Source organism: Mixophyes fleayi, chromosome 3 (genome assembly GCF_038048845.1).
Source record: "Mixophyes fleayi isolate aMixFle1 chromosome 3, aMixFle1.hap1, whole genome shotgun sequence".
Lineage (NCBI taxonomy): Eukaryota > Metazoa > Chordata > Amphibia > Anura > Limnodynastidae > Mixophyes > Mixophyes fleayi.
Window position 1 is genome coordinate 328,206,075 of NC_134404.1, and position 122,215 is coordinate 328,328,289.

The 122,215-nt window shown below is 41.0% G+C and overlaps 4 protein-coding genes across 7 annotated transcripts; 2 read left to right on the plus strand and 2 right to left on the minus strand.

Moving 5' to 3' along the window:
* Positions 1–7,332: 7,332 nt before the first annotated feature.
* On the minus strand, positions 7,333–43,150 carry BATF3 (basic leucine zipper ATF-like transcription factor 3). Its single transcript, XM_075200757.1, has 3 exons — positions 42,564–43,150; positions 13,668–13,772; positions 7,333–9,590 (listed from the first exon to the last, which is right to left on the minus strand). The coding sequence occupies exons 1-3, from the start codon at positions 42,648–42,650 to the stop codon at positions 9,402–9,404; spliced, it is 381 nt and encodes a 126-aa protein (XP_075056858.1). The 5' UTR covers positions 42,651–43,150; the 3' UTR covers positions 7,333–9,401.
* Positions 43,151–63,704: 20,554 nt separating this feature from the next.
* Positions 63,705–75,879, minus strand: NSL1 (NSL1 component of MIS12 kinetochore complex). The gene is made up of 6 exons (XM_075204226.1): positions 74,135–75,879; positions 72,027–72,105; positions 70,470–70,600; positions 67,509–67,560; positions 66,443–66,510; positions 63,705–64,786 (listed from the first exon to the last, which is right to left on the minus strand). Exons 1-6 carry the CDS (start codon positions 75,758–75,760, stop codon positions 64,505–64,507), a joined length of 2,238 nt encoding a protein of 745 aa, XP_075060327.1. The 5' UTR covers positions 75,761–75,879; the 3' UTR covers positions 63,705–64,504.
* A 309-nt stretch (positions 75,880–76,188) lies between these two features.
* Positions 76,189–89,437, plus strand: TATDN3 (TatD DNase domain containing 3). 4 transcript variants are annotated; one of them, XM_075204227.1, is made up of 10 exons: positions 76,189–76,341; positions 77,386–77,418; positions 77,580–77,653; positions 78,339–78,420; positions 78,841–78,903; positions 79,923–80,032; positions 81,343–81,398; positions 81,785–81,897; positions 83,145–83,225; positions 89,280–89,437. In XM_075204227.1, the coding sequence occupies exons 1-10, from the start codon at positions 76,210–76,212 to the stop codon at positions 89,418–89,420; spliced, it is 885 nt and encodes a 294-aa protein (XP_075060328.1). In that variant the 5' UTR covers positions 76,189–76,209; the 3' UTR covers positions 89,421–89,437. The 4 variants fall into 4 exon arrangements, with proteins under 4 accessions (XP_075060328.1, XP_075060329.1, XP_075060330.1 ...); XM_075204228.1 differs by having other exon boundaries at positions 76,196–76,341; positions 83,148–83,225; XM_075204229.1 differs by having other exon boundaries at positions 76,196–76,341; positions 83,151–83,225.
* A 7,219-nt stretch (positions 89,438–96,656) lies between these two features.
* On the plus strand, positions 96,657–110,672 carry LOC142144906 (putative deoxyribonuclease tatdn3-A). Its single transcript, XM_075204231.1, has 10 exons — positions 96,657–96,812; positions 99,627–99,659; positions 99,751–99,824; positions 101,321–101,402; positions 102,392–102,454; positions 103,447–103,556; positions 106,331–106,386; positions 107,628–107,740; positions 109,418–109,498; positions 110,059–110,672. The coding sequence occupies exons 1-10, from the start codon at positions 96,753–96,755 to the stop codon at positions 110,200–110,202; spliced, it is 816 nt and encodes a 271-aa protein (XP_075060332.1). The 5' UTR covers positions 96,657–96,752; the 3' UTR covers positions 110,203–110,672.
* Positions 110,673–122,215: the final 11,543 nt, after the last annotated feature.

Sequence of the window (122,215 nt, forward strand, 5' to 3'; positions counted from 1 at the left end):
TTTATTTATTTATTTTGTGTCAATCTCCAGAGTGAGGATTTTATTATTTAAGGTTGATTATTTATACTCTGTGTTAGTTATGCAATTTCAGACTTGCATAATGACTTATATATTAATAGCCTTTTCTAGAGGTATTTTTTATATATTTGTAAGAAATAGAAAGTAGACGTAAACAGTCCTTAAAATGATGTGGTAAACTACAGGTTAAAGTAGTACACTTAATATTTGAGCTTTGTTATTTGGGATTAGTCACCCCACACTGGGGGCGTGGATGTGTGGCATAAGGACCCAGTACGTCCCTTAAGATGTGCCTAGTGATTCTGGAGTGCTAGGTCACCCTTATCCCCCTCTCATAAAAACACTCTTGTATTGACTGTGTATCTGGCACCAGCTTGCATCAATGAGTCCAACACACCTCCCTGTGAAACAGTCCCCTGAAATCGGGACCCTACCTCCTAAATTGGGGCCTTTTGGTAGTGTTTTTTTAGTAATGATATTTTACCTCCACTTTCTGCTTCTTCCATTGTTATATAATTCCCCACTTTATAAATCTTGTAGTTAATGTGTTACTTTCCCACAGTCTGGCATACTGCAAAGACGATTTGCAAAGCTGCAAGAATACAGAACCAAGTGCTGTTTTGTTACATCATATACTTATTTGTATGCTATTGTGCCTGTTTATCTGAGTAAGTGCATGTCTTAGCATGTTTAGATGGTATCTAAATGTTGGCACCAGTAAATGGAGGAGCTGGTCAGCTTGGGGTCCTTCTTCCTAAATACGATCTATCTACAGGAATGCGATCTAGCTACAAGAATGTGATCTAGCTACAGGAATGTGATCCAGCTGCAAGAATGTGATCTAGCTACAGGAATGTGATCCAGCTACAGGAATGTGATCTAGCTACAGGAATGTGATCTAGCTACAGGAATGTTCCTGAATTTTAAATATCCTCTTAGGTGATAGTGATCTGGTGACTGTCTATGCTTTCAATGGGATGCTGTTTGCAATAATTGTGGGCACAATTTATATAGCATGCAATATCTATAGGTGCATTCTACCAATATAATAAAATGTTAAAGAGTACAAATGTGCTCTTCTACAGGAGCATTTCCACAAAATAAATATGTTGCGTGTTTAAACATTAATCAGTTACTGTTTTTTTTACTGTGTATTTTTGCCATTCAATTTGCCCCAGTTCTGCAGTTCCACATAGAAACATCTAGGTCATATTGTACTTTGAATATCTTTTTCAGTAACATTTCTCATCAAAACCATTGAACTCAGTGACTTGTGTGAGGGAAATTCTGTGACTGTTACACACCTTATGTTACATCTCGTAACAACTTGATTCTTCACCAGGCAAATAAAACCTCATGTAGATCCCCTGACGAGCCTTTGTGCATGTCTAAATGTCCATGACACTAGTTTGTGACTCGTCAGCTGTGGCTTCTGCTAATTCATCTGTAATATTTATCCAACAACACTTTTCTTTTTCACTAACTCAGTAAACTCGCTTTTATCTCATATCTTTAGTTCATGTTAACATTTGCCTCCGCATGTGATCTTATTGGCAACCCTACCCAACCCTGGGTTTCAAAGTTTTACCCCATAGACTAGTCCACCAAGCTCCATGGCCCCAACAGCCATCACCATGTCCCATGCTTAATGCATATTAAACAAATAAATCTATTCTACCACTATTTAAACAGATCTGTGTTTATGCTGAAGAAAAAAAAGCAATATGATCACTAGAATCTAAAACGATGGACAGATGGGTGAACGAGTGAATGGCTGGATGGATGATCATGATTCATCTTATTGTTATTTTTCTAAAGCAAAATGATGAGTGAAACATGATTCCTGCTATGTTTTGACGGTATAACTCAAAGCACAAGTAAATTAGTATTTATCACATATGTTCCTTTATTTCCCCGCATTGACTGTTGCAAATCCCTCCTTACTGGTCTTCCCCAAAACAGACTCAAACCTCAACAATCTATTTTGCATGCTGCGGCAAGATTGATTTTCCTTGCAAATCGTTATTCCTCTGTTGAATCACTCTGTATGTCTCTACACTGGTTGCCTGTTTTCAACCGAATCCAATATAAAATACTTTACTAACCTACAAAGCCATCAACAAAGCTGCACCAACATACATCTCCTCTCTTGTCTCAAAATATCTCCCAACTCGGCAACTCCGTTCTGCACAAGATCTACATCTCTCATCCACACTCATTACATCCTCCCATTCCCGGTTACAGGACTTTTTTCGGGCTGCACCCACTCTATGGAATTCTCTCCCTCGCACAATACGACTCTCATCTGGTCTACAAACTTTCAAGCGTTCTCTGAAAACCCACCTCTTCAGACAGGCTTATAATATTCCTCAACCACCCTCTTAACCTCATTACATTACCCTATTACCACCCGTTATACAACTACCCCTTGACCAACATTGTTGTGTGACAGGAACATTTAGCTTATGAGTCACTTTCACCTTTGCAGTCTGGCTGGGCCGATTGCAATTGTAGACTTAACTTCATGTGTCAAACACCCATTGTCCAATAGGTTGTAAGCTTGCGAGCAGGGCCTTCTCACCTCTTTGTCTGTTTTATCCAGTTTGTTTATTAGTTTACTATGTTTGTCCCCAATTGTAAAGCGCTACGGAATATGTTGGCGCTATAGAAAGAAATGATGATGATGGCGTTCCTTAAATGACCACTGACAACAAAACATATAAGGGTGACTCAGTGGACCATTTTCACTCTACTTGGGATAGCTGAACCGATAGAAAGAAAGATCAACATAAGTTATGTAAAACTGCCATAATGAATTGGTTACAATCTACCTAATACTGTTAATATTGCTCTGCTATCTCTCCCCTTTTCCCTTCTCTCATAAACAATCCTCCCCTTAATCATGTCTACCGTTAAACTTTTTCTTGCAACATAAAAATACTGAATAGAACATTGAAATAAAAAACTGAACGGGCTTCAAATACATTAAAGTTGCTCTATTTGAGTTCAGATGATTATCTGGTATGCCCATACATTCATTCAGAAGCTAACCATCGTCAGGCTGTGTGGGCGGACCTTTGTCAGGACTAACAAGACCCCCATGTGATCTGTGGCCATACGGGCAGATCAGAATTCTGTACGGCCATCTTTTTAGTGAACAAGTATATTTAAAGCAATACCATTTTAAAACTTTGTCCAAGTGGCCAAATCACTTATAACTGCAATGTGGCCTGTTTGTGTGGTCAGAAGATAAATAGACTGAGAGCTGTCATCTTCCCTCCGAATTTGCCTACATCCACGTCCCGATAATGATCTTTTCGAGTTTGATAAGAACATGTTCAGGTATCTTGACCATTTCAGGACCACACGTCGACAATAAAAGTCAAGTTGCTCGATATTGCTTGCAAGACCTAATTGAATGCCGACAAATGATAACTAATGACCTTTGATATATCCATGGGCGTAACTACTGAGGGAACAGGGTTAGCAGCTACCGGGTAGCTATAAACCATATTGTCCCAGTCCTTGCTTCCCTCTGGCAGTGCTTAGAGAACAGGGCAGTGTCTGCAGTCAGCAGGGACCTGTGTGAGTTCTCTTCTGTGTCTCCACCGACACCACAAGGCATGTTACGCACCAAAATGCCACGTGGGAGTGAGCATTCTAGTGCTCCAAAATGAAACTCCGCTCAGAGAGGAACTCTGACTTTCCCGCCCTCTCTGAGCAGGAAGTGCAGAGCAGCGCAGAGTAAAACAGCCCAGTCAAGGAAAAGTAGGAGTGGGGAGAGTGTCTCCCCCTAGAAATCTTGGGGTACCTTCCAAATTTTGTTTTGAGGCCTCAAAATTTCTAGTTACACCCCTCCCCCTATGTATGTATATCTGTGCTGCTTTAGCCATAAATCCAGTGGTGGAAGTAGGCAGGATTATGGTGGTCTGCCATACCGCCACTTCTCCCACTACCGTCATTGTAAAACTTCCATTCAATTATATTTTCCATATGGCCACTTCTAAATTTCCACTTTGACCACTGACCTTTTGTATTTCATCACAAGTAAACTTCATTGTGTGGCTTAATTGTATTAACTATTTAGTCAGTCAACTAGCTAGACATGTGCCGATCTTGTGCAATGTTCTGAGCTGTCACTACTGTAACCTTATTTATATAATACATATTCACTTTCCTGAAACAAAGAAGGATCCCTCAGCATTGGAAATCTCAAACGACCTTTCAAAATATTGGATGTTGGGGAAAGTTGATAAAATGCTGTCTAGCTGAACAGAACATAGTCACCACAAACTATCCCTTATAATAAAATCTTTGCCGTATGAATTGATCGGTTCATGTGGCTTTACTATGTATATTGCTCTTACTTTTATGATTGCTTGTTTCATTTTGTTTAGATAATTTTTGAAGGCAGTGGAAATGTTTCCTGTGTGTAGATATGTGGTTTTCTGCATTGGAATAAAAATTATTGAAGGAGGTATATTTAGTGTTTTCTGCGGCTTAAACTAATTCTCTTTTAGGGTTCTTCTACACGGGGTATTTTTCTTCCCACATGGCAGCTGTGCCGCTTGGCCAAAAACCGACATTAGTCTGAAATAAACAGGCAATTTATAACCCAAATGGGGAAGTCACTGACATGTTAGCGTGGTGTGCCTTCTCGGTAACTGTATTTTGGGGATGGGATCTATGCTCTGTGGCTACCAAGTGAGATTTGCGCATTGTGGTTGCGGAAATGGGGACTGAGTCAAGGGCTCTGTGCACTGTGGTGGCTATAGGGTAAGCGCAATGCAGGTGGTACAGTAATTTATACAGTTATGGTGTAATTCTGTGTATCACTATTTATTCTGTATGAATGGACAATGGTACAGTGCCACGTAGGATGTATCGCAAAACTGCTGTTGCCTTGGGGAGCATTGTGGGGAAACAAAGTGTGAATTAACTAGGCTGGAGTGTAATTTCAAAACTCTGTGCCCAAGAGGGGATTTCAATTAGCTGCGAAGTGTTTCACAGATGTTCCGGTGACACTGTGTGGCGGAGATTTTGACGGAAATCTCTGCTCATTTTTCCTCCAATCTCTATGGGGTGCGAGGGGAAATGAGCGGAGATTTATATCGTAACTGTCGACAATGTGCTCCACATCGCCAGCAATAGAATCCCCCCCAAGCTGCAAAAGTTCCCAATTAAATATTTGACAATTAAGAAAAAAACAAATCAATATGTGACATAGGTAAAGGATAGAACAATAAAAGAAGCAAGTTATAATAGACAAGTTAACCCGTGCACGATACTCATGCATTCTAGTCAAATCAAGCTACTTAAGGTGTTAAAAAGGTTCTTGTCATGCATTTGGGGCTAGCCCAGGCCTCCTCAGGGGAAGAGCGTTACTTCCCGATGCAAGCGCCCTTTTTTAACGTGGTTTTGTCCACATGTCACCACCTCATCATTTTTCTCCATCACCTCATCCTTCATCTTTATCGCCACATCTATCCAGATGTCTATCCAGACACAGGGATCTCTCTCAGCGGTCCTGAGTATCACACTCCTCTCACTCTGTCACCCCCGGCAACCACCAACCACTCCCCACTGTCACCCCCGGCAACCACCAACCACTCCCAACTGTCACTTCTCCTTTTAAATCTATATAAACACTTTTAACAATTAACAAATGAAATTAACAAATTAAAAACATCTTAGTATACCGAATTTCAGCCCTTTCTGAGGTTTTTTTTCCACACACAAAAAAAGAATTTAGTAGGTCAGTGTATAACTCCGCCCAGCAGGTGGCGCTGCAGCTTGGTTTGGGTTTTTTTTCACACACAGACTAACACACGCCACTAGGCTTATATATATTAGATGTGAGTGGCCGTCTTGTGGCGTTTGGGTAAAAAGTTATAACAGTTGTGAGAGGGGCTCTTGAAGACTTTTGGCAAAAAACAATAATGTGGGTGGGGCTCTTGTGGAGCTTTGGGCAAAAATACGATCTTTTGTTTTCACTATGCAAATCAGTTTTTAACAAAATGTGTCTGTCTTTTCTAGTGAAACACAATGTAGTAATAAATAACATTGATAGCTTTCAGACATATAATAAATAGAAGTTAAAGAATATTCAAAAAAAAGAAAACCATCTAGGTATATCCCTGTCAAACAAAATGAATAATAGAAAAAAAAATATAACCTACAGCCCCAGAAGTGCCCCATACACAGCTATTTACTATTTTTATGTCTGACAAATACTGAAAACATAATGGCATCATAATGATGACATCACCAATGACTTCACAATGATTATCATCACAATCTCATAACACAGGACATCACATTGGATGATGTCGTTGCCAACCTTTCCTCTTTGGCTTCAGGGAGATCCCAGGGGAGGTGGCCGTGTGGGGGCGGGGCTTGACGAATTGCATTATTTTGGCCATGCATCACTACTTTGGCCAATTACAGCAGGGGGGGGGCTAATATGACGCAATAATTGAGTAATTAAGCCCCGCCCCTTATCTATTGCGGGGGCGAGAACCAGCAGGTTGCCCTGCTCTCCCGGGAGCCTGGGAGGTCTCTCAGGCATTCCTGGAGAGTAGGCAATTATGCATTATAGAAAAGCAGCTAATGAATCTCGAGACTGAAGTGTCTTTTACATTTCTGTCACCATTACTAAAGTCATGTTGTCTTACCTGTCAGTCTTTGATTAAATCTTGGTCTCCATGAAAATGGCCACCTCCAAAGACATCAATACATGGACATAGGACACAATTTCTGAACTGTGTCATCATGCCACAGATGGGGAAGCCAACCACGTCTTTTACTGGCTCAGCATCAGGGAGAACACCAGACTCTTCAGGGAGTGAGGGAGATCACCCCTATTTCAGGGAGTCTCCCTGACGTTCAGGGAGAGTTGGCCAGTATGTAGTAACGTCACAATGAATTACATTGCTGAAATTAGAACAGACAATGTCACTATAATTAACACGACTGATGTCACTATAGTTGGCATCGCTGATGAAATTTCATTGTAGACATCACAATGGGTAATATCACATAACACATTATAATTGGTGAAACCACTGATGAAATGAGTGATGCTCATCTGTGAATTCATGATATGTAATGTCGAGATACATCAAGTAAAGGATTCCACAGAATCCTAAAGGTATTTGGATCCAACCAAATGCTTAGAGGTCCCACTACTCTGATTTGGATAGAGTGCATCCCTATTTTAATGTAATAAAATGAAATGAACCTCAAGTTAGCGCTTATTACATAGTAAACATAGAAATGTAAAAATGTTAATAAAAATGAAAAAAAATAAAATCATTGAGGTATATATATATATTTATTGAAACATGTATTCAGTGCAATTCTCTTAAAGAGATTCATAAAATAAACATAATAACAAATAGCAAAAGACTCCCAACTCAGTTGACATTTAATAAATCATCTGTTACGTAATATCTAGGACTCTGATAGAACCTATTGCCCAGGACAATCCTGGTTTCCCCCCACCGAAATTTTTTACCTTTCTTGTTTTCTCAGACTTAATGGACTTAGATTAGCAGTATTAATGGGGATATATCCTGATTCAAATAGAAGACAGAAAGGTATAATAAGGTGCACATTTAGGCCGCCCATTTTATTGTGATGGAAATGTTAGAAAAGCAAAAATTCCAAAATTAAAGAGATGCCCATCCTAACATGTGTTTTTGTAATAACCGTTCCTCCCCCAAGTATCAGAACATTGATGATAGAGCCTGTCATATACTAAGAAGACCGAACAATCAATGATCTTGGCACATGTAAATCCCTCTATCGGTGACAGAACAATTAGTCATTCCCCAGGAACCAGGACCCTGATGTTCCAATAATTAGGCAGAGAGTTTTAATATTATAAAATGTATTTGGGTTGAAATCACTGTTAGAAATACTCAATGCAGCTAATCTTACTATATTAGAAGAAAATAGAGATATTACTACATTGTAGCTTAAAAAACTCAACCTAACTGCATGTTGATACAGTTACAGTTACACCCTACTTAAGCGCCTTCAGTCTTGTCTAAGTAATATACAAGTTCTCCTTGGCTTCCAAAATCAGAAATCAGACTTCTCTTCCAATGATCATTACTCTCCATTCTGTTTGTTAACATGTTGGTGCTCAAGTCATATCCATGGCTTGATCACCAACCTGTAGCTCTGTAGTTTGGGGTACACTAAAATTAGAACAGAAAATATAAAGGGGTACTAAGTGCCACTTCAGTATATCGACGACAGTGGTGTTAGTTTGAACCAGACATACATTATGTACAACAATCTAGACATTTTGTAAACATTGTAAACATCATACCCAACAGAGGGACAACGTGGAGGAAGAGACACAAGTGGATTTGGGTGGGAAGAAAGTACATCTGGGATGTACAGTATTCCAACTGGACCTATAGGAAATAGGTCAGATGTGTATTTGTAGGGGTTTGCCAGCTTTGCTTAGTAGTTAGAATTAGGTGCAACGTTTTTTTTTACCATCTAGTACCCCTATTTTCTTTCCCATCTGCTGCCCTCTAATCACACTGCAGGCTAGCCCACTCTGCCAACTACCCCTCTTCTCAGCGCTGTCCATCTATCAGGACACCAACAAAATGGCTTCCAAAGCTGACACTTTTGGACGCTATTTATACACCTAGTTCTTTTCCTAGTAACATATTTTTATTACCTCAAGGTGCACATTTTGCCTTCAAAAAAGGGGAAAATATGGCCTCAGTCTTGTGGTCTGAATGTGTCCATAAAACACCCATAACTAAAAATGTAAAGTGGCATCCGTTAGTAAGGGGTAAGAAAGGTCACCCGTTACTCTTCAGCTGTTGTGGAACTACAAGTAGTAGCATGCTCTGCCAGCTTCTGAAAGGGCATGCTTAGGTTTGTTGCTCCCCATCAGAGAGTCACCAGTTGCCTAAACCTGGCTTAAAAGAAAGAACTGTTAAAGTAAGTGTTGGATATACAGCGTCTGAGAAAGAGGGAGATATTTAGATACATTTCATAATAACATAACACGTTCATAATAACATAATAATGTGACACAACAGAATATAAGAACTGTTAGAACTGTTCTGCCTATTCACAGTAGCAGTAACCAGGATATATTCGGTAGATAGTCATACAGTACAGTCCCAAGAAAAAACCCAGATACGGAAGTCTTCATCTGGCCTTCAGAATGTCTAAGTCACATATAAAGGTTTTTACAAAAGGTGTGAAATGTTTTGTGACCCATCTCTTATCCATCATGTGATATTTCTAATCCCACTTGCTGATCCAGTGATGAAACCTTGGTGGAGGAGTGTTTGAATCCAACGGCGGACCAGCGTGTAGAACCTTGGTCCATTAATGAAGAGTTTAGGTCATCGAGGCAAGCAGCCAACCACAGCATCTGATATCCGGGGCACGGTGACGAAGTTCACCGGGCAGTGGAGGTAAGGACATATTTGTTCGTGGTCCTTCAGCACCTGACTTAAATGTTTTAGCTCGTCGGTGAGTTTCCCAATCTCCTTTTTCAGTGAAGAATTTTCCTGCTCAAGGCACTCATATTCCTGTTGAATTAAAAATAAATAAAGATTACGGCCCTGTGGACAGGTTTAAGGCACTCTAACGTTGAAAATGTTCACGGTTATATTGTGATTAGTACAGAGAGATTAATTGGGCCTAGCACAAAGGATTATGGGGGGAATTCAACACCTCCCCGATTAACGCAGTGTTAATCCGACTACCGTTATTACGGTAAATTTAACTCTACTTTCTGCTCGCAGTTCAGGGAGCTGCAAGCAAAAAGCTGCGTTAAAATTACCGTAATAACGGTGTTTAAGCGCACTATTACCCTAATAACATGCGCAGGCCAAGTTACTTTTTACAGTAACACAGACAATTAAATTCTCCCCCTATGAATGCTCCACCACAATCAATATTAATATTAATCGGTACAGTAGGCGCAACCTCAGTACTCATTAATCGGCAGGACGCACATGACTTTCAGCACAATTTCGAATGCATCCTGCCATTTAGCAAGCGTCGTTTGCGTTTACTATAGAGACCAATGATCTCTTTAATGACCGTCGTTCCAGTTGCGAAATCTGTGCAGTCGGTGCGTCTGAAATTTCACCTGAGATAAAGAGATCTTGTTGTACCCAGTCTTACTGAGGCAGTATGATTAATGATGGGGTTTTATAGATTGCCTGACAGGTACAATTTAATATTTAAACTTGACAAAATTTCAGGGTGGTGCTCGTTTAAAAGATAGCTCAGACATATTATATATATAATATACAGTATATCATACACTAAGTGGTCCCAGACTTGCCATTATTATATAATATATATTATACACTAAGGAACCCCAGTTTTGCCACAATTAAGTTCAGTGGTTTAAGCGTGACCTTGACAAGATATGAAATAACCTTCGGATGAGGGTTTGTTGATTATTCTCTGGGAGATGTTGTTGCAGCTTATACAAATTTCTTGGCGGATGAGGCTTGCTGTGTTATTAATAAGCAATCCAGAGGGGATATTATATAATTATCAGTGATATTAAATAATGATCAGTGAATGGGAGATAATATGGAGAGGGGTCTCTGTATGTTAGTAATATTTGCCACTGAGCACACAGATGACTGTTGCAAAACTCACTTTCACTTTCATCCGCACTTCCCATCCAGCCTGGTGAACAGTCAGCGGTTGTTTTAATTGTGGAACAGATATTTTATATTTACACCCATTCTGCAGAAGTAAAATATCCCAAAACTAAGCAAATCCAGTAAATTGCCCAAAATAGCATTCTAGTAGCGCTGAAGAATATAGTACTTTCTGTTTCATATATGCCAACTTTCATGTGACAGGGAGTAGGAGGCGGCGTCGTGACATCACCACAGCCCCGTCCCCATTAGAAAATGTTGAAATTCACGGCATTTAATAGCGGGGGCGGGGCTTAATGACTAGAGATGTTCACTGACCCCTGTGTTTTGGTTTTAGTTTTGGAACTGGATTAACTTCGTGTTTTGGTTATGGTTTTGGAAGCTGATTTTTTTCTAAAATCCCTTTTTTTTTTTTGCTAAAATCACATTTGGCTCTTTTTTTTTTATCCCTACATTATTATAAACCTCAAAACCATTAATTTCCAGTAATTTCCAGTCAATTTTTGCCTCGATTTAGATCCGAGGATGCATGAAAGTAACGAGCCGGCTCGCGAGCCTACTCGGATCCCCTAACGATGAGCCTGAGCATCTCTATTAATGATAGGATTAAGCCCCGCCCCCGCCATTCAATGCCGTAAAGTTTGGCGAATCCGGGAGGTTTGCCTACTCTTCCAGGAGTCCGGCAGGATTAGCCGAAATTTGGAAGCTTCCGGGGAATTTCGGGAGAGAAGGCAAGTATGGCTTATTTAAGAGGTTTACATCTGATGCTTAAAAGTTTTGTGTCTCGTCCTGCCTGGTGCCCACACACACTGGTTGGGTATCACTGTAGTCGCCTCTGTCACTATTTGTAGATATTGCCCACCTATGCTGTCATTCAATGAGCTTCAAGTTATTTGAAACAGTTCGAAATTTAAACGAATTTGGGTACAATTTGGATTCCACTGCAGAGGCGGAGTTCACAGTTTGGAGCTTGAGTTTGCCGCTCGGAAACAAAGGACTATATAATGCTGCCTGTTCAAACGTAATTACCTGTATTGTTATATTTTTTTAAACTTTTATATCATTCACAAAAGCGAAAACTACTCTGTTTCAGCTCGCATCAGCATCAAAAGAATTAAACATACTATGTAATGTGACCATATTACAAACCCAAACACGTTGGGTCATTTCAAAACGACTGAAACACAAATTTGAGCAGAACATATAATCACACAATCTCTGTGTCCTGTAATAATTCCTCCCCCAGATGTCAGTTGCTCAAGGCTCTTCTTAATTGTTTCTAAATATTATTATTATTATTATTATTATTATTATTTATTTATTTATAAGGCACCAAAGAATACATAGCGTCGGACCAGGGCCTGACTATACAATAGGCTCACTAGTCTGCAGTCTAGGGCGCAAGGCTTTAGAGGGGAGCAAAATTTTTGAAGGTGCAAAATTTTGAGAGAGGTGTAAACTTGGAAGGTCAGAGGCGCTACGAGCGTGTTAGCCTAGGACGGCCAGAACCCTTAATCAGGCCCTGTGTCGGACAATCGTACAAATACAGATAGGGCATAATTCATACGGTAAACAAATCACAAACACATGAGTCAGTTATGCATCAGTAGCACTAATGAGTGTGAGTAAAACTGTAGGGACTCACGTGGTATATAGCAAAAGACATGACAGGATATGGCAGGGTGACAATAACTGGAGTGAAGTGCACACTTGTCAGAAAGGATGTGTGTACAGGTCTATTGAAGGTCAATAAGTCTTCATGTTCAATAGGTTTTTTTAGAGCACATACAATTAATTAAATATGAGCCTTAACATTCTCAGACCTAAGACAATTATGTAATGCGTTAAACATATATCTTTACACCCTGTCTTATCCATTGCTGTAACTTTGATCAATATAACAACTATTTAGAAAGACGGTGGTTTAGTGGTTAGCACTTCTGCCTCACAGCACTGGGGTCATGAGTTTGATTCCTGACCATGGCCTAATCTGTGTGGAGTTTGTATGTTCTCCCCGTGTTTGCGTGGGTTTCCTCCGGGTGCTCCGGTTTTCTCCCACACTCCAAAAAAACATACTATTAGGTTAATTGGCTGCAGTAAATTTCCCTTAGTCTCTCTCTGTCTGTGTGTGTATGTTAGGGGATTCAGATTGTAATCTCCAAAGGGGCAGGAAGTGATGTGAGTACAGCGCTGCGGAATTAGTGGTACTATAAAAATAAATAAATGATGATGATGATGATGATGATGATGAATTCTTCCCCCCAAAAAAATACCATCATAAAGAGATGGGGTGGGGACCTTGAAAGAATTGCAAATGGGCAGAGTAATTTGAAATTATGTTAGTACCTGGATATTGTTTAGTTTCAGTGGTCATTAAAACATTCTGGCACATTAACGTTTTAACTAAGATAAACAGATTAGTGAAAAGTATTTTGTCACATAAACAGGAATTCCCAAATCTAGGTGTCTGAAAGGTGTTGTTGCACCCACATGCAGGGCTGCCATCAGGGGGTTACAGGGAGTACAGATGCATGGGGCCCAGCAGCAGCATGGGCCCCTTGAAGGCAGCATGTCCCCATCCACTCCCGAGAAGTCGGGGCCCTTATGGCTGCCACCAGTCTCAGCCCCCCAGGTGCACATCTTCCAGATAGAGAGGTGCCCTGGACAGAGAGGCTCCCTGCAGCATCGCTAACGTCATGTAATTAATAACGCCACAGCGCTGTCAATGGAGAGAAGCTGAAAGGAGCCAGTAAGACGACACAGAGAGGTAAGTAACTACTGCAGGTGATAGATAGAACTAGGACATGGGGTAACTGAAGAGTACGGATAGGAGAGCAAATGTTGGGTAGAGGATAATTTACAAATGCTTGTGGAGTGAAAGAAGGAAGGAAGCCTGTTACATGTGTACTGGGCCCTGCAATTTCTGGTGGCAGCCCTGCCCACAGGTACTCAGTGTATACATATTAACCATATGACATTTACCTCATGTAGTTTGTCTGCTTTTTGCGTCTGTTTTTTGCGGCTCCTCTGGGCAGCTACTCTGTTTTTTTCTCTCCTTCGAACCTTTCTGTCACTGACATCAGAGCTCTGCAACAGAAAACGATGTGAGAGATCTGCACCGGTACAACAGAAAACAAACATTCATATATCACCCGACCAACAGGAACGTTTCACCGGCAGAGTTACACTTCTTAGGCTGGGTACATACTACAGGTTTATCACCCTATTATCCTGCCAATCACAGGATAAACGACCGTTAGGCCACATTAGTGTGCACGCTTCAACTATCATGTTTTATAGTTCCAAAGCTCATTGTATTGTTTGATTTTGTAAATGGAGTAAAAATCTCTATAAACGAAGGAACGATGTCGGGCAAATCCTGCAGTGTGTATGTACTGAGGACCGGCAGTGTCCATAGATCTCTATGAAGTGTGCAGAGTCACCATCTTTTCAGCCGATGGTTATGACAGATGACGAGCACAGATCTGAAGGTAAATCCTGTAAAACGTGTATAGTGTGTACACATGAATCGGCTGCTGATCGGGACTTTCAGTCGTTGGTAAAATCCTTAACAATATCGCACCAAAGAGAAATTTTCTACAGTGTGTACCCAGCCTTACTGCAGGTAAAGAGGTGTGGCCTATGTATCAGGGTGTGTCCATGTCATCATGGTTGGGTGGCTTGAAGATATAGCTGGGTGGACCAGGTATGGTCAGAGTGGATGAGGAGGTAGACAACTGTTTACATTGTTTAATAGGACATGTTGGCAATGATGCAATTGTATAGAGTAACAGAGATGAGATCAAAGTACCTGTTGACACTTGGGCACTTGATCCTTGCCATAATTTTTCATGTTTTGACCAAATATATATTTAAAAGACAGGGTCCATCGTATAGGTCCAATAAAGCTTAAAGAAATAATTGAGTTACCAGCAATATGCTACAGACCCTTCTCTAAGTCTCTGTGATCACATGGTAGAGAGCATTGTAGTGCATTATATAGAGGCCCATCAAGGAGGTCTTAGGTCCTTTCCGAATAATGGCTCCAAATCCTGCATTTAATACTGTTTTTAACAGTATACTTGGAGTGGATACAAGTGTTTATTATTTTATATTAACTTGGGCTTTTTCTTTTAGCATTGACTAAAATAGGTAGCCCTCAGTGATATTTACCCATTTGCTGATATGTAATAATAATAATAATAATAATAATTTTATTTATAGAGCGCTTTGATCCAAATAGGATTCAAAGAACTTTACATAAGAGAAACATAAATATATTAAAGATTAACAGAATACAGAAAATGAGAGTTAAGTGTTAGGTATTAAGAAGTAGAGGTGAATTAATGAAATGCGTAAGTCAACTAGAAGTGAGGAAGTAACTTCCAAAGAGAAGAAGCCGCAAGCTAAAATCTCTGGCCCCGCAAGTAGTACAGGAGATTCTAGGGTCTGATAGTAGTCCTTTATCTACAGATCAAAGTGAGCAAGTGGGACAATAGTAACTCCCAAAAGCTTCAAGTATCTAGGACCCCGATTATGTAGGGCTGTATCTACCCAACGATAAGTAGCAGGTAGCTCTGTCTTTTATATACATACCATCTAGGGCTAGATGTACTAAACTGCGGGTTTGAAAAATTGGAGATGTTGCCTATAGCAACCAATCAGATTCCAGCTATCATTCATTTAGTGCATTCTAGTACATAGTAAATCTACCCTCTTGTATATAATATTTTTTAGGGCTTGGACTTTGCATCGTGTTGTAATCAAGGACATAATGCAATCAACAAGTTTTTGTAGTTGTTATTGATGTTGTATTTGCATTTTTCTTGGTAGACTGAGGGGAACTCACATCTTACATACAGTATATCCCGGTTTTTGAAACTTGGTTGAAGGAACAGAAACTTCTTCACAAGTCTTATGATCAGCCCTTGAGATTAAAGGCATTATCTACTTTTTATGTGTAACCACATAAACATTAGTTGTTTGTTTGTTTGTTTTTATTTTGCAAATTCTGCAGAACACATCAGAATAGAATAAGGGATCATTTTATTTACTGGTTGAATAGATTCATTTTTTTTTTGCTTGTGGGCTATGGGACATAATGGAAATTGGTCTCTCTGGTGACGGGGGATGAAAGGAAGGAGATCGGGAGTCTATAGGATATAGGAGACTCGGGCCAATAAATAAGTACATCTGCAGGGTCAAGTTACCAATGAATAATACAATTATTGATAATCATTCTCAAAACAACAACTATATGGGGCAATGTATATCCTACTATACATTATAAGACTATTAGAAGTTAAAGAGGTTTCCATTAACATATAAAGCCACAAACCTCTTAAAGGGTAACGAATATTTGAGGTGATGTCTAAACCCCGTAAAAATGTAGTGTAAGGGGTGTGTGATTGCGTACATTAGGTTATTTATTATAATACACAAGCTTTCATAATAGATCATCATCATCACCATTTATTTATATAGCGCCACTGATTCCGCAGCGCTGTACAGAGAACTCATTCACGTCAGTCACTGCCCCATTGGAGCTTACAATCTAAATTCCCTAACACACACACACACAAACACACTGACAGACAGACTAATGTCAATTTTGATAGCAGCTAATTAACCTACCAGTATGTTTTTGGAGTGTGGGAGGAAACTGGAGCACCCAGAGAAAACCCACGCAAACACGGGGAGAACATACAAACTCCACACAGATAAGGCCATGGTTGGGAATTGAACTCATGACCCCAGTGCTGTAAGGCAGAAGTGCTAACTCAAAAGTTATAAGCAATGACATCAGGGGGTATGTTTACTAAGCTGCGTATCTGAAAAAGTGCAGATGCTGCCTATAGCATATATATATATATATATATATATATATATATATATATGAATAGAAAAATATATGAGTATAACTTGTGCAACTTAACGTTATAACAATATTAGAACTGAAATAAGGGGAATGGGCAACACTTGATCAATACATTACAGGGCCTTAAGAGATGAATATGAACAGATGTGACAAATGTTTTAATAATCCCAATGTTCCCTTAAACTGGGTACCCACTAATGCAAATATCGTGCAGATCACACGTTAAACGTTAAACGATCATTTGACCAGATATTGCAAGAGTGTGTACACTAGGGATGTGCACCGGCGACTTTTGAGGTCTCGTGTTTTGTGTTTTGGATCCGGATTTTCGTTATTTTTGAGGTTCGGATTTGTCTCGCAAAACACTTGACGAAAGGTCTCGGTTCGGATTTAAGGTTTTGGATTCGGATTTTTTTTGAAAAAAACATAAAAAGTTTAAAAATCAAGTTTTTGGGCTTATTTTCACTCCTAGGCTATTATTAACCTCAATAACATTCAATAACAAGCATTTCCACTAATTTACAGTGTATTCTGAACACCTCACAATATAGTTATTAGTCCAAAACGTTGCAACAAGGTATCTTTCTGGACTGCGTAGAGGAGTGGGTCACCACAATATATATTAAAAACCCTGAACTTTTATGATTCGCACCAATAAATGTACCTGGACTGCGTAGAGGAGTGGGTCACCACAATATATATTAAAAACCCTGAACTTTTATGATTCGCACCAATAAATGTACCTGGACTGCGTAGAGGAGTGGGTCACCACAATATCTTAAAAACCCCGAACTTTTATGAATCGCACCAATAAATGTACCTGGACTGCGTAGAGGAGTGGGTCACCACAATATCTTAAAAACCCTGAACTTTTATGAATCGCACCAATAAATGTACCTGGACTGCGTAGAGGAGTGGGTCACCACAATATCTTAAAAACCCCGAACTTTTATGAATCGCACCAATAATTGTACCTGGACTGCGTAGAGGAGTGGGTCACCACAATATATTAAAAACCCTGAACTTTTATGATTCGCACCAATAAATGTACCTGGACTGCGTAGAGGAGTGGGTCACCACAATATATATTAAAAACCCTGAACTTTTATGATTCGCACCAATAAATGTACCTGGACTGCGTAGAGGAGTGGGTCACCACAATATCTTAAAAACCCTGAACTTTTATGAATCGCACCAATAAATGTACCTGGACTGCGTAGAGGAGTGGGTCACCACAATATCTTAAAAACCCTGAACTTTTATGAATCGCACCAATAAATGTACCTGGACTGCGTAGAGGAGTGGGTCACCACAATATCTTAAAAACCCCGAACTTTTATGAATCGCACCAATAATTGTACCTGGACTGCGTAGAGGAGTGGGTCACCACAATATATTAAAAACCCTGAACTTTTATGATTCGCACCAATAAATGTACCTGGACTGCGTAGAGGAGTGGGTCACCACAATATATATTAAAAACCCTGAACTTTTATGATTCGCACCAATAAATGTACCTGGACTGCGTAGAGGAGTGGGTCACCACAATATCTTAAAAACCCTGAACTTTTATGATTCGCACCAATAAATGTACCTGGACTGCGTAGAGGAGTGGGTCACCACAATATCTTAAAAACCCTGAACTTTTATGAATCGCACCAATAAATGTACCTGGACTGCGTAGAGGAGTGGGTCACCACAATATCTTAAAAACCCCGAACTTTTATGATTCGCACCAATAATTGTACCTGGACTGCGTAGAGGAGTGGGTCACCACAATATATTAAAAACCCTGAACTTTTATGATTCGCACCAATAATTGTACCTGGACTGCGTAGAGGAGTGGGTCACCACAATATATTAAAAACCCTGAACTTTTATGATTCGCACCAATAAATGTACCTGGACTGCGTAGAGGAGTGGGTCACCACAATATCTTAAAAACCCAGAACTTTTATGAATCGCACCAATAAATGTACCTGGACTGCGTAGAGGAGTGGGTCACCACAATATCTTAAAAACCCTGAACTTTTATGAATCGCACCAATAAATGTACCTGGACTGCGTAGAGGAGTGGGTCACCACAATATCTTAAAAACCCTGAACTTTTATGATTCGCACCAATAAATGTACCTGGACTGCGTAGAGGAGTGGGCACTGGGCACCACAATAAAATATATAAAAAACCTTCAACAGATCTGCATTACACTACACATACGGCTGCTCCTCCATCCTCTCCATCATATACATGTTGGAGTTTTAGCGTGTGACAACCTCTTGTTTTTGATAATGTCAGTGCATTTTGAATATTTTTCAATTTGCCCCACACCACTGAATGTACTTTATCTATGATACGCAATACGCATCTATCTATCTTGACTGCGTAGTGTGGTGGCCCCGGTACACAATTTGGTACCGAGGCCACAATATAATTAAAAAACCCTCCACGTGTCAGAATTCCACCAAACAAGTATCTGGACTGCATAGTGGGGTGGCCCCGGTACCCAATTTGATACCGGGGCCACAATACCTCCTCCAAACATGGTACAGACAATTCGTCATTGAGATCCCAGACAGACAGGGTCAAAGTGTTATTGTTTGACTTTGTAAACCCAAAAAACTGTCCCTGTTGCACATAGTCGTGCAATGAAGACTGACTTTTTCATTTAAAGGCACGATCTTTCAAGTGTAGTGTTTGTAAGTCTAAGTCATATTATACTTTTGGTAAAATTGGTTTATTTTGTTCCTCTTTATGGTAATTAGTAATAGAATTAAAGTATGAAATAGAATTAAAGTATGAAATAGAATTAAAGTATGAAATAGAATTAAAGTATGAAATAGAGTGGTATAGAGTTGTAGTGTGGTATAGATAGAGTGGTCCACACAATATAATAATAAAACCCTCAACTGGTCTGAATTCCACCAAACAAGTATCTGGACTGCGTAGTGTGGTGGCCCCGGTACACAATTTGGTACCGAGGCCACAATATAATTAAAAAATTGGGCATCAACTGTCACCGTTGTTTAATATCTGATACACCTAAATATGGACTGCACAGTGGAGTGGCCCCGGTAGTAAATTTGGTGCCGGGGCCACAATACCTCCTCCAACTTCCAAGTGTAGTGTTTATAAAGACAGACAGCGTCGAAGTGTTATTAGTTGACTTTCTTAACCCTAAAATTGTCCCTGTTGCAAATATTCGTGCAATGGACAGTTACTTTTTTATTGAAAGACTCAAGCTGTCAAGTGTAGTGTTTATAAAATATAAACAACAATACAGTAGTTTTAGAGCACGTCAATACCTCTTGTTTTAAATTATGACACAGCATTTTACTTTTGGTTTAATTTCTTGTATTTTTTTAAATTTGGTTTTACTTTTTGAACATGGCAAACGACTGTTGATTGGTCATATAATGCAAAAAAAAAAGGTCCAAGATGGAATTGTCCTTGGGCCCTCACACCCACCCTTATGTTGTTTAAATAGGACATGCACACTTTAACAAACCAATCATTTCAGCGACAGGGCCTACCAAACAACTTTGGCTGAAATGATTGGTTTGTTTGGGCCCCCACACCAAAAAAGCTATTCATCTCTCCCTGTACAGACTAAACAGGCTCTACTGAGGCAAGATGTCGTCCTCATCCTCAACCTCTGATTCCTCTCCCCCTACAGTGTGTACTTCCTCCTCATCACACATTATCAATTCGTCCCCGCTGGACTCCACAACCACAGGTCCCTCTGTAGTATCTGGAGGGCAGTGCTGTACTTCATTGAGGAATTGATTATTCATTTTTATAAACATCATTTTTTCAACGTTATGAGGAAGCAACCTCCTTCGCCGCTCACTGACCAGGTTCCCCGCTGCACTAAAAACTCTTTCCGAGTACACACTGGAGGGGGGACAACTCAGGTAAAATAGAGCCAGTTTGTACAGGGGCTTCCAAACTGCCTTTTTTTCCTGCCAGTAACAATATGGACTGTCTGACATGTCTACTTGGATGGTGTCAGCAAAGTAATCATCCACAATTTTTTCTATTGTGACAGCATCCAATGCAGCGAGAGTAGACATGTCTGCAATGGTTGGCAGGTCCTTCAGTCCGGACCAGATGTTATCAGCATCCCCGCCAGTGCCTCTTTTGGGAAAACTGAGCTTTTTCCTCGCAGCCATAGATGTGGAAGAAAATGAGGGTGGAGCTGTTGGCATGTCACGGTCCTCTTCAGAGGACAATCTCCTGACCAGCAGGTCTTTGCACTGCTGTAGACTTGTGTCCGCCGGAAACAGAGACACAACATACGCTTTAAACCGAGGATCGAGCATGGTGGCCAGAATGTATTCCTCTGACTTTAAAAGAGTGACCACCCTCGGATCCTGGCAAAGCGTACGAAGGGCTACATCCACAAGAGCTACATGCTTGGTGTAATCGCAATGGCTTACCAGCTCCTCCCTCACTTTCTCCAGCTGCTTCTGCAACAGCCTGATCAGGGGAATGACCTGACTCAAGCTGGCAGTGTCGGAACTGACTTCTCGTGTGGCAAGTTCAAATGGCTGCAGAACCTTGCACAACACGGAAATCAGTCTCCACTGCGCTTGACTGAGGCGCATCCCCACTCCTTTGCCTATGTCGTAGGTGGCTGTGTAGGCCTGAATGGCCTTTTGCTGCTCCTCCATCCTCTGCAGCATATAGAGGGTGGAGTTCCAGCGCGTCACAACCTCTTGTTTGAGGTGATGGCAGGGCAGGTTCATGCTTTTTTGATGTGCCTCTAGTCTGCGGTAGTGTCACGGGCACTAGGAGTCTTTACCCAGGGATCACCAGGTGATAGGCTTACCAGAGCAGTATAGGTGGTAATATGGTACTCTGGTAGCAGGGTGATCACGGAACAGGAAATAGCAGATGATGAGATGCTCAGGAAAGTCTATGACTAGCAGCACTGGCAATATGGAGGTAGTAATACACGAGGAACTGTATGGACAAAGGACACGTGAAGGTAGTCAGTGGTCTGCGGTAGCAAGTTGTACCACTGCTATAGTGAGGAGGAATGTCCAACAGAAACGAGGAGGTGATGAGAGTCAGCGGTCTGCGGATAGCAAGTTGTACCGCTGTCTGAGTGAAGGAATGGAATCCAAGTGGAGGTATCCGGGGAGTCAGTGGTCTGCGTTAGCAAGTTGTACCACTGCTATGAGAGGATACTGGAACAGGTGAAACTGTAAACAGGAGTCAGTGGTCTGCCACTAGCAAGTTGTACTACTGAATATATATGTGAGGAGGTGCACGGGGAGAGACTGCAACACAATATATACACGGGCACCTTGACTTTGATCCACAGTAATATGCACAATATAAATGTATAAATGACTGAACAACACTGCCAATATAGAAAGTCTCTTGAAGTAATCCGGCATAAGATAACACAGTCAATGATGGCAGTAGAGTCAGCAGATAGTACACTCCAGAGGAGAACCAACACAGTCAATGATGGCAATAGACTCAGCGGATAGTACACTCCAGAGGAGAACCAACACAGTCCAGCAAGGTATGCAATACACAGCACAGTCAATGGGAAGTATGCATACCGTGGTTCAGGAGAAGGCAGTCAGACAGGAGTGCAGAGATACCTGAAGGGCAGGAGGCCAGCAGGATACAAGTCCCTGGATGGGTGAAGCAGGGGTCTAGCAGGTGCAGCGCACAGGTAGGTAGACCCGCAGGGAACACAGGAAGGCGTGGAGAGCGGATCAGCAGTAGATGGATGAGTAGCGCTGAGAAGTAACAGCAGCGGGTCTCTGCGGGAACACGGAGGTAACCAATAGCAACCAGCAGGTGCAGTAACGATGGGACACCGGAGCAGAGTTGAACTGGAACAGATGATCACGGAGAGTAGCGGGTAGCAATAGTGGCAGCAGACTCAAGGAAACACGGTAGAGTAGACAAGGACTGAAGACTGAAGCGCACAGAGGCAGCGGATAGGAATCAGCTAAACAGTCACGATGAAACACAGACGGGTTGCAGGTTGAAGACTGTAGTGCACGGAGGCAGCGGATAGGAATCAGCCAAACAGTCACGATGATGAAACACAGACGAGTTGCAGGTTGAAGCCTGTAGTGCACGGAGGCAGCGGATAGGAATCAGCTGGCAGTCACAATCATGAACAGGTGAGTGGATGTGGTTGAAGCCTGTAATGCACGGAGGCAGCGGATAGGCATCAGCTAACAGTCCCAATGATACATGGTAGAGTTGAAGTGATTAGAAGACTGTAGTGCACGGAGGCAGCGGATAGGAATCAGCTCACAGTCACGATGATACAGTAGATGGTAGAAGTGGTATGGGAACCACAGTAGCAGAAGTGGTTTGGAAACCACAGAGGTAGAAGTGGTTTGGAAACCACAGGAATCAGCAGGGCTGAATAAACAAGGAAACACAGGAACACCTTCAGAGACTCATGGGGAATGAGACTCCAAGATCAGGCAACGTGGTGTTGACCACAGGTGCTTAATATAGGGAGGTTGCCTGATCTGCCAATTAAGTTAAAGGAACATACACTGGAGGTATAGAAAGGGCTGCGCATGCGCAGTCCCTCAGGATGGAGGACGGCCACGGTTCCTAAATGTCCGGGAAGAAGCACTCACAGTCCGGTGAGTGACAGTACCCCCCCTTTTAAAGGTGGGCACAGAACGCCTGGAACCGGGCTTGTCCGGATTTTTGGAATAAAACTTCTTCAGAAGGGCAGGAGCATTAAGATCTTCAGCTTTGATCCATGAACGCTCCTCAGGACCAAAGCCCCTCCAATGAACGAGGAAACGGAGGACTCCTCGCGAAATTTTTGCATCCAATACCTCAGTAATCTCGAAATCCTCCTCCTGATGAACTTGAACTGGCTGCGGTGCTGAGGAAGGAGTCGAGAAACGGTTGATGATGAGAGGTTTGAGCAAGGACACATGGAAGGCATTGGAGATCCGAAGATTCTTAGGAAGAAGAAGTTTAACACATACTGGATTGATAACTTGAATGATCCTATATGGACCAATAAAACGAGGGGCGAATTTCATAGATGGAACCTTCAAACGAATATTTTTGGTAGATAACCAGACACGATCTCCAATTTTTAGTGGTGGAATAGCCCGCCTCTTCTTATCTGCGAAAGACTTATATTTGTTAGATGTCTTCTTTAAACAGGTTTTGACCTGAGACCAGATATTTTTGAAGGTCTGACAAGCAGTCTCCACAGCAGGAACTTGGGTGGGCGGGAGGGCAGGAAATTCCGGAAAAGACGGATGGTGACCGTAGACCACAAAGAATGGAGTTTTGGATGATGACTCATGGTACATGTTGTTATGGGCGAATTCAGCCCAAGGGAGCAATTCTACCCAGTTGTCTTGGTTGGCTGAAGAGAACATCCTAATAAAAGTCTCAAGATCTTGATTGACTCGTTCCGTTTGTCCGTTAGATTGCGGATGGTAAGACGATGAGAGTGCTAATCGTATGCCCAAGGTTTTACAAAGGGCCCGCCAGAATCTGGAAACGAATTGTACTCCTCTATCTGACACAATCTCAGACGGACATCCATGGATGCGGAAGATTTCTTTAATGAAATGTTCAGCCAGAGTAGACGAGGAAGGTAAACCGGACAGAGGGACGAAATGAGCCATCTTCGAAAATCTGTCTACCACTACCCAAATAGTATTGTGATTCTTACTTGGTGGCAAATCAGTAACGAAATCCATACTAATATGGGTCCAAGGCTTGGACGGAATGGGTAGTGGTCGCAGCAACCCTGCTGGAGTTCTGCGGGAGGATTTGAACTGAGAACATAAATCACAGGAAGCAATAAACTCTTTGACGTCTCTCCTCATTGAAGGCCACCAGTAACTACGAGAGAGAATCTCAAAGGTCTTATGTTCACCGGCGTGTCCAGAAAAACGAGAGGCATGGAACCACGAAAGGATTTTCCTCCTCAGAGTAGGAGGCACGAGGGTCTTCCCAAATGGTAGCATTTTGGTGGATGAAGCAGCCAGAGAAATACATTTGGGATCTAGAATAGCATGGTTGGGAACCTCTTCTACATCAGAGGACGTCACAAAAGCTCGAGATAGAGCGTCAGCTTTCTTGTTCTTAGCAGCTGGTTTGAAGGTTATAATTAATTCAAAACGGGAAAAGAAAAGAGACCATCTTGCTTGACGAGGGTTCAAGCATTGAGCAGATTGCAAATATGACAAGTTCTTATGATCCGTGAAGATCGTCACCGGATGGCGAGCTCCTTCCAACAAGTATCTCCATTCCTCTAATGCAGCTTTGATGGCCAGCAACTCCTTGTCCCCGATAGTATAGTTTTTCTCTGCGGGCAGAAGACCCCGAGAGTAGAAGGCACAAGGATGTAATTTTTGTTGCTCCGAGCGTTGGGAGAGAATAGCTCCTAAGCCCACATTAGAGGCATCTACTTCTAGGAAGAAGGGGAGTGTCACATCAGGTTGTCGCAGAATGGGAGCAGACGAAAAGGACTCTTTGAGGATTTGAAAGGCTTGGAGAGCCTCAGATGACCATTGCTTAGCATTAGCCCCTTTCCGAGTTAAGGCCACAATGGGAGATGCAATGGATGAGAAGTCTTGAATGAAGCGTCTATAGTAATTGGCAAAACCTAAAAAACGCTGGATGGCACGAAGAGTAGTTGGCTGAGGCCAATGTAGTACAGCATTTACTTTGTCTGGATCCATCTTCAGGCCAACTCCGGAAACTATATACCCCAAGAATGGAATCTGGGGTAACTCGAATGAACATTTTTCCAATTTACAGAACAACGAGTTTTTCCGTAGTCTGGAGAGGACCTCTGCCACATGTTGGTGATGAGAAGGCAGGTCCTGTGAGAAGATCAATATGTCGTCCAGGTAGACAACGACACATACATATAATAAGTCCCGAAAGATCTCATTGATGAAACCCTGGAAAACCGCGGGGGCATTACACAGCCCGAAGGGCATTACTAAATATTCGTAATGCCCATCTCTGGTGTTAAACGCGGTCTTCCATTCGTCACCGGAACGGATTCTAATTAAATTGTAGGCACCACGAAGATCCAACTTAGTAAATATCCGAGCTCCCTTGATGCGATCAAATAGCTCAGTGATCAGCGGAATGGGATACCGATTCTTGATAGTAATGGCGTTGAGTCCACGAAAATCTATACAAGGGCGTAATGATCCATCCTTCTTTTTGACGAAGAAGAACCCAGCTCCAGCGGGAGAGGTGGAAGGTCGAATGAACCCACGCTGGAGATTCTCCTGTATGTACTCAGATGTGGCTTGAGTTTCAGGTAACGAGAGAGGATAGACCCGACCCCTGGGAGGAGTCTTGCCAGGTAGAAGGTCGATCGGACAATCCCAAGAACGATGAGGAGGAAGACGTTCAGACTGAGCTTTATCAAACACATCGGCAAATGAAGCATACTGAGGAGGGAGTCCCGGGGAGGAAGATGAGATGGAAGATTGCTGTACTTTAAGAGGAATAACTTGAGAGAGACAACGATGGTGACATTCAGGCCCCCAAGACGTAACTTGAGGGGTGCGCCAGTCAATCTGGGGAGAGTGACATTGAAGCCATGGAAGGCCTAAGACAATCGGACTTGTCGTAACAGGAAGAATTAAAAACGAAATTTCTTCATGGTGTAGTACACCAATCTGAAGGGTTACTGGAGACGTACTCTGGGTGATGAGACCATTGATGAGACGTGATCCATCTATAGCCGTCACAGTAATGGGTGTTTTTAAAGTGATCACTGGTAGGGACCATTGATTCACTAGTGATTTAGAAATGAAATTTCCTGCTGCTCCGGAATCAATCAATGCCTGTGACTCAAAGGATTTGGTAGCAAAGGAAATCGTAACATCGAAAGCGCAGACTTTAGATTTCATAGACAATGGAGAGGACTCCAGGGACCCTAACTTCACCTCTCCAGAACTAGTTAGGGCCTGGCATTTCCCGATTTCTTAGGGCAAGAACTGAGCATATGTGTGGAATCAGCACAATAGATACAGAGTCTATTCTTTACTCTTCGTTTCCTCTCTTCTAAAGATAATTTGGAACGTCCTATCTCCATGGGAATCACAGAAGGTGAAACTGGACGAAATTGAGGGTTTAAACGAAGAGGTGCTTTAGCAGGAGTTGTTTTCTCAGATTCTCTTTCACGAAATCTCATGTCTACACGATGGCAAAGAGAGATCAAATCTTTTAGTGACGAAGGAAGCTCTTGGGTAGTCAGTGCATCTTTAATTTTATCGGAGAGCCCCTGCCAGAAGGCGGCAACTAATGCTTCAGTGTTCCACTGAAGTTCAGAGGCTAAGATCCTAAATTGAATGACATACTGTCCTACTGTATGGGAGCCTTGTCGCAAACGAAGAATGCTGGAAGCAGCGGAGGTCACACGACCTGGTTCATCGAACACACTTCGGAACGTGGAAATGAATTTGGCACTATCTTGTAGAATTGGATCGTTTCTTTCCCACAGAGGGGAGGCCCAAGCCAGGGCTTGTCCAGAAAACAATGAGATAAGATAGGCCACTCTGGAACGATGGGTAGAAAAATTTTGAGGTTGGAGTTCAAAATGGACTGAACATTGGTTAAGGAAACCTCTACAAGTTTTGGGGTCCCCGTCATATTTTGACGGAGTAGGCAGGTGAAGCGTAGGAGCTGTAGACACCTGGGATGGCACTGGGGAAACGGAGGAAAGCACAGGAGCTTCAATACTAGCTGTAACAGTCTGTCCAGATGTTCCTTGGGAGGTTAACGATTGGTAACATTGAAGTAACAGCTGTTGGCGAGCATCCTGTTGCTCCACACGGCTGACCAGATGCTGCAGCATCTCTTTAGCAGTAGGTTCCGTATCTGGGTCTGTCATGGCCTGATCTTACTGTCACGGGCACTAGGAGTCTTTACCCAGGGATCACCAGGTGATAGGCTTACCAGAGCAGTATAGGTGGTAATATGGTACTCTGGTAGCAGGGTGATCACGGAACAGGAAATAGCAGATGATGAGATGCTCAGGAAAGTCTATGACTAGCAGCACTGGCAATATGGAGGTAGTAATACACGAGGAACTGTATGGACAAAGGACACGTGAAGGTAGTCAGTGGTCTGCGGTAGCAAGTTGTACCACTGCTATAGTGAGGAGGAATGTCCAACAGAAACGAGGAGGTGATGAGAGTCAGCGGTCTGCGGATAGCAAGTTGTACCGCTGTCTGAGTGAAGGAATGGAATCCAAGTGGAGGTATCCGGGGAGTCAGTGGTCTGCGTTAGCAAGTTGTACCACTGCTATGAGAGGATACTGGAACAGGTGAAACTGTAAACAGGAGTCAGTGGTCTGCCACTAGCAAGTTGTACTACTGAATATATATGTGAGGAGGTGCACGGGGAGAGACTGCAACACAATATATACACGGGCACCTTGACTTTGATCCACAGTAATATGCACAATATAAATGTATAAATGACTGAACAACACTGCCAATATAGAAAGTCTCTTGAAGTAATCCGGCATAAGATAACACAGTCAATGATGGCAGTAGAGTCAGCAGATAGTACACTCCAGAGGAGAACCAACACAGTCAATGATGGCAATAGACTCAGCGGATAGTACACTCCAGAGGAGAACCAACACAGTCCAGCAAGGTATGCAATACACAGCACAGTCAATGGGAAGTATGCATACCGTGGTTCAGGAGAAGGCAGTCAGACAGGAGTGCAGAGATACCTGAAGGGCAGGAGGCCAGCAGGATACAAGTCCCTGGATGGGTGAAGCAGGGGTCTAGCAGGTGCAGCGCACAGGTAGGTAGACCCGCAGGGAACACAGGAAGGCGTGGAGAGCGGATCAGCAGTAGATGGATGAGTAGCGCTGAGAAGTAACAGCAGCGGGTCTCTGCGGGAACACGGAGGTAACCAATAGCAACCAGCAGGTGCAGTAACGATGGGACACCGGAGCAGAGTTGAACTGGAACAGATGATCACGGAGAGTAGCGGGTAGCAATAGTGGCAGCAGACTCAAGGAAACACGGTAGAGTAGACAAGGACTGAAGACTGAAGCGCACAGAGGCAGCGGATAGGAATCAGCTAAACAGTCACGATGAAACACAGACGGGTTGCAGGTTGAAGACTGTAGTGCACGGAGGCAGCGGATAGGAATCAGCCAAACAGTCACGATGATGAAACACAGACGAGTTGCAGGTTGAAGCCTGTAGTGCACGGAGGCAGCGGATAGGAATCAGCTGGCAGTCACAATCATGAACAGGTGAGTGGATGTGGTTGAAGCCTGTAATGCACGGAGGCAGCGGATAGGCATCAGCTAACAGTCCCAATGATACATGGTAGAGTTGAAGTGATTAGAAGACTGTAGTGCACGGAGGCAGCGGATAGGAATCAGCTCACAGTCACGATGATACAGTAGATGGTAGAAGTGGTATGGGAACCACAGTAGCAGAAGTGGTTTGGAAACCACAGAGGTAGAAGTGGTTTGGAAACCACAGGAATCAGCAGGGCTGAATAAACAAGGAAACACAGGAACACCTTCAGAGACTCATGGGGAATGAGACTCCAAGATCAGGCAACGTGGTGTTGACCACAGGTGCTTAATATAGGGAGGTTGCCTGATCTGCCAATTAAGTTAAAGGAACATACACTGGAGGTATAGAAAGGGCTGCGCATGCGCAGTCCCTCAGGATGGAGGACGGCCACGGTTCCTAAATGTCCGGGAAGAAGCACTCACAGTCCGGTGAGTGACAGGTAGGCACTGGCTGAATGCCGAAAGTGTCCAGCAATTTTGCGCGCCACCGCAAGCATCTCCTGCACACCCCTGTCACTCTTGAGGTAATGCTGCACCACCAAATTAATGGTGTGGGCAAAACATGGGACGTGCTGGAAATTGCCCATATTTAATGCCCGCACATTGTTACTGGCATTGTCTGACACCACAAATCCCCATGAGAGTCTAAGTGGGGTAAGCCACTGGGAGATAATTTCCCTCATTTTCTCTAATATGTTGTCAGCGTTGTGCCTCTTATTAAAGCCTGTAATGCACAATGTTGCCTGCCTTTGCATGAGCAGCCATTTTGTAGATGCTGCTACTGATGCAGCTGTTGCTGTTGCTGCGGAAGGGGATGCATCTACCCAGTGGGCTGTCACAGTCATATAGTCCTTCGTTTGCCCAGAACCACTTGTCCACATGTCTGTGGTTAAGTGGACAGTGGGTACAACCGCATTTTTAAGAGCACTGAGGACACTTGATCGTACTTCTCTGTACATTTTTGGTATCGCCTGCCTAGTGAAGTGGAATCTCGAGGGGATTTGGTACCGGGGACACAATACCTCCATCAACCCTCTAAATCCCACTCCACTGATGGCGGACACCGGGCGCACGTCTAACACCAACATTGCAGTTACAGCCGCAGTTATACGCTTTGCAATAGGGTGACTACTATCGTATTTTGTGGTCATGGCAAACGACTGTTGGACGGTCAATTGTTTTGTGAAAGACTTAGCGGTCTTACGACTTCCCCTCTGGGAAGATGACCGACTAACAGCAGCAACAGCAGCAGTGGCAGTAGTAGGCGTACCGCTGCAGGATTCCTCGGATGAATCCCGTATTGAGGAGGACTCAGTCTGGCTGCTGACTTGGGCTGCAGGACTGAATCTGATGGAGATTGTGGAGGAAGTTGACGAGGAGGGTGTTGCTGGTGTGTATCCAACTGGACCACGGGATTTAGGTGTCCCTGTACCGATGAGGGTCCTAGCCCCAGTTCCTGAACTAACCACTGAACTATGAAGGTTATTCAGGTGACGTATAAGGGAGGATGTTCCTAGGTGGGCAAGATCCTTACCCCTGCTTATTTGAGCTTTACATAAGCTACATATGGCCATACATTGGTTGTCTGGATTTGGATAAAAATAACTCCAGACCGAAGAGGTGCATTTTTTGGTCTTCTGACCAGGCATGACGATGGGCTTTTTCATCCCATGGACATCAGCTGTTTCCCCCCCTGGTGCCTTATTTACAATAACCACATCACCATCCTCATCATCAAGTTCCTCCACAGCGCCAGCTACATCATCAATAGCCTCCTCCCGAGCCACCTCTTCCCGTACAGTGATGGGAAGGTCAGGCTTGACAACCACCAACACCCTTGGACTCGCCTTGGGGATTTGTGATAATTTCTCTTTAGAAGGCAGAGTTGTTTGCTGTTTTGTTGCTGACAGCATAACTCTCTTCAATTTTTTGTAGGGGGGGGGAGGAGGAGGAGGGCTAAGATCCGTGGGTGAAGCTGAACCACTAGTCATGAACACGGGCCAGGGCCTAAGCCGTTCCTTGCCACTCCGTGTCGTAAATGGCATATTGGCAACTTTACGTTTCTCCTCAGATGATTTAAAGTTTCTCTTTTTGCTACTTTTTCTTAACTTGGGCTTTTTGGATTTTACATGCCCGGTACTACGAGATTGGGCATCGGGCTTGGAAGACGACGTTGATGGCATTTCATCGTCTATGTCATGACTAGTGGCAGCAGCTTCAGCATTAGGAGGAAGTGGGTCTTGATCTTTCCCTACTTTATCCTCCAAATTTTTGGTCTCCATTATATGTAGCACAAGATACTGCAGAATGTGTGAACTTGGTAATATTGCAGTACCAATGGACTTATACTGCTGGATTGGTTTTGCAAATTTGGTTATAATTATTATATATTTTTTTTTTTTTTAATTTTTTTTTTTTTTTTACTTTTTTTTTATTTTTAAAAAACTTGGGAATAGTGGGGAAAAAACTATGCCCTTAGAAGCACAGAGCACAGGACACAGCACCACTGGACTGAACAGGACACGGCACAGGACCCAGCAGCACTACGGAACTCAGCAGGACAGAGCACAGGACACAGCACCACTGGACTGATACTGCAGAATGTGTGAACTTGGTAATATTGCAGTACCAATGGACTTATACTGCTGGATTGGTTTTGCAAATTTGGTTATAATTATTATATTTTTTTTTTTTTTTTTTAATTTTTTATTTTTTTTTACTTTTTTTTTATTTTTTAAAAACTTGGGAATAATGGGGAAATAACTATGCCCTTAGAAGCACAGAGCACAGGACACAGCACCACTGGACTGAACAGGACACGGCACAGGACCCAGCAGCACTACGGAACTCAGCAGGACAGAGCACAGGACACAGCACCACTGGACTGATACTGCAGAATGTGTGAACTTGGTAATATTGCAGTACCAATGGACTTATACTGCTGGATTGGTTTTGCAAATTTGGTTATAATTATTATATATTTTTTTTTTTTTTTTAATTTTTTATTTTTTTTTACTTTTTTTTTATTTTTTAAAAACTTGGGAATAATGGGGAAATAACTATGCCCTTAGAAGCACAGAGCACAGGACACAGCACCACTGGACTGAACAGGACACAGCACAGGACCCAGCAGCACCACTGACCTCAGAAGGACAGAGCACAGCACACAGCACCACTGGACTGATACTGCAGAACACAGCACAGCACAGCACAGCACAGCACAGCACAGCACTGCACAGCACAGCACAGAACTAAACAGCACAGAACTAAACAGCACAGAACTAAACAGCACAGAACTAAACAGCACAGAACTAAACAGCACAGAACTAAACAGCACAGAACTAAACAGCACAGAGGACCACCTAACACACCCTCCCTCTACCCTGATCAATGCCCGAGTGAAGATGGCGGCGACTAGCGGGGAATTTATAGGATCCGAGTATCGCGAGATCCGACAACGGGATTATGAGTCAGAGCCTCAGTTTCACTTTTGAATTTGGCGCCAATACCCGGATCTGTCTCGGATCCGACTCGGATCCGCAACGTTCGGGTGGGCTCGGATTTCATAAATCCGAGTGCGCTCATCCCTAGTGTACACTTCCACGATCATGTTTTATCGTACCAAAGCATCGTATCGTTTCATTTGGTTTTCTAAACTTCCTGAAAATCACCATCAACGATGGAACGATGTCGGGCAACTGTGGAAGTGTGTACACACTCACGACCAGTAGTGTAGGCAGATCTTTGTAGTATGTGTACAGATCTTTTCAGCAAATGGTTATGTGAGATGCAAATCTCACATCTGACGTTAAATCGTGTAGGTGTGTACGCATGTATCTGCATGATCACTGGCAATATCAGTTGTTGGTAAAATCATTACAGAGGTTTAGTTTATATACATGCCTGAAGAGTGCCTCGTGTATTATAGTTCATGCACTAATGTCATTTCATATTTTGTTGTATTTTATGTTATGTCTGCTCTTTACTATATGTACCTCTTCCCGTTCCCCTCCATTTTTCTGTGCCCCTTTTCCCTTACCATTTAAATAGCCTAATAAAAAATAATTCTGTTAAAAAAAAATCATTACATAAATCGCATTACAGATTGCATTAGTGTTTCATCATCATCATCATCACCATTTATTTATATAGCGCCACTGATTCCGTAGCGCTGTACAGAGAACTCACTTACATCAGTCCCTGCCCTATTGGAGCTTACAGTCTAAATTCCCTAATATACACACACACACACAGACAGAGAGACTAGGGTCAATTTAGATAGCAGCCAATTAACCTACCAGTATGTTTTTAGAGTGTGGGAGGAAACCGGAGCACCCGGAGGAAACCCACACAAACACGGGGAGAACATACAAACTTCACACAGATAAGGCCACGGTCAGAAATTGAACTCATGTCCCCGGTGCTGTGCAGTAGAAGTGCTAACCACTGAGCCACCATGCTGCCTCCCTCATGACAAGACATAAATGTGGTTCTAACGAGCATTAGTCTAGCAGTGATGGCATGGAAGACCTTGTAGTGAATTTTTAACTTTTGCAGACTCGCAAAATATCTGCATGCACTCCCCAAAAAAGTGTCATGGGGACGTATACCCACACAGTTATATTAAATAGGTGCGTTGGCCAAAAATTATGTGCTGATTGGCCGCATTTTTAATGACATGATCACCACTAATGTTATATGCTACTTATTTACATTTTATATATATTACATGTGTATTAACTCTTTCCTCATATGTATCATCATCTGTCTATTGTTTAACTTTTTAATTGTACACTGATTGAAAGTAGTAGGAATGCTCGAACCAGCTGCATATCAGCTCTTGTATCGGGTATAAAATTTGAAAATTCATCAATACTTGTAAAATTTCAGATTGATTTAAATAAATTGGGAAAATCGAACAGGCTCAACCATGGCTGAGTCTTATCCACCATGTTCAAGCTCTTTTCGCTCAACACGTGCCAGCTGATTCGTACACATTCAAGATAAAATTGGTGTGTATTGGTGGCTCTTAATTGTAAACTCACAGATGTAGAACCACAAACTGGAATCGGGGGTCTTATGGCGATTTTACCGTGAACATGTGAACATAATGTAGTGGCCGCGGAATCTGTAAAAATTCCATCGAATTTCAAACCGGTTTAAAATTTCCCAGCACCTCCACGTGGTCTATTTTGTGAAATTTAAAAGTATGTTTTTTAACTAAAGTTGACAGTTCACGTCTTGGCTTACACAGAAATTCTAATCTTTTTCGCAAGAAACAAATAAGCAAAAAAAAAATGTAGTTTTGACGGGAGGTGATGACACCGTTCTAAGGAGCCAGAAGTAAATACAGTTTTCATCCTGAGTGAGGGACTGTCCCCAATATCTGTTAGACAGATCTAATCTGTAGCCCTCAGATAATTCATAGAACTAACTCCATACATGGACAACAGTGGATTCAAGGAAGAGATAAGCTGTCAGCTTATGTGACACAGAGCCGTCCAACTTCTTTCTTGAGAATTTAGTCTGTTCATCTACTATAAGTTTTTACCATAATATAACCTTACTCTCAATATCACTATTAATGAAATTAGCTGTCTTCTTTGTTTCGTCTGTTCTTTATATGCTATTTCACACTATGGACGGTGATAATGCACTATTATTTTTTATTCGATTATTGCAAGAGGTATCTTATTTCAGTCTCCTGGACAAAACCATGTTACAATGCATGGGGTGCAAATTAGTACTCTGTTTTGAACATAAGTTAAATACTGACTGTTTTTTCATGTAGCACACATATACTTGATAGCTTATTTGTACACTGAAATTTAAAGTTGATATTTGTGTGCTACATGAAAAAACAGACAGTATTTACCTTATGTACAAAACAGAATACTAATTTGCACCCCTTGCATTGTAACATGGTTTTGTCCAGGAGACTGATATAAGAAGTTTCTTCAGTAAAGATCCTTAATGAATCAGGCCCATGATCGGGAATTGAATTTATGACCCCAGTGCTGTAAAGCAGAAGTGCTAACCACTACACCACCGTGCTGCTCCAATGAATGCTGACTTTGTCTTTTATGTTTTTTAAAAAGTAATTATATTGATTTCCCTACTAATAATGTGAGACTCACAGGTCTATAATTATCACATTCTTCCCTATTGCTTACTTGTGTGCAGTGCAACTAAATTTGCCATTCTCCAAACACCTGGAATTATACCTGTCAGCAGTGATTGGTTAAAAAGTTCGGTCACTGTCACTACAAGAATTACTTTTAGTTATTTTAATACACTGGGATGTACATTATCTGGACCCATTGATTTATCTACTTTTTTTTTTAAAGTTTAAATAACACCTCCTCCTCTGTAGTAAATATATTTGCGTCCACAATATTCTATAATATATATTTCCCCTGTAGGGTGGGTGACCCCTTAAAATCTTCAACAGTAAATGCAGAACAAAAATATTTATTTTGTTGGCTGTCTGCAATTACTTACTCTACCTTCCTTTGTTTGTATTTCCATTAATGTAACGTTTTGACTCCTTTGTTCTTTGTTTTTATTAATTGTGCAATCTTCCTCTGTTTGCTCTTTAGCCCATTTTATTGTGTGTTTAGTCTCTTTTAGGTTATCTTTATATGTTTTGTATCCTCCTCTGATAGGGTCTGCCTATATTTTTTGTATGCAGTGTTCTTAGCATACAGAACAACTGATACTTCTTTGGAGAACCAAGTTACCTTTCTATTCCTGTTACTAGCCTATCTGACACAGAGCTCTATTGTATTTGATAATGCATTTATTAGTTTATTCCCCTGTTCCTGCACCCCAACTATAGATTCCCACTTCGTTAGAGATACATATAAATGACAAGTAGACCTATACGTCTATCGGTCTGTACGTTGTGTCTATTTGAAAAACTCCGTTACCACCGGGTTCTATAGTTACCCAAATACTTTAATATCATATCAGTGTCCTGTATTAAATGTGCTTTTGTCTCATTCTTTACATATAAAGAATCTTCACCTCCCTTATTAATCACTGTACCACAATGACTCTGCAACAGGTCCCTTGATGTGATTGAGATCAGTTCAGGGAGCTTATCTTCTAAACTGTGCCCATTTGTATCACCTTTCTGTACCCAGCCATTGTTATCAAAACACATTTTATCTCCTTTAGGGGGGTCAGTGGCAGCTACAATATTTGAGGGTGCCTCCCTTCCCTTGTTTAAATAACCTTTAATGAAACATCTGAACTCCTCACTAAGATCTCCTGTTCCCCCACAGGGGCGCACACAGGGGGTTTTCTGGTTCTCCAGAAACCCCTCCCCTCCACGAAGAACGGGGGCTAAACAGTGCCCCTACACAGCGGCACTGTACTGTACAGCAGCCGCGGCGCTTTCAAAGAAGTGTCCACGGCGGTGCTGTATTGTAGTACAATACAGCACGGCCGCGTGGCTGCTCTACAGTACAGTGCCGCCGAAATGGAGCTACTGCTCTCTCTCTCTATTTTTTTTTTTGGGGGGGGGGAAATCCCCCTTAAAAACCCTGCGTGCACCCCTGCCCCAATACTAGGATGCAAGTCTCATCTGAAAACTATCTTATTCTTCCAAAATCCACTGTAACGACTAACAAATGCCTCTGTGCTCTGTAACTCTTTACAATTGGGAGAAAACATAATAAAACAAGACTGGATGTTTACAGACAGAGCCAGCGTTACAGAAAGAGGGCCCTTCTCACAAGCTGTATCGTATTGCAAGCTCTGCTGTATTGCACCTTGTAAATGACATTTGCTCTAATTTCGGTGCAGAGCAGTGTACTCATTCAGTCAGTCTTCTAGACACTGAAGTGGTCATCTCACTCTTATAGCAGCGTCCGGGTGGTAGGGAATTATTTTCAGAAAAATCAAATACATTTTGACAACAAAAGAAAGATTATGTCCTATATTATAATAATAAATAATGCTTTTTGTCTTTGAATATTTGAAGAATTGGACCATCCTTTAAAAAAACAAACATGGCATGTCTCCTCTGTATCAAAGTCACCTGAACATCTTTCTGTGACATACACAGAGGCTGCTAAGCAGACAGTAACAGTGAAGTGAGCAGCAGAGAGCAGAAAAGTGAGTGGAAAAAGAGGTGAGCAACAGAGAAATGAGTAGCAGAGATGTGAACAACAGAGAAATGAGCATAAGAAAAGTGAGCAACAGAGAAGTGAGCATCAGACAAGTGAGCAACAGAGATGTGAACAACAGAGAACTGAACAGCAGAGATGTGAGCAGCAGAAAATGAACAACATAGAAGTAAGCAGAAGAGAAGTGAGCATCTGAAAAGTGAACAACAGAAGTGAACAGCAGAGTTGGGAACAAGACAGAAGTGAGCATCAGAGAAGTGAGTAGCAGAGAGCAGAAAGAGTAGTGAACAGCAGAGCAGTGAGTAGCAGAAAAGTGAGCAAACAAAAAGTGAGCAGCAAAGAAGTAAGCAGCAGGGAAGTGAGTAGCAGAGAAGTGAACTGAAGAGAAGTGAGCAGCAGGGAAGTGAGCAGCAGAGAAGTGAACAGAAGAGAAGTGAGCAGCAGATAAGTGAGCAGAAGAGAAGTGAACAGAAGAGAAGTGAGCAGCAGATAAGTGAGCAGAAGAGAAGGGAGCAGCAGAGAAGTGAGTAGCAGGGAAGTGAGCAGCAGAGAAGTGAGCAGTAGAGAAGTGAGCAGAAGAGAAGTGAGCAGCATTGAAGTGAGCAGAAGAGAAGTGAGCAGCAGGGAAGTGAGCAGCAGAGAAGTGAGAAGCAGAGAAGTGAGCAGCAGAGAAGAGAGCAGAAGAGAAGTGAGCAGGAGAGAAGTGAGAAGCAGAGAAGTGAGCAGAAGAGAAGTGAGCAGCAGGGAAGTGAGCAGCAGAGGAGAGAGCAGAAGAGAAGTGAGCAGTAGAGAAGTGAGCAGAAGAGAAGTGAGCAGCATTGAAGTGAGCAGAAGAGAAGTGAGCAGCAGGGAAGTGAGCAGCAGAGAAGCGAGAAGCAGAGAAGTGAGCAGCAGAGAAGAGAGCAGAAGAGAAGTGAGCAGGAGAGAAGTGAGAAGCAGAGAAGTGAGCAGAAGAGAAGTGAGCAGCAGGGAAGTGAGCAGCAGAGGAGAGAGCAGAAGAGAAGTGAGCAGGAGAGAAGTGAGCAGAAGAGAAGTGAGCAGCATTGAAGTGAGCAGAAGAGAAGTGAGCAGCAGGGAAGTGAGCAGCAGAGGAGAGAGCAGAAGAGAAGTGAGCAGGAGAGAAGTGAGAAGCAGAGAAGTGAGCAGCAGAGAAGAGAGCAGAAGAGAAGTGAGCAGGAGAGAAGTGAGAAGCAGAGAAGTGAGCAGCAGAGAAGAGAGCAAAAGAGAAGTGTACAGGAGAGAAGTGAGCAGCAGAGAAGTGAGCAGGAGAGAAGTGAGAAGCAGAGAAGTGAGCAGGAGAGAAGAGAACAGGAGAGAAGTGAGCAGCAGAAAAGTGAGCAGCAGGGAAGAGAGCAGCAGAGAAGTGTGCAGGAGAGAAGTGAGAAGCAGAGAAGTGAGCAGGATAGAAGAGAGCAGGAGAGAAGCGAGCAGCAGAGAAGTGAGCAGCAGAGAAGTGAGCAGCAGAGAAGTGTACAGGAGAGAAGTGAGCAGCAGAGAAATGAGCAGCAGAGAAGTGTACAGGAGAGAAGTGAGCAGGAGAGAAATGAGCAGCAGAGAAGCGAGCAGCAGAGAAGCGAGCAGCAGAGAAATGAGCAGCAGAGAAGTGAGCAGCAGAGAAATGAGCAGCAGAGAAATGAGCAGCAGAGAAGCGAGCAGCAGAGAAATGAGCAGCAGAGAAGCGAGCAGCAGAGAAATGAGCAGCAGAGAAATGAGCAGCAGAGAAGTGAGCAGAAGAGAAGTGAGCAGCATTGAAGTGAGCAGAAGAGAAGTGAGCAGCAGGGAAGTGAGCAGCAGAGAAGTGAGAAGCAATGAAGTCAGCAGCAGAGAAGAGAGCAGAAGAGAAGTGAGCAGGAGAGAAGTGAGAAGCAGAGAAGTGAGCAGAAGAGAAGTGAGCAGCAGGGAAGTGAGCAGCAGAGGAGAGAGCAGAAGAGAAGTGAGCAGGAGAGAAGTGAGCAGAAGAGAAGTGAGCAGCATTGAAGTGAGCAGAAGAGAAGTGAGCAGCAGGGAAGTGAGCAGCAGAGGAGAGAGCAGAAGAGAAATGAGCAGCAGAGAAATGAGCAGCAGAGAAGCGAGCAGCAGAGAAATGAGCAGCAGAGAAGCGAGCAGCAGAGAAATGAGCAGCAGAGAAATGAGCAGCAGAGAAGTGAGCAGCAGAGAAATGAGCAGCAGAGAAATGAGCAGCAGAGAAATGAGCAGCAGAGAAGCGAGCAGCAGAGAAGCGAGCAGGAGAGAAATGAGCAGCAGAGAAGTGAGCAGCAGAGAAATGAGCAGCAGAGAAGTGAGCAGCAGAGAAATGAGCAGCAGAGAAATGAGCAGCAGAGAAGCGAGCAGCAGAGAAGTGTACAGGAGAGAAGTGAGCAGCAGAGACGTGAGCAGCAGAGAAATGAGCAGCAGAGAAGTGAGCAGCAGAGAAGTGAGCAGGAGAGAAGTGAGCAGCAGAGAAGCGAGCAGGAGAGAAATGAGCAGCAGAGAAGCGAGCAGCAGAGGAATGAGCAGCAGAGAAACGAGCAGGAGAGAAATGAGCAGCAGAGAAGTGAGCAGCAGGAAAGTGAGCAGGATCGAAATCAGCAGACTTAGTCCTCATCATTCACTTGATTGACACAGATATTCTCAGATTCTGCATTTGGCAGCTGAAGATAAATCACCTATAAGGATTTTACACCACCAGCCAAATAAAGGCAGAAATGTAGAATTTGTGGATCCACCAGGACACCCAGAGCATCAGTGGTCTCACATCCAGAGCATCAGTGGTCTCACATCCAGAGCATCAGTGGTCTCACGTCCAGAGCATCGGTGGCCTCACGTTTGGTCCTAGCTTTGGGGGTGTAATTATAATATTGCAGCATATTTCTTGGACCTGTAGGTATGTGCGTGACATAGCTCCTTTCCACTGATGTACGTAAGCAGCTCCACATGGCCACAAATATAGACAACTGTTTGTTGTGGCTACACAGTGTTTCTTAGTGTTCACATTTCTTAAATGTTTGTGTTGTTCTTATTTTAAAAATAGCTTTTCACTTTCACTTTTCTCTTTGTGGCTCAGCTGATTGACATACAGCAGTAAACACAGTATCTAAGGTGTAAATCTACACATCCTTCCAAAGCTCTTTTATCAACAGGGAGTTAACTCTTATCTTATGGTGCCAGAGGTCAATAACTGCCATTTAGTTGAGCCTGATATAAAAAAAAATACTTTAATAAATCAACTAATAATAAATAAATGAATGTCATTGTTACTTATGACCCTGACACAATCATATCTCACAACTTCCCTCCGCACTCAAATCTTTTTATTTCTGTTTTCTTATCATTTATCTCACTTCTTGTCTACATAAATTTAATATAAAAACTTCCTCTATATTACAGTACAATTTAATAGGTTGCGGTGTCCTGTACGTTACAGTATTTGGGGTCTACTGTATGGAAGACATAGGAAAACAATTGTAAATAAACAGGATATTTCACTAGAACATAAATTATTTTTAAGGGATCCTTTTTTCCTTAAGGTTTAGTGCTAATGACTCAATTCTTACTTTTCCATATAATTTGTTAAAAAGTTTCATGTCATTGCTAATTCAGGTTCTGGTTTATAAATTGTAATGTATGATGTCATGTTATCCTTGTTATTAATTTAGCATGTTGAGTAAATGTTACTATTTTTTATCTTTTTAACTTTACAACATTTATATGTGTGTTCTGTGTCCTGTACATAGTGAACTGTCCTCTATAAATTGTATTTCATTTATTTAAAAATTCAACAAAATTAATATGTTAAAAATAAGAGAGAGGAGAAAGGCAGCGATAGATGTGACACCGAGTGACGTAATCATGTAAGGAAGAGAATTAGGTAGAAAGAAACTCCAGATTAACCTGCCGCCGCTACATGACAAAGAGACTTTCTGTATGATTTGGTTACAGAGGTAGCTATGACATTTAATCATTGCTAGAAGGTCACCTGAGTCCCAGGCTCTCTGTATGTAATTATTTGTGTGGTTAGAAGTGTAGATGTAGAGTTTGGTGGATAATACATACTTACATGGGGCAGCGCAAACTCAGACTTTGCATTTGTTAAACTATTGCGCTTTTGTGACCGGTTAATGCCAGGTCAGTTGGTATCTATTCATGTATTGTGAACGAGCACACAATATGCATACTACAAAGGCTAATGGCCATTACTAGTTTGCACATATTATCTTCCAGACACTGCACAATGATTTGAGCCTAGTATTTAAATGTGTGAAAGGGGGAATTGACTAGGCAAACATGGGAGCATTCACACTTGCCCACACTTGTCTGAAGCACTGGCTAATTCATCATTATCATCATCAGCAATCTCATCGTCATCATCATCATCAATCTCATCATCATCATCAATCTCATCATTATCAATCTCATCATGAAATCAGCAGTGCATTCATTACCAGCAGGAAAGGGGGAAAGCAGAATGTAACGCTCAGAAACACACCATGACATGCATTAAGTCCTGTCCTAGTATAGTCTCCAAGCTACAATGTACAACAAATATACTGTTTGAATGGAAGAGCATAACACCTCCTGTTGGCCATAATTGGTAGTGCAATATTTGATTATTATTATTATTATTATTATTATTATTATTATTATTATTATTATTATTATTTTTATTTATATTATTATTATTATTATTATTTATTTATTTTATTTCTTAGCATTTTTATGAAAATATTTATTTTATTTCTTGCTGTTTGATGCTTCATTGAATCTGGAATCCCTCCCTTAGCCCACAAGTCTTTACAAATACACTTTTATTTAACCTTTTTTTATGCCTTTTCACATTTGATGAATCTGTATTTTCTATTAAGCTGGATCTTTAAACTACTGTATTTTATTATTTAAACATTGTTTCCATGCAAAATGACCCCAAGGCTGCCTATACACATCTCTGAACACTCTGCTATCATAATAAAACTAACGTTTGACTTGTTGTTACAAATATGTAAACAAAAACAGAAAAAAAAAACTGTCTGAATGCTTATTATGTGTTTCTTAACCACTCAGGAAAAAGTACAATAAGCATATACTGAATTCTTGTAAAACAGACACTTCCACGTAGGGTTTGACAAGCTTGAAAAGCGAAATTCCATAACAGAGTTTAACACCATGTGTGCAGCATTAAAGTAATTCCAGGACAGTGTGGATAGGCTTCACTTTTTATTTATGTCTGTTAACAAAGTGTAAATAATGTTTATCTTTAATGTGAATATCTACTTTACTTATTTGATTACATAAAATATTATATTAGAGGACACAAACTGGAAACCATCAATATTTCCAAAAAATACAAATTAAAAAAAGATTTGGGAGGAGAAAACAAGGACTGCAATAAAACAACAGGTTGTGTGAGAGCACAACATTGATGGGGATGATGTGAATGACACAATAATGACACTGTTACAGTGTACAAAAGGAGAGGATCTTGCTATGTGATGCTGAGATGAGACAGGCAGTGATATTATTGCATAGAATGTACGATAGTATGATACATAATATAATAATGATAATATTATACCTGGGATAAGACATCTGCCTCTGATCCAGACGTGTTTTGTGCGCTCCTTGTGAAAGAGCCACTTGTTGAGGGTGACCTCTGTGACATGGTGTCTAAGTTGAGGAGCTTAGAAGTAAGCGAGGAAGACACATGAGATGTCTATAGAGACCAGCAGAGGGTGGGAGGAGACAGAGGTGGTACCCACAGGCAATTGATGGGAAGCAGCCTCAAAAAAGCCAAACCCCAGGAGCGGCACAGAGATGAGGTCCTCAGTCAGTTAGAGCAGAATGACAGACAGACCATTCCGACAATCCCGCAGGAATCCTGGAGTTCCACCAGCTGTGGACCTCTCCTGGTTTAGCACAGTCTATGGAACACTGCAGCTGTGTTGTGTCACTGGAGAATCCGAGAGTTACTGTAGTCATCCAGAAATAGGAAGTCCAGATGCCAGTGTGGTAGCGGCAAGTTACCCAGGGACCCCTCGCTCCCCGGGCTAGACCTTGTGCACCAGGTGAAGCAGACTGGTGGGCTCTCATGAGACCTCCCTGCTATATCTGTGTGTCCGCTTCTACTTCTTAGAATGAGGCCTGGAGCTCATTTCAAGTAAGTCACGTGGAAACCCTTTGAAACTTAGAGGAAACTCGCAGTGAAACCACAGCCTAAAGTTACAAGGAACTGAGAGGACGGTGCTGCCTACAACCATCAACACTTCAACCTGTGAATTCATTAGTTTCACTGTATAATAAGAACATATTTATTTTTTTTACATATAGAAACTCCAATTGTGTATCAATAGCTAACAGCTAGTGTCTACTGGCACATTGCACTATTATCTATGTGGAAATTACGTTTGAGATAAGTGACAGCTTGTTATGTTATAGTTGAAGAGCTAGTAATTCCTATAAATATATATTAGTGACCGGCAGATGGCATTATGTGGTGGCTGTGTACTGTCATTAATATTTGGGCACTATATATTAAGTATGGTCTGACTTTCAGTAATTAGGGGTCGCACATTGCTCATGGCAATTATCATTTTATTATCACCATGATAAGAAATTAATTAACATGGCAATTTATTAAAATTGATTAGGCAGGACAGTGGCTCTTATAGGAGTGTGAACTGGTGAATAATCTATAGTGCAGGTCCTTAGGGACTGAACGCACAATGTGCGATGGGGCTTAGCATGAAGCCTGCTGGGGAAAAGCGTTGGATTTGCAGCAAGGCATGCAATGCAGGAACGGCTCAAGGGGGGCAAGTAAGACAATTACCTTAGGCCCCAAGTTGCTAAAAAACATTTTGACCAGAGTTATTAAATGTTAGTAATCAGATCAATTTTATCTTGTTATTATACTTAAGTTAAACTGAGAATAACTTTTTCACATGGAACAGTACCAAAGTGATTTTTTTAAAAATATTTATTTCTTGATAGATCTAGCTAGGTTTTGTAAACATTTTAGAATAAATTATTTAATGGGTTGGGAGGTCTGGGAACTGGGATGTTTAAGCTTTGAGTCCCAAATTTTGTTGAGTCACTCCTGATAAAATAAATGTGAGCACAGCTACAACTGAAGCTCCATTCCTGTACCTCAGACCTCTTCCTGATTTTACACGGTACTCAGTTCCCCCTTTGTTTCCCGTACCTTTCCGCATGCTCTCAAGTAAATTTAGCTGTTAAAGGGAACACGTGTAAAATTATATCCCCAGGTTCTCTCCGTCAGCGCTAGATTAAATTTTGAAATAAAATCACATTTTTAAACATTTTAAGAAAGGATGGAGAAGTTATATTTTTAGCAATGCGTTGTTATACTTAATGCTGAAATGGGGTAGGGATGATAAATAGACCCCAAGGTACAAAAAAATAAGCTGTTATCCCCCATCCTGGCAAAAAGCACCAATGAAACTCAAACAGAGCCAAAACACCAAAACTCAGCTGGACTCTAACCTCAAAGTCTAAATGGACCATTGTCCATTACCTCGAGAGCATTTAAAAATGTGATTCTATTTAAGAATTTAAAACAAGCACCCATCAATAGGGATATGAAGCTCTGCTGGGAGGGAGCAGCAGCAAGCATCAATGGGGGAAACACAGTAAACTGAAAAGCATATAATACATAGCTGTCAACTTTTTAATTCTCAGAGGGGAGGTCAGGTGGCAAGAGCAGGGGCCATGGCACTGCAAATCGTATCATTTTGGCCTCGCCCCCACAATGCGTTGAACCAATCACAATCTCGTTGTGGGGGGTGGGGCCAAAATGTCTCGCCCACTTTCCTAGGAAGTGAGCGAGATCGAGGAGAGAGATCTGCTCTCCTGGGGGAGACCTACCTGAAATTCATTAGTCTCCTGAGCATTCTGGGAGGGTAGGCAAGTATGATATAATAGTGGCACTGCCTGAGGTAAATAATGATCAATTTAATTTTAAAACATGAAGAGAATGAAGAAAATGGATATTTGCCCCATGTCCTGAGTACCTGGGTCGCCATGTTTTCATGATTAAATGCTAAATGAGGAAGGTGTTTGAGGAGTTTGTTCCACCTCTCCCAGATGCAGGGCCGGCGGAACGGGGTAAGCAAGGGGTGCGCCAAAACTAAGGGGCGTTCTCCACTGCCTGCAAGTTGAAAAAGGAGTGGACAGCAACGTTGAAAAAGGAGGGGGACAGTAATGTTGAAGGAGGGGACAGTAATTTTGAAGGAGTGGAAAGCAATGTTGAAGGAGGGGACAGCAACGAAGAAAGAGGGGACAGCAATGTTAAAGAAGGAGGGGGCAGCAGTGTGTATGAGAAGGGGGACAGCAGTGTGCATGAAGGAGGGGGGCAGCAATGTTGAAGAAGGAGGGGACAGCAGTGTGGATGAAAGAGGGGGGGCAGCAGTGGGATGAGGAGAGGGCTCAGTGTGATGGAGGAGAGGGCTCAGTGTGATAAAGCTGCACAGTATGATGAGGAAGGGGCACAGTATGATGAGGGAGGGGCACAGTATGATGAGGAGAGGGCTCAGTGTGATAAAGCTGCACAGTATGATGAGGAAGGGGCACAGTATGATGAGGAGAGGGCTCAGTGTGATAAAGCTGCACAGTATGATGAGGAAGGGGCACAGTATGATGAGGGAGGGGCACAGTATGATGAGGAGAGGGCTCAGTGTGATGGAGGAGAGGGCTCAGTGTGATAAAGCTGCACAGTATGATGAGGAAGGGGCACAGTATGATGAGGAAGGGGCACAGTATGATGAGGAAGGGGCACAGTATGATGAGGAAGGGGCACAGTATGATGAGGAGAGGGCTCAGTGTGATGGAGGAGAGGGCTCAGTGTGATAAAGCTGCACAGTATGATGAGGAAGGGGCTCAGTGTGATAAAGGTGCACTGTGTGATAAAGGGGGCACAGTGGAATCAAAAGGGGGCACAGTGTAATAAGAGCTTTCACAGTGTGGAGGAGACACAACCAAACTAATTTGCCAAAATGTAAAATTTTATTACAATAAATACATATTCTTCATTTATATTATTCGTATAGCAATTCTTGTTTTCTATTTAATGTATTTATTTGTATTTCTATTTGTATTACTCTTTTTATTAAAATGCAATATATGATTTGTATTAAAAGAAAAAGCATTATTGAATGAACAAATAATTTATCATTTATAAAAGAGGAGGGTGTAAAATTATTTTTTGCAGGGGGTTCCTGTGGCTGAATCCAGAGGAGCAGGTTTACTTCTGCCATTGCTGCCAAAATGCCTGATCCCACCGCTGACCCCCACCAATGACAGTCACCTACTAATAATGCTCACCACGCCTCCGCGACGTCACTGATTCTTGGTGAAGTAGTGAGGGGCTCCTTCACGGACATTGGTCCAACCCACAAAATGGCTGCCCCCACAGTGTGGCGGTGACAGCTACACCTTAATTATACGCTGTTTGCCAAGTCATTCTGTGTAGCCCACAGAAAGGGTATAGGGTGCAGCCAGTTATGGGAATGAATGTGCTATTAAAGTAGCACTTCTGCATTAGATTAGTCAATATCCATTATTTTAATATTGACAGTTTCCCTCTATGAATAGTGAGTGCATGAGATGATATTGGAAATAGTGAAACTGAAAGACATTGTAATGAATTGTCCCTCTTTTGGAGGTATAGTCCCTTTTTTTTTACCCACATGTCATTGTGCCTCCTTTCTTATAACACGTACCCTACCATTGCAGTGGATGTATCCTTATATCGTATGCTGTAAGTCTGCTATTAAATACCACAACATGTGTGTTACCAAACTAAATAATGTGCCGAAAATAACTGAATCGTTTATCCTTAAAGAAGTCAATTTTTGTTAAATTTAGGAATTAACTCCGTCCCTTCTAAGTGGCAGGACCATAGTGTCCAGAACCGCTGTGGTCTCTGAATAACTCCCCCACGGAGGACCCAATAGTGTTTCCTTCTCCATGTCGGATATCACGCGGCCAATCAATAGTCACCAACGCTATTACATGCACAGTTATAGGGATGTTACTATTGCTGGCAGTATTACTGGCTACATTACTGTGGGTATATTGATGGTATATTACCACTGTTGGTGATATTACTGCTAAATGGCATATTTCCGCTGTTAATCATGTTACTGGCCATATAGCTATTGCCAGTCATATATATTAATAGCCATTATTACATTATTGGCCATATTTCTGTTACTGCTGGGAATATTAGTGTTACTCAGTAATATTATTGCTCCTGTCCATATTACTACTTGTGGATATATTTCTGCCCATATTACTATTGCTAGACACATGACTGGATATATCACTGCTTTACTAATTACTATGTGATAAAACACATTATTACTACTACTGCTGGGCATTTTACCATTACTGGGTACATTACTGGACATATTAGTACTAGAGATGCTCACTGACCGAGTGAACTGGTTTTGGCTTTGGATCTGGATTAGCTTCGTGTTTTGGTTTGGGCAAAAACGCCCTGGTGTGTTTTGATTTTGGTTTTGGATTTTTTAGAAAAAATCCTAAAATATGCTACACAATATTATTTTTATACACTTTTGGACAAATACTGCAGCGACCGGGCTGGATGGTAAGCGACAGAGCAATGACACAAACACACGGCAGTTCCTAGCACATCTAGGACACATTGGCACACAGCAGTGACAGAAAAGAAAAATGGGGGTCCGCCCTCCCTCCCACCCACCGTTATATTGGATCTTTAAAAGGAATCCAAAACTCGCGAGATCCGACGAAGTCACGATGAAGTTTTGCCTCGTTTTCAAATCCAAAAAAGCGCGATGGTCCTGAGCCGAGCTCGGCTCAGTACACAAATCCCCTAAGTTCGGGTATATACCTAACCACACCCACAATTGCTCGAGGTAACGCCCACTTTATAAGAAGCTCTTTGGATCCACCAATCAGGACATTTAGGAGCCATGGGTTTATCATGGTCGGGCTCCTGTTACCTCCCTTAGTGCAGGATAATAACCTTTGTTATCTGCAGTTTTAGTCTCTGAGAGAGTCCTAATAGTGGCCTTACAGCTTGGGAAAAACTGCTCTGCTCAAGACAGCATCAGTCCAATAGCCCATAGTTTATAGAGACAGTCCTGACATACCTGAGACTTCACAGGTCATGTGCTGGTGATTGGCATAATCTAAGACGTTAGTGTTTGTCTCTTTAATACCCACTATGTGCATTTGTTTCATTAATAAAAACTGGTGACCTAGGGAAGAGAGTAGAACTGCAACTAACTTATTTTAGGTAATCTATAGTTCTCACAGAGCTTCACAAACCCCTGTCCTCCACTTCTCCTTTATAACACAGAACTGGTGCAGAAAAGACACATTTCTTCATATTTGGTCAGTCTGTTTCAACATGAAGACTCTCTGATCCGACCAAAGCAAATCTCTCAGCTGATAAAATGTATTGAAAGATATTGGGCCTGGTGCACTAAGGAAAGTAAGGCAAAATAATGAGTAGCTTTGCACCTTGGCAAAACCATGTTACAATGCAAGGGGTGCAAAAGCAGCATGGCAGAGAGTGATGAAGAGGGGCATTACTGTGAGGGCAGAGAACCGGTTGTTCATTTATTTGAAACCCACCACTGGTTCTAACCAACTATAAATCTGTCCCCACATTTGAAATTTACCTCCTCTAATGGAACATGGTTTTGCCAAAGGTGCAAAGTTACTCATTTTTGTTTTGCTTTACTTTCCTTACTGAATCAGCCCCATTGTGATTTATTTTTTAACATTGTAGTTTAGATATTGTATATTCTCAGATAACAGAGGGTCCTGGGGAAAGTGACCCCTGCCCACTTGCTTCATGGAGCAGTTTAGAAAGAGGGGAAGTTCTACAAATATAAGCTTCTTTAAAATATCTGTTATATCACTTTATTTTTTCAAAAGATGTGTGAAATGATTTTGTATGTTTTCCCAGTGTTACCTCCCACACTCCAAAAACATACTGGTGGCCAATTAGCTTCTGACAAAACACGGGTGTGTAACGTGAATGATTAAATATTTTCTGTTGTCACAGAACTAAGGGTGTGTAGCTTACTGGTTTCTGTGCTGCTCAGCAAAGAGGTGCGGAGTATAACGTGTCCCAGGTCTTCGCCAGGGACCCCCGCAACGGAGTATGGACTTTGCTGCGGGAGACACGCAGGTCGCGGTCCTCAGAGGGAGCAACCAGTGAAGCGCAGATGGAAGAGGAGTCAGGCGGTCCGGGTCAAGCCGTGCAAGCAAGAGGTGCCAATAGGGAAATCCGAAAACGAGGTCAAATAACTAGCCGGGTCAGATACTTGGAACACAGGAGACAGGAGAAAGGTCAGTAACGTAGCCGGGTCATACACGAGGAGCACTTGGAAGCAGGAGAGTAGTCAAAGAACGTAGCCGGGTCATACGCTGGAAGGCACGGGAAACACAGGAATATAGTACTGGAGCGCAGGAGTACAGGAGGCCTAATTCTCTGGCACTAATTAGGTGCCAGAGGTAGATATTTGTAGGGAGAGGGGGCAGCGCTATCTATTGGCGGTGGTGACGCTGAACACCACCGCTGGAGTCTGAGAGTAGCGCCCCGTTGCTAGGCAACGGGACGTACCGCTGACGTGGACCTGGAAGTGCGTCTGGTTGCCTAGCAATCTGTAAAGTTCTGCCTAATATGTAGGTGCTATATGACTAATGGTCAATAATACACGTGGTGCTTATTATTTCATCTGAGCTGAGATGTGGATAACTGTACGGGTGGTAGTCAGTTTCACGGTACTGACTACCCCAACAGAGAAGACAAGGACATGAGGAGTCCGATTCAATAGTGCACCCACCTGCAAAAAAAACTACTTACCGGAATGCAGATTACTTCATATCACGACTCGCTCTGTTGCCGAATAAAGCAAATGACGTCATCACCCACCACGACTTGGCTTAAAGCGGCGATGGACGAACCCGCCTTTCATTTGTGTCATGTAAGTATTACTTTTCGTCGGGGTAGTCAGTACCGTTAATAGGTACTACACCCAACTGTACTACTGATGTGGGCTGAGAGGGCTGAGAATCAGTGGCTGGCAAGCTGGGATTTCTACTTGTCCAAATCAGATCTATATATTGTGTTTTGCATTTCCATATAATTAAAGGAAGAACTTTTTTCATGACAAATTCTATTCTACCAAACTTGTCAATGGGAAACGTCTTTAGCGTCTGGATCTAAGAAAACCTGAGTGCCCCCCAAACTGCTATTAGAACCAACATGTGTTTCTTTGCCAATTAATAATCCACCACTGTGTGGGCAGCACAGTGGCAGATTCCTGGTTGTAGTTTACACCTGTACCCGTGGCAGCTGATGACGTCTTTCTGTGTGCGCTCACCCCCTATACCACAACCACTCATTCAAGGGGGTACAGATTGACGCAGCATTAACCATCTGTACAGTAAATATATGCATAAGGAAACTTGTGAAACAATGGTTTTGTGTCAGCTTTATGTTTTCTGTGTATTATTAAATATAGACTTTATATATGTCTATTTATTCTATCACTGGAAGACCAATTTTCTCTTTTTTTCTAAAATGCATTCATTTTTTTGAGCTTTTACATTTTGGAAGCAGTGAGAATAGTAATAAAAATTGCAGCTCAGGTTACACAAATACAATTTAGTAGAGTAGATTCTATGAGATTGCCCACATGTTTAAGTGTGTTTTGCCCGCAATGACTGGCCTTTATATCTCTGCACCAGTATTTATTAATGAGTGATTCCTACCTTGGGAAGTGGAGCTAATTCACTAATTCACATATCTCACATAATTCCAGCCAAAACAAAGCTTTTAGATTTGGGGTATAATTATCCTTTAGACTTATAGCAACAATTTATACAACCTCTAACCTATAACTAGAATGAATCGAAGGATCAGGTTCACCATAACTTTAAATGTGAGGTGCTTATACATTAATCATGTAGATTCGTTTCCATTTTTTTTTACGTCTGTGTCCCCAATGGATAATAAGATCATTTCCAGAAATTGTTACTGACTGAAACAACGTAGTCAGCTTGTCTGCAGCATTAATGGTTTAACTGTTTTCCAAAGTGTAGCAACATTGTTACAACAAAGTGAAAATCAAACAGGAATTACAGACGTCTGCCAACGGCATAGTCGGGAATATAGGACAATGGATTTTAGTGCTCGGACAATCATCACAAACTCACTCGATTTATCTTGCTTGAAAATGTTTTCCCACACATACCAAACAAACATTAATATATATTTATTTTTCTAACACAGCACAAAAAGAATAGTAATTATATGGATATCATTTTAACATGTGGGCGTCGGAATTAATAAAAAGTCTTGCATCTTTTTAACCATCTATGATTCTTTTTCAGTTGCTGTTTTACAACTATAATTAAATATTAAATAGTCAAATAATTGATGAAAAAGTATCAATATTATTCGTCATTACTATTATCATAATCACCATTTATTTATATAGCGCCACTAATTCCGCAGCGCTGTACAGAGAACTCACTGACATCAGTCCCTGCCCCATTGGAGCTTACAGTCTAAATTCCCTAACACACACACACACACACACACACACACACAGACAGACACACAGACACACAGACTAGGGTAATTTTTGTTAGCAGCCAATTAACCTACCAGTATATTTTTGGAGTGTACAGTGAACAATTTTATATGATAATTAGACAGTGACGTCACTGACCGCCGGAAATTACTTTGAACAGCCTATATAAGGTAGGTGCTGGCACTGATGCAGTGTCAGAGTATTGGATCACTTCTAGGTTCTGTTACTGGTTCCTATTTGTATCTTCACCGTTCAACTCTTATTTGGACTCCTTGTTGCCAACTAGCTTGTCCCTGACTAGTCTTCAGTTTAGCGCTTTTGGTTCCATTGTATTCTTGGTTTGACCTCGGCTTCCTAGACTATTCTTCTGCTCCTCGATTCCTGTCCTGTTTGGATTCCTGGCTTGACCTTGGCTTCCTAGACCATTCTTCTGCTTCACATTCCTGGCTTGGCTCTCCTGGTACTGACTAGTCCACTACGCTCTGTTTGTGATTGCAGCTACCTCCCTAGCGACCGGCTCTGTGGCCATGTCACTCACATCCCGTGTAAGACCTTGTGGGGAACCATGGCGAACCCCGGGGGTGTGTTTGACTCCGTGCCTCTTGGCTCAGTAGCTTCAACTGCTAGGAGGAGCATGTCCACTTTCCCAGTGTAATCAGGACAGTTGTTGTGACATCCAGTCTTCATAGATATTACGATTCATTCTTTCATGAAGAGGACATATTGTCATAAATAGAAACCAAAGTTAATTGCAGTCAGTTTGTTTCAGTTACAAGACAGCATATAATCTACAGATGGGGACATTTATAAAGCAGAATTTATCAGTATTTCACTTATTTACAAAGCTGTGAAGTAGTTTTTTTGCATTGGTTGAGTTTAGTTTTACCGGGGAAAAAGTCCCTTACAAAATATATATCACCTATACAATAGTGTGACGTAGTACTTTGTGATTGGGAGATTTTCTTTTACACCTCTCTTCCTGTTCACTGAGAAAAGACAAAGGGCTAGATTTACTAAACATTCTAAAAAGGAAAAGTGGAGGTGTTGCCCATAGCAACCAATCAGATCCTAGCTATTATTTATATAGTACATTCTAGAAAATGATAGGTAAAATCTGACTAGTTGCTATAGGCAACACCTCCACTTTTTAGAAGGTTTAGTAAATCTACCCCAAAGTCAATGCAAATTATATATTACATGTATATTTATTAAACTGCGGGTTTGAAAAATTGGAGATGTTGCCTACAGCAACCAATCAGATTCTAGCTGTCATTTTGTAGAATTTTCCTATAAAAATGATAACTAGAATCTGATTGGTTGCTATAGGCAACATCTACACTTTTTCAAACCTGAAGTATAGTAAATATACCACATAATGTGGTGAAACTTCACTGAAAAATAGGGTGAAATTTTGGTGAAAAATCAGACAACCTCCCCATAATTTCCAATGGACTTATTGCTTTACAGTCTGCAAAATTTCAATTTAATTCTGGGCAATAAAATAGATTTTCAAAAGGAAAAAGGACTTAACATAGGAAAAGGGAAATAATTTCTGTCGGAATTCCCTTTTGCAAGAAAGCTTATAAATGTTTTATAAATATCCTGAGAAAGATACGTACTTTTCTTGGCAGAGTTAAATGAAAATTTCACACTAATTATTTCAGACCTTTACAGTGATGCATCGTAATCCTTAACGAGGATTAATGATGGTCTAATTAGACAGATTGCATAGATTCAGGAGTGTTTCCCTTGTCACCCATAAGTTCTTGTGTGAGACCACACAGTGCAATTATTGGACTGGGGCAACTAAATGATGGAATTCACTTGAGATCAATCGCCCTGTCTGCCTATGCTGAATTTTTACCGTCTCGCTTTAATGGTGCAGAAAATTCCGACACCGTGGAGACCTACACTCAAAATCCAAATGTGTGAAAAAATGATTTAAATATAAGCAGACTTACCTCCATACCGGCGCTGTAGATCTCCGATCTCAGCAGGACGGTGACGTCAAGTGATTCGGACTACTGAGGTGTCCGTCACTAGACTTTGACGTCATTGCAACTTCTATCACTTTTAATTTAAAGCGGCAATGTCAGGACCACGCAGGTTAAGTGTTTAAACACTTAACCCGACATTGCTGCTTTAAATTAAAACTGATACAGGTCGCAATGAAGTCAAAGTCTAGTGACGGACACCTGACTAGTCTGAATCACTTGTGGTCAGCATCCTGCTGCGATCGGAGATCTACAGCGCCGTTATGGAGGTAAGTCTGCTCAGCATATTAGACTTGGCACCAGATAGGCTCAGCATAGTAGACTTGGCACCAGATACGGCTCAGCATATTAGACTTGGCACCAGATAGGCTCAGCATAGTAGACTTGACACCAGATAGGCTCAGCATATTAGACTTGGCACCAGATAGGCTCAGCATAGTAGACTTGACACCAGATAGGCTCAGCATATTAGACTTGGCACCAGATAGGCTCAGCATAGTAGACTTGGCACCAGATACGGCTCAGCATATTAGACTTGGCACCAGATAGGCTCAGCATATTAGACTTGACACCAGATAGGCTCAGCATATTAGACTTGGCACCAGATAGGCTCAGCATAGTAGACTTGACACCAGATAGGCTCAGCATATTAGACTTGGCACCAGATAGGCTCAGCATAGTAGACTTGACACCAGATAGGCTCAGCATAGTAGACTTGGCACCAGATAGGCTCAGCATATTAGACTTGGCACCAGATAGGCTCAGCATAGTAGACTTGACACCAGATAGGCTCAGCATAGTAGACTTGGCACCAGATACGGCTCAGCATAGTAGACTTGACAAGAGATAGGCTCAGCATATTAGACTTGACACCAGATAGGCTCAGCATATTAGACTTGGCACCAGATAGGCTCAGCATATTAGACTTGGCACCAGATAGGCTCAGCATATTAGACTTGGCACCAGATAGTCTCAGCATATTAGACTTGGCACCAGATAGGCTCAGCATATTATATTGAGCTCCAGGGATGTTTGGCTAACTTTGTGTACTTAGTACCAGATATAACATTATACTAGGCACCAGACATAATATAGTTTTATATACTTGGCACCAGATTTGGCTGTGCACAGGGTCTGATTAAGGGTCCAGGCCGCCCAAGTCTAATACGCTTGTAGAGTTCCCTCACTCTCCCTGACAGGCTAAAGGTAAAAGCTAAATTGTCCTTATCTTTAAATCCAGCTTCCATCATTCCACCACTAACATTGTGTAAGTTTGTGCGTTTGTGAATCTTAGCTACACTTCTTAAACAGGTCACGGTAATCTCTGTCTCTCATTTTATTTTCTTTAAAATCAGAACTGTATAGTGTAACGGAGGTGGGTGAGATCACTACTGAGGGTGAAGGTGGAAGGGGGGGTCATCTGCACTTGTCTCCCTCCATGTCTCTCCTATTCGCTTAACCTTGAGCACCTGCAATTACAATGGGAATACGTCAAGATTTAAACCTTTGTACATTTTTTTTTCCATGTTTTCATTTTACTTTGGAGAACAACTATTCTCTTTATTTTTAATGTCAGTTCAAGCTTGTGCCACCGAAAAGCCTCATACCCTAGGCTGCAGCCTGGTCAGCCTATTGGATAATCAAGCTGATGGTATTACCTAACGTTTGGATATGGCTTCTAGATTTTGTATACAATTATCCAGTTTGCCCTTGCTGGCTTTTTACAGAACCGGAGCTAAGTGAGGAAACTGTTGTACAGGCGCAGGCAATCAGCTTCAGTTCAATGATCATACAGTAATGTAGCCTTAGGCACTAAGGCAACCTTGGAGGTAAGATCTGCAACTGACAATAGACAATATGCCTCTTTTCCAACAGCACTGAAGGAGTAGTAAAAAAAAAAAAGGCGAAAAAAAAAAGAAATCCATTGGGGTTTGTGGAATAAGTGGTTTGTTTAATGGGGTCTTCAATGTCGCTGGCAACATGGTACATGTAGAGTCACAATACTTGTGCTTGTGTAGAGGAATATGGCTGTGATATAAGATTGCACCTAGCTGCTGGTCCAGCATTCGACCTTCAGGGCGCTCCACTATGATTTCATATATTTTTATTAGAAGAAAACAAAACATTTCTTTGGCAGCACGGTGGCTTATTGGTTAGCACTCCTCAGAGCCGGATTTAGACCTCATGGGGCCCTAGGCAGGATACTGGTTTGGGCCCCCCCTACCTGAAACAATCCATAGCACTATATTTTTGTAGCATACCATATACCCCAATAGTTGAGTAGAAGGGAAGCTATGTGATGCAAAAGGAGGAGTGGTCATACCATTGGGGGCGTGACTTGCATCATTGGGGACGTACCTAACATGTGAAAAGAGCTAGGCCACCCTCCTACAGAAAAAGGCAACACTAAATAATTACAGAGCAGTCCCATTTTTTAAATAGTTGGGTAAAAACCTAATAAGTTTTTAAGTCAGGACAGAATTACTTATTAAGTTGTTTGCAAGAATAATACGCATAAATCCAACGATGTGCCCCTTGTAACTTTTGTCCCTCTATCATCACACTGTGCCCCTTCACAATAACACATTTGCCCCTTCATTGTCACTTTTGTCCCTCTATCATAACACTATGCACCTTCATTGTCACTTTTGTCCCTCTATCATAACACTATGCACCTTCATTGTCACTTTTGTCCCTCTATCATAACACTATGCACCTTCATTGTCACTTTTGTCCCTCTATCATAACACTATGCACCTTCATTGTCACTTTTGTCCCTCTATCATAACACTATGCACCTTCATTGTCACTTTTGTCCCTCTATCATAACACTATGCACCTTCATTGCCACTTTTGTCCCTCTATCATAACACTATGCACCTTCATTGCCACTTTTGCCCTGCACAATATAACCTCTGTGCCCCTTCACATCGCCTCTGTGCCCCTTCACATGACCACTGTGCCCCTTCATAATTGTGTTTGAAACAACTTGTTTACCCTTTATCATAGTGTGCCACTGTGCCTCCGTTATTGCTTTCTTCTCTTCTGTTTACTTCTTTCTGTTTATTCATCTTCTGTTCTGTTTTGTCTTCTTTCTTACCCCGTCGCGTGCGCTGCTCCTCTCCGTTCCACAATGAGTCTTCTCTGAATATGATGTCGGGCGTGATGACGTCACACGGCATGACTCACGCCCCTGGCATCCAGTGGAACGCAGCGGAACAGAGAGGAGGCAACCAGGGGCCGCTGCAATCATGTGATTTTTTTTTCTCCCTCAGACACAATATTTTTTTTTATTGGCTGGCATACCCCACCACCCGCCTTGCTGCCGGGCCACCTGGGGACCGCTGGGCCCTAGGCAAGTGCTTAGGTTGCCTAGTGGTAAATCCGGCCCTGGCACTTCTGCCTCACAGCACTGGGGTCATGAGTTCAATTCCCAACCATGGCCTTATCTGTGTGGAGTATGTTCTCCCCGTCTTTGCGTGGGTTTCCTCCCACACTCCAAAAACATACTAGTAGGTTAATTGGCTGCTATCAAATTGACCCTAGTCTGTGTCTGTATGTGTGTGTGTGTGTGTTAGGGGATTTAGACTGTAAGCTCCAATGGGGCAGGGACTGATGTGAGTGAGTTCTCTGTACAGCGCTCTGGAATTAGTTGTGCTATATAAATAAATGGTGATGATGATGATGATTTATTTGAAATCAGATTTGCTTGCAGGAGGCAGAGTTGGTTACTCTGCCTCCTGTGTCTATGTATGATTCGCAGGCCTGTAGATGGTGGAAACACAACTAGAGCAGAAAGAATGCCCGGTCATCAGCTCACTCATCATATAGATGCTTAATGCTGCCTACATCCCAGACATTGTCATCCGTCTGATGGGAGGAGCTGGGAGAATCGGGACGAGTGACAGCGAGGTGCACGACTGGTTATGTAAACACATGCAAACACAAGACTTAGTTCACAGGACATGATTATTTTAATAAGACTCCAGTTGTGGAGAAGGTACATTTAGATCTCCGTCAGTAGAAACCTGATAGTTACCCACAATTCCCCTCGCACACTCTTGATTAATTTAAGATATGCGAGGGGTAATTAAATAAATAAACAAACCAATAAATAAATAAATAAATAAATAAACCAACAGTAATTTAAGAGAAAATTGAAAAGTTAAAATAAACATTACAAACTATTACTAGTCGTAAAAAAAAAATTGTAGGATGGTGTTTTCACTCTTTCCACCATGTGCATTACCAGTGAGAACCACAAGAGGTCGCATATTGCTTTTATGGGGGATAGTTCCAAAATCCGGAATGAAGGTGTCCTGTGCGTGTACTCGTGGTTTTGCATTACTATGCATATTATGTGGTTAGTAAATCACCTCTAGATCGTGACACACAGGCTTACAGACCACCAGAAATGTACTCCCTGAATTGGCGGATTCATACACAGGGACAGTGATGTCACAGCGGCTCAAATGACTGCAGTCTCAGCTTTTTGACCTGTAACAGATCCCATGAGAAAACTGTCCTAAAGATTTGTGATGAGCTTCAGCTGTTTGCAGTGGAATGCAGAGGGTATAATGAATAATTTGCTTACAAGGATAATATTTTGAAAATGTAAATTTTCGGCCTTTTTAGCCCTTTAAGCTTCCCTTATACAGACAGAGCCTGCTACACTGCCCAAGAACCAAGAGAACAGTTTTTTCCTCCAATTTGCTAAAACTTATTGCTGCATTTGTAACATAAGTGGAACCTTGGATATTCTTGCACGGACGAGAAAAAATTTAATTCAATCTGATGACGACTTTAATAAAACAGTGCCCTCTAGTGGCAAAACTGCGGAATAACTTCATAAAATATATAATTTGGTAACAAAACACCTAGATAATATTTAACAAGCAGAGCAAAGGGCAAGGAGATGATATGCACAGAAAACTCACGAATAAAAGTGCATATATGGAATCAGATGAAGTTATCCAGTTTCAGTGTACTAGATGTATATTTATATAGGCACCTTTTTGTCTATATGGTAAAAGTGGTCACAGGTTGCTCTGTTGGCTTATAAACCCCTTCCTGTTTCTCCTGCATGGTAGAACTTACACAGATCTATGCTGACCTATCCTATTATTTGTCCTTTTTGCCGCTAATATTTAAAAGAACAGAATGCTGCAAAATAACGGCTATGTTAAAAAATCTATAGGTATAGTGGACCATTCCAAATTTAGCATTTCATTAGTGTGAATTTTGTGAACAAATCTGCAATTGGAATAAAAGCCATTTGCCGCAAAATCACCATTAGATATTAGTAATCATCTTGTATCACTCAGTGAGTTCACTCAGTGCTCCTTGTTATTGTTTTCATTATGGCTGCTAATTATGCATCTAATTGACCAAAGGAAAACAACCGTTAGTTAAAAATTGTAAAATAAAGAGATATTTTATCCACAACTAGTGTAGAAAAACAGAATAAATACATTTGCTCCACTAATAAACATAAATATATCTGCTTAAAACTTTTTTTATTCCGTGTTATATAAATACTACAATTGGGCCAGAGTGAGCCCCCTTTGTATGTGTGTTCATGTGAATATCTGCAGAACTTGGGCCTTATTCCAAACTGCTGGATATAAAGCAACAGTTGCACATAATCTTCTTTAACGGTGGACTTTCACTATCGATGACAGTGTGGAGGCCGTTGGTGGAACCAGAAATCACACATATCAGTGTAAGAATAAAACACTAGAGCTAAGGAGGTTTACATCAGAGGGGGAATCAAAACTAAACAACTAAATCTTTAATAAAAAATCTTATGAAATATAGGTCCACAGCTTGAAGAATGGGGCACTGGTATCAAAATCAAGATAAATTAGACAAGATCCTCTGGTGCTGCTCTAAATCTGGTAAGACTTGGTCCTTTATTAGACTTCAGTTTAGCGCATATCTTTGGCAGTGTGAGGACCCCCCTGCTAGAACGCCAAACCAACCATAGGCTGGTCAGCATGGGGCTGGATTCAGTAAGGAGATCAGACTCACAATGAAAAATTCCCTAGGTTTAAGCAGTACAGTGCTGGAGAGCACTTTGTGTCTTCTCACTCCCCTGGTATCGTGGGAGTGGGGTATAATGAATAAAATAAATGCAAAATGAAAAGCAAGATTTTGCCAGTGGTGCACTACAGGTCTCAGGATGTCCAGGCTGCCATTGTTTGGGCATACTGGCCCTTGTAGTACTAAAAGTGCCAGCATACCCATGGCTGCCAGGACATGCTGGAACTTGGGGAACCACACGTGCCGGGATACCTTGGCTCCCAAAGCCCACTGGGACCTGTAGTGCACCAGGAAAAGATGTAAATAAAACACGCAAACAGGCTTAAAACTATTTTTATTTGAAGAAAGAACACGTTACCAGATACCTCATTCCCCCTACATACTTCTCACCTAGACCCAGGCATGGCATCCTTTTCAAATACACAGAGAAACAATGTGTCTACACTAGGGCACTCACAGGACATAATTGATAATAAAACATATTTAAAGTTTATTAGTATACATTAAAACTTAATTAATAAATTTCATAGAGCAGTGAAATATTAAAAGATGAAAAATGAAAAATAAATCCAAAAAGGTGAATTTCTATAAGCTGTTAAGACTAGCAAAAACTGGTAGTAGGTGCTGCCCTCTCAATAATCCTCAGCATAAGATAATGTGATGGTGTATAGATGTGTCAGATATCATTATGATTACATCGCACTATAAAGGTGCAAGATTGATGGAAATTAATCCAAAGACAGTGTTTATCATAAAGGGATTTTGTTGTTAGCTAACTCCCTTTATCAAGTTGAGAATATCCACACACTCCACGCTAACTGCTGGTTTGATTGATACCACCATCAGTATTAACATAAGTGAAGTATAGCTTAACTATGTTGCGGGAGATCAGTTATTATTCTCTTAACGACTCTTAGTTGGAAATTATTTATTTAGGACATTATCCTTGTATAATTCATTAATTAATGTAATGCAATATTAAGGAATGCTTTCACTAATGAGCCGTTTTGGCACATACCGTGCTCCTAAATGAGAAAAAGGTGGAGCAGAATGAAAGGTTAGCTTGTCTCAGCAGTATCTAACTCAGCTGCATAGTTCCACTAACGGACCGGAATGTTAATACATCTTTTCCGTTAGATGTTAATTATTGCAGCAAATTAATGTAGACCTTCCATTTATGCCCCAGTCCCTGCCTGTCTATTACACCTCTTAATCATATCATATAGTAAATAATTTGGAGGAGAGAGGAGCAGTACGTGAGCCGCCGACGCGCGTTTCACTACACTGAGCTTTCTCAAGGCCTTAGATATAGCAGTGCAACTACTAGACCCTAGAGAGGGATTTTCCTGGTGCGATATAATTGGGTTTTGCTATGGCATCCTTTTCATCAGTTATAGATCCATGGCTTGGTACAAAAAACCCTGATACACAATACCAGATGCCAATGCCAGTCACAAACATGTAAACACACCATTACTTTGCTAGGGTCACCCACTACCTCCCTCGTTCCATCTTCTTAACATGGAGAGGTGGAAGATACGTCAGACCGAGACATATCCTGGACGAGTCCACAAGCAGTTTTATAAAGTGCTCTTTGCACTTACAAGTCTACATAGGGCCTTGAGACTGTAAAACTGTTATAAGTTACAGCTTCAATGTCTGTTAAATGGAGATTTAAAACGTATTTTCAGCTTGAGGTCGGGCAACCCCTGTCGGTCTGCAGGTTTTACCAAACCTGCACTGGCAGGTAGAACATGATGCAAGAAAAACCCACAATGAATTGTATGTGCAAGTGCTTGAAGAAGTTGGATGTATTAACATTGTTTCATATACAAGTGCATCAGACTCCAGACCGCATTTCTCACACATCAGTTTGATAGAAGACTATTGTGCTGTTAGGAGGACCCTGCTCCTTCCACAATATAACTCTTAGTCTGTGGCTTCCAGCTGCCTCCATTCCCCTTCTCACATCATGACATTGGCCCCCAGTTAGAACAGACCTTATACACAATGAGCACATACTTCTAAAATACACTGCACTGCTGTGAGCTTTCTGAGGATCTGATTGGTTAACAAACTGGAGACATCCCAAATGGGAAGAACTACAACACGGTGCTCAAACTACAGCAGTGTTGTCTAACCTGTGACACTCCAGGTGTTGTGAAACTACACGTCCCAGCATGCTTTGCCAATATATAGCAGCTTATTGCTGGAAGGGTATGCTGGGACTTGTAGTTTCACAACACCTGGAGTGTCACAGGTTAGCCAACACTGAACTAGAGTGACTCACGGCTTAAAAACACATGAAAAATAAAGGGTTTGTGTGGATCTCACCTTGGCTCCATCTTTAACATACAAGGATGTATAACAGATCATGGAAATGTCAAGTACTCAACAATAGAAAAATTTAATTTAGACAATTTAATTCTAAAATAAAAAATAACAAAATGCATATTTACAGATATACAGATTAAAAGCTTTACAACTATAGTATGGGCAATTTACAAGTAGGTATATAGTACATGAAAGGAAAGCAATCAACAGAACAGGATCTAAAACTGCTGTGCATAAATTAAAACTAGCGATTCTTAATATTTTATTAAAACACAAAATTCAGTAAAATGCAATATTTTATGACACCTCCGTTTTATGTACATGTTCCATGAAGCTTTTACAGCTTGCAGACTGTCGCGGACAACAAATAATTCAGACAGGGGGGGATAATATAACCAAAATATAAGTTCTAATGCAGATCTTCCCAACCCCATCCACAGGCCTTACCAAGGGGTAGATTTACTAAACCTTGTTAAATGAAAAGTAGATGTGTTGCCCATAGCAACCAAATTCTAGAATGTACTAGATAAAGGATAGTTAGAATCTGATTGGCTGCTATGGGCAGTATCTCCACTTTTCCTTTTACAAAGTTTAGTAAATCTACGCACAAGAGTACATGGGCTGTGGTGTCTTGTATCAGAGCAGTTACTCCGGTCATCCTGGGGGGAGATGTAGAGCATGCACTCTAGGTACATACACATTAGGTGCTAAAATCAGGTGTCACAATGTTCTTTAATTTGTGCTTTAATGCCGATAGCCCAAAAATAAGTGAATGGAGAAGTACACACAACTTCCTGCTATGGATCGCCTCACTCTGCATCAATGTTGACATTGCCTGCAGCATTTAGAGTGTACACAGTACACTAAGCTGCAGGGAGGCCTTCAGAACGTGCTTTGAACGCTCTAAAAAACAATAACAAAGTGCAAGGTTTTGTTTTGCCTTTAACAGGTGTTCTTAAAGCCTGTGTGTACCAGACCTAAATGTCAAGTTTTATGTGCATTATAAAAATATATTCACATCTTAAAGTAGCACAGAACTTTTTACAATGAAAGCAGTTTTACATAAGAGTGCTTTTAATATCATTGACACCCGTGTATGGAAAATATTTTAGGATCTTCTGAGAATGTGAGATAAAGGTTTAATCACAGAGGGGGGGGGGGGGGGGCGTTATTTCTTATGTCAGCAAGATCTTTGCACTCAGCCTATCCATACTTTCCAAAATAACCTAATTCATGGAGTCCTTAACTACCCACTTTTCTTCCTACTTCAATAATCTGAACAAATGAAAGGGTAACAACTCAAATTGTATTGTCTAGTTAAAACAGTTATGCCGCTTACAACTTGCTGGAATAATTCCCAATACTTGAAAGAGGACGTATGCCTGAAGTTGCCTCTTCAACACTCAGAAACAGACTGTTGCTGCCATGTGATAGATCAGTTGTTAAGGACTAGTGCAGACCAGTTTGTTTTCATGTTGCACAGGCTTCTGTCAGTCCTTACACATGTCAGATAACAACGATTGCCAAATGGGTGGGAATTGCAGGAAAACAACATTTTCTATCAGGTTATCCAGGTCACTTCGGTCTATTTGTGGATATTTTAAGATGGGGATTGTGCCAACCTATAGTTTTTAAATGATGTAGTAGCTCTTTAGTGGAAACCACGAAAACACATTTTAATCCCGCACGAAGCTGGCTGCTGGAGACATGAACAGTAAAGATGACACATTGATGATCTGTATATATATTTTGTATTATACATATGTATATGTTTTGTGTTGTATTATTATACATGTGTTTGGAAAGCAGAGTTCTACAACTAGCTCATGTGTTAGTTACCAATCCTTGCGAGATTCACAAAACAACAACAGCTGAACATTCATCTTGTAGAGCAGATGTGGGCACCCTTGGACCCTTCGCTAGTTTTGGAACTATAAGTCCAAGCATTCCCCAACAACTTCTGACTGTATGACACAGTAGGACGTGTAGTTTAACAATAGCTAGATTGTCCCACATTGCCTATGCAGAGTGTACTGCTGCTGCAAGTTAAATAATTCAATTATAGTCATATTTACTGGAAATACAGCTTGCACATTAATTTTTCATATTATGGTTAAAAAGCAGTAGTTGGGCAGTGATATGAATTGGGATAGTAAACCCTGCTTTGCCTTCTCAGAAGGAAAAGTGGATGTATTGCCCATAGACTCTAGCTATAGTTTTCTAGAATCTACTAGATAAATGATAGGTAGGCTCCGATTGGTTACTCTAGGCCACACCTCCAGGTTTCCATTTGTTCATTAGTTTTTGCTACTTCCAAAGAAATGTAACACAATCATCACTATGAAGTGATGACTGCGCTAAACACGTGATCTGGTATTTGCCCTTTGTCTGCCACGTACTGACTAGTTAATAGTAATCTGGTGGTCAGTTTAGCATTTTACAATAAATAAGTTAAAAATAGGCTTTCAAAGGTCAGACTGTTACAATTTTCTGGGTCCTCTGGGCTTAAAACGTGCAAAGTACAAAAACACTCATTAAGCATCAAGACTAATTTTTCTCTTTGAACTCAATGGATATAAATTGTTTTGGGCAGGAGGGTTTTTCCGCCTTTTGAGGGTCAGCGCTGGTGCTGTACTCGTCTGGGGCGCACTCTCACGGGGGGTAGTTTCTAATAGTTTTGGGAATGTCTTTGCCAGGTCCTCCAATACAACGCGACTTGAGAAAATGTCTCGTCTTAAACGAGATCCCTCCAAAACAGGCTGGAGGTTTAGGACTTGGGAGAATCCCTCTGCTTTTTCCAGTTGGACTGGAAGAGCCTGGAAAATAAAAGAATTGTGAGAAGTCAAAAGGTGTATGTGTACAGATATTGTATTATAAGATGCTGCTGCCAAAATGCTCTGCAATTTACACATATAGCAAATACATAATTAGAAGGCTTGGTATTCAGTTTACAAATTAGCTCTGTAGCCCCATCTGGTGGCAGGAATCTCCACTGCAACTGCACAACTAAATTTGGAACTGTCCAGCTTGGCAGCTGGTAATTTTACCATCCGGTTTAGTATTGTGCAGTTTATAGAGGTGTTTTTAGCATTATCATATTTTATTTATAAAGCGCCAACATAGTACTCAGGACTGTACATTGAGGAGGATCATAATACATACATACATATAACATACAATGATATGAAATCAAAGGTTAGATGACTGTACAAACAAGTTTAAAATGTAAGAGGTGGGAGAACACTTGATACGTAAAGTAGCGAAATATCAATTATAGGTGACTTTGGAGATAAATGTTAATGGATTCAGGCACCGGTGCCAGTTCCTGGCAGTTAGTGATGACTATGGCACTTTTCTTCAGTTGTTTATTGCAGGTACGGCACCAGTGCCAATCCCTCTCTCTGTGCAGCTGGCCACTGCAGACCCAGAGCTAGCGCCTGGTCCGGGCAGCTGGCCACTGCAGACCCAGAGCTAGCGCCTGGTCCGGGCAGCTGGTAACCAAAGGAGCAGCACTAATTCCTAGATCTGGGCAGCTGGTAATTACAGGCACAGATCTAGCTCCAGGCAGTTGATGATTGAAGGTACGGTGCTCCAGGCAGCTGGTAATTACAGGCACAGATCTAGCTCCAGGCAGCTGGTAATTACAGGCACAGATCTAGCTCCAGGCAGCTGGTAATTACAGGCACAGATCTAGCTCCAGGCAGCTGGTAATTACAGGCACAGATCTATCTCCAGGCAGCTGGTAATTACAGGTACAGTTATAATTCCTGGCACATTATGCACCAGGGTAGAGACATCTGCAGCACACGATCCATTCCTTAAGTCATTAGCCAAAGGCTTGTATGATTTACATCACCAATCACAGCCCAGCTTCAGAGGATGGTGATAGGTTTATTAACAGCTTGTTACCCTTAACAAAACTCTCAGCGGGTGACTTGGAAGAAGTGGATTAACTACTCAGGAACAGATTAGCACTAGATGTACTAGAATATGTGAAAAACTGTCTATACCAAAGTAGATATATTAAAAAAATTATTTAACAGAATAAGTGTCTAAGTATTAGACTCAGCATTAAAGCACCCCCCCCCTCTTCCCTTAGAACCCCAAGAACACTTGCAGCACATTTAAGAACTAGATCCCAAATAAAAAAAAGTTACTGCAACATCCTGTGCCCCTCAACTAGCAGACCTCGGGGTTCAGCATTTGTGGGATAAACCCCCTGGCACCTGACGATTCTCTCGCTGGAGGAAAACGGACACCTCTGATTTTTGTGGCAAAACTGCTGTGTGACTGGCAGGACAGCTGAGGTGCCAGTGTGCTGAAATTAAATATTGTGTCCATGAAGATGATATTTCACACGGTTAGGATTGTGGACGCTGGACCCCCAGAGCTCTGCTAGTTGTGGGGAGAGGAGCCTTACAGTATACTCTGAATTATAGATAGAGATCTTTAAACAACCAGTTATACTTTACCTTCATCGTTTCACTAATCTGCTGAGATGCGTTGGCAGTCATTGTAGTTAGAGCCATCATGGAGGATTCTAGGAAGTCACAGGAAACAGATAGTTTGATAAATGTCATGAACTTCTGTGTCATTTGTTAAAGACTTTCTCTTTACATATTAAATAATAATTAAAAGTAACTAAAGTGTAAAGTTGCTCTGGGAAGATTCAACGAGAAAGCCTAAATTACTGTACAGTCCCTTTACACTCACCAAGGGAAACAAAATTAAGGCAATCAAGACAGCAATAAAATTATAGGATTCTGTCTGACTAGTTTCCCACACACAGATGTTTCAGGGGAGATTGTAAATTTAAAGGCAACCAATCTGTGTTTTTGGTTGCATTAATTTTTACATTTAGTTTTTTTTCCGCTACACATAAGGAGTAGTATCTTCTATGTGGTATTCACATCGCACCTCAGTGTAAAGTGTTTCACTTTGATAAATGTAGGAAACAATTACTAGGCATCAGCGTTCAAAACTAAATCTCTGATGAAAATAAATGCAGCGATTTTCCACAGCACAAACATTGGCAGTGTGACACTAACCTAAGACAGCTGTAATCAGTCAGCAAAAAGCCTCATATCCTAGCGCTAACTCACACTCAGCATTTCATCACAGACGTTGGGGGGATTGTGAACCTCTACCTCCCTCCACTGTCTGGGAAATCAATCTAAGTGAGAACAGAGATTTAGCTGACAGTTTCCGTTCCCTGACGTTGGGTATGACGCGGTGCGGAGTAGAGGCATCTATCTAACGCTCTAGTAGACGGGCGTTGTCTGTGACCACAAGCAAGGATTTAGCTTTCATAGTTACAGGTTTCTATCAGTAGCTGTACCTTAAATAGTACAAGAGGTGGGGTAGGGCATCCTATTAAAAAGACTGCCGATCAGGAACGTGGGATATTAAAGTAAAACTTATCTGCTGGCGGGTCACCTAGGCCATGTGAACGATCACCGATGCTACGAACGTATGAGTCACAAGCAGTTTCACCACTAGAGACACGGACATAACTAGTAGCTATTGGCCATCACTCACCATATGCTGAATCCAGTCTGATCTCTTCGTGATGGACAACAGGTTTATAGTCCTGTAAGGACAAATATAAAGATTAAAATTACACTTTAAAGCTCAATTCTAAGGATTGTACATGGGAAAACTTACATCAATGACTATTTAGTTTTAATTTAGTTACATTTACAAGTGGTTGTGTTGTTCAGATGACGTCACGTGCACCAATACCCCCAAGAATCAATGCTACTCCCCATCTCTGACACATGAGACGAGATCTGCTATTCTGGAACAGGGGGCGGGGCTTATACACAGCAATTGTGAGTTTTTCTCCGATTCCTATTGGTTGTGACAACAGCTGTCGCATCCCAGCCGGCAGTAGTGAAAATAAGGCCGTGTAGGTACCATAACTGGGGAGTTCTAATACATAGCCATGCATTACACTGAGGAAATACTAATTTGGGAAACAAAGAGGATATTTAGAAAAGCCATTACTGGTCACTGCAAAAAAAAAAAAAAAAGAGAATATGAAAAGATTATGCTCGTTTTATTTCTAAGTTGTACTAAAAAACAAATGACTGTTAGAATCTTATTGATCGAGACGGATGACCCCCATTTTCTCTACTGTTACCTGTGGACCAACCTTCCAGTGAAAGATAGGTCTTATTGCCTTATTAAATAAGGGAATTCCCATCTCTCCATTCAAATCTCTCGGTTTACTTCTAATGCATTCATTTTCCCCCAACAGGCATATTTACAGGGCCCAGTGGTCTCTCCTAACAACCAGATCCTAAGTCCATCTTTAAAAGAGAATCCCCCTAATTAACGTTCCCCATCCATATTATTTAATTCATATAGTCCACTTGATTAAAGAATACCTTTAACATTAGAGCAAGTTAGTGTTATTCATTTCCTGCTGCCTTATGACTAAAGCACCTAAAACATACTTCTCTAGCAATGGTAGTTAGAAGTGTCCCCATAAGTAATATTTATGGTTAACCCCTCACTCCACTAACAAAACAGCAGAGGACACCTCTGAATAACATCAGAGAAAGTATCGTTGGGGGACTCAGCTGCCAAAGTCTGCTCTAAGCAACGCTAACTGGGGTTAGGTACAATGCAAAGGGGTCGGCTGGTTTCACATGTAAAGTTGTATGTGACAAACCTGTCTTATTCTAGATTTAGCCATCAAGCTCTGAGTACAGAACCATATCCAAGGGCCCAACAAAGCCTTGGCCCTACAGTCTCTGCCTCCTTGTCAGCGCAGCTTTCTGTCCGATTAGGCAGCTCTGATTCTGAACAATGTTTTGCACTGTTTGTAGTTCTTTGACAGCTCTATAAAAGAGTTGTTCTACTTACACCACAATGTGAGGGGGTTAAAGAGGACGACTTCTCACCAGACACAATAAAAGAGGCTAATAACGATAATAGTAACGGAATGGCGAAGGAGCTGCCTCATGAAAATCTTTCAAGAGTCATGACAAGGCTTCAAACAAAGTATTATATTTCTCCATAACTTTAGAGAAATCTTATGGGACAGTATAAAAAATTAGATTTGAGTGATTTTAAAAAAAAAAAAAAGCTCTAGTAAGCGCTTTATTTCCACTAAAAGGCAGCATAAAAACAAACAAATAAAAATAAAACAAAAAAACAATTACGGTGCTTTGCAAACCTTTGTTCGCCAAGTGCGTAATAAGTAACAAAGGATCAGTCCAGTTTTGTAGACTGTCAAAGGTAATAGGACATAAGAGTGGTTGTTGCAAATTAAATCCCCAATGTAATACCACTTTCATACTGCCAACCCGGTAATATCCCGGGTATATGAACCCGGTATATTGCCGGGGGACAGAGGCTCTTACCTGTCAAAAAAGTCAACTTACTATTAGACTCGTAGTATTTCATCTGCGCCGAATGTCCGACAGCTGAAATTACGTCATTTCTAATGGTCAGGTTGAAAATTATGCATTTAAAGCGGCAAAAGCGAACCCTATGACTGTATAATGTAATCCAGGCATAGGGTCTGCTATTGCCGCTTTAAATGCATAATTTTCTCCCTGGCCAATAGGAATGACGTAATTTCTTCATTTAACCTGCTGGACAGTCAGTGATGAGGAAATACAAAGATAAGAGGACTTTTTTCATTCTTTGTTTTAAAAAAAATCATCTTTATTTTTTGTTTTACTTTTTACACTAATCGGCCGTTCATAGTGCAGGCGACCCGTGTCGGACCCGGGAATTACCCCACCAAAAGACCCGAGTCTAATTCCCGGGTCAGCAGACCAAGGAATCAGACCTGGAGTCATTCATACTGCAGCCTTGACCCGGGCTGCCCCTCGCAAAAACCCAGGTCGAGGTATGAAAGGTACTAAGCTTCTTAGATATACTGCTAGAGAGTGTGATTAACATTACCTGTTACTAAATATTAATATTTTTCCCTCTTCAAACGATGAGCTTGTATGCAAACATACCCTGCCAGCACGTGATCCAGAAACACCGGCAGGTTTGAAATCCACAAAGGTAAAAAAAAAAAAAAAACAATTATGGAAAATATTCTCACTGATGATGGGCAATGACACAGCAGTGGAAGGGCGGCCACTAAGGAAGAATGCATACGAGCTAACTCAATCAAGAGAAGAACATTTATATATTAGCAAAATTTTTAAAACTGCTCCATATTTGTAGCATGTCAATTTACAAATACAATGTGAAATATGCACAAAGATGGAACTTGTACATTGTATCGCTGGAACTTTCTGACAAATCACCAATTCTGCGGAAAATCTCTACTCCACAATATATTCAACACTGTAACAAATGCACCAAAAGGGACAGATGGTACAGATTACAAACAAGACCCTTTGGGGTTATTATATGAAACAGTAGTAAAGAAAAAAGTAATTGTGTGGGATCCGCTTTTCAGTTCCTTACAAAAGAGATTTACACAAAGCACAGAAGAATAATACGCTGGTGTACAGCTAAGATACATACCAACACTTCACGCTCCACTTTCAGCACCTTTACAAAGTGACTCAGGATTTTCCTTGGGTATCGTTTTCTTTTCAAGGCGGACTCTACTATGACATCGTCAAGTTGGTCTTCTATTCGTTTCATATCGGGTTCTGCAAACACAACATAACAAACTATTAATAAAGGACATACTACAGACCCACATGGGAGTCCCTGGCAGTGCCAACAGATCTCTCTATAGAGAAGCACCCTGGGGGTACCGATCTTTAAAACTACTAGTCCCAGCACTCCACAGCGGCCATAGAGGCATCACGTTTCCACATATTGGCTAGTCATATGATGGATACCGTGACATTTAGAAATTAAGACTAGTCTACTTTTTGAAATAAAAGATATTAAGCAAATAAAAGTTCCATCACCAAGATCTATTTTACTGACACTCCTGACCATTGATTTGCTTACGGTGAAACTAAACCCCAAATTAAAAACAGTTATTTTCCTATTTTATGTAAGAGACTTCAATGCACACGTGAAAGTTTAAATGGCTATATTACTGAACTAAATCGGTTCCACCATCTCACATATTGCTGACTGGGAGCTGCAATGATGATCAGTCTGAAAGTGGTCAGTACTGTGCTGTGCATCCTGATGACACAGAGGGGCATATTCAATTGGCCACATTACTGTCAAAAGTAACGAGGCTTGCGCACTATTACCATTATTACGGTACCTTTAACGCCGGCTTTCTGCTCAGGGAGCTGCGAGCTGAAATCCGGGTTAGAATTGCCGTAATACTTTTATCGCCGCGTTACTTTTGCGAGTAACGTGGCTAATCTAACTTCAACATATAAAGTAATTAATCCATGTGAAAAGAAAATATTTGGGGAATAAACAGCTCTCCATCAGTTTACATTTATCCTCCAGGCTCTGAGCCATGGAAAAATCACAGGATTGTCAGGGAGTTCAGTTAATGTCTTTTCCTGCTTTATGACTGCCAAACGAGACCCTCACTCTCCTAATTAAGAGAAGTTATTCACTTTGTGTGTCTGGTTCTCAAGAGTTCTGCAGAGAACAAAGGAAAGTTCTACTATGCACCAGAATAACGCTGGACAAATCTCAGTCGCCAGGAAAACTAAAAGATGCTGTAAAACTTTCTGTGAAGGGCATAGGCTATTGAAACACTTTTTTTCTGCAATCACAGACTGCTGTAATGTTCTCTTATTGTGGAGGCACAGACTGGCATATAATCATGCGACTGGTTACGTCTTTGGCACAGGCTAGTGAAGTGTGTCACATGCAGGAGATTATATATATATATATATATATATATTATCCTGGGCATTTGGGCTGTCTACCATGTCATTTTTGGAGCAACCATTTTCAGGTCAGTGCAATCTAGGATATTGTTGTCGGACTATGTATGACTCCATCCCTAGTCATTTCTGCATTGCTCGCACGGTTTTTATTGCAGAATTTCTGCCTCCTATCTGAATACATTTGTCTGGGGCTGCACTAGAATGTTAGTGAAGTCACTAAGAATACGAGTTGGACAGTCCTGTTAAAGTATGTGGTTCTTACCAGACTCTGTTGTGTCTGGGGCTTCATGCCACGACTGTCCATTAATACTGATGTTCTCTTGAAAGGACGTTTCAAAATCCTGCAAATAAACAAAATTCTGGTAAAAACTGCTTAAGCAACAACACAGCTACTTAAAAAAAATAATCTATCTGTATATTACATATACAGTAATGTTATAAGACACTGCAATATTTTAAAAGTTTAAGGAAAAAAATAGAGTAACTTTATCCTATATCTCAGTGATAGCTAACCTGCGACACCCCAGGTGTTTGGGAAACTACAAGTCCCAGCATGCTCTGTTAGCTATCAGCTAGTTATCTACTGGCAAAGCATGCTGGGGCTTGTAGTTCCACAACACCTGGAGCCATTTTGTGGGCGGAACCAATATTCAACCTATTAATTCACTAGGAACAAGTGTCATCTATGATACATTCTCAAGTACTGGTTCAGCCAACGAAAAAACAAGATTGCTCTTCTGAGTGTAAGTCAGTGATACATAACCTGTGCATCAGGATCCCTGAATCTGTTGTTGGGTTACCTAATTGAGATATGTAATACATTCTTCTGGGAACCATCTCTTTTAGGGTCCCAGTATTAATTAAAAAGGGCTGAGCACTACTGTTGGACGAAATAGCTACACTTTAAATGAAATATTGAATTAAACTAATCTATATTAAAATATTGGAAAAGTATCAATAGTGATATCACATTCAGTGGTAAATGCAAAGCCTATTAACAAAAGGGAACTAAATAGGATTATTAAAATACATTGGAGGACATTAATGGAACCATTCAAGAGGCGACAGTGTATAAACGTTAATGTTGCCCAGCAACCAGATTCTGTTATCGTTCTACCACAGCACAGAAAATGAAAGCAACTTTCTGATTGGTTGCATTTGGCAACACCACCTTCTCTACAGTTACCTGTACAACAGCCATCAAACCAATATATTCATGCATTGGTCATCTCTGTACAGGAAGTGTACAACTTCTCCAAGGGTCACTACTGCTATTACTGCTATTTTTTTTTAATGGAAAACCTGCCTTAAAATGTACTATAAATTAGTTTACCTACATTGTCCTGGGTAATCCCATACTCATTCATTTAAGCAGTGCTCCTCAGAGTGACTGCAGGAAGAGGTGCTTTGTGATCATATCTGTGGGTATAATGATCACTGAGCAGCAGTAATTATTAAACCTGGTTTTCCATGCTTTCTGGGTACAGAGAGCTTATGAATAAAGGATCCCATACCAGTAATGTAATTTTATAATACCACATATTTGTTATTTTACACTTCAAACATAATTTGATTTACTTAATTTAACCTAGTTTGTTAAATCATCTGAGCGATATTGCTTTATCGGGTGTTCTCCCACTTGATTATTTAACTACCGACTTTCCCCCCCCCCCCCCTTAGTGATCTACAGGATCATTGGCAAAGCCAACCTTTTTTTCTCTTCTAGTCAAAACCTCATTGATGCTTGTGATTATGTTGTCCCATAAAATATACACACTCCCATTTCAACGCATACAATTCAGAATGTCATGCATGCAAATCTTACACCTTTTTGTTGGCTTTGTCAAGCCATGATCTGACATATTTAGCAAAGTATGTAACATTATTAGAGATTTTGATTTGTTGCACTGTTGAGGGTTTATGACAATCTCTTACAAATGTTGGTTAATACTCGTGTTGATAGCACACTATGTAACATCTTAAATATCTTAAACCGGCACTGTCCACCATTCAGGCATTAAGGGAAACATAATGAAGGCCAGACTAGTGTACACTATAGAGCAGACAAAAAAAAATGTAGTTTTTTTCTGAAATTAAATTCTATGTTAGAAAGCATTTGGGAGAAGATAAAGATTATGGGTAAGAGAATGCCAATAATGGATCTTTACTGAACTATGCAAGAAAGCATTCTAGCAACATCAAAATAACTAAGTAAGGACCTATAAAACTAAGATTGTATACACAGTCATCACCTGATATTTATAGTTCACAAATGCAAATAGAAAACAAAAACTGCACAATTAGATTTTCTTTACGGTATTTGCCATATGAAGGTGAGGTTTTATATTTCCATGTCAAGACATTTCTCACCCAGACATAGTTCTTGTGCTCTAGCTTCTTCTGCACTTGGCTCAAGTGCTGTTGGCTTTCCAGAACTTCTTTGCCGATCTCTGAGCACATTCCCAAAACCTCCTGTAATAACTGCTTAGAGCAACAGTGCACCTTGTAATCTCTTGGAAGAATAGAGCCCGAGTTGGTGTCACAGGATAGACCAGCTTGTGGTGGGTTTTCATGTTTCATCGGACTACAGTGACCAGGTTCAACATTTTTTGACAAGCTTAATCTAGAGAAGCCCATTTTTGCATTGTCTCTTACAACACTCACATTGGAGGGCCCCGCTTCCACACTCTTGCAGACCCTTGAAGGTCCAGCCTCTTCGAGATCCTTTACTTTGGTCTCAATAGAGGACCCCACTTTCTTGATCTCTCGATCTTTCATTTCACGATCCAGTGCTTTCCACAGCCTTGAAGGTCCAGACTCTTCATGCTCTGTTCCTTTGGTCATCATTGAGGGTGCAGATTCTTCAAGATCTTTTCCTTTGGTTACCATGGAGGTTCCTGGTCTTTCATAATCAGTTCCTTTGGTCACTGTAGACTGTCCAGCTCCTTCATGATCAGATCCTCTGGTCACAGAGGACAGTTCAGGTTTTTCATGAACAGTTCTTTTGGTCATTTTGAATGGTCCATGTCCTCCATCATCTGCTCCTCTGGTCATCATGGACGTGCCAGGTCTTTCATGATCAATTCCTCTGGTCACCGTGGAGGGTCCATCTCCGGCTTGATGATCTGTTGCTCTGGTCACCGTGGAGGGTCCATCTCCGGCTTGATGATCTGTTGCTCTGGTCACCGTGGAGGGTCCATCTCCGGCTTGATGATCTGTTGCTCTGGTCACCGTGGAGGGTCCATCTCCGGCTTGATGATCTGTTGCTCTGGTCACCGTGGAGGGTCCATCTACGCCATAATCTGTTGCTCTGGTCACCGAGGAGGGTCCATCTCCGGCTTGATGATCTGTTGCTCTGGTCACCGTGGAGGGTCCATCTCCGGCTTGATGATCTGTTGCTCTGGTCACCGCGGAGGGTCCATCTCCAGCTTGATGATCTGTTGCTCTGGACTCCGTGGAGGGTTCATCTACGCCATAATCTGTTGTTCTGGTCACCGTGGGGGGCCCATCTCCGCCATGAGCTGTTCCCGTGGGGGACGCTGCCTCTCCAAGGACCAATCCACTATTGGATGTGCTGTTTACTACCTGACTTGGTCTTTCATTTACATGGGAGCCCTCTGTGCTTCTTCTTTGCCTTATGGATTTTCTATGAACAGAATTTGTGTTATCACCAGAGGCCAATTTGGGACTTTGGGTCCTGACCTGAATGGGGGGTCCTGTGATTTCTGGCCATGACAGCCTATCTGCTACATTACCCTCAGCCCTCTTCCTGGTGGAGGATCTGTGTCTCTTCTGCGGCCAGGATCTGTCTGGGTTATTTCTACCTGATCTGGTTTCATCTCCCACCCTCAGGCTCCTATTCCCTCCAGAGAGCCTGGTGCGGGGGGCTGAGGCCCGGACAACCGGCGTTACGAAGACTGAAGAATGGTCAGCGGCCCCGCTCTGTCCCAGTAACCGGAGACTCCTCCGTTTCAGACTGTCAACATTTGCCGCCATTTTCAAAATTAGGGAATCTGCCCACCGGAAGTGCCACTTGCAAACCTGCCCCGGAGGGAAGGGAGCTGAGGACGGTGCATATTAGTTCCGCACACAGAGAGCACATACGTCTATCAAATGTGACTTGTTCTGCACAGTACATCTCTGTAACTATATCTACTAACGTCTGATAATGCTTCATAACTAAATAATATCTGTCCCTCAGGGTCCTGACTGGAAAGCTGTACAACGGAAGTTACAGGTTCGCCATCTTACTACTCCCAAAAGTCGATTTTCATATATTAGTTACGTATGATTATACAAACGTTACATATTATTGTATAAGTGTCGTTATACGTTTCCAACATGGAGTGTTTTGTTTATAACTAACATTGATACTAAAACGTCACCCAGCTTTCAAGGAGTGGGTGTACAAAGATGGCGATCATCGAGACCCGCCGTATTTGCGCATGCGCAGTTGCGGTTGCGGTTTGAGCTCTGCTCATAACTGCGAGTACAAAAAAATTCAAGCATTCATTATGGACTGGTCCAGGGGTCTTGTGGACTGTCACTGTCACCTCTCTGCTGCAGAATTCGACCATGTAAGAGTCTTCAGCTGCCAACCATTCTGGGACTTGTAGTTCCACAACAGCTAGAAATCTGTATGTTGCTTAAGCCTGTATGTATCACTCTTTGCAGTGGGGGTCTATACGGTGGTATGCCATACCTCCATTTCTCCCACTGCCTTCATTGTAAAGCTATCAAATGCAATTCACTTACATTTCCATTACATTTTTCATACCACCACTTCTAAATTTCCATTCTGAACACTGTGGGGCATATTCAATTGTTGGCGTTACACGGAAAAGTAATGCGGTGTGCGCACTATTACCGTCATTACGGTAATAGTGCGCGTAATTACCGTTATTACGGTACCTTTCACGCTGGATTTCAGCTCGCAGATCAGGGAGCTGCGAACTGAAATCCGGCTTAGTATTACCGTAATAAAGGTAATACTTTTAACGCTGCGGGAAACGGCAACAATTGAATATGTCCCTGTGTATAATAAAGTTTAATTATGTGCTAAAGTAGAACCAACCTTTCTTGGCATGTTTATCATATTTAATTTAAAAAAAAGAATTGACAGGTTATGCCGTTGTAATTGCTGCCAGTGTCCATAGCTTTCTGGCCTGTCTTAATGCTGGAGGGCCCAAGATGTCAATGGCAGAGGCCACAATCAACAGGAGCAAATTCATACTGAATTGGTGAAGTATGTAGTAAATATAGCATCTTATTGGATATGTGCGGCCTCTGTCCATTAATAAGGTGCTGAATTCACAACACAGCAGCTGGTGTCCTCCAGCACTCACTCCAGGCTTGAAAACAGAAGGCACCAACAATAATTACTAACGGTCAGGTCACAAGGGGGAAAGACCCTCACTTAATTGTTAAACAAGGGAAGGGAGAAGTAGCCGAAGAGGGGTGCTTTCAAATTAACAATCACTATAAGCTATTGTCTGGGGAGACAGGCAGTTATGGATATCTTCCTGCATAGGTTGCCTGTCTCCACAATCTTGGGTCTTTGCTGATCCCTGCTGATATATTTGTATTATTTATTGAGTGTTTTTTTGTTTAATAATTCACAGGACATTGATAACGTTTTAGAAGCAGCAAAGGCAGTAAGTACAGTAATAAATCTATACCAATATTCATGCTTGTAACACTTGTATCTAAACAATGCTTTGTCACACTTTATTTTCACTTGGTAGCAGCTTACATTTCATCTAAGAATTTTACTGATGGTTTTCACCCTGCTTTGGATTTGGTTTCTTGGTTTCAGATCGGTGTTCAGGCTTTAGTAGCAGTTGCAGAGCACTCGGCAGAGTTTGAAAAATTAATACACCTTTCTAAGAGGTAAGCTGCAAATGCTGGAAATGTGGTCTGTGTCTTATTTCATGCTACAATCCCATCCTTGTCTGTCTATGTGTTGGTTTTTACATAGGTAATAGGCATATGGTTCTCTGTGAGTGTGGTCTTGTCCCCATAAGCAGCAGTTATTGTGTATACAGAATTGTGTATAATGTACCTACCTAAAGTGTATAGAAGCATCCATGTGGTTTCCTATAGTTTAAACAGAGTTGTTTTTCATCTGGGTCCGGAGGCCTAGTTCCAATGAGTTTTGTGTGTGAAACCTCAGCTCCTGGCAATCTGATTGGTGGATAGTTCTGGCCATTCACCAGAGTGCCGGATACCCGCTAAATGGAACTATCTACAAATCAGAGTGCTGAAATCCATTTAGAAGGTATCAATGGTCAGCGCTATCCACAAATCAGTGTCACGAAAACATCTCTTCCACTTGGTAACTTGCTTATATATGAATTGTTTTTACCAGCAAGTGCATTTGTGGTGCAAGTGCAAGTGGTGAGTGCATTTGTTGCCTACATTCTCAACCCAATTGATATTATCATGATTTAATTTGCTGCTATTCAGTATAAGTATATTTTGTGATAGTCAGCTGTTGATGATGGCTGGGAAATGACATCAGTGTGACTATCTGAGTTTATCAATTGCTTAATCAATGGAACGTGACCAAACACAGGTTTCCGGGGCTGGTCTTTCCATGTTTAGGAGTGCACCCTGTCCAAGGGACCGCAACAGAACAACGCAGCGCGACTCTTAAGGTAAGATTGATTCAGCTGTATCTATCGCCTGTCATTCAGAATCTAGTTTAACTGATGATTTTAGTGTGTGGCTGTCATTATAATGCTATATTACTCCATCAGAAAAGTCCTTAATATAGGATAATGGCTTAAAAATCAACGGAAACCTTAAATATCTTTAATGGTGCTATAAATAATTCCTTCTAGTATCCCTGCTCAATTCATTAACGTAGCGGTAGGATTCGTTCACACCTGTCCGCTATTAATGTACTTTTCATCTGCTAATAAAGAGAATTGGTTGCAGAAGTTGCTGGACTGGTTATATACCAACATTGTTTATTATTGGATATCTAGGTCAATATCACAGCTTGTGCAGCTTATATCACAATACAAACCCTCGTATAGTAACATCTGATAACAGACATTTGTTTTATTTCACAGGACTTAGAAGATGCTTTGCCTCTGATTGAACGCTACAAAAAAGATTTGGTGGCTATTGGCGAGGTATTGGATATGTCATCTGCAGTATTTTTTCTTCCCTCAGATCACTTATATCTCTGTTGTGAGTCCTAATGCTAGCATACTGGCACAAAGTTGTACAGTTTGTGAAGGAAATGTTGTTCACATGCACAGATTGTGCAGTTACTCGCATACCAAAAGGATGAATGGCTAAAACAAAGGATTTGTGGGTAAGACATAAAAATATCATTGAGGGGTAATTCAACACAGCCGTACATTATTATCATTATTATGGTAATTTCTCAGCTGATTTTTGCTCGTAGCTCTATGAGCCAGGAGTAAAAATCTGCAAAGAAATTACTGTAGTAATAATGCATGGGCAGCACAGTGGCTCAGTGGTTAGCACTTCTGCCTCACAGCACTGGGGTCATGAGTTCAACTCCCGACCATGGCCTTATCTGTGAGGAGTTTGTATGTATGTTGTGTGGGTTTCCTCCGGGTGCTCCGGTTTCCTCCCACACTCCAAAAACATACTAGTAGGTTAATTGGCTGTTATCAAATTGACCCTAGTCTCTCTCTGTCTGTGTGTCTGTGTGTGTGTGTTAGGGAATTTAGACTGTAAGCTCCAATGGGGCAGGGACTGATGTGAGTGAGTTCTCTGTACAGCGCTGTGGAATTAGTGGCGCTATATAAATAGCTGCTGATGGTGATGATTGGTGAGATGATTGGTGAACAATGTGGCTAATTGAATCTACCCCAGAATGTGCTGTTAATTTACTGCATTGTCTAGTGGGACATTCTTTTGGGGGGATGTAAACCTAACTGATTTGTTTAATCAATTAATGCACGTATAGTTCATACCAATGGATTTATGTGGGTGATTTGTGTGAAGATTCTTTGCAGTTAAACAATTGTCAGTATTTGGAAAAGAGCAGAATTGTGTCATAATAGAAAATACCATTTGTTACATATATATATTGGCAATATACAGTATATTTTTTTGTAAATAGGGATAATAAAGCACATGGTTTTAGAGGTAATACTGTGTGTTTTTCTCACCACAGGTTGGGTTGGATTTCACGCCACGGATAGCGAGCACAGATGACCAGAAGGAAGAGCAGCGACAAGTGTTTATCAGACAGATAGAACTGGCCAATCAGCTTGATCTGCCTTTGTAAGACCCGTACTCAATATCAATACGTTTCGTTCATTTTTATTAAAGGGCAAAAACTGGTTCATGCGACTCGCTCCATATAAATCAATTCCAATTTTTTTCGAAAACAATCATATCTTTTATTATAAGCTACAAAGTAGCCAGGGTGACTTGGGCATTTTCTCATTAGGCAATATTTTAAGGGGGTGCTCTGACATAAAATTGGTTGAATATGCACACGCGTCTGTTCCGTAAATTTCTGAAAAGTGCGCTCAAGAAAAGTGAAGTGTAAAGACGGCTCCAATATCTAAGCATATAAAGTTGTGCTCGTTGTTGGGCCTTCTGCTCTGTATAGTAAGTATCTAATGTCATTGTGTGCAGTGCTCTGTCCCGGGAACCATTACTGCAGCTTACACAGCGAGATTAGACAGGCTGTCGGAGTACAGAGCTCACTGGCAAGCTGGTGTCTTCTACACGTCACAGCTCTCCTGCTGTGTGCAAGCTCCAGGAGAGATCATAGCGTGTAAAGAACACATTGAATAAAATGTAGTATGGCAAAGAAAATGACTTCAGAGGATGTGGGACTGGTCCTGTGTAAGCCTACAATGCTTATCTTGGATGGTCAGTAAGGAAGCACGGTGGCTTAGTGGTTAGCACTTCTGCCTTACAGCACTGGGGTCATGAGTTCAATTCCCAACCATGACCTTATCTGTGTGGAGTTTGTATGTTCTCCCCGTATTTGCGTGGGTTTCTTCCGGGTGCTCCGGTTTCCTCCCACACTCCCAAAAAAATACTGGTAGGTTAATTAGCTGCTAACAACTTTACCCTAGTCTGTGTGTCTGTCTGTGTGTGTGTGTGTGTGTGTGTGTGTGTGTGTGTGTGTGTGTGTATGTCAGGGAATTTAGACTGTAAGCCCCAACAGGAGGGGACTGATGTGGGTGAGTTCTCTGTACAGCGCTGCGGAATTAGTTTCGCTATATAAATAAATGGTGATGACGATGATGAAGGAAGCTATACTTCACTAGTCCGTAATGTTAAACTGTCTAATCATATAATATGGCTGGACTTGGCTTGTCATTTTCAAAGTAATGCAGCTATATAAGGATTGTCAGATTACAGGGGGCAAAGTTTTATCAACCAATCATACTTTCTATTTTAAAAGTGTAAACAGATGCAAGCTGATATCCGATTGGTTGCTGTGGGTTACAACAAATTTCTGCTGATTGCATCAAGCTTATCTTTTAAATGACAGTGACTCCTACAGTCTTTGCATCATTTTTTTTATTTGGTTTTTTTTTTAAATTTTATGTATTTTGTTTTCCCCCCACCAGAAATGTTCACTCACGTTCAGCTGGACGACCGACCATTAGTCTGTTGAAGGAACAGGGTATAGTATTCTAATTTATACCTGTTTTCTGTATTCGCTCAAGATTGGTTATAACAGCGATATACACTGTCGTTTTATAGAGAACATTTTTTGTGGCAGGGGCTAACATGAAGTCATGAGGTCGGCCATTTTGTTGACTGAACTAATGTTCTTTAGAGTGCAGCCTATCAATACAGCAGAGCCCATTGACGTCACCGTGGTACCTTGTCACATATATAGTAGAAGCAGACATTTTCGGGCTCACTGAGGCACAGAGATGTCAGTAGTTGGTTAGAACACTCTTCAAGATCACAAGATGGCTGCATTCTCGTGAATACTGGTTTAGCCCCCAAAATGGTGGCCTCCATCATGTGGTGAATGTTGTACTTTATTTTTGGGTTTTACAGGTGCTCAAAATGTGCTCCTCCACGCATTTGATGGGAAGCCATCAGTGGCCATGGAAGGTGTCAAAGCTGGATTCTTCTTTTCCATCCCTCCCTCTATCATCCGGAGTGAGCAGGTAATGTATAATAAGAATCGTGTGACACGTCCATATTACACACTGCTACGGGTGTCTCCATGGTGGGATAGGACGTTACTTCAGATTTCTGTACTGATGTCCACACATGCTGGGATATCTGGCAATGGCTCTATATTGCTGTGTTTGTGGTCCCAAAACAACCGTCATACCCTGTAATAGTCCTATAACAATGAATTGTGGACGTGTTGGTAAATGTGGTCTGAAGATGACGTTGGCCTGTGTGTGGACGCTCATCTTTCAGTCACATTATAGAGGCCCTAGTAATGCCAGAAGAATGTAGTCTGCTCGGCCCAAGCACCGAACACCCAGAATTTGTCCAAAATGGCTATTTACGTGTGTGGCCAAAGCAGACTTTGATCCAAGAGGCAGGTTGTACTGTGAGTGGCGTAAGGGTGTATGACCTCAGTGTGGGTGGCCTGAACATGGGGACAGTTCTCGATAGTAATGTGATCGAAGATCATATTTCTGTTCTGACCATACAAACAGGCTCCTATGTGTTCTGTTTTCCGCTCTGCCCAAACGCCAAACACTGATATCTCATCTGTGGCCATCGATAGGTGTAGCTACATTAGAAATGGATCCTGTTGATCAGGCTGAGCTGCAGGACTGTCTGACTTACGCGGTTGGTGTCACGTCCATAGCAGTGCTAACTGTGAATGCAGTTTAGATATGTGTCAGATTATGAGTGAATAGAACATCCCTAAAGTTCTTCATGTGGACTACTAAAACTAATATATACCTTGCTTGGCTAACCGCGGTGACCGCGCACTGAGAATACAATGCAGCATTCCTGTGCAGTGGGTATGTAGGAGCACACTAGTATAAGGAATAGAGGGGCGCTGCTCTTGTCATCAATGCTGCACTGTTTTCATTGCATGTTGTCTAACTGAGGTCAAACCGCATCATATGAGCAGCAAACTTGCTTGTTTTCTAGAATTAGTAAAAACATATAAAGTTTAGTGGGTGAAGTTCATTAACATAAAATACAGTTTAATTTACCATCTGGGTAATAGTTCTCCACCCGCGCCATTCCCTGATAGCTCAAACAGACCAGCACTGCACTCCTGTCTCCAGAAGAGCAGCATTGAAACCCGCGCATCCGGTCTCCGGACCGTTGAAGTGGAGTATTTTCAGAACAGTTTATTTTATTTTCATGAACGTCTTTTTGAACGGTGTTTTCCTTATTGTACCAATAAAATATTTGATGAAATCTCATCTTGTTTAAGAAGCAGAAACTGGTGAAGCAGCTGCCTCTAGAGAACATGTGTCTGGAAACAGATTCCCCGGCTCTCGGGCCAGAAAAGCAGGTACAGCTGAAGGCATTCTAACCCTGTTTTTTATGTTTGTTGTAAATATTAAGAGATATGTCTTTATAAGTTTTTGATACACATGTTTGCACAGTCCCATACTCTTTTTATGTGGGCAGCACGGTGGCTTAGTGGTTAGTATTACTACAGCACTGGAGTCATGAGTTTGATTCCTGACCATGGCCTTATCTTGTGGAGTTTGTATGTTCTCCCTGTGTTTGCGTGGGTTTCCTCCCACACTCCAAAAACATACTAGTAGGTTAATTGGCTGCTATTAAATTGCCCTTAGTCTCTCTTGGTCTGTGTCTGTGTCTGTCTGTGTGTGTCTTAGGGAATTTAAACTGTAAGCTCCAATGGGGCAGGGACTGATGTGAGTGAGTTCTCTGTACAGCGCTGCGGAATTAGTGGCGCTATATAAATAAATGATGATCTCCTCTCAAAGTCCTCCTGTCAGTCTTATTCACATGATAATCCCCTCACAGTACAATTATTTGGGGCTGTGGCTTATTGCAATGCAGTGTGACATGTTGGGGGGTGACCAGTCCAAAAATAGAGCAAGCAAAGGGAAAAGTAGTACGAAGCCCTAGTGTGGTTCATACCCTGTACAGATGGATGCTACATCTTGCATATGAAATCTCTTGTGCTAGACACCATTTGACAAAGGCTAATTATAGAGTAAAATACATTTTAAAAGCATGTTCTGTTCTCTACGTTTAATCCACTTTGCGTGCAATTGAAATCTGTAATGTTGTGAAGATAACAGACATGTCTGTAAATAGCATCATCGGCAAGATATTTTCCAAATCGTTTCCTGTTTAAAAAGCATTTACGAGGCTGATTGGGAAAAGGATCTAGGCCCCCCTCCGGACGATGAGGCATGGGACGACATGAGACTGGGGATAGCCAAAAGCTCCATATCCACCAAACTTAAAGAAACCTCTTATAAAATCTATTACCGTTGGTATTATACCCCTACTCGACTCCACAGCATGTTTCCCTCTTCTTCACCTTATTGTTGGAGGGGTTGTGGCCACAGGGGAACTATGCTCCATATATGGTGGACCTGCCCAACTATCTCCTCCTTCTGGGATGTGGTTTGTGGCATTCTAAACTCTCTATTTGAGGCTCCCGTCGCAAAGGACCCCTGGGTGTTTCTACTATGCTATCCTCCCCCAGAACTTGACAAATTTTCCAAAAAACTAGCTTCACATATACTGACAGCGGCTAAATCCCTTATCGCGCTAAACTGGAAAAAAACGTCCCCTCCCTCTCTAACAGCCCTTAAAAAACAAATCTGGCATGTCGCAGCCATGGAACAGATTACCTATTACCTCCATGATAGAGGCCATGTTTTTAACCAGGTTTGGGCTCCTTGGCAGTTTGTGGAGAGCTCGCGTCCCCCTAACAATTAGCCCCGTGATAAGGACCCATGTGGGGTAAGTCCAGCTCCCTTATACGCTTTGCCCCCTTATCTTCTTGAGTCGTCTACACACTCTCCACCCCCTGAGCTCTTTCATATACCTGCTTTGTGGTCTCCCCCCCCCCCCCCCCCCCTTCCTCTCTGACTCCCTTCCCCCCACTCCCACATTTCACACTTTCACTACAGTTATATACAATTTGATACCGCATATAAAATTGTAAAAATGGTTGTCTCATTATAAGCTTCTATGTACATGTTGATTCAATTGTTCTGACTGTTTTTGTACGTCTGTTCAATAATAACACTCTTATTCCCTGTATTTGCTTATATGACCAACCAAAATAAAGAATTTTTTTTAAAAAAAAAGCATTTACGTGTGCCTCCAGAGCAGGGGTTATACGTCCCACTTATACACCACATTCAAGCACCAAACATATAAAAAAGAGGCAACTCTCCCACACATATTTTGTGTATTGCAATTGGCTGTTAAATTTTGTGTTGTAAACTGTCTAATCCTCCAATGGGTTACGTTGGTCTATCCCTATGAACAAGACTGAATACTCCACACCTCCAGGAATTATAATGTCTATAATGACTGATTTTAGGTTATTGTAGCACTAAAAACTAATATTTATACCCAGTTGGTAATAAATGTTAAATGTTTCCAGGCAGTCTAGTACAATAAAAGCCAATAAATAAATTACAATCCCAGATACTGTACAGAATCATCACTCAATTGGCACTTAATATGGTGTCATATTATACTTTTATATATCATTTTATTTTTCAGTGATCCTCAGTAATATGTAATGATGTTACTATGAGTCCGCGATCATTATAAGAAGGTAATTTATTATACTCTGACTTCCCTGATCCAGAATCTTGTAATCACGCTTGCAGTTAAGTTTCACACAAACGATATATATCACTTAATTATAGGTGTTACTGCGTAGACTGCACCTGTACTGTGGTATCACTTATTAGATGATGTTTAGTGCTAATTGGGTGCTGATTCTTAAGAATGCCTGGGACTGCAGTTAATATATCTTTATCTATTTACACAAATATATGTATTTACTTTGATAAGTTTGTTATATGTTGTCAACTGGGTAGAAATTGATGTTGTTATAAGCATATTTATATATACTGTGTGTGTATGTGTATATATATGTATATATATATATATACAAGTTAACCCGTGCATGATACTCATGCACTCTAGTCAAATCAAGCTACTTAAGGTGTTAAAAAGGTTCTTGTCATGCATTTGGGCCTAGTCCAGGCCTCCTCAGGGGAAGAGCGTTCTTTCCCGACGCAAGCGCCCTTTTTTAACGTGGTTTTGTCCACATGTCACCACCTCATCATTTTTCTCCATCACCTCATCCTTCATCTTCATCGCCACATCCTTCATCAAGCTACTTAAGGTGTTAAAAACTCCCCACTGTCACCCCCGGCAACCACCACCCACTCCCAACTGTCACTTCTCCTTCAAGAAATATATAGGTCAGTGTATAACTCTGCCCAGCAGGTGGCGCTGCAGCTTGGCTTTTTTTTTTTCACACATGCCACTAGGCATTTATATAGTAGATATAAAATGTGTGTGTGTGTGTGTGTGTGTGTGTGTCTATATATATATATATATATATATATATATATATATATATATATATATATATATATATATATATATATATATATATATATATATATATATATATATATATATATATATAATGTGTGTGTGTATATCTTCCGGAATGTCTGGGAGACTCTCGCATTTTGGGAGAGTCTCACGGACTCCCGGGAGAGTATGGCAATCTCCCGAATTCTGCCCACTTCCTAGTGAAGTGGGCAGAATTTAGTCCAAAATTCCGCGATTCTCCGTGAATCGCAGCATTTGGCCCCGTCCCCGGTGTAAAATAACGCGTTTGCGTCATTACGTCACAGAGGCGGGTTCAAAATGACAAGATTTTTGGCACCCGCCCCCCTCACGCCCACCTCCCCCGGCAGGCTCCCGGAAGACAAATCCATAAAGTTGGTAAGTATTATATATATATATATATATATATATATATATACACCACATCAGAACCCATCTACACTCTGTCTTAAAGATGTGGGATGTGCCTCCGTTGCCTGTGATGGGTTGGAATGTGCTTTTTTAACACTGGAATTTCGTTACTGCTGTACAGTGTCTTTATTTCATAGTTGAAATTTTTTTTGTCACCCACACATACTGGAGGCAATAAGTTTATGTACTGACCCATTGACCACAGGAATGCTAGCTATCACTACATGCCTCAGTGATGTCACTTACTTCTAGTGAATTGGTGGCTCTGTGATGTCATTGGTTTCCGGTCAGTTGGTAGTCAGCAGATTTGTTTAGCCTAAACCCCTGCCCCTGCTGTGTGAGGCACAGAACACTTTGGTAGATGCCAATATGCAGAGAAATGAAGTTGTCTTTACAAAATTTCTCCTGCCTGTGTTTTCTACTGAATAAGTAAATAAAATGGATTTACTTCCCTTTAATATGTATGCTGCTCACGTCACTTTAGCTGCCAGTATAGACAAACTTTTGATCTCTGTTGTTACATGTAGAATCTAGGTAACTATTTTCAATTCTAATTAATTTTTTTTGCCCTGTGTCTGGGGACATAACCAGACTGAAACTATCCCTGTGATTGTCTGCATCATTCATTGGCTGTGACAGCCGTTCTTCTCTGAAGAATACACACTGCCACTAATCTAGTAATTCTGTCTACTGATGTTTTCCATGTGGTTATTTTGCATTGCAAAGCGATTCGCAGCAGCCTGATCTGATTTATACACTTGCCCTTGAAAATGTAAACAATGTTTTCTAACCAGTTTTAGGCATTCAGATGGGTGAAAAAGGTATATTTATTAAATGTGTTTGTGCCTCACTTATTTTCTCTGAGTAGGGGGGAAAACTGAATGTGTGTATTCAATTGTTATTGTAGCTAATGCTTTGCCAAATTGAGACACACTAAAGTGTTCTACAGCTTCTACAAATAGTGGAGACCTTGCTCAACACTGGTTACCGTTTACAATGAGACAAATGTGACTGTAATTATAATGATGCATTAACCACATTATTATTGTTATTATAATTATTATTATTATTGGGGTTCTCTGTTTACATTTGTTTATTTGGGTTTTTTTTCAAATTCACATCGGTTTGAGTAGTTCATTTATGGGTTTTTTGATTTTTTTTATATTCCTCAGAGCCCTCATTCATTTTGTCTGCAGCTATGTTCTGTAAAGTAATATATACATTTTTCTCCCCACTGGGTGATGCTGTAGAATATGTTGGAGTTTTATAAATAAAAGAACAATAATAATTGTTTTATATAACACACTATTAACAAATGCATTATAACCTACTGTCGCTACACCTCTTAGATTGTAAACTCATCTGAGCAAAGGCCATCTTTACCTTCTGTTTCATGTCATTGTATGTAACTTGTTACCTTTCCCCAATGGACAACACTGCGTAATATGTCAGCACTGTATAAATAAACAGTAATCCCCTGCACTTCCCAGTATCCTGGTTGCTCAGCTTACAGCTGTTGGGTGGGGATGTAATTCCCTGTAATGTGCTGCCGGAGGGTACTACGGTACCTGATCATCGCAGTTCTTCCTTATCACCTCTATGGCGAGCGAGGAAAAATCAGTAAAGATACATTGCCTTTACGATCGTCCCAGAGGCACCTACAGGGCATGGAATAACCCCCCTTTAAGAGAGTTCTGGGTTCCCCGCACTCTCCTTCCACCAGTAATTGATTGTAACGTGTGATATCACTTTATAGCACGGTGGCTCAGTGGTTAGCACTTCTGCCTCACAGCACTGGGGTCATGAGTTCACATTCCCGACCATGGCCTTATCTGTGGGGAGTTTGTATGTTCTCCCCGTGTTTGCCTGGGTTTCCCCCGGGTGCTCCGGTTTCCTCCCACACTCCAAAAACTTACTGGTAGGTTAATTGGCTGCTAACAAAATTGACCCTAGTCTCTCTCTCTCTCTGTCTGTGGTTGTGTGTTAGGGAATTTAGACTGTAAGCTCCAATGGGGCAGGGACTGATGTGAATGAGTTCTCTGTACAGCGCTGCGGAATTAGTGGCGCTATATAAATGATGATGATGATGATGATGATAATGATAGTACAGCTTATGTTATCATTTTCTATATTAGTATGGCACATTCTAATGGGCTATGGGTGGCAGGGGAATAGATGGAAGCCTCACAAAGCATGTAAATGTAGCAGCTTACAGCCATAACTCTGGAAAGGGGGTGGTATTCAGAAAATTATCTGCTGCCTGGCTCTGACCTGGCTTCCCCTGTTGCCAGGGTAAGCTGTCTCTTTGGCTTGTCCCCATGTTAATGTCCCACCCTCTCTACAAGGAAAGCTCATACTAACATATGTTTTTATGGGACATCTATGGAAATGACATGGCATTTTTAAGTGCTATGTTATCTCTCTTTTGACATACATTCCTGGTATACAATATACATTAGGAGCTTTGCTGGAAATACAAATAATAAAGCTATCGCTGCTTGAAATCAGATTCACAGACACGTATCTTATCGAGCTGTCACTTTTTTTTTTCTTTGTCTCGCAGGTAAGAAATGAACCAAAAAACATCACCTTTTCTGCAGAATACATCGCCAAAGTCAAAGGAATCTCTTTGGAAACGGTGATTGAAGTTACTACAAAGAACGCACTCAGGCTGTTCCCTAGACTGCTACACGTTCACAAATAAAGAACCTGTTTTATAAATGTGTGGAATTATATATCACATGGGATAATATCCAGTGTTTCAGTGCCGGCTGATCACATATTATCTCCTCTGAGATCTACTAGGAATCAGGTTGCAGAAGAACTGCTCCTACCCAAGCTGTACAGAGTGGGACTGTTAGAAGAACAGGTGTGCCACCTGTCAGTGTGTAGGTGTACGTTCTAGCCAATATCATTAGAGGGACAAAGCACATTGTGTACCCTTATACGGTCTCCGGGGGAGGGTTCCACTTTGGACAAATCATTAGTAGTGTTCTTGTTAAATGCCAGTTTCAGGTACAGATCTATTCCTGTGTTGAGGGAACAGATTCCTTATTTGCAGTGTTTCGAGAATGGCAGCCGGGCACATAAATCAGCGGAATAGGGGATAGTTCTCCCTGGAATACCTGTAAAATGTTACACTATTAGGAACGAATATGGTATGTCCAAATAGTATGAAACGCTGTACCTGCTGCTACCTCTCATTGTCTTTACTATGAGGATATATCATGTAGAAACGGGCGTACAAAGTAGTTTGGATTTTTATTTGTATTCTGATTATACTGTAGGTGTTTCTACATTTTTTCCTTCGCTTAGTGCAGGTCAGGCCAACCTTTTGCGCTCTTGGTGTTGTGAAACTACAAGTCCCAGCATACCTTGCATCTCTTGGCTGGCTATCTACTGGCAAAGCATCTTGGGGCTTGTAGTTTCACAGTAGGTTGAACATGCCTGTTTTACTGCATGCTTCCAGATATCTCCACGTTCAGTTCCTTTGGAAGGAGAATTAACAAATGACCCTGCAGTTATGTTAGTTAGAAGAGGGATTGTTACTCTACAACTTTAGTTCTGGGTGGAGTTTTATTTTTGGCAAATATGAATAATATGTATTCAAACAAAAGTTTATTTTTAAAAGGCAACTTAAAAATAGAAAACTCCACATTAAACCATGGTTAGACCACTCTGTTTGTGACAGCCAAATAAATAGTAGCTTCTGCTGATTAATTATAGGAATTTTTACTGGAAACATTTCGAAATACTAAAGTCTGCCAGATGTTTATTTTAATAGCAAAAAAGGAAATTCAGAAATTCTGACTCTATTGAAACTTTTGAACAAACATAATATAATATATAAAGATACATATCCATATATAAAACATTTAGAAACGTTTTTGTTAACCTATCTCGTAAAACATGCAGATGAATTGAGAACAAATACAGTAATAAAACAATACTAGGTACTACAGACCGACAGAGAGGTAAGAGGACCCTGCTCGCAAGGTTACTATCTATGGGACAATAGGAGTTTGATACAGTTTGCTCTGGCTGTCACAGGCAGATCACATGATCGCAGGGGAATGATTCCTCCACCCCTGCGATCGCATCTTGGTGCCTGGCCGTCACGGTGACAGCCAGGCAGAAGACAGAGTAGCGGAGACCAGCGGACTGCAAGACAGCGGGCCCCCAGGTAAGTATGTGTTGCTGTTGCTCATGGGGGGGCAGGGGGCCACCATGATTTCTGAAGGCGGCCCTGGTCTTGTGTAATGGAGTGGTAATAGGTTACCCTAGTGTGATTAAGAGGGTGTTTGTGGAATTTGATAAGTTAACTGGAAGAGGTGGGTTTTCAGAGAACATCTGAAGGTTTGAGGAATAGAGGAAAGTCTTATTGTGCAAGGGAGGAAATTCGACAGAGTGGGGTGAGTCCGAAAAAATTCCTGTAACCGGGAATGGGAGGATGTGATGTGTGTAGTTGAGAGACGCAAACCTGGTGCAGAACGAAGGTGTTGAGTTGGCAGATATTATGAGATCATTGAAGAGATGTATGTGCAGTTTTGTTGATGGCCTTATATGTTTGTAGAAGTTTTTATATAATGATCACTTAGAGCACCAGATAATGTATAAGGAACCTTAAAATAACTTGTGTATTTATCAAAAGCCACCCCGTACAATACACATAAAGTTGCAGAGAACAGTATTTATTTAGTTATATAAATATTGCAGCAGTCCCAACGAAAACATTTAGGAAGTAAATTTAGTTCCATGGCAAAGGCAGCAGCATTAGATAACTGGTAAGTTATAGTTCACCAGTAGCAACAGATGATCTGCTCTCATCAGTGGTATAAAATATACAGAGGCCCTGGAACAAAATTAGGAACTGAACCTTGCAGTCTGCAGGTTTTTTTGTGCACAAAATATATAAATAGTAGCACCATCAAACAGGAGAATCTTGGATAAACATAATATAAACAGTTAGAGCTACTCCAGAATGTTGTTAAATGCCAACTGGCAATTCCAAGGTTATTTCCACAGTGCCAGTGAAAAGCTTCCAGAGAGGTGAATCATGGGGAGTAATTAAGAACTCTTCATTTTCAAAATGTATCAGTCGTGAACAAAAGAATCAATGTATCTTTCACTGTATTTTGTTTGGTTTAATCCTTTAAAGATCGTGTCCAAAAGGAAACTTTCTGAGCAATTACAGGAGATCTGCAAACTGACGCGTTTCTCCACTGTTTTTGGTAGTTTCACTAGAGGAAGAAACTGTAGGTGTTTGGAGGTTCAAATACGTGAACTGACCAATCTTTGCTAGGGTCAAATTAATACTTAATTCGTAAAATATTAAATAAATATTTTTGCTTAGATGTGCTGAGGAGTTTGTTTAGAACAATAGAATATATGAAATTAAGTGACAGATTGTCCAATCACACTATAGAGGCAGCAGCCACTGCAAGGAAGAAAGTTAAACAGTATCCCATAGGGATACAACAGTCTTAAGCAATATTAAACAGATATTAATCTCAAGGTCCAAACTATAGAGATAAATATGTAAAATGTCAAATTATTCAGCCATTAAAAGTTTGTGCAGACCCAGCTGCAATTATATTGCGTAACTCAGATATCAAAGAGAGAAACCCAATTGTAAAGCGCTACGGAATATGTTGGCGCTATTTAAATAAATGATGATGATGATGATGAACGGAGCCATGTGGTGATCATTTCCGCAAAGCCTAGGTTGATATATCTCCATCATAATAATGCAAATTACAGAGCACATAAAGTTGAATATTTCAAATAGAAATGTAAAAAAAATTGTATGAAAAATTCAAGATAACAGAAAGTGTCATCCTTATATTAAATAATGGGACAATTATCGTTGCAGAAATTAATGCAGAACGTCTCCACACAGGTCTAGATTCTTGTCCACCCTCTATCTTACCAAAAAAGGACGACTCTTAAAAAGTTTGACAGCCGACACAATAATCTTTTTCAAGAAAATGATACCACTTCTTTGGAAAGATGCAGCTGTAGAAGTTCAAAAGTGTATTCTTTCATAACTCCTGTTACAGAAGAATAGTTGTAGTTACTCATTTGCCCTCAAAGGCAATTGTTACAAAAAACAGACTTCATTGGTATAATATAATATTGTTAAGAAAAAAAATAGAGATCGAGAACAGTAATCTGGAATGGAAAAGCTGAAATGCCATCTTACAGTGTCAGGTCTCTTCCTATGGAGAAAACATAATGTAAATAAAAATAAATTTAAAAATACACACAAAGACTTTAGATCTGAGCTCTATAGTATTCAAACTATCTGAAAATAGATATCTCATATTAAAAATCCAATATGTTTCTCTACAACAGTGCATTTGGAATCTGTCACTATCCCTAGCAGCTATGATAATATGTTTTATAGCTTTCAAGCGTTAACCGTGTAAATCACATGTAAAAGTACATTACGAGATGTGTCCAGTTCTACAACACCAGCATATATACGGCAGGTTTGCGTTAGGAGCAACAAGTGTAGTGTAGAGATGCGGCTTTCTAGCGTTAGAAGTAAATGTGTAAGTCGCATTACGCTGTTTCTGCACAATATAATAATGTAATTTAAGTGTCCTATACACAATAGTGAATAGTGTCATTAATACATGTGAAAGTCAAGACATTTACAAAGTAAAATATAATTAAATACAAATTAATTTCACTTAATGTGAAATTAAGTACAATTGGTAATTTTACCCTTAAAAAATCCTTTCCTGCCACAATCCAAATGGAAATATCAATTAAGTCATGCAAATAGAGGCCTGTGGCTTCATTTAATATCACAGCCACAGTAATGTATTTATTACAGCTGGAGAGGTCAATCTGTAATCATCCAATCAGAAGTGCCTATCTAGTGGTGCTGTCATCATCAGTGTGTCACGTTGCAGTAGACCACGGCCACGCCTCCAGACAGGCGCCTATGCGTTTCTGGGCAGGTCTACCTCAGGTGAAATTATACAAACTTGCCATCACTGTACACGGCCAACATCATACTGCCCCTTCCCTTCCTGTTCCACCTCTCCTGTCGTATGGAGGTGCAAGTGTCGGATGCAACCAAATCAACATACTCATTTGCTCCTTTTTTGTGCGCTTGAATAAAGAGCGTATTGTATACTAAACATGTAGGTGTACGTCCAACTCATTATGTGCACTCGTAACTTTATGTTAAGTGGACAAGTAATACCCAATATAGTTATACTTGAAGTAAGAATCATTACATTTCTGTGTGATAAGATTACAGGTAATACATACATTTTTGCTGCATTTGTAACATCTAACCAGGTTGGTTTATATTGGAGCACATCGGTAGAAGTGTTTAAAAGTAAATTTATTTTGCAATGTCTAAAAAACATTAGGGACCATACTACTTTTTAGTTTATCCTTTTTAAAAAAAACAAAAAACGCTGAAGGTTTCTCTGCTATAGTTTAATGGAAGAGAAACCTTCAGTGATTTTTAGAACAAGGTAAAAGTCTCATCGCTTTGTGTTCCAATGTAAGCCTATATAAATATAAATGTACCCTCCTCTCTCGTATATCTGACTGCCTCTCCGCCATCTCCTCCTGGATGTCCGAGCGTTTTCTCAAAATTAATATCTCTAAGACGGAACTCATTGTCTTTCCTCCGTCCAGACTCCCATCCCACCACGACCTCTCTATTGTCGTCAACAACACCACCATCTCCTCTGTCACCCAACTCCGCTGCCTGGGTGTCACCCTTGACTCCTCTCTCTCTTTTGCCCCCCATATTCATGCCCTTGCCCAAGCCTGTCGTTTCCAACTACGCAACATCGCCCGCATCCGTCCCTTTCTCTCTCAGGATGCCACTAAGACTATCATCCACGTACTCATCATCTCCCGCCTGGATTACTGCAACCTTCTCCTCACCGGCCTCCCCCACTCCCATCTCTCCCCCCTCCGCTCTACACTCAATGCGGCCGCGAGACTCATCTTCCTCTCACGCCGCTCCTCCTCGGCCTCCCCTCTCTGCCTTGCCTTACACTGGATCCCCTTCCCCTACAGAATCCTTTTCAAACTCCTCACCACCACTTACAAGGCTCTCTCCAACTCTACTGCCCCTTATATCTCTAACCTCCTCTCCATTCACACTCCTGCCCGCTGCCTGCGCTCGGCCAACGATCGACGCCTCTCCTCAACTCTTATCACCTCTTCCCACTCCAGAATCCAAGACTTTTCCCGCGCTGCCCCCCTTCACTGGAATGAACTCCCTCGTTCCATCCGTCTCTCTCCTACTCTGTGCTCCTTCAAACGTGCGCTGAAAACCCACCTCTTCCTCAAAGCATACCAACCATCCACATAACCCCGCCACTCGCTCTCAACTCGCTCTCCCCCTTACCTTTCTGGCTCCCCCTGTGCCTGTTCTGTTCTCCCTCCCTTAGGATGTAAGCTCACTTGAGCAGGGCCCTCTTCCCTCATGTCTCCCTACCTGTTCTTCTGCTCCGTTTTTTGCATCAGCCTGCCTGGAGTTTCTAAAGTATTGGTATTTTTGTTTATTGTTTTGTACTGTTTCACCCTGTATAGTCGACTGTTTTGTACTGTGTACGGCGCCGCGGAAACCTTGTGGCGCCTAACAAATAAAGGATAATAATAATAATAATAATACTACTGATGTAGATCACGCCCCTACCTCCAACTAGTAGGTAGAATCCTAGGTTCCTTCGATCACTGTGTTCTCCAGGTCTAACAGCCTGGAGCATTTTTAGTGTGAGCAGTAATGATACTTTGTTATGAGAAAAAAAACAAAAAAAACATTGTACTGTAGCAACACTCCTAGGGGCTGATTAATTATGAGTTTATTTAGTATCCTGGTGTGCTGTGTTTATGCGCACATTACTGCCAATTACAGTAATAAACACTTAGCTCATTTTTGCTTGCAGCACTCTGAGTTGCGAGCAAAAAAATGAGAGATCATTAGCAAAGCATCACGAGGAAACACCAGGGGATGCTGCTGCTGCACCTCCCTGCTAATTGAATTGGCCTATTAAAGTAAAAAATATGGAATTTGAATACTGGTTCTTTAACTACATTGTTCAGAGTGGTAGCAGCCATAGTGCACCTGGTACCCATACGAATTGAGGCTGACTCATAGCGAATCCTAGTATTGCGTGCACAGAATTGGTACTTTCAGTATTGACTAGGAATAGATAGTGCTTTACAATTACTGTGTGGCTTAAACTCGATAACACTAGGAGCCAAATTCACAAAAGTGAAGTTCTTATTGCAAAATTAACATGGTCTTAAAATAACCCAAATTGCATTCAAATTCACCAATAAATGTAGACCTCTTTGTGAAATTTTAAAAGAGCAAATAGTAAAAAGTATATAGACGTAAGCCAGAGCATTGGTATATAAATAACAGGAGACATCCCAGATGTAACGAGCTACGGAATTTGTTGGCACTATATAAATCATACTTGCCACCTCTCCCGGAAAGTCCGGGAGACTCCCAAAATTCGGGTCAGTCTCCCGGACGAGCTGGCATTTCTCCCACATCCCGGAATTCACCGTGAATCACGCCATTTTGGAGGGCGGGAGGGGGCGGGGCGAGGCCAATTGCGTCATTTTGGCTCCACCCCCGTGACGTACATTACGTTTTCGCGCTGGGGGGCAAAATGACGCAATTAGCCACGCCCCCTCTCCCCGAAACAAGTTTCTGGGAGTAGGCGAGTATGATATAAATAAATGATGATGATGACATCTTTATTGAAACAACCCTCCACAGGTGAAATTGTAATATTTAGTGCATTAAGTCTATGGGCTCTGCACCAGGCAAGCTGAGCAAGAGGCTGGGTAATGCATCTGTCCAGATAACTCATTCAGATGCAGTTATTTGCAAATATGCTGACAAATAGTTTAATCCCACCTTTTAAATAGAGCACACAAGCCCCGCCCCCACCCAGTCTGTCCATAAGCCCCGCCCACTCGAGGCAATTACTATACGGCCACTGAGAACGTAAATCAAGGGATTCCCCGCACTGGCTCGGTAATGGCTGCCGGAGGTTTTGTGGACTGTCACTGTCATATGACAGCCGAGGAATTCATACAGGTAACTGTCAATCAACTCTGCCGGTACTTTATGTTGTGTCAGAGCGACTGGGCCGTCCGCTCACAATAACAGACACCACTGCTTAGAATGGTTTCTACCAATTGTCCTCAGTTATGTACATCTTGTTGAAGACCGCGGCCATTTTTCTAGTGATCAAGACGTATGAAATTGGAACCAATTAGCTCCACCAACATGTCTCCAGTAACAGAGACAAGAATAAAGTGTTTGTTTTCCTACTAAACACAATTTCCAAATAAATACAAATGTTAGCAAACGTTCAGTGACTAATTTTAACTACCCAACCATTGTTATATAAATGTGTCTGCATCCAACTATATCAAGTTTTTACTCCAGCAATTTCCAGTATGATTAATATTCTGCTACTGTTTTTCTGATTTTTTTCTAATTGCTGTAAACTGCGTTTAAATAATAATTGGAAATGTATTTTCAGCATCAGTTTAAATTGGAAAATAAGTGGTTAAAGCAGAAGCAGAAATGTGCAGAGTTGGCAGGTGTATAGGTAGCAGATCCATTGAGTGAGGTAGGTAGATGGTGCTAGATGCGTGGTTTGCAGACAGTACCTACAGTTACCTAGGGTATCGGAGGTTAAACCATACTTGCCAACATTTGTTTTCTGGCTTCCGGGAGATGCCGGCTGGGATGTGGGCGTACAGGGGGCGGGGCGCCGAGATCACGTAATTTCCGGGTGAATCGCGGCGTTTAAACCGAATTTTGCCGATCAGGGAGATTGCCACACTCGCCCGGGAGTCTCTCGCAAAATGCGGGAGTCTCCCGGACATTTCGGGAGTGTTGGCAAGTATGGGTCAAACATACACAACAATAAAACCACCTGCCAAATATTGTGCAGGACCCCCTTGTGCCATCAAAACAGCTCTGACCAGTCAAGGCATGGACTCCACAAGATGTACTTTTGAAATTAGAGAGCTACTTTTTACTAAAAGTACATCTCCCTTATATAATTAAGTATAATGCAGACCTGCTCAAAAACTTAGTATAATTAAAGAAGTCTTATGCCATTGGGACATGAGAGCTGCTTATGTGAATGTCTATAGTATAGAGTTCAAAAGTAGGTAAGTATGTGTAAGTTGCGAGGTGGGGCCTCCATGGCTGCGACTTGTTCCAGCACATCCCACAGATACTTGATCAGATGGAGATCTGGGGAATCTAAAGGACAAGTCAACACCTTGAACTCTGTCATGATCCTCAAACCATTCCTGAACAATTTTTGCAGTGTGGCAGGGCGCTTTATCCTGCTGGAAGAAGCCACTGCCATCAGGGAATACAGTAGCCATGAAGGGGTGTTCTTGGCCTGCAAAAATGTTTAGGAAGGTGATAAGTGTCAAAGTAACATCCACATGAATGCCAGGACCAAAGGTTTCCCAGCAGAACATTTCCCAGAGCATTACACTGCCTCTGCCTTCTTCCCATAGTGCATCCTGGTGTCTTCTCTTCCCCAGGTAAACAACGCACCTGCACTCGGCCGTCCACCTGATATAAAAGACAACGTGATTCATCAGACCAGGCCACCTTCTTGCTCCATGTTCCAGTTCTAGCGTTCACCTGCGCCCATTGGAGGCGCTTTCGTCGGTGGACAGGGGACAGGGATCAGTATGGGCACTCTTACCGGTCTGCGGCTATGCAGCCCTGTACGCAGCAAGCTGTGATGCACTTTGTGTTCAGCGTTTTTAGATATTGAACTTTATGTATTTTACTGAAGGAATATACAAACAATGAGAACAAAAGTAAGAAAAGTCATGAATTAATTAGTTTACGATGCAAACATGAGCTGACAGTTCCTAGTCACAGTGTCCAAGCTATGTGCGTTTCCTTAAGCTGTAGCTAAAAACAAATGAGGGAAAAACCATAGCTAAGCCTGTTGAATTCAGAATGCTAATATCTGCATTGTGAGAATAGAGACAGTCCCAATGGTGGTATGTTGTAGTGTTTTGCTCAGTTATTGATACAGGATGCAATTAAAAAAAAAATTATATTTCCGTATTAAAGGACTTTTAGGGGTATAATTATCACACCTTCTAAAAATGAAACGTGGATGTGTTGCCCATAGCAACCAATCAGATTTTAGCTATAATTTTTTAGACTTTACTAGATGAATGATAGCCAGAATTTGATTGGTTGCTATGGGCAACACCTACACGTTTACCGTATAAATATAGAAGGTTTGATAAATCCACCCATTAGTTTCACAAACCAGAATAGTTCAGGGAAAAACAGGATGTATGAAATACAAACTTGCACAGAGTATATATATATATATATATATATATATATATATGTATATGTATATATATATATATATATATATATATATGTATGTGTGTGTGTGGTCTTTTGCAAACAGCCATAGCGGCACACATATCAGCGAACTGATAAAGCTGCATATTATTTTCAGTGCCTGCTCACCTTTAATCTGTGTGTATGATCCGGTCAAGTGAGGTCAAATGCAGGCAAAAGAATATAATTAGAGTTTGTATACAGAATAATTTAAGATGGAACAATGGTTTGTGAATGTGATCTGTTAACACACTGTACTTCCCAAGGAAATCTGGAAATAAAAAACCCCAAAACAAATTGGTTAAACTTTGAACCATTGTCTGTATTCCCCTTGTGAGCAATGTACACTGAGACGGGATGTTCTATATAGCTAAATGTTTCCTTTTCATTGATCCCAATGGTTATCATTCATTCAGCTGCTTTCCCAAATACCACAGCTCCCGCTGTGCCTGTTTTGTACTTGTCCGATTAGTGACACTAACATAATATTTGCATTTCCAGGACACAGAGGAAATCCTAGAAAGATCAAGAAAAGTAGGTACAAATCTTTTTTTTTTTGACAAAAATTAAATTTAAAAATAAAAATGTTTAAATTGGTCCGAAAATATTTTGTTTTATCCTGTAGGAAGGAATCCAGGCTCTTGTTTCTGTAACAGAAAGCACAGGAGAGTTTGAAAGGCTTATTCAACTTTCAGAAAGGTTAGTTGCATGGGTTGGGTACGCTTTACCTATTAGCAGTACTTCGACATGGAGAAGCCCTACGAATAAAATCCGAAATGATGGAAAACCGATTGGAAAATGAACAGACTTACCTTCAACCCGACACTGGACATCTCCGATAAAAGCACCATGCTGACAGCAAGTGATTCCGATTGAAGAAGTGTTCGGCACTGCAGGCTGACATCATCGCGACGTCTGTCAATAGAAATTTAAAGTGGCAATGTAGGGTTAAGTGTTTAAACACTTAACCTTAGGGTTTCCCACATTGCCGCTTTAAATTTCTATTGACAGACGTCGCAATGAGAAACAATCAGATTCTAGCTGTCATTTATTTAGTACATTCTACAAAATGACAGCTAGAATCTGATTGGTTGCTATAGGCAACATCTCCAATGTTTCAAACCCGCAGTTTAGTAAATATACTCATTGGTCTATTTCAGGTGTTGGGTTTTACTGGCCTTTATTAATACTACCAATATTGCTGTCTATATGCATCTATACAGGGTACAATTTATTATGATTGTGACGTTTACATACAGCAACCTGTATGTAAAGATGGCTATATTATTTTTCTACCTCGTCACACACTTTTGAGGATGGTTTTGTATATTTAATTTTTTGGGGACTATTAGTTCTCTATAATTAAATAAATTCTATATATTTTAATTAAGGCGATTATTGTGCTAAGTTTTTATTTTTATTATTATAAATCGGGTACTAAGGAGGAATCTATATGGACCTAGGCTGCTTTTTATTGTATTAGGTCATTTTGTATTTTTATAATCGCATTATAAATTATTTACTATTGCGTTTATGGCTTTTGTACATGTGTTATTGAGATTATAAGGACATAGTATTAGTCATTTGAATTAATGTCTTAATGTTCTAATTACATGGCCCAGATATGTTTACATTCACCTTTATTTATTGTTATTGATGGTAATGCAATACGGGACCCTTTTGATATTTTAACACTAGTATCAGCTGCGCAATTCTGTATGGTCTGTTGACGTATGTTACTATAACAACATGTTGCCTAACTTTATTCATAACACTTTTATTGACAATGAATAATCTGAATAATGTGTTAATTGGCCTGGCGGGATCATGTGATTGCCTACCCAGAGTATAAACAGCCTCTATAATGACTCGTGTTACATTTCTTCTGATGAAACCGTCTGATTGGATGGAGAAAAGCGTCAGGTTTATGAAGACTTTCAATTTATTCCATCTGCTCCAGGAGTTTGTTGCTATTATAATCTGATGATTGGACAGTTATTTTATTGCTATTGTTTTTACAGTGATTTGTATTGTATTTTTTCTATTAAATTAGTTGTCACGACATAGTGCTGTCTATTTCTTTATTACTGGTTTAGACTGAACCATTTCCTAGTCAGTGGGTTTGTATATGTGAGTGTATAATTAGATAAATATGACGTAAATACAACTTAATGATTTCCTCATTTGTTTTCTAGTTACCCCAATTATCTCATGCCTTGTTTTGGAATACATCCAATTCAGAAGAAATCAGATGGTTATCACAGTGTCACAATAAAGGTTGGCATTTGTATTCTACTAACACTGTTACAAAATGTTGCATAAAATTCAGATGTGTTTTCCAAAAACTTCTCCGTGGCAGGGCCATCTTAACAACATTACGGGCCCCCTGGGCAAAGCAGTGCACCGGGGCCCCTATATATATATATATATATATATATATATATATATATATATATGTATAGAGATACAGATATAGATATATATATATAGATAGAGATAGATAGATGTACTCGCTCAGTGACCCTTGAAGGTTTTTTTTGCAGTTTTTTTTTTTGCATGATTATTTATTCTAATGAAGAGCCCTGCCTATGGGGCCCCCTTGCCCGTGGGGCCCCCAGGCACCTGCCCATTGTGCCCAATGGAAAAGATGGCCCTGCTCCGTGGGATACAATAAAAATGCTGCATGATTTTTAGGTTCTCCTGGTATCATCGGGGCTGTCAGTCACAAAATGTTGCTTGTACAGTGGACAGACGACATTATTACCTTTTAATTTTTACTGCTAATTTGTATAGCATCGTTGTATTATGCAGAGTTGTACTGAGAATATTTACTAATTCATATCAGTCCATGCTCCCTAAAACACACACAGTAGCATAGCTCCCAACTGTCCCAATTTCAGTGGGTCAGTCCACTTCTCATGTTTCATATGCTGGGTTTTATTTTCAGTATGTATCTTTTACTAATACAGTGGCTTGGTACCATGGTCTAGTCAGTGACATAAATATGTGGGTACTATTATATGACATTTTTGTGGTGTAACATACTGCAGGAAAAGGGGAGGCAGACAAAAATCCTATTTTATTTTATATCCTGTTCAAAGAGGTAACAAAAGCTTGCTCCATATGCGTGCCCTGATACCAGACACAGGTGAGCAGCGTTAATGTTTGAGGTTAGAGTGCCTTTTAAGGTTTTGTTATTTTGCATTTATCACATTTAACATAGTGTTACATATGTAAGTTATTTAACTGAATCTATTTATTTGCAGGATTTGGAACCTGCTCTTTCACAGTTTGACAAGTACAAAGATCATCTTGTCGCTATAGGAGAGGTAAGGATTACATTGTTTGTAAATGTGAATGCACAGGAATATGTGCGTATCGTATTACATGTGCACTAGTCATTTCCTAGCGAATAACTCTACACACAATATGTAGGACTTGTGTGCTTCAGTAAATATTTCACTATTTTATTATTTTGAATCTGTTAAAATTAGCACATTGTCATTTGTATTAGAATTTGCTGACTGATCCTCTTTTTAACCTTATACCATACATAGAGCTCATGTCAACTTGTTCACTTACAGATTGATTTAAATATTAAAACTAACCTGGGTGCTTAAACATGTACACAAAATACAATCCTACCAATTTGTGTGACCTCATCCAATCTGAATCACTCAGATGGGAAGAAGAAAAGGTTACCCCTAACCCGCTCACCCACATGTACCCCTCTTCCCCACATCACACGCCAAATAAACGCCTGATATTAATCTTATTTAGTTATGGAATGCTGATACATGCTTTAAAACTCTGTCACATTTCTGTTTGTTATTTGTAATTGTGATTGCTCAATAAAGTTTTTTCTTAAAAAAAAAAAAAATTGCAAATCTCATTTATAGACAATCTTGGTGCCGCAGTAATGTCACTGGTTCTTAGTGAATTGAAAATGCTTCTGTGACTGAGGCACAGTGAAAGCAGCCAGTTTGTGGGCTGAACCAATATTCATTCAATTGCATACATTCCAACATGGAATCGGGGCAACAAACCCAGCCCCGATCCTTACAAACACCACCCTCTTTCCTCCCAGAAACGCCCACTTTGGGGTGAAACTCCGCCCCTTTACAGCCCTTAAATCGGGACACCTGGGAGGTATGACCCTGTGAAGTCCCTAGGAACTAGGGCCGCATGCTTCTTATTTAAGAATACATAATGGCTGCTTCCGCTGTATAGCTGGCAGGTGCACTTGACAGTATATAAATATTGATCTTGCGTGTAATCGCCTCAAACTCTTTTCTTCTGATTGTTTGTTTTTCTCATACAGATTGGGTTAGATTTCACCCCCTGGCTCACCCCCAGCCCAAAAGATAGAGAAGAGCAACTAAAGGTTTTTCAGCTACAACTGGATATCGCAAAACGACTGGACCTTCCTGTGTCAGTATAGAACGTGGCAACTGAAAGTGTTCAATCTGAGCCTATATTACATCAAATATACTATGACAGATTGCAGTATAAATCAGGACAGAGCAGGCAATTGTCTGACTCAAAAAATTAACAAGCTATATGAAAAATTGGCAGAGTAATTAATCAGACATTTAGATTTACTAAAGCTTCTAAGGAAAAGTCGAGGTGTTGCCTACAGCAACCAATCAGATTCTAGATATCCTTTATCTAGTACATTAGAGAAAATGTAATCTAGAAACTGATTGGTTGCTATGGGCAACACCTCCACTTTTCCTTTTTAGAATCTGTAGTAAATCTACCCCATGGTTAGAATTTTGGGAGAGCAGACAGGACCTCAACCCCTTTGACGCCCCCAATACCCATTTTTTCACCATTTTTATCACCTCTGCTGCATGAGCCTTAGTTTCTCTTGGTAGCATAAGGGGCTTTCATTCACAAGGCTTCCAGTGATGTAAGTTGAAAGCCCCAAAAAATTGATTGTGCAGTGGATTCTGCAGCCCACCATATTACCGTATATATAGCGCCACCATATTACGTAGAGGTGTACAGAGAAAATTTAATAATTCACATCAGTACCTGGCCTGTTGGAATGAACAGTCTACATTGTCTAATACACATACATACACATTAGGGTCCATTTTTACAGGAGCCAATTAACCTACCAGTATGTTTTTGGACTGTGGGAGGAAACCAGAGCACCAGGAGGAAACCCACGCAAACACGGGGAGAACATACAGACTCTACACAGATAGGGGCCATGGTCAGAGCAACCATATAATCATATGCAGGATAGGAAAGAGGCACATGCTTGTAATTTGCATTGTTCACCATAACATCGTGTTTCGGCACTATGAATCCGTCTTTAGGTGTGAATGGATGAGTGCTAATCACTGTTAAAGGGAACCCCCAGCAGTCTGATAATATTATTGCCTGATCGGTCATGTAATTGTAGCTTGTAAGAAGCAATGTCGGCATACTGTCACTGGATTTATACGTAACCGATAATGCATGCAGACAATTAGTGAAACCAGCCTCTGACACAAGGAGCGGCTAAATTACCATAAGGTATAATAGTAATCGGATGTTTAGCAGAAACACATAATCGGAAAATAAGCAGTCCGACCACAACTGCAGGTATCTGAAAGTGGTTAATTAGATTATAACCCTATAATTACTGCATTAGCATAATAAATGACAAAATTACAGGTAAATCTGAGCAGAAAATGTTGTGTTAAATAGGAAAAGTCCAGTATCCAGGGTGTATTGAAAGGAAGACACTTAAAGAAACTATGGCATATAATTATCAAACCTTTTAAAAAGTGAAAGTGAAGGTATTGCCCATAGCAACCAATCAGATTCTAGATGTCATTTTCTATAATGTGCTAAATAAATGATAGCTGGAGTCTCATTGATTGCTATGGGCAACATCTCCACTTTTGCTTTTTAAAAGGATTGATAAATCAACCTCTATATCATCTAACAGGTGTATTGATTTTAATTCACAATATCCGATTTTATTCTGGCGATAGATGATAAATTGATATACCACTCTCAGAATGGGGGAGGAGAGGCATCTTTGGCCTCTGCTCTGGACCCCATCCTGTCTAGATCCAGCCCTGAAAGGACATACGTTAGGCTTCTTTCAGCTCTTCAGCTCTAAGCAGATCTCATAACACAGGCACGGCTTCTATCTGATGAATTTTAAGCCCACCCAAGGAACGGGAAGCAGTCATATCCAGAACATAGTGGGTACATTAAAAAAAGTGGGCACTGGGAAAAAAGCGCTGTTTTATTTATAAAAACAGGATAAGTAAGTTGGCTCAGTGGTTAGCATTTCTGCCTCACAGCACTGGGGTCATGAGTTCGTTTCATGGCCTTATCTGTGTGGAGTTTGTATTTACTCCCTGTGTTTGCGTTGGTTTCCACCCACAATCCAAAAAACATACTAGTAGGTTAATTAGCTGCTGTCAAATTAACCCTAGTCTGTATGTGTGTTTTAGGGAATTTAGACTGTAAGCTCCAGTGGAGCAGGGACTGATGTGAGTGAGTTCTCTGTACAGCGCTGCAGAACTAGTGGCGCTACATAAATTGATGATGATGATATTGATCCATGGCCTCTATGAAAATCTCTCTCTAATAGTTGGTCCTGACTACTATTTCCTCTGCACTAGAAATGAAAGTGTTAAAAGTTAACACCAATCCAACAAGTTTTGCATGTTGTAAAGTGCCCTGGAATTTGCTTGCTAGCGCTATGTAAATAAGTGATATTTGTAATCATTATGTTGTTTGCATCACAGTTAGATGAAGACAAGTAATTATGTAAATATTAATAGCACCAATAGAGCTCACTATTCAGCAAAACAACACCGCAGCCTCAATGTCCTTTGGTCATTGGTTCTCCCTGCCCAAATGCTGCCCCAAAATGTGGATGAGAATAGCTCATCTTGAGAAGTCCACTCTGCCTTAGTGTTACAACAAAAACTTAACCTGTTGTTTCAGTTTTACGGCTCATTCTTTAGAATCTGTTTATTTGTGACATACTTGCTAATAACTTAATTTCAAAAATAAGCCTCAAACATTTTTACATCACTATTTCAACCATGAAGAAAGTTGCAGTGGGACAAAATGTTGTATTGTATAAACCTGTTCCTCCTAACATGCAACATTTTAACAACTGTTGCACCACTGTGTGTATCACTGTTGAAATAAATGTTTATTACTTCTTCATGTTTTCATACTGACAGAAATGTCCATTCCCGATCAGCTGGAAGACAAACTATAGCTTTTCTTAAGGAACAAGGTAGGAACATTGTAATGATAATTTGTTTATTGTTCCACCTATTATTTCATATGGAAAAAAATTACAAGGAACAGCAGCTACTCTAGAAGAAGGTTGTCTTGGGTATGAAAGGTATATTAGTTATAGCTAATTACAGGGTGATGTCATCTTTAACGAAACACCAAAAATTGACTACAATTACCGCCTATATGTAGGAATAAATAATACTCTACTTGGTTTTTAGTGTCATTCACTAATCTTGATTTAGCTTTCTTTATGTTATTGGGCCTTTGAAGAATACTTTTCTACTTTTTTAATTAAACTTTATGTATCATCAGTCTTTGTATTGGTAACATCAGTTACACATGTAAGGGGAAAAGTGGTGGTAACAGATTTTTTGCAAGAAATTATTTCCAGAATTGGAGCTCAAAGATGAAATGCTCTGCAAAAAAAAGCAGTTATTATATATATATATATATATATATATATATATATATATATATATATATATATATAGTGAAGGCAGATATTGTTTAGACTGAAAAACCATTCATGAGAATGCATTAAGGTTTGCAAATCATTTGACTTGAACACATCAACAGATCCAATTTGGTAACTAATGTTGTAAGGGACAGTTGGTGATTAGTTGCAAAGAGTTTACTCTTAGCTAATTAGCAGATGGTACAATGTATAGCTGAATGTGCTGTACAATATGGAACTATAAGATTTTCATACAGTCACTGTATGTTCCTAATAAAATAAAGGAAGCTCCATTCAAATATTATGTAGCCTAATTAAAATCATCATACTGGGTGCAACAACTACTGTATAGGTATTTGGTTGAAGTTGCTATCTAAAACTTAAAAACCTACTCCTGCTGGCCTTTGATGTGTTCTGAATACCAAACCCTCATTGGCAATATCTGTAACCATAAAAAATAATAAGTGCACAGTTGATTTTCATGGTTACAAATGTTTCTCAGGAAAGCCAATTATTCACAACCTATCTGACAGATGGCAGCAAGAGTGTGTGTCTGAGTTTTCAACAGACAAATTCAGACACAAGATGTAGACATATCAGGAGTTATCCCAGCATAATCTTTTTAACTATGAAATATAATTTTTAAATGACGTTATCCATTAGTAAAAGGTGAGTTTACCTTTTATGCAGCTTGTGTTATAGTTGAAACTTGCTATGATCTTGCAATCATGTTGATATGTATTAAATTGATTGATAAATAGATAATATTGTGTGCATTTTAGGTGTTGAGAAAGTCTTGCTCCATAATTTTGCTGGTCGTCCATCGGCTGCCTTGGAGGGTGTTAAGGCTGGATACTTCTTCTCCTTTCCTCCCGCCGTGACAAAAAATAATCAGGTAAGATACCAAACAGGATTCCTAAAAGTGATATAATCCCTGACTCACTGACCAATCAAAAACTGAGCAGGGTGCAGGTAAGTCCTCGGCTATCTACCATTTATTTTCTCTTCATAGCTACATATAATGCATTTAAATAATTTTATCTTTACTGACAGTTTTCATGGGTCAAGTGGTGACAATATAAAAACCTTTTGAAATGCTAAATGGTCATCTGAGTTCTGATGCCCATTCTTTTGAGACTCTGTGTTTGCCTTTTTATGTTGTTGGTGTAGTTGACTGGCAGTGTGGTGTAGGTGCCTGCCCCGGGCACCTACATCTGGATCAGTCACTTTCAGGATAGCGCAGATCTCCTCAGCCGGTAGATATAGAGGGAACAGATGCCCCTGCACATGCAGGCTTAGTATGAATGCAGATGGCGAGCAGTCGACACGGGTCTAGTAGTACGGTACAACCATAGCTGTTAGAGAAGGAAGGGGCGCCAGGCAATCTCTCTGGATTAAATAAATGCCCAATTTTATTACCTTTTCTTTTATTTAGTCTTACATACTCTTTCCCTCCCCCTCCCCCATTTCTCTCCCCCCTTCTTTCTCTACCCCCACCCCCCCTCTCTCTCCCCCCCCTTTCTACCATCTCTCTCCCCCTTCTCTCTCTCTCCCCCGCCCTCCCCTCCTACCCCCCCTCTCTCTTCTCCCTTCCCCCTCCCCCCCCTCCCCCCTCTCTCTCTTCCCTCTCTCTCTCCCCCTCTCCCCTCCCTCTCTCCCCCTCTTTCTCTCCCCCCCTCTCTCTCCCCCACACTGTAAGTCTCTGTATGTTGCCCGTGCTGTCACTCAGCATCAGGTCTCACGCTCTGCAAGCTGTCACACGTGGGTATCTCAGGGGCAAACTTGATTCACATACTCCTGCTAGCGATCTCCCTGGACCAGGCTTCCCAACCCTTAGTACTTGATTCCCCAACAGGTCAGGTTTATTACACTGTGTCCTGGTCTCTTACACTGAGCTCTCATACACTCACCCTGGGTCCGGCTCCTCACTGCACTCACTGAGTTACGGAGCCTCCCTCCCAGATATCAGGGCGTTCGGCATGTCTTGGCCTCACCACAGTCACATGGCATTTGGTGGCTTATATCTCCACACCCAAGAACGCGCTCGCTTTGGACTTATGCGAACGGACCTGAACACGAGCTCACTAGCTCAGAACTCACACATGCACTTCCACTTGCACATGCCCCAAATCAACTTGACTCACAGGTGGTTTTAAAACCCCCAATGCCACTAGACACTTTCTGCCCGAGGCTGGTACCTTCAATGCCACAAGTCATCACCCACATAATAATACATCCAAAGGGGCATTACGTTGGTTTTATATAATTGCTGTTTACATGAAATTCCATTGAAATAAATAAATGATAAACCTCCCCACGTCCCCTTCATCCGCGTGTTTGCCATATTCCTACACATTTGTTTTGACTAAAACAAAACAACAAAAATTAACAAAAGTCGCAAAACGAAAAACAAAGCAGCAGCAACAACCAAAGTTCCTGTGTGATAGGGTGAATGTGATGGGTTTATGGAATTGTGTCTATGTATAACCTACTGACATCCTGTACAATTCACTATCCGTTTATCAGGCAGGATTCGGAAAAGCTATAACCACTTTATTCTTACTATGAACAGAGAGAAAAGTTAATAAGACAAATCCCCCTGGAGAACATCTGCTTGGAGACGGACTCACCAGCACTCGGACCAGACAAAGAGGTAGAGAGATAAGACTGAGCAGTGATTACTGTCGGTAAACAGGTGGCAGCTTGTGCGGAAGAACATGGCAAAATAATTGCACACAGATGTCACCTGAAATGACAAATACAAATATATTAACCAGAGACTAAATGCATCCATCCGCTGTGTGCAAAGAGCAAGATACAAGTTATCCCTTCATCAGCAGGAAGAGAAATGATAGACACCCAGGGGTTGTTGTTCCCCAGTACGTTAACCCATGGCAACATGACAACAACTAGATCTGATCTGTGTAATACAGTGATGGGTAACCCTGTGTACTTCAAGGCCCTCCAACCTCCAGCACCCCCACATCACTCATCCCAAAATGCACTCACCTCAGGTGCTTGACCATTGTCAAAGGCATTGTAGTGCTCCAAGGTTACAGGCGAAAACAATATCTGCATATGTAGAGTTCATGTGGATTCATTGCCTCAACATCAAAGGGTCTTGGGGAATTTTTATTAAATGTCAACAACTATGACATTGGTTTAATCACTGCAGAAAATCACAACCCCACAGATTAACTCTTTTTATTTCAGGAACGAAATGTACCATCAAACATTCACATCCCCTGTGAATATATTGCCGGTGTGAAGGGTCTTTCACCTGAGGCCGTCCGCCAAGCAACAACACACAACGCCCTGCGGCTTTTTGCGAAAATTAGGCACAAGCTGAATAGATAAATATTTATCAGGATTCTAAGTAGTATTTAATGTGAATAATAAATTGGAGTATTATCAGATGTTCATAGCACAAACCCCACCCGGGGGACATCAATCATGGGATTGCTTTGTCTGTATAATCTAAAATGCACATTCTTTATTTTTCCATATGTTCTGCTAAAATAAAGGCAGTTATATTAAAACGGCCGCTAAACATATTTTTAATTGTATAAATATATATTGTGTAAACGTCATCATAACAGAAGCTGCATATCTGATTTTGTTTGAATTTGTATATATGTATAAAATAAACTCAATGGAAGAGGTAGTGTAGTCATAATATAGGATAACCCGGTGTGCCAGGATGGAGCTCCTATGCCACCCAGTCTGTTGTGTTGGGGACCGGCTGGGCTTGCCTTCCACTGTCCCCTTTTCTTTATCCCTAATGCGCCTTCTAACCACAGTAGGAGGGCTGTTGTTGCTGCAACCACTGGACTCCTTAGCGGCACCTAGAACTGCGTCCTTCTTGGTATCTCGCTGCTAGTGTGCCCCCTTGCTGGTACACCTAGGCTGGTACCCCTGACCTCTTGCCTTCAGATCAGGGTTGCTGTGAATGGTTCCCCCTGGCCTATCACACTGACCTGCAGGGTAGCGGGCAGAGCGTTGGTACTAGACCCTGGGTCCCAAGCTCAGAACAGCCGCATAACGGATTACACTGGGTCTAATCTTTAGGTCACAGGAATTACAGCAGGTAAGTAGGCGTCAAGGCGGGTTCCTTAAGCAGTGATGTTTATTAGCTCAGGAAGTCCTGAAAAGGACAGTTACACACTCGCTAGTTTGAGGTACTAGTGATATCCAGAAAGTACAGATGGTATAATGCATAATGCTCTTTAAATACAATTTTGGACACTAACTTGGCAGGAGGCAATCTGGCCTCCTGCCCCCTGAACCAATCCAAGTGCTTTATGCGGCCTGCACATAAATCAGCCTGGAGGGTTTAACACCTTTTTACATTGCTGCTACCAGCACTACTAGGTCTTAGGTTTCCTATTGACTGATTACCATCAGGATATAACATTTCTATTATCTTGATTTGTACGCAATTAAACCTTCAAAATCCACATTCATCTATGATCACCTGCATAGGGAGTCTATCAGCAAGTATAATTACCTAAAGGACCAGAAGACCACTGAGTAAACAAATTCTCAGCTATAAGGGGGGGGGATTTAATTGGCCGCGTTTCTGTTAAAAGTAACGCGGCCTGCGCATTATTACAGTTATTACGGTAGTTCTAACGCCGGCTTTTTGCTCACAGCTCAAAGCCGGGTTAAAACTACAGTAATAATGGTAATAGTTTTAGTGCAGCGGTACTTAGGGGGGAATTGAATTCCCACCATAGTGTTGTGAACTTCCTTTATGAATTTCCTTATGTGCATTGACCTGAATACTATATATTATATTTTTCAGTGCAATCAATATTAAACTGTTATGTTGCTGCAACATATTTGCAACAGTTACATCTGCAACAATAAATATTTATGAGAGCAGTATCAGTTCACAACACTATAGCTGAGAACTTCAGTTTAAGCTGGGTACACACTACATAAATTTCAACCAACTTTTTATCCCGAGCGATTTTACATGTGATCGATGGTCCGATCGCTCGGTCCATGGACTGCATACACACTAGCCTTGTTTAGGACGATAAAGGGAAGAGCGGACGTCCTTTTAGTGACTTTTTACAGCCATGTTGTCGTGAGCAATGACTGTAATTTCGTACTCACTGTTGTGGATCGGTCGGAAGTTTATACACACTACACAGCGGAAACGAGATTGGAACGAAAATATTAAATGGTACGACCAACCAAATGAGGCGACAATCGTCCATTTGGGCAGACTTTCGACCATCATGTCACTGCACACACTGACCCGACTTTTGAACGAGCGGTCGTATGTCGGCTGACTGAGCCGATTATTGGATGAAAACCCTGTAGTGTGTACTCAGCTTTACTCAGCGATCTTCTGGTCCTTTATGAATTTCAGTATGTGCAATGACCTGATATACTGTCCACCTCTATATTAGTGGCTGGAATTTATTTTGCAACACATCATCGACTCATTGACTTATTCCTAAGCAAGAGCTTTACAAAGAGGATTACCTAATATATACATACACCTGAACTTCTCATTTACTCCACTAAGTTTTAATATTTCATTTTTTTTAAATATCAATCATTTTAATCTATAATAATAAAATTGTGTTATGTGTGTTTATTTCTTTCATCATGTCTATGAGCAATATAATTTATTAGAAAAAGGTTTCGATAATATGAGGAAATATATGAACCATTTACCATCTTACAATATATATGAGATGCACCTTCCCCAGTTAGATTCCTTTTATTCTCCTTCCTTTTTTCAATACACTAAGGGATAGATTTACTAAGCTGTGGGTTTGAAAAAGTGGGGATGTTGCCTATAGCAACCAATCAGATTCTAGCTATCATTTTGTAGAAGGTACTAAATAAATAAAAGCTAGAATCTGATTGGTTGCTATAGGCAACATCCCCACTTTTTCAAAACCGCAGCTTAGTAAATCTAGCCCTAAGAATTTATACTGCAGGAAGTAGCACCTTCAACAATTTTGTTTGCAACATTTTATCAGAAGTAAGACACCATTATCCCGTATTTGGGTTAAGTTGTGTAAATTATTTGTTACACACATTAATTTTAAGTAATCTAGGGCGGAAGAAACTTCATCTCGTACTAGCATTTCCGAAATCTGTCAGGTATGGCTCTTTCCATGTATGAGAAAATTGCTGTATTACTTTGTACAGTGCTACAGAACGTGGAGACTTTATATACATGTGGCCTCAGGAACCAGGGTTACTTCCTTGTTTGTAGAACCCAGCATTGGGCAGTTTTTATCGCAGAGGGCGGGGCCAAAATGACGCGATTCAACACAAAACGCGTCATTTTGACGAGCAAGTTGAAGTATGTGGGATACTTGCCTGCTCTCCCGGGAGACCTACCCAAATTTCGGGAGTCTCCCGGACATTCCGGGAGAGTTGGCAAGTATAATTTACATAGAACATTTTCACAATATTATCAATCTTGTCACCAACCATACAATTGCACGCAGCCTTTGGACACCCTTGGTCAAATTGCATGTTTTATTTAATCTCTAAATGAAAAGGACATAATGCCAGCTCTGCAGGGTACAAACTTAAACATGACATATGTCTGCACATTTTAATGCACAATCACTATTTTAGTTTTCTGAAATTAACAGATAAAATGGTGCAAAACCCTGTCAGTCAGTACTTGGCAGAACCCCCTTTTTTCCCTGAAATCCCAGGTTGTAAACTTTTCTAGTAGCCAACGAATTGTCTTACTGATCTTAATTTAGGAATTTGTTCCCACTTTTCCTTGCAGGATTCCTCTAGGTCAGAAATATTCTTAGGTGACCTTGGATGGAGATCTCTGAACAGCTTTCAGTAATATTCAAGTCTGAGGGCTCTGAAGGTCGTTCATAATAAATTCTCGCATGCTATTGGGTTAGCAAGGTTGTTACAAACTCACCTGTCCTGCGCCGCGATCCTCTCCTCTCCCGGGTCTCGGCAGCATTGTCACATGACCCTGCAGGGCGGGGAATTCAAAAGCTGCAACTACTAAAACCCTGCTCTGACGCCTGGGCAGCGTCAGAGCAACTTCTTCCTGTTCCTGACTTGGCGTTTCTGTGTGATTCAAGTGTACCAGACCTGCTTGCTGACTATCCAGACTCTCTGCTCCAGTGTACCAGACCTGCTTGCTGACTATCCAGACTCTCTGCTCCAGTGTACCAGACCCAGGCTTGTTGTCCACGCATAAACCCGTATCCAGTGTACCAGACCTCGGATATTCCTGACTACGTCTCTCTGCATTCCCGTATTCTGATCCTGCTATCCTGACCACGGAGTGGTTCATATTAATCTTTCGGTTTCAGTGTGATCGTGAGCTACCTCCCACATCCTTACCTCTAGAGGAAGACCAGTGGACTGCGACCTGCGATCCTCCGCAGCGAAGCCCATCCCGGCTTGCAGCGGTTCTTGGTGAACACCAGGGGGTTTGTTAGACTGCGCACCACCGGCCGGCCAGCGCTGATCTAGAGTAAGGCAAGTACCCCATATGTTATTACCTACTTTACCGCATTGTTACACACTTTACATAACTGTTACAAAGGTGCCTCTGCTTTAAATGTTTTTCACCAAATGTATTGACATAAAATCTAATTTTTGCAGTATGCGTAATTCTTACATCTATCCTGCAATCAGCAGAAAACACCCCAATCCACCAAGCTCCTCTATCAGACCGGGCAGAAGTTTTCACCTCCGCAGTTGCTATGATCTTGACAGTTGTACAACAGGCACGCAGTTTCCCAGCTTCTTAAATAACCTCACAGGCTGCAGAAAAGCCATGTGTAAAATGTGTTAGACGAGGTACATTTAAATGATTTCAATTTTGGAAACACATTGTAATTTTTCTGTTTTCTAAGCTATACTGATTAATGACTAAAGAAAAATAAATGAAGAAAATAAATGTATTTAAGATATTTAGTGTATGTGTCATTTTATTAAGGTAACAATAGTTCAGGTAAAGTCACTGGTTTTCCCATTGATCAAAGTATAGCTGTTGCTGGCAGTGCCCATTTCACGCGTTTCACAGTCAGTATTTTGTATGGTTACTTCTTTGTACTGGTTACACCAAATGCCCGCTACCTGAAAAAGATAGAAAAATGTAAATATTTTCTTTTAACTCTTCTCAGAAAAAAAACAAACAAACTGAAAAATCAAATAGAGAATGTTTTTGTAGAGTCTGTTCACACTGGTCAACTGTGTCACCCAGCATCACATTAGGATATAACCTTTTATTCATTCCAATTGTTCTGTTTTTCTATTGAAGCCAAACTCGGTTGAGCCTAATTTCCGATTAAATAATTGGGCACCGGGGCTGTCTATATTTTATGTGTCATTTTTCTACATTTGTTTTTATTATATAAATAGAACTGCACTTGACAATGTTAAAATCCTATAAGGGTAATTGAAGAACCTCCGAAAAATGCAGTCAAACTGCTTTTATTTTTGTACAAGTGTATTGCAAGGTACGTGCCCCCATCACAGTCTTTGAAAACTGACCCTTCATTCATTTCAACTTTTAAGCTTATCTGCTAAAATACTGCTTGGTTTAACCTAATGTATATCTTAAATTAATCATGATAGTGATTGTTTAGATAAGATGGGAGGGCAATGGCAAAGGATGTTGTCCCATATTATTACAACTGTATATAATACTTGTCACGTTCATATTTAGTAAAAAATAGATACTGAAAATAAAACCCAGCATATGAAACATGAGCAGTGGTACTGTGCACTGTGGTCAGTATTGAGCCCATTCGACGTTCCCTAGTATATAAAGAGTTATTGACACTTGCAAACTCTCCCAAATTCCGGGTAGGCCTCCCACATCTGCACACCCTAGTGAGCTGGGCTGGATTAGAGCCGCCATGACGCGAGTTTTGGGGAATTGCGGCATTTTGGCCCCGGGGCTAAAATTGAAGCAATTTGGCAAGCCCCGCTCCCATCCGTCCACACACACACACACACACACCACCTCCCCTCTTACATCAGAATATATATATATATATCTCATTATTTCTCAAAAAATTATGATGGATGTGTAGTGACACCACCACTCATTTATAGCTAGGGACATGTCTACTCACCAATTCAAGATTCTATGGTAATGTAAACGGTAACAGTATGAGCATTATTTGGGGGTGGGATATATTGCTAAAATAACATTGAAAGTTGTTCTCAGGAGTACACATGATAAATATAATATTGACTGGGTACATAGCCTTGTTAATGCCTTCTTACCTGCATCAGCAAAGTGCCTTTTCTCCCTGTGCCTGGGTGTGATAATGGCCCACTTGCTCCTGCACTCAGTCATTGGGGGCGGCTGTTTGAGCAAGTCACTTTGCATGTGCTGAGAATAATGTCTCCTCTCAGCCCTGCACCAGTACTGAGTGGGGTGTCTTTTCACCAGACACCAGGTTTCCCTTTTCTCATATTCCTCCTGTAATTTCTCTGTGTCTTCAGACATTAGGATAAGTGCTTGTCTCAGAGATGATCTGTAGATAATCTGTCTGCTGTTACTAAGTGCTGTGGACAATGAGTCTTGTTACCATGGTGATGAAACAAAAGCCTTCCCATAGCAACCAGGTTTTCTTCTCAATGAAATGGAATCTTACCATTTTCTGGCTATTTCTGAACTTCGTATATATAGAGTGGTGACGTGCCAGGACAATAATCAAATATACAAGTTTTGAATAAAAAAATAATAAAAAGTTGACTTTAAAATATTCTACTTGCTTATAGCCTTATTCCACCCAAAACTAAAAATGCCGGTGGAATGAAGATTTACAAAATAAAATACCACTGTTACTTGTTCTCTGTAGATCCAGCTGGTCCCTGATAGTAATCAATTTAATTTCACTCCAAACTAAAATTTTAATTTGTGGTCGAATTAATAATTAATGAAAGATTTCTAAAATATCCATAGAAAAAGTTTGGATGTATTTTATCAAAATAGAATATATGCTAAAAGTTTAAAATAATAAACAGTTGTGGTCATAGCCAAACTGCTACAAATAAGTTATGTATTATTTATAAAACACCCAACATAGTCTGCAGTGCTGTACAGTCAGTAAAACAAGCAGGCATTGGTTGTAAAACAGGAATATAAATTGAGATTAGGGATGGAAAGGCACTGTTCACTAGAGTTTACAATCTAATTAGAGTAAAGGACTTGATACAAAATATACAACACGGACTGGAGCAATGGACCAGCCTTATATTAAGATATAGATGGGTGTAAATCAGGAGTAGTGCATGGACCGGCAACCAACTGGTTTCTGAGTTGTCACTGAAGGATTTATAAAATCAGAGAATTAGCACATCATCATCACCATTTTTTTTTATAGCGCCACTGATTCCGCAGTGCTGTACAGAGATCTCATTCACATCAGTCCCTGCCCCATTAGAGCTAACAGTGTAAATTTCCTAACACACATTAAAAGACTGACAGACTAGGGTCAATTTAGATAGCAGCCAATTAACCTACTAGTATGCTTTTTGAGTGTGGGAGGAAACCGGAGCACCCGGAGGAAACCCACGCAAACACGGGGAAAACATACAAACTCCACACAGATAAGGCCATGGTCGGGAATTGTACTCATGACCTCAGTGCTGTGAGGCAGAAGTGCTAACCACTGAGAAACCATGTAATCTGGTATTAATTGTAGTCTGGTTATTATGAGGAGAGAGGGATAGTACAGGTACAGCTGGAATAGATGACAGAGTAACCAGGGTATGCGATAAGATTACTGAGCTTCCATGTGGTTAATTAAATAGTTCATTATGTTTAATATATGGTGTTACATTGTATGCTGTATGTCATGCTATAGTTTCTACATGGTTTATATAACTTGCTGCATTGTCTGTGAGTTACACTGTGACACAGTACACAACATTTGATATGTTTTTATATGTTTATGGGAAATAAAGTCATTTTTCCAATACTAAATATCTATCTAATCTATCCTATGTGATGTTAAATACTTTTGTGTCAAAAAAGACAAAAGTATTATAGAAGTGATTAAAAAAAATTTTTTTGCTACGCATTTTACTCTATCCTATATAATCCAGCTATGCAACCTTACTTCAGATGCAATTTCTGTAACGATTTCGCCAACGATTTAAAGTCCTGTTGAGCATCCAGATTCATGCGTACACACCTACACCCGGCTCAGAAGCAGACAATCTGACAAACGATTTCTATATACGAGAAAACGGATAGGAACTGCTTTCTTCAAACAGCGAGCTGTCAACCAAAAAATGTAAAAAGTTTAAATAAAATAAGTAGTATATCAAGTTCAAATATGTTAAACAAAAAAGATAAAGCAAACTTGATGGGAGAATTTCATTTTAACACATAATAAAAAAAAAAGTGGTTTAGTTAAATAACACATTAATAATCGTTGGAAGCTGTAACAGAATGATAAACGCATAGGTACAGATTTTAAAAAATCCACCTTGCTTTATATATAAGAAGGCACAAACTAGTGCAGGTAGGTTTGTAAACTGTGATGTAGGATTTGTACAGAACAAATAAAGATTTTTTCAGGATACAAAAGAATGGTACTTTCCAAAGTTTACATTGTAAGCATGCATCAGGTACAGCGATAATCCCAGGATATGTAATACAACACCCCAGCAAAAACATTTAAAATAAGTGGATTTATTACATATGAAAGTGTGAATATAATCTATCTATAATATAAATGTCTAGTGGCGTGTGTTAGTCTGTCTGTGTGTGTGTGTGGAAAATATAAAACCAAGCTGCAGCGCCACCTGCTGGGCGGAGTTATACACTGACCTACTAAATTCTTAGTGTGTGTGGAAAAAAAAAATTCAGAAAGGGCTGAAATTTGGTATACTAAGATGTTTTTAATTTGTTAATTTCATTTGTTAATTGTTAAAAGTGTTTATAAAGATTTAAAATATATATATATATATATTTCTTGAAGGAGAAGTGACAGTTGGGAGTGGTTGGTGGTTGCCGGGGGTGACAGTGGGGAGTGGTTGGTGGTTGCCGGGGGTGACAGTGGGGAGTGGTTGGTGGTTGAGGCCTGGGCTATGGCCCAAATGCATGACAAGAACCTTTTTAACACCTTAAGTAGCTTGATTTGACTAGAATGCATGAGTATCATGCACGGGTTAACTTGTGTTATATAATCTCGCTGTGGGACAATCTACATTGGATATATTGGGAGCACAACAAGAATGTGAAAAGCAGAGTATAAAAGTCGAACCTTTGATGGCCAGAAACAGGAATTTAGATCATGTCTTCAAGGTAGTAATCTTACACAATGTTAGTACCAATTACTATAAGATCCATGTATATATATTAGTAATATTTTGCATCGGATAACTGATTTAGTAATGCCATGCAAGTACCTAGGCATGATTATCAGGGAAAGGCCTTGATGACATCATATAGAGATGTCATTGGTTCCTTTCACAACGAGGGAGCGCTCCTGTGTGTAGAATATGATATTCTAAGCATCATTTTGCAGCACGGACATAAGCTATATATTGGATCTGCTGTTCCTTGATAGGGAATTCCACATTGTTACTACTCTTACCGTGAAGAACACTTTTTGTACCTTTAGCTAAAAAACATTTATCTTCCATTCTCCACAGATGTCCCCTTGTCCTTTGTAATGCCTACTGGGGATTGTGCTTATGTGGAGGACTCTGGTAATGGTAAAGGGATTGTTCCCGATTTCCTAAAGAAGACGTTATTTCTGTAAGCGGGCTTCCCCAACAGCTGATTCTTATACTGATCGCACCAATCACTTTTTCACTGAATTTCAGAGAACATATATTGGATTCCTGACACTAGCAATAAGTGTAACAAGCCGTAGGATCTAGGGGTCTAAAAGGATCATTGAAGTTAAGTTTAACTTTTCCCCAGCTACAAGTAACTTTAGGCTTCTCGGGGTTATGTACTGTGCAATGGGGTGGATGTCATATATCAAGGTGCTGCAAAGTAGGATTTACATAAATGAACACTAAACTAAACCATCCATGGTGCATTTTAACCAAGGTACATTCAAGCCCTTATGTGAACCTCCCAAAAGTTAGATTTCCTTGACCCTTATGGTGCACACACCCTCAATAAACATGTATGCTTATAGCATAACCTACCTGTGTATGTACATGCTATGTCTACATCGAAGACACATTTCCAAAGAGATTAATGATCTCTAACTTTTCGTGGATGCACATAAGCGTTTAAATACACCTAGAATAACTCGCCTATGGCAGCTGAAAATCACCCCTGTGTACGAGGACTTAAAGTCCACATTTTAGATATATGACCAAAATCCTTCGTCCCAAACCCACTTCATAAGACAATGTCTCTATCATTCACTTAAGCTGGGTACGCACTACAGAAAATTACTGCAGATGCGATTTCTGTAATTATTTTACCAATGACTGAAAGTCCAGATGAACATGCCGATATATGTGTACACACCTACACGAATTACCTTCATGTCTGTGCTCTTCATCTGTCATAAATATCTGCTGAAAAGATTGTGACTGCACACTCTACAGATATCTGCGTACGCTGCTGGTACACACTGCAGGATTGGAACGACATCGTTCCATCACTGATCGTGATTTTTAGGAAGTTTATAAAACAAATCAAATGATACGATGTGCTTTGGTACGATACAACATGATCGTGGGAACGTACACACTAATGAGATATATTGCCAGACGGTTGTTTATCCTGTTATTGGCACGATGACTGGATGAAAAACCTGTAGTGTGTACCCAGCTTAAGTTTTGTAGCAAGAATAGAGGACAATTGTTCCAGAGAGCTAAAACTACAAGTGGGTCCTCTAATGTTGCTGTTATAGATATCCCTGAGTGTAACTGAATTTATCATTAGCTACAAGAGCCATCTTAACCTTCATGGCCACAGCAAACAGATGAAGGTAACCACTAAGAGATAAAGCAGAGTAGAAATGTTTTTACATTGATGTTTAACTGAACTAATATTTATTGAACAGCTGCACTACAGATCTTAATGTAGCCTGGAGATAACAGTATCTTATCACTCAATGTTCTCTTTAATTTTCATTATTCTTTATTTATATCATCATCATCATTTATTTATATAGCACCACTGATTCTGAAGCACTGTACAGAGAACTCACTCACATCAGTCCCGACCCCATTGGAACTTACAGTCTAAATTCCCTAACATACACGCAGACACAGACAGACAGAGAGAGACACTAGGGTCAATTTTTGTTAGCAGCCAATTAACCTACCAGTATGTTTTTGGAGTGTGGGAGGAAACCGGAGCACCCAGAGGAAACCCACGCACACACAGGGAGAACATACAAACTCCACACAGATAAGGCCATGGTCGGGAACCAAACTCATGACCCCAGTGCTGTGAGGCAGAAGTGCTAACCACTGAGCCACCGTGCTGCCCTTTATATAGTGACAGCATATTCCAGGCGGTTGTACAATTGGGGAGGCAAATTAAACGAACAATGTTATAAATACAGGAACACACAATGATTAGGACACAGTCCTGTTCACTAATATTTAGTCTACATCTCTTTTCACCTGGTTTGGAATCCAAGGTGATCTATACACATACTGTAATGATCAGCAGAAGATCACTGATCAGGAATGGAGGGAGAACAGAATCCCAGAGCAGGAACCAACATAAATGGATATCATCATCATCATTTATTTATATAGCGCCACTGATTCCGCAGCGCTGTACAGAGAACTCACTCACATCAGTTCCTGTCCCATTGGGGCTTACAGTCTAAATTCCCTAACATACACAGACAGACAGAGAGACTAGGATAAAATTTGATAGCAGCCAATTAACCTACTAGTATGTTTTTGGAGTGTGGGAGGAAACCGGAGCACCCGGAGGAAACCCACGCAAACACGGGGAGAACATACAAACTCCACACAGATAAGACCATGGTCGTAAATTGAACTCATGACCCCAGTGCTGTGAGGCAGAAGTGCTAACCACCGTTTGTTGATGGGGCTTATGCCTTATTAATATATCTAAACTATGGTAACCAATGTAAGCACTAGCCAACTACATTATAGTCAGACAGACCAGGGTAGAGATCAGAGCGGTAGTGATATATGAAGAGGTCAAAAAGAGAATAAAAACCATAAAGAGATCACAGACACAACAAGGTAACCAGACTACAATGAGGCAGGAATAACATACAGAGGGGAAGGGAAGGATCATTGTCCTAAAAGAACTGAGGATTTGGAGTGCAGTAAAGTCAAAGCCAGAGATTACTAGCAGCTGCTATTTCTCACCCACCAGGGGGTAACAGGGTTACATAAGGATAGGTGCATTATACACTCATGCATG

Bases quoted from the DNA above. Each gene is read 5' to 3' on its own strand.
- BATF3 (XM_075200757.1), bottom strand. From the start codon at position 42,650: ATGTCACAGAGGTCACCCTCAACAAGTGGCTCTTTCACAAGGAGCGCA. The intron at 13,773-42,563 runs GTATAATATTAT...TTTCTGTTGCAG, and splicing joins AGGCAGATGTCTTATCCCAG to AGCTCTGATGTCAGTGACAG. The intron at 9,591-13,667 runs GTAAATGTCATA...TTAATTCAACAG, and splicing joins AAGCAGACAAACTACATGAG to GAATATGAGTGCCTTGAGCA.
- NSL1 (XM_075204226.1), bottom strand. From the start codon at position 75,760: ATGGCGGCAAATGTTGACAGTCTGAAACGGAGGAGTCTCCGGTTACTG. The intron at 67,561-70,469 runs GTATGTATCTTA...TTGTCCTTACAG, and splicing joins AAGTGGAGCGTGAAGTGTTG to GACTATAAACCTGTTGTCCA. The intron at 66,511-67,508 runs GTGAGTGATGGC...GTGACTTCCTAG, and splicing joins CAGACTGGATTCAGCATATG to AATCCTCCATGATGGCTCTA.
- TATDN3 (XM_075204227.1), top strand. From the start codon at position 76,210: ATGCGCAGTTGCGGTTGCGGTTTGAGCTCTGCTCATAACTGCGAGTAC. The intron at 77,419-77,579 runs GTAAGTACAGTA...TCTTGGTTTCAG, and splicing joins TTTTAGAAGCAGCAAAGGCA to ATCGGTGTTCAGGCTTTAGT. The intron at 77,654-78,338 runs GTAAGCTGCAAA...GACCAAACACAG, and splicing joins TTAATACACCTTTCTAAGAG to GTTTCCGGGGCTGGTCTTTC.
- LOC142144906 (XM_075204231.1), top strand. From the start codon at position 96,753: ATGGCTGCCGGAGGTTTTGTGGACTGTCACTGTCATATGACAGCCGAG. The intron at 99,660-99,750 runs GTAGGTACAAAT...TTTATCCTGTAG, and splicing joins TCCTAGAAAGATCAAGAAAA to GAAGGAATCCAGGCTCTTGT. The intron at 106,387-107,627 runs GTAGGAACATTG...TGTGCATTTTAG, and splicing joins AGCTTTTCTTAAGGAACAAG to GTGTTGAGAAAGTCTTGCTC.